General features: G+C 52.7%; 3 protein-coding genes and 1 long non-coding RNA gene across 14 annotated transcripts; 1 reads left to right on the forward strand and 3 right to left on the reverse strand.

The window, feature by feature from the left end:
- Positions 1–3,126: 3,126 nt before the first annotated feature.
- On the reverse strand, positions 3,127–34,489 carry ARHGAP27 (Rho GTPase activating protein 27). Of its 4 annotated transcripts, XM_045888724.2 has the most exons (18): positions 34,232–34,482; positions 33,118–33,250; positions 31,108–31,785; positions 11,463–11,894; positions 11,010–11,192; positions 10,684–10,764; positions 10,528–10,611; positions 10,097–10,164; positions 9,680–9,770; positions 9,094–9,198; positions 7,310–7,408; positions 6,325–6,430; positions 6,072–6,179; positions 5,879–5,977; positions 5,640–5,717; positions 5,422–5,556; positions 5,162–5,267; positions 3,133–5,054 (listed from the first exon to the last, which is right to left on the reverse strand). In XM_045888724.2, exons 3-18 carry the CDS (start codon positions 31,765–31,767, stop codon positions 4,877–4,879), a joined length of 2,613 nt encoding a protein of 870 aa, XP_045744680.2. In that variant the 5' UTR covers positions 31,768–31,785; positions 33,118–33,250; positions 34,232–34,482; the 3' UTR covers positions 3,133–4,876. The 4 variants fall into 4 exon arrangements, with proteins under 4 accessions (XP_045744681.2, XP_064439615.1, XP_045744680.2 ...); XM_045888725.2 differs by lacking the exon at positions 10,684–10,764 and having other exon boundaries at positions 3,127–5,054; positions 34,232–34,489; XM_064583545.1 differs by lacking the exon at positions 33,118–33,250 and having other exon boundaries at positions 3,131–5,054; positions 34,232–34,485.
- Positions 34,490–35,769: 1,280 nt separating this feature from the next.
- On the reverse strand, positions 35,770–84,291 carry PLEKHM1 (pleckstrin homology and RUN domain containing M1). 8 transcript variants are annotated; one of them, XM_064583036.1, is made up of 13 exons: positions 81,872–82,000; positions 78,811–78,950; positions 75,374–75,462; positions 73,812–74,059; positions 71,487–72,113; positions 64,168–64,576; positions 53,807–54,077; positions 49,999–50,919; positions 47,550–47,695; positions 44,202–44,395; positions 39,433–39,496; positions 38,720–38,877; positions 35,770–37,988 (listed from the first exon to the last, which is right to left on the reverse strand). In XM_064583036.1, exons 3-13 carry the CDS (start codon positions 75,419–75,421, stop codon positions 37,877–37,879), a joined length of 3,198 nt encoding a protein of 1,065 aa, XP_064439106.1. In that variant the 5' UTR covers positions 75,422–75,462; positions 78,811–78,950; positions 81,872–82,000; the 3' UTR covers positions 35,770–37,876. The 8 variants fall into 8 exon arrangements, with proteins under 8 accessions (XP_064439106.1, XP_064439102.1, XP_064439101.1 ...); XM_064583032.1 differs by lacking the exons at positions 35,770–37,988; positions 81,872–82,000 and adding exons at positions 72,993–73,151; positions 84,181–84,291 and having other exon boundaries at positions 38,008–38,877; XM_064583031.1 differs by lacking the exon at positions 35,770–37,988 and adding an exon at positions 72,993–73,151 and having other exon boundaries at positions 38,008–38,877; positions 78,811–78,946; positions 81,872–82,004.
- A 3,327-nt stretch (positions 84,292–87,618) lies between these two features.
- On the forward strand, positions 87,619–92,361 carry LOC135362997 (uncharacterized). The gene is made up of 2 exons (XR_010408633.1): positions 87,619–88,481; positions 90,646–92,361. It is a non-coding gene; the product is annotated as an uncharacterized LOC135362997 (long non-coding RNA).
- Positions 92,362–95,033: 2,672 nt separating this feature from the next.
- Positions 95,034–99,441, reverse strand: LOC123842780 (leucine-rich repeat-containing protein 37A2-like). The gene is given in 4 exon segments (XM_064583038.1): positions 95,034–95,772; positions 95,774–95,992; positions 95,994–97,141; positions 99,327–99,441. Coding segments are annotated over 4 exon segments (1,929 nt in total). The 5' UTR covers positions 99,430–99,441; the 3' UTR covers positions 95,034–95,313.
- Positions 99,442–103,135: the final 3,694 nt, after the last annotated feature.

Consider the following 103,135-nt stretch of genomic DNA (forward strand, 5'->3'; position numbering starts at 1 on the left):
TCCGCCTGAGACAGCAGTTCAATGAGGAGCAGAGCAAGGTGGCCATGGTGGTGGATAATTTCTGGAAAAGGGAAGAGGTTAACTGTGTCCTGGAGAGATGTCTGCTCCGAGGTACCAGGGGCAGGGAGGCAAGGGAAGATGTGGTGAGGGGGCTGTGAGCTCTGCTGGTGGGATGTGAAGCGTTTCCATTATTTCTGTGAGGTAGAGGTGAGGTCCTCTGGAGAGAGAGCGGAGAGGGAGCGGGAGAGGGAGAGGAGGAGGTGTGGAGGGCCGGAGGTTTGAGGAGAATGAATCCCCAAAGCAGCTGCTGCAGAAAGTGGGAGAGAACAGAAACCCTCTCACGTTGCCTGTGAGAATGTAAAATGGTGCAGCCACCATGGAAAACTCTAGTTTGGCAGTTCCTCACAACGTTCGACACAGAGTGACCATCTGACTGAGCGGTTCCACTCCCAGGTGTGTGCCCAGGGGGATTAAAACATATATGGATGGACTGAATGTTTGTGTCCCCCCAGATTCATATGTGAAGCCCTAACTCCCGATATGGTGGTGCTGGGAGGTAGGGCCCTTGAGGATGGGGCCCCCATGATGAGATTCGTGTCCTTGTAAGAAGAGGTGCACCTGGGTGGCTCCGGTCATGATCGCAGGGTCGTGGGATCTAGGCCCTTGAAGGGCTCCCTGCTCAGTGGGGAGCCTGCTTCTCCCTCTCCCTGTGCCCCCTCCCCTGCATTTGCGTGCACTCTCTCTCCAAAATAAATAAATCTTTTTTTTTTTTTTTTTTAAAGAAGAGACAGAGGTGAGCTCTTTCTCTGCCATGTGAGCACACAGCAAGAAGGCAGACGTCTGCAAGCCAGGAACCCAGCCTTCACCAGAACCCCTCCATGCCAGCGGCCTGATCTGACGCTTCCAGCCCCAGGACTGTGAGAAATCATTTCTGTTGTTTAGGCCACCCAGCCTATGGCATTTTGTGATGGCGGCCCGAGCTCAGACTGTGTGTCTACATAAAACCTCGTACATGAAATAGTCAGCATTATTCCTAATAGCAGAAAAGTAGAAACAACCCAAATGTTCATCAATGAATGAATGAAGAAAGAAATTCGGTGTCTCCACACGATGGCATTTACTTGGCCGTAAAGAGAGCGGTGAAGACATGCTGGCCCAGAGCCTAGTGGGGAAGGGCCCGAAATGGAAACACACTTACAGAGCGGGGAGGCCAGGGTGCTGAGAGCTGGGGGAGGTGGGTGGTGGTAGTGGTGAGCTGCGGCGAGGAGGGGGAGGAGGGGGAGGAGTCAGGCAGGTGAAAGGGAGGAAGGCAGGGTGACTGGCAGCCCTTGGCATTGAGGCTGGGACAGCCTGGCTGGGAGCTATAGACAGGGGCACAGCTCGTGTGCAAAGAGGTGGGAGACGGGCTGGGAATGGCCTTGGAGGCCACTTGCCGAAGTGACAAGGTCAGACGGCTGCTGGGTGGAGGATGAAACCTGGAAGAGAGGAGCCCATTCAGAGAGCACCGGGCCACCGAGGCGAGAGACTGAGGGGGACGGGAGGCAGACCCCAGGAAGAGTTACAGGCGGAAGGTAAGGACGGGGTGGCTGACTGGCTCTGGGGGAGTGGGGAGGAGACTCTGGTCAACGGAGGGGCCATGCCTCACAACAGGGAGAAGGGCTGGGCCCGGAGTTTCGTTGCGGGCAGGTTGCACTCAGGGTGTCCGACAGCCATCCATGCAGAGCTGTCCTGTAAGCAGGTGGCCATTTGCACTTGGAACTCAGGAGAGAGTGGTCCTGGCTGGTGAGGGATTTGGGTGACCCGTGTGCAGGCCTGGTGCCTGAGTCCCCCGGATGGAATGGATGAGGGCCCTTAGGGAGGGTGGAGGGGAGAGGGCCATGGGCTGAGGCTGCAACCCAGCGGGCATCACTATTTACCAGGGTGGGCAAAGACCCCTGATGCTGCAGGCAAAGGGACAGCGAGCTTCATGGGGGGACAGCAGGCAGTTCACGTGTCCACTCGCATGAGGATCGGGTGCTCCCGTCAGACTTGGCAACCAGGTGGGCACCGCTGGCCTTTTCTGGGCCAGCTTCGGGGGCAGATGCGAGGCTGTAGGAGGGTCCGGAGCATCTGCTGAGAGGGGGCAGGCTTGGGGAGAGGGGCTTCTGGGACAGCCCTCATCCACTGCGCACTTATTTTTTGCTCTGTCCCCCAACCGGCTGGTGCTTCAAGGGGGCAGATACTATTTTTATGTATCTTTGTGTCTCACACAAAATCCAACTCATTCCAAACATATTCAGTGAGCACTGTGCGCGGTGTTGAGGATTCACGGCTGAGGCCGCACGTCTGGTGGCCCTCAGGCTGCAAACGAAGCTCCGGGCAGGCTCTGCCGCCGTCTGCCCCGTGACCGCCGGTGAGTTATGATACTGTCTCTCTAGGAGTTTCCTCATTGGCAGTGGGTGATTTCTGCAGCTCTTCCTGGTGGCAAAATATGATGAATCTGGGACCTCTTCGCCTGCTGCTACATGGTTTGCTCAGCAAGGCCTTGGCAGTGTCAGAAGCCTGGGGATCAGACAGTGCAGGGGGAGCTGACACTTCCCAAGGCCTCCCGCCTGCTGTCCTGCCACAGACCCCCATTTGTTGTGGCCCACAAGGCCCTGCACACCCTCTCCCCCCTCAGCCTCTCCAGCCCCACCTCGCCCCCATGCTCTCGGGTTGTGTGGGCTCTTTGCAGATTTTGTTCTCTCTACGAGCCTTCCCGCCGCAGAGCCTTTGCACATGCTGTTCCCTCTGACTAGACACACTTCCCTTAATTCCTCACCTTGTCAACTCCTCTCCATTTTTTAGTGCTGGGCCCAGATGGGGCTTCTGCAGAAGCATCTCAGGTTCCTGAGGGACAGTGACACCCGAGCGACCCACCTTCAGAGCACCCTGCACTTTCTCTTACTTTTGTACACAGGAATGTAACCAAGTAATCCGTTGTTTAACATCTGTCCCATTCTGTCCTTAGACCTGGGGGTGAGGAACCCTTGCCCTGCTGCGCGTCCCCCGCTTTAGAAGGCTCTACTCTTGACCTTCTCAGTCTGTGCCCTCTCCCCACAGGATGAGGAGCCTGTGGGGCCTCTTGGAGCCCAGGCCCTTCCCTCTGGACCATGCCCCTGATATGCAAGACCGCAGAAGTCCCTGCCCCAAAAGCCCATTCCCTGAAGGGTGGGCCATGTGGGGTGGCCGAGGGGCAGCAGGGGGCAGGGGACACGTGGCAGTTTGTGCTAGTGGACTGGACTGTCCCCATGTGTGCACGCGGCCTTCCCCTGGGGCAGGATGGCTCTGAGGGCAGATACAAGGGGCAGGCTGCTCTTCTCATGCCAACGTGCCCGGGCACAGAATTCAGAAGGGTCAAGGAAGTGTGGGCTGGAACCTCGTCTTCTAGGTCACCACGAAAGTATATTTGTCAAAGTAGGAGAATAGAACATATTTTATTGAACAGTTATAACTTGATTTGTGACTACAGTATTTCCACGTATGGCGTGAGGCCTCCTTTTGTACTCGTGTCCCGGCCCTGTTGGCATGTGGGGTGGGCATGGGTCCGCACGCGCAGTACCCCTGCCCCAGAGCACTGTGCCTGGCACAGAAGAGCAGATAATAAATATTGGCTGTGAGAGACAAACGAGATGATCCAAGTGAAACGCTTGGCAGGGTGCAAATGTCAATAAATAGTAGCTATTATTGTTTGCCGAACAGACAAACGGTAGGTGGGGCGGGGGGCCCGGACCCAGAAACTGAGGTGGTTTGTGTGTGAGGAGGGAAAGGGCATGGCTGGCCCCAGGGTTCACGCTTCCTTTTCCGGAGGCCGTACCCGCCTTCCCCCGGCCCTGCAGGCCTCTCGTAGCTCCTCAGGACGAGGTGGGCACCCGGCAGGCCGCCGGACAGCCAGGCACTGAGAGGGGCTGGGGGGCTCCTGCCAGTGCTGTCTCCCCTCCCTGCCAGAACACAGCTGCCGCGGGTTCCCTGGCCGCCTTCAGGATCTCCCCAGGCCCAGACAGAACCCTCCTGCTGCAGTTTCTTTCGCTTTGCCCGGGGGCCCAGGGTGGGCTGTGCAGGGGGCCTGGAGGGGAGGCGCAGCTGAAAGGACTGCCCGCGCCCTCCCAGGAGGCCTGGTGTGAGAGCAGCCTGGACGGACCCTGAACGGGTCACTTTGCCGCCACCGCTGCCTGCCTGTCTGCGATCGTGCGTGGGGACGGTGCGGGGGAGGCGGCCAGGGCGGGGCACACACTGAGGATGAAGAACCCGCGCACACAGCGCCCAGGGGTCGGGGAGGGCGGCGGCCGGGCCCGGAAAGCCGATGGGAATGGCCCCCCGGCAGCGGCGGAGAGTGTCAGGTGGGGGTGAGGCCCGAGGCAAGGCTGGGCAGCAGGGGCGCTGTAGGCGACTGCTCCGGGACTGACACGGGGCTCGGTCCCCACGGGCTGTCCTTGAAGGCCCCGCCAGGTGCAGGCCTGGAGAAGCCGAGAAGCCCCTCACCCACACTCCTCCTCCCAGCGCCAGCCGCCCCGGAAAAGCAACTCTCACCCCAGCGCATTCTCTCTCTCACACACAGCAGGTGTCGCTGTAATGAAGACCAGAACCCAAGTAAGCCCCAAACGGGACAGGCCAGGGCGGGGGGGGGGGGGGGGGGGAGGAAATCACATTTTGCAAACTGCCCACCAGGGGTCACCATACTGCACCAAGGGGTGCAGATTTCACTTCGGCCTGGGGATCGCTGGGAGGCGGAGGGTCTCACAGAGGAGTCCAGCCAAGCGGCCTCCAACCGTCCGGCTTCCAAGGCAGGACCACTGTCGCCGCCCTCAGTCCCGGGTCCGCAGCGCCAGCCGCGGGGGGTGGGGGCAGCGGCCCGCGGTCAGTGCGGCGGGAAGATGTCCGAGCAGCGCTGCAGGATGAGCTCCACCACCTGGTTCTGGAACACCATGGTCATGGGCATGCTGGTCTCCTCGGTCTCGGGCCGCAGCAGCGTGGGCCCGAACACTATGGCCACGCTCTGCACGGACATGCGGTTCTGATCCCCGTGCTCGATCACCCTGCAGCGGGGAGCGGGGTGGGGAGGGCGGCGTCAGGGCCCGGAGCTGGAGGGCGCGTGGGGGTCCGCCCGCACCCGCCTCCCCATTCCCGCGGCTCGCCGGCTCACCGCCTCAGGTGCTGGAAGAGCAGCCGGAGCGTGTCGTGGTTGGGGGCGGGCAGCGAGCGCACCAGGTCCCGCACACAGCGGCGGCGCTGGGCCTGGTCCTGCAGCTCTGCGGAAGGGAAGGGAGGGTCGGCTCGGCTCGGGGAACAGAGGGGCTGAGTCCCGGTGGCGGGGGAGGGGGGAGGAGTCCGGCCGAGGGGGTGCGGGGGCGGCAGGCCGGCCCCATCCCTACCCCACCCGCCCCGCCTCCCCCAGGCGCTCACTGATGGCCGCGATGAACTGGCGGAAGTGCGAGAAGGGGAAGAGGGGCTCCGGCAGCTCTCGAAAGAAGAGCTTCAGGGCCCCGGTGATTACGTGGACGTCCTCCCAGCGCCCGTCGTCCAGGTCCAGGCGCTCATCTGCGGCAAGGGGGGCGGAAGAGGCGGTGAGCACCCCTTGGTGCCGTCAGGCCCTGGGGTGAGGGACGGGAGCCGGGCCTCACCGTGGTCCACCTTATAGCGCAGCTTCTGGATGGTGGCCAGGTTTCCACTGATGCGGTACAGGCCGTCGATGTCCAGCCCTGGGGCAGAGGGAGGCGCTGACCTCGGCTGAGCGGGAGGGGCCTAAAGCTCCTGCTCGGAGTCCCACTCAGGGGCTCCCGTTCCCCCCTCCCCGCGCCCCCCAACCCCAGGGGTCTCCGTCTTGGGGTCCGGGAGGGAGGCCTCCGGGCGCCGCGCCTACCCCGGGCCTCTACGGTGCGGATGCACTGCTGCACGAAGCGCGGCACGGAGCTCCTCTCGCGCTCACACAGCGCGGCGAGCGCGCAGCCGAACACCTGGTCTGGGGCAGAGGCTCGTCAGCGCCGCCCGGCCCCGAGCCCCCCCCTTCCCCCCCCCCCCCCCCCCCCGCCGCGCGCTCGCACTCCCTCGGGTACCTTTGATGTAGCCCTTCTCCCGCAGCGACTGCAGCGTGGGCCGCTTCAGCAGCAACCAGCGGAGCCGGTGCCGGACCCTGCTCAGGTCGCTCTCCGAGGTGGCTGCACCTGGGCCGGGGAGTGCGGGGCCGGGTCACTCGGTGGCGCCGGGACTGGCCGGGCTGGCCCCAGCCGGGTCGTCACCCCCCGCCTCCCCCGCGACGCCGGTTCCCGGGAGATGCCCTCCACCCCCCCCCCCACCCCCCGCGCGCACCTGCACCCGGCCGCGCCTCGTCCTCCCGCCAGCTTCCCAAGCGCTCGCTGGACCCGAAGTCCGCGCTGCTGCTCTCGCTTTCCTCCTCCCGGGGCAGGTCTGCGGACTGGAATCACGCGGCCTCAGAGAAGCAGGGCCTGGGGCCGGGCTTCTGGGACAGCGTGAGGGGCCCCGAGTGCCCTCCCAGCCGGCCCGATGACTCCCAAGCACAGTTCACGCTTCCCTTCTCCACCCCTGACCTCCTACCGCGGAACCTCAGAACGTTCACCTCCCTTAGCTGCATGGAGCCCTTCAGGTGTTGGAGACAGTCATCCTGCTCTCTCCCGGTCTTTCTTATCCTGGCCCCCCTTGCCCATATTTTCCTAGACCCTCTGCACACAATCCACTAGGTCAGCATTCCTCAATTATGTGGCTCTGAGTTCTGAACTTAAAATTTCAGCTGAGGCCCCAGCACTGCCAACAATCACATCACCGCCCTCGACCTGGATTCCTACCTCTAGTAATACAGCCAAACTCTGTACTCAGTGTTGGCTCCCAGGGAATTGAGGCTCAAAAAGCCCCAGGTTGCTTCCAGGTGAAGAGCTGTCAGAGGGGGCCTGTTCCATCTCTAGTTATGCAATGAATATTTTGAACCTAAACAACAGCAGACTCTTCAATCCAAGCCTTTAAAATGTTCCCTTCTGGCTTTAGCCTGTCATTCCAGCCTGAGGCTCTTTCTCAGATTTCCTTTTCTGCCTGCCTCCCTTGAAGTGGAACATTCCTCTAGGATGTGCCCCCCACCCCGACCTGGAGAGATCTCCTGCAGGGCCAACCCCACAGGCTGGATTTGCCTACTTAAGAAAGACCATTTCTTCAGCAGCCCATCTGCCACACAGCCCTGAGTGGGGCCTGCATCTGCAGGGAGGGGCACTCACCCACACTCTGTTCTGCATAATGGCTGGCCATCCCATCCCCACCAGCCCCGGAGGCCCCAGGCTCTGCTTACCAGCTCCTGGATGCCCTCGCCAATGGCCTTGTGCCAGGTGCTGATGATGGCCTCGGAGTCATGCTGGATCAGGTACTCTGAGCCATCTCGGCTCCGCAGCTGGAGAGACAGGAGTCACTCAGTCATCTCTGGCTCCCCGGGTCGGCTCTGGGGCCAGGCCTCAGTGGTAGGGGGTGCGGGGAGGGGAGATACAGAAATGGTGGAGATGATCTGTCCTTGTCCCCAGGAACTGAGAGCACAGTCGAGCAAGGGCTTCACCCCAGGCCAAGGCATTCCGCCTCATTCAAAGCAGTAAGAGACAGTCTCTGTTACAGATGGGCAAACCCAGGCCCTCTCAAAACATAATCTGTTCCTATCTGAAGGTTTCATACAGAAGGAAAAGCTAGTTACTCAGCAATCTATCTCCCAGAACATTCATCCTGCTAGATGCACAGGCAAGCTGAGCTGTCCAAACCAGCTGTTTTGGGAGGACTATTACTGAAGTTTTCTGTGACTCTGGAGTGACGAGGAGGACCTGTTGTGAAAATCTGCCAGGCCCAAGTAACCTGGCCACGATCTAGAATGTGGGGCTGCCTCTTGAGAAAAATCCTAGAGGTGCCTGCAGGCCACCCCCTGAGTGGAGGCAGGATGGCCACCTGCCAGCCAGGAAGTGGAAGCGGGGGCTCCTCCATTTCCATTCAAGACTGTCAGCCTTTCCAACAGCTTGAGTAGCTTCCAAGAGTCCCATCTGCCTTCCGGTTCTTGTCAGAAAAGACAACTGGGAAAAGGCTCCAGACCTCCTGATGAGAGCAGCTCAGGAGATCAATCTGGTTTTCCAGCCCTGCTCTGTGGATACGCTGCTTCTAGAACTGAATGAAGCTTGGTGGATCTTCAGAAAACTCTCAAGGGCCTGGCAGAACTGCTTTTTCTGAGCTGAACTGTGAGGTTATGCTTTTGGCTTTTGTCATGTTACCTGGAGCAGCTCCAAGGGTCCCTTACTAACCTAGGCTGGAGCTGTGCACTAAAAATGGCTTCAACAGATTGGGGAAAGCCCCCCCCCCCCCAAGAAGAACCACGTAACTGATCCTCCTTCTCTTTTCACTTTGGCTACCAGGAAACCTGAGCTAATTTTTTTCAGCAACAGTATAGCCCCTGTACGTCATCTGTCCCCGATGCCTCTCCACATGGACCCCTTGCTCTAACTTGTGCCTGGTCTGGCTTTTCAGTGGATTTCACCAGCTCCCCATGTGTTGTTGTTGTTGTTGTGAGCTTCCTCAGAACTTCTGGGGACTGAGGTGAGGCTAAAGGTAGTTTAAAAGCAAGACAACACGTGGACAGTGGAGGGTGTGGCACCGTGAGGGACCTTGCCTGGGCCCCACCTGGTCCCAGTCTTCCTGCTCGGGGAGCCTGGGAAACTGGGGACCCAGTTTATTCATGGAGGACCCAGTTCAGTTGGAACCTGGGCTCTGACCGGCCAGAGCAGGTTTCCAACCTGTCAAAGTGAGTAGCAGGGGACAGGGAGTCTCCTGTCTGGGATGAGGGCTGTCCTTCCAGGCGTGGGTTTCATCCCCCAGAGACCCCCTACTTCTCACCACACTCCGGGGCCAAGGACTAGTAAAAGGGAACTGCAGAATCCGTGACGCCAGAAATACCGTGGACGGATCCCCAAGGTGGACACAACTTTGGTTTTGAGCCCTGAGAATTCCAGTCCCACTCTCCCCAGGTCCCCCTTCTTGGGGCTTGCCTGCTGAGGGTCTCAAGCCATCAGTAAGCCCCCTCTCCTTCTCCCAACCCCCACCACTCACCTCCAGCACATTCTTCCTGCTAGATTTGTCCTTGGGGGCCCAGGAGAGAGAGGCCCCCCTCAGCTCCACTGTGTACTCAGGGGTGGAGAGCTTGGGAGGCTGCCTCTGTGGGAGAGGGGAGAAGGGTTGAGGGGAGCACAGTTAGAGGGAGCCCTCAGCTCAGACAGGCCTGCCGGGGCTCCTGGCTCCAATCCACCAGGCTCCCCTGGCTTCAAGGACAGGATGGGGAAGGGTTCCTGGAACCCAGAGGTCCTGGGCTGGCTGGTCCTCTGCTGCCTGCCCACCCAGGAGAGGAAAGGAGAAAGGAGAACAGCCCTCATGCCCGGGAGCAGGCGTGCCCGGTCCCTAGTCTGCCTGCCCACCAGGCTGAAGTGGCCACCCTCAAGGACAGCTCCCCATGTCCAGGGTGGCTGGAAGTGCTTGTCGTGGGCTGAATCTGCTGTCGTCACCCCCTGCCAAGGCCCAGCTCCCCCGGCACTCATGTTCCACTGTCGCAGATCTAGCCTTTGACAAGCCAGATCAGGTAAAGAGCCATAGGAGTCAGGAGCAGATGGGGGGGTCCCTGTCCTGGGAGTCTGGCCCTCACCAGGCCGCCTGCAGCTGAGGCCTTTGAGTCCTTGAAGAATGTCAGCACGCCACCCTCCAGCACCGTCCAGGAGGCGCTCCAGTGCTTCTTCCTAGGTGGGGGTGGGGAAGTGGGGGGTGACCAGGCTTGCATCTGGCCCTGGGCTGAGGGCCCCTTCCAGCGCCAGGAGCAGGGCACAGAGCTGAAGAACACAGCTTGGCTTGGGGCATCCAACGGTGAGCACTGGACTCCCATTTCTAATACTTGGTAGCCAAGGGACCCTGGGCAAGCCCCTATCTCTCGGTGCCTCAGGGTCCTCATGGGACCTCTTAGAAAGTTGCCATGAGGATTAACAAGAGCCTGGCATACAGAACGCGCTCAGTAAATGTCAGCGTTAAGGCCCAGCGCGCCCCGGTCTGGGTGCCGCTGGGCTCTCACCGGAGCCGCCTTCCCTTGTCCGCCGTCTTGGTGCGATGGAGCACGCCGGCCTTGTCCAGAGTCTTGGTCTGAGAAAGCCGAGGGGACAGAGGAGGCAAGTTAACAGGCTGGGCCACAGGGGGCAGAGGCTAGCCTCCTCCACAGCCAGCAACTCCTTACAGGCTGGGCCTGAGTCACCACCGAACCCTCTTTGCTGCTGGCGCTGGTGGGGTCCCTGCCCTCACGCCAGCCAGCAGGACAGATCTCCTCCCAGCTCCCAGCCTCCCCCAGCCCTGGGCCAGGATGACCCAGACCCAGGTTCATTCAGCCCAGGCTCGTGCTGGGGCCTGTGGGGGAGACATGCCCGGCCCCGGCCTAGCCCCCTCAACCTTCAGGAAGCCCCTATTTCTTCTGTGGGGGCCCTGCCGGGGCCTACATGCTCCTTCCCTTACCTTCTCCTCAGGTGGGCTGGCCTGGGCTGGGGTCTCACTGTCCTGGCTGGATTTGTGGATGCTTCGAGGGGCAGGGACAGGAACCTGAGGAGAAAGACACTGTCATACATAATCCCGTCCCCTCTCCCCAAGACTCTCCCTTTCCCAGTGGGTTACCTGGGGCAGCTCCCACTGAACTGAGGCGTCATCTGGGTTGTAGAAGTAGGGCTTCCCGTGTTGGTCCTCCAACCTCACCCACTGTCGGGAGAGGGATGGTCAGGGCTCCCAGCCCACCTCAGTGGACGGCAGGCAAAGTTCCCCTTTGACCAGAGCCCAATATAACCCCAAGGGGTTTGGAGGGTCAGGCGCGGGCAAGGGGGTGTCTTGGAGCCCACCCAGGAGCTGGTTTATGGTGTGAAGGTGAGCTACTAGTGAAGAAGAGGTGGAGGAATGACGGGGGGGGGAGGGGGGGCTGTCCGGGCACATGTGCCCGCTGCCCGTACCTGCTCTTGGGTGAAGTGGTTGGTGTAGAGCGTCTGCCCGTCGGGGCTCACTTGGCAAGACCAGCCGGGGGGCGCGGCCAAAGGCGAGGTGGACCGAGGCTCACTGAAAGAGCCCACCGGGGAATAGTCCTCCTCCGGGTAACCGGTCAGCGACTCGGGGTAATCCGTCTCCGGCGTAGGGGGCTGCAGGGAGCAGAAGCCTGAGTCAGAGCGTCTCAGAGCCAGTACGCACCCTTGGCCCCGCCCTTTTAGACCAGGCCTCGCCCCCACGAGCAGTCTGGGGGCTGTGGGGAGCAGGAGGCGGGGTCTGAGGCCTCAGAGCCGCCCCGCCCCGCCCCCCGGCCAGGCCCCGCCCCTCTCCCTCCTTCCCGGGGGCTGCGGGGGGCGGGAGGCGGGGTCTGAGACCCTCGGGGCGCCACCCCGCCCACCCCGGGCCAGGTCCCGCCCCCTCACCCTCTGCTCCCGGGGGCTGAGCGGGCTCAGGCCCGGCTGCATCTCCAGCTCGTGCTCGGGCTCGTCCTCGGGCTCGTCCTCGGGCTCGTCCTCGGGCTCGTCCTCCCAGACGGCCTCGCCCGTCAGCGGGTTGTAGAAGAACACCCTGCGGCTCTCCTCATCCCAATACTGACCCCAGTCGGTCTCGAGGCTCTCGCGGCTGCCCACCGAGGCCGGGGAGGTGGCCGGGCTGGCGGCGCCCTCAGCAGCCTCGAAGGGCGACTCCCACGTGGTCACGCCCGTGTCTGGGTTGTAGTAGTAGGGACGCCCGCTGCCCGCGTCCGTGTGCGTCTCCCACGCCGGGGGCCGGGGGGGCGCGCTGGCGCCCGGCGAAGGGACCGAAGGCTGCCGCTCTACGTTCTCGTACACGGGCTCCTCCGGGGGGTCGTCCACCTGTGGGAGGAGGAAGGAGACGTGACCTTCAGGGCAGCTCCGGGGTCACACAGTCCCGACTCGGCCACTTGACTTGCCTCCTGGGTGACCTTTGGCAAGTTAGGGTACCCCCGGCTTCAGTTCCGCCGGCTGCACAATGGCTGTCCTGCCCGCTCCAGAAATTGTAGTGAAGAGAGAATGAGCAAATATTCTTGAAAGTGCATTGCCAAGTATGAAATGACCCAGATGCACAGGGCAGTTACATTAATTATTTATGAACAATAATAAAATATCTATAACCGAGTTCTCCCAGCTGTGCACTGACTCTGCACTCCAGGGGGCGAATCAGAGGCTGGGCGGGAATAGAGAAATGGCCTGGGCCCCATTCCTTTTCCTCCCCCTGCAGGTCACACCGGGGCAGGGCCCTGCAGCACTCTGCAGCCCCACCCCTCCTTCCTTCCTGGCCCTTGAAAGCTCTGGGACTGGAATCAGTACTACCTCTGGATCTGGGACTGAAACTTCCTGAACGTGGGTTTTGCAGGCCTGAGAATCAACTGCAGAGAAAGGAAAGAGAGAGGAGAGCCAGATGGGAGGGAGGAAGGAGGAGCAAGGAAAGATGAGCCCCTCTTGCTGTCCAAAGGAAAGCAGGGGGGCGCTGGAGGGTTCAGTCACACAGAACATGAGTCTGGTCATACTCAACACTCCACTGCTCCCTGCCACCTGCCGGGCAAAGTCTACAGGGCACCAGGGCACCAGAGGCGTCTGTCACCTGCCTGTCTTCCACCTTATTTCCTGTCATTCCTGACCCCTTGCCTTGAACTTTAAGCTCTAGTAGCAGGGAGTTGGCTGGAGGCCCCACCCTCTGGGCTGTGTCTTGGGCCTCAGCCCATCCCCACCCCTTTTTCACCTGGCCAACTCCACTTCCTTCTTTAGGACTCAGCTCAGGTGTCAGGTTCAAGGCCTTTCCCCGAGATTCCTCTAGTGTGCCTACTACGGCCTAGCACCCTCAGCCTGCCACAGGGATAGATAACTACACTATCAAACCCCAGCCAGCAGAACAGCACCAGAAGATAAATATTGTTTTTTCTTTTCTTTTCTTTTTTTTTTAAATATTTTATTTATTTATTTGAGAGAGAGAGAGCAAGTAAGAGAGAGCACAGGGTGAGGGGCAGAGGGAGAAGCAGACTCCCCACTGAGCAGGGAGCCTGATGCAATGTGGGGGGAGGGCCTCCATCCCTGGACCCCAAGATCACGACCTGAGCCGAAGGCAGGTGCTTAACAGACTGAGCCACCCAGGTGCCCCAGATTAATTCTGTTTCTTTTTTTTTTTTTTAAGATTTATTTATTTGACACAGTGGGGGGGAGAGAGAGAGAGAGAGAGAAAAAGACAGAGAGTAAGCAGGGGGAGGGGCAGGCAGAGGGAGAGGGAGAAGCAGGCTCCCCGTTGAGCAGAGAGCCTGACCCAACCTTGGGATCATGACCTGAGCCAAAGGCAGATGCTTAACCAGGCAGACGCTTAACTGACTGAGCCACCCTGGCGCCCCAATACTGTTTCTAAGAATATATAATGCGACATGGGAAATGCAGATTTCAACACAGTGAACAGCATATAGTTCCAATTATGTCTTTTTAGAAACCCCCCAAAATGCTAACAGAGGTTATCTCTGGGCAGTGTGATTATAGGGATTGGGTTTGTTTTTATTTATTTTTTTCTTTAAACCTTTCTCAAAATTTTGTATAATAACCACCCCCGCCCCCCCTTTTTTAATCACAGAAGTCCCTCTGTTGCTCTGATGCCTTCGCTAAGTGGTAAGCTCCCCAAGAGGGGAAGCGAGTCCTGTCAAGGTGGCCTCTCCCCGGTCTTAGGTAGGTGCCCAAAACCACATTCATGTGTCCCACAAAGATTCACCTGTCCAGTGCAGGCTCTGTTCTAGGCACTGGGAATGCAGTTAGTGAACAAAGGGACCCAAATCCCCACTGGGCAGCGTGTGTAAACGGTTGGGGAGCGGGGGGGGGGGATGAGTGAAATGCACGCACGTCCATGATAATTACTGCTAGCAAGGAGACAAACTCTCAGACAAGCAGCGTATTCTAGACCAACCGGGGGGCAGGTCCCAGACCTGGGGGGGGGACCAGGAAGAGCTGGGTACACCAGTTCCTCACTCCCCTCCCTCCCCCCACAAGCTCTTGTGTGGCTGAGGCAGGACCCTCCACCCCACTTCTTTCTCTCTGCCAGCTGCAGCCCCCTGAGCATCCTGGATCCCACCCACGCCAGCTCGCGGACCCTCCCCCAAACACAAAAGCCGTCTTCCCATCTCTGGACCTTTGCTCCAGGGGTCCCTCAGCCTGGAAACCCCCCGCTCTCATTACCTGCCTACCCAGACCCCACTCCTCTGCAGCTCCACTCCAAGCCTCCTGGGAGAGACCTTCTCCCTCAGGAGAGACACCTAGCCTGCTGTCACTCTCTTCATCCCCCGCGAGGGTCCAGCAGCGTTCTGCCCTGCTGGCCTGTTGGTTGTCCGTCCCTCTGCCTACCTCCTCTGACCCCAAAGGCAGGGGTTTTTTGAGGGCTGGACCCAGGATGACATAATTGACCCCAGTCGCCCTCCAGCAGGTGGCCCAATGCCCTGAAGCAGGCAGCAGGTCCACCAAAGGGACTTACTGCCTGAGTACGCAAGCCAACTCCAGGCCACACTTCAGCAACAACCAACACGCGCACACCCACTACAGGAGAGATTGAAGTTAGCTTTGAACGAGGGCTTCCTGGGAATGAGGTTCAGCACAGGAGACTCCTTGGGAGGATGGGATGGAGGCAGTGGGCAGAGGAAGGTAGATGACCAAAAACACCTCCTGCCCGCCCCAGCTAGACCCACTGAGGCAGTGGCCTTCCCATCCCTGCGACAGGGGCTGGAAGGTCATATGTGGGGTGGGGGGGTGGATGAGCTAAGGAAGGAGCCAGGCTGTTCAGAGTGGAGATTTCCACCTGCAGGCTGCTGGTCTTGGCTAGGAGTCCACGGGGAGTCCCAGGCTGGTCAGGCTGAGGGGGATCTTGCACAAGGAACACCCCTCGAGGATATACAGCAGATCTAGGAGGTAGATGCTTAGGCTCCCCAGCATGGGAGGGTCGCACTGTGGGGCTCCAGACTGCAGATTAGAGGCCAGATGGGGGCAGGGCAGGGCCCCCTGGAAGGAAGCCCATTCTAAGGATTGGGGCTGCCCTAGAGACACAGGCTGCTTCGGGAGGTAGTCAGGGGCTTTCCCCGGGGTCGAGCAGGCAGGGTCCACCCCCGTTAGCGACACTGCAGCCCTGTGCGGGGAGCTGGACGGCAGCAGCCCTGAGGCCCCTTCAAACTCTAGAACCCTCTGTAGGGCCCCCACAGTGCTAAGATAGAGGCACTTTCCTCTCCTAGCAGAGCCAGGATCAGACTGGAAGCCAGGTGGGGCCAGCACCTCCCCGCCCCCCCCCCGTCCCTTTTGGCCTCCAAGGGGAAGCTCGCCCAAGTTAGAGCAGGGCCTGCTACCCCGGCCCACAACTCCTGGGCGCCCAGACAACACCCGTCACAGCCCATCAACAAGGCCCTGATGAGGGCACCAGTAGCTCTTGAGGCCCAGACCCCAATCACGACAGCGACACGGGGAACACCAGTAGGAAAGGGGAAGTGGTCCCCCCCCCCTCCAGGCCAGAGGACAGAGCCTAGAGGGGCTCTGGCTCTCACCACACCAGCTGCCCGGCCCCCCAGCACTCCCCTCATCTCCAGTTCCCTCCCCTTGTCCACAAGCAGGTGGCCGGCCTGCCTCTCTTCCCCCAAGCTGATCACCATCTCTCAGCGTCCCTCTGCAGCCCCCCCACAGACATGCCTATCTGGCCTTGGAAAAGGAACGAGGAAAGAAGGGAGGGGTCCCCCAAGTTTGGGAGATGTCCTGCTCCAAAACCCAGCTCACCCGGCTCCTGAGAGGGCCAGAGGATGGAGGCCCGCTGGGGGCCCCTTGACGCAAGGCCCTCAGCCATCCCCATCAGAGGCTGAGCTTGCCCCCAAACGCGAGGGTCCCCCACCTGTGCCTGCAGGGCCCGGCTCCGCCTCTTGGTCAGCTTGGCAATCATGTCCACCATCCTGTCCCCTCGGAGCTGCTGGGACGGAGCCCTGGGAAGGTTTCAGGGCTGGAGCCAAGGGGCACAACCCCAGGGCTGGCCCAGGGCAACCGGGGAACAAGAAGTTGCTTTGAGATGGCGGGAGGCTGAGCCTCCAGCCCATTTCCTGTCGGGGCTGCGGAAGTGCTGCCTGAGACAGAGGTTGCCCGATATAGGGTGGGGTGGGGTGAAGTGGGGGTGTCTCAGGTCAGGGGTATTTTTATGTGTCGCGGGAAGCACTGGCCTGATCCCCGGCAAGTTCTGAGTCCCAGGCCTAGCCACAGCCGGGGAGCAGGACAGGACGGCACTAGGACCGTGGGTGCGGGAGGGGGAGGCCATGGGAGGGGGCGGAGGGGGCAGCTGGGTGCGGGGGCCTGGGCTCGCCTAGACAGGACACGGAGTGGCCCTCAATTCCCCCAGAGCCCCAGGGAGGATGTGATGGGGAAGAGGAAGCCGGGGTGTGTGTTGCAGGGGGGAATGTCTTAGAGAGGAAGGGGCCTGGGCAGCTGTGGCATCAGAGGAAGCCAGGGTCCGGAGTCCTCCAGCCACCCAGACGACAGGAGGGATTTTGACCAAGCCACAGTCTACTCGCCTGACTGCCTGAGCCCACCTCCTCCGGCCTGGGTCACCGAGATGCGTGCACGCACTCCGGCTGCTTGTCCACTTACACGCCCCCACTCTCAGGGGACAGCGACTAGTTCCTCCACAGCCCTACGACCGAGAGCTTCCCCTCTCTTCACCCTCTCATCAGGTGGGGGGTTCAAACCCCAGCCAGAAACAACGGGCACAGCGCATCCTGGGTGAGACGCTGCTGCCCCCCCTCCAAGCCCTTGGGGGCCACCCTGTCCTGCTAACACCCTCACAGGTGCTTCCTCCCCAGCTCCAGAGGCCGGGCAGCACCCTGCCACCCGCCCACCCACCGCCCATGGCTCTCCCACAAAGGCTGCCCAGCTCCTCCTTCAGGCTCTGAGCCCCGCTTTCCACCCCGGGCCCCAGACCCCTCGTCTCCTGCTCTTCTGTTTCAGTAACCCTCCTGTTCCCAGCCCTGGCCTGACTTTCTCCCCTGCCCATGTCCCCCAGGCCGCTCCTTCCCTGCACCCACTGTGGCCTCAGGACAGGGACCCCTGGCGTAGGCGGGTGTAGACTGGGAGCGTGGGACATTCGGGCAGGCCACATCAGCGCAAGCCAGGGACTTAGGCCCTACTCTGCCCTCAAAGCTCTAGTAGCCTGCCATCCCTTGTGGGACGCAGAAGCCCGGAACACCAGGGGCAGAGAGGCCTACGGTCCTCCCACTTGTCACACACATGACGCATCCCACTGCCCCCGCCCTGAGGGACATGGGCCACACACACAATAGGTCACCAGGAGAGATGGAGCCAGGCGCAGGAGATGGGCAGAGCCTCTGTGAATGCTGGCAGCAGGGAGGAGCCGGGGCGGGGAAGTGGAGAGAGGAGGCAAGTGTGGGAACCTGAGCCCTTAGCACTGCCCTGCTGTAGAATTAGGAAGCAGGGTCTCCCCGTGGCAGGAACCAAGAGTGACAGTACGGGAGACTGGGACCCCAGAAAAGGCAACCCACAGGCTGCTTTTCCCCAGGAAGAAGCCTGGCCCCCATGCCCGGGGGCTCCCAGAGGGTTCTGGCCCCACACTCCGGGGACGGAGCAAAACCCACACAGCTCTGGCCTGCTTTTCTTCGTCAAGGAGGTTGGCTCTTCAGGCCTCCAGTCTAGGCCTCCCCTCCCCGGGGAGAGGAGGTGCGAGCATAGCAGCTCCCCAGTAGGGTCCTCCTCCACCAGCCACACCCTCCCGCCTCGCCTGGCCTCTGGAGGCACATGGTGGAGGAGGGGACAGAACAAGCCAGCTGCACATGGGCCGCCTCTCCAGCCCTCTGTCTTCACCCCTTCTCCCCAAAACCCTCACAAGCAGGTGCAACCAGAAAACCCTATCAGCTCTCAGGGGCCAGAGGCAAAAGAAATGCCTGCAAACCAGTGACTGGAGCCCAGAGACTGGCTCAGGGGGCTGTGGAGGGGGCGAGACCTCCTTTGCTGACTCCGTGCCAGCCAGGCTGGGTGGAGGGAGAGTGGAGAATAAATTGTGATCTTTGCCTCACGGAGCTTAGCGCAGTGCACAGGGCTGGCATCCTTCCCTCCCTCCAGAACAGAGTCTGGGCCTCACTGTATTCACCCCTAGCCCTGAGCGACGAGTCCACCCGTGTGCAGTGGGGAAGCTGGGGGTCACCCTGCAGGGTCCACAAGCCTCAGAATGGTGGGGAACCATACCTGGAGCTGCCCCCCACCGAGAGTCTGGTGTAACTGGTTTGGGCTGGGGCTCAGACATGTTGTACTAAGGTGAGGCTCCGTGTAATCTTACTGCTTGCCCTGCGGCCTCCGAGTCCCAACACAATAGCCCGAGGGGAGGTTCTTCTCCAGGGTTTGGAGCAGAAGCAGCATCATTGGATTAAAAGGAAAAAAAGAATGAAGCAGGATTCAGAGACATGGCGTCTCGTGTAGATTATGCCTTAGCTTCTCTCTGGGCAGCCCCTTGAATCTCTGGGCCTCTCCTTCTTTGTTCCTAGAATGGGCTGTCATTCTGTCCCCGCTCACAGGGCTGGCTCCTATGAAAGCGTCAAGCAGGCCCCTGAGTTCTCTGCCCTGCACCAGGGGACATGGGGAAGAAGGGAGGGCCGCACTTCTGCTTTTCTGCTTCTGGGTTTCGATTGAGTGCCCTTGGCTCTGGACTCTGCCCCTAGCCTCTTGGTGACCTAATGGGACTGTGTGCTTGGCCTGTTCCTCCAGGGCAGGCGGGGTCTGGGGCGGAGCCCCTTTGCACGCCCTGTGCTCTGGATACGGCTGGCAGCCCCCCAGGAGGTTGCGGGCTGCTGGGCCAGGAGGAATCAGAAACGGTCTGCCAAGGAAGCTGGTGGCCAGGCTGTATCGTGAGCCAACCCAGGGAGGAAAATGTGACAGGGGCCCATCCTGTCAAATGTAACTGCACGTGCACCCACCATTCCTCCTTCCTTCCCCAGTGGAGGGGCCAGATTCCCCTGTCCGAGGTGACCTCCCCAGTCTGGGCCCCTGGGGATCCCATGCCTCTTGCTTGCTCAGAAGCTGCCTCTTTTCAAATCTCTAACCCCTCCCACCTGACTGCCTTTGGCCCTTTGGCATTTCAACAAACTCGAGGTCTCTCCATCTTATTTTACTTTTTTTTTTTTAAAGATTTTATTTAAAGATAAAGACAGAGCGAGAGAGCGAGCATTTCAACAAACTCGAGGTCTCTCCATCTTATTTTACTTTTTTTTTTTTTTTAAGATTTTATTTATTTATTTGACAGAGACACAGCGAGAGAGGGAACACAAGCAGGGGGAGTGGGAGAGGGAGAAGCAGGCCTCCTGCAGAGCAGGGAGCCCAATGCGGGATCCCCGGGATCATGACCTGAGCTGAAGGCAGACGCTTAACGACTGAGCCACCCAGGCGCCCCCATCTTATTTTACTTTTTTAAAAAAAGATTTTGTTTATTTATTTGACAGAGAGATAGCGAGAGAGCAAGCACAAGCAGGGGGAGCGGCAGGCAGAGGGAGAGGGGGATGCAGGCTCCCCGCTGAGCAGGGAGCCCGACGCGGGGCTCAATCCCAGGACCCTGGGACCGTGACCTGAGCCGAAGGCTGACTCTTAGCCGACTGAGCCACCCGGGCACCCCGAGGTCTCTCCATCTTAAAAAGCAAAAGTGGGCCCGTGGACCCACTCTGCCTGCCTCCTTCTCAGAGCCCACTTCTGGAAGGCGGGCGCGTACCCACCATCCTGCTGTCCACTCACCCCGACGTCCAGCCCACAGCTTGCGTGTCCTATGACTTCCTTGATGACAAATGCGGTCTTTGTCGGGTCTGACTCCCCTCTGGCACTTAGTCCTTCCAACCCTCTCCCTCCTCATCCTCTGGTGCCTGCTCGGCTTTGGGCCCATGCTCCTCTTCCTTGGCCTGTGTCCTTGACGCCTGGCCTCACCTTTGCTTCTCACTCAACTGTCCTGGGGAAGCGCAACCGGCTCTGTTAGGTTAACAACCCGCCAGTCCATCTCTAGGAGCATGCACCCAGCTGTCGCCCTGGGTGTCCTTGGTACGCCTCCAAAGCTGCATATCCCAAATCACGGGCACCTTCCTCCTCCTCCCCGTCTTGGCATCGTCTTGGCTGTTCAAGCAGAGACCTAGAGTCACTGAGCTCGGTGACCTGACCTGCCTAAGCCTTTCAGACCTGTCAGTCCGCAGGTGACACAGGTATTAGGGGGACATGGGAACACTACCACAAGGAAGCAAACAGTCAAATCCAGAATAGACATCCTATGGGGCAACTGGTCTGGTCTCTGTCAGGGCAGGATGAGAAGGAGGGGACCATCAAGAGAGATTGAGGAGACAGTCAAATGAAATGCATGGTTCTTGAGTTGATTTTGGTTCAAACAAACTGGTTGGGAGAGATCTGTTTTAGGACAATGAGGGACATTTGACGATGGCCTGGGTCTGAGATGCTATTAAGGAACTAAGGTGAATTTTTTTAGATATAATAATGGTTATAGTATTCTGATTATGGAGAAAAACATTTTTAAGACATATATGCTGAATTTTTTAGAGATGAGAAATGATAAAGTCTGGAATTTACTATTTCTTGGCAAAAAAAAAAAAAGAACAAACTTGGCAAGCAGTAATTGTTAAATCTAAGTAATAGGTATAATTATATTCATTTTAATATTCTTTTTGCTTCTTTGTATGTTTGAAAACCTTCATAATAAAAAGGGAAAAAAACCTCCCTTAAACTTTCTTACTATTCTGCATTCTCTGTGTTACTACTCTATGAGGTGTTCATTGTTTCTTATCCAGAAAGACTGGCCCTTCCTGCTCTCTCCCCTACCCCTGGTAGTAATTTCTCTCCCTTTATGATGCGGCTCTGGCGCTAGGAATTCTGGAAATACAGCAGCTTAAACATGTCCTGCTTCTTCTCTTCTCCCCACTGCTACCCTCTATGAAGGGGCTGTGCCAGCCGGTGGGCAGGGCTGGCTGGCCCGGGTGGACTGCCTGAGACAGAAGCTGGAACCCAGGGGGATCCCAGGGCAGACCAGGCCCACCATAGGACCCTAGGGGGAAGGCAGAGTGACCCCGAGGAGCTGACGGGGAGCCAAACAGGTGGGCTTAGCACTCTCTGCCCCTAAGGCAGGGAGCAGGGAGAATTCCTGATGGTGTCTTCGCAGGGGTCTGCCCAGCAAGCCCCACAGACCCACTGGCAGAGACCACCATTCCTCTGCTCCAGGGCCCCATCAAGTGGGGGTACTCCAACAGCTCAGTCCCGACCCCAGCGAGCAAAGACACATACACCCGCTCCTCTGACAAGCCAGTGGATGGAGAGAGTTGGAGCAAACAGAACCACCAGGCGGGCGGCAGTCAGACCTTAACACAGCAGGGTCTGGACACGCTACAGACCACTCACAAGTCAGGGGGAGAACAGGAGCTTGTCAGTGAAAGGTGACAGGACAGCTGGATGGCCATCCAGAAAAAATAATTAAAGGTGTGTCTCCATCTTACTCTGTCCACTCAGATATACCCCCTAAAGGATCAAAGATTTAGATGTAAAAAGTGAAACCCAGAAAAATACTCAAAGAGGAAAACATGAGGAGCAAAATTTTAGATTTAAAAAAGACCTTGGTAACAGAGGCTCTAAATCTAAAAGCCATAAAATAAGTGATTTCTACATTTGACCACATAAATGTATCCAAAGTGATTTTTGTGGCCAAAACATGACATTCGCGAAGTCAGAAGACAAACTTGGGGAGATTACAACTCACGCAGGAGATAGAAGGCTATTTTCCCTTGAATGGCAAAACCTTCTAATAACCGGTAAGTAAAAGACCAATAACTCAATAGAAAAATGAACACAGGCTATAAATAGACCGTTGACACAAAAAAGGAAAACAAACAGTCCTTGAATCTATGCAAAGATGCTCACTTTCACTGAAAAGAGAAATGCAAATTCAAGCTCTCTTAAGAGCATGTATTTTACTATTGGATTGGCAGAAAACATCTTGCCGACACTTGGTTGGCAAGGCTGTGGGGAGTCACACACTCACATCTGTGTTGGTGGGAATGTAAATCGGTGTGAGCCCCACGGACAGGGACAGCAATTTGGCAAAATCTAACAAATACCTATCGTTTACCCTTCCACCCAGCGATCTTACTTCTGGGATCTATCCTTGATTTACCTGCATATGCGTGAAAGATTATTTATTATAGCCTTGTCTGCAACAGCAGAGGTCGGGAAACAGTCCAAGGGCACATCAACAGCAGGCTGCTTGAAGAATTTATGATACGTCCCTACAATGAAAACCCATGTAGGGCGCCTGGGTGGCTCAGTTGGTTAAGCGACTCACTTCGGCTCAGGTCATGATCCTGGAGTCCCGGGATCGAGTCCCGCGTCGGGCTCCCTGCTCGGCAGGGAGTCTGCTTCTCCCTCTGACCCTCCTCCCTCTCATGCTCTCTGTCTCTCATTCTCTCTCTTGCAAATAAATAAATAAAAAAAAAGAAAACCCATGTAGTGATAAGGAAGGAGACTGATACTCTCTATGCAAAATCTCCAAGATACATGATTAAATCAAAAAGGCAAAAAATAAGTAAGATATAGGATTGTGTGTACTGCATCCTACCTTTATGTAAGAGAGACAGAAAATCAAGTAATCAAGTGTGTTTTCATATAAGGCTGTTCTCCCTCTCCCACTCCCCCTGCTTGTGTTCCCTCTCTCGTTGTCTCTCTCTCTCTGTCAAATAAATAAATAAAATCTTAAAAAAGAAACACAAAGAAACTCTGGGAGAATAGAGAAAGAATGAATGAAAGTGGTGACTTTTTGATGTTCTCCTGATGGAGAACAGGGCACAGAAGCAGGGGTATGTGTGGGAATTTTACTATATACTTCTTAATGTTGCTTTGATTTTTAAAAACCATGAAAATACATTATCTAATTTTTTTTACAGGTTTCCTTTATTTATTTGTCAGAGAGCGAGAGAGCGCGCACGTGCACACACAAGCAGGGGGGAACAGCAGGCTTCCCGCTGAGCAGGGAGCCCGATGCGGGGCTCGATCCCAGGACCCTGAGATCATGACCTGAGCTGAAGGCAAACACCCAACCGACTGAGCCACCCAGGCGCCCCACATTATCTCATTAAAAAAAAATCTTGATATTAGCCAGATAGAGGGGCTGGAAAACACAGTGACAACTCGAAGAACAACAAAAAAGAACTCTTAAGGAGATTCAAGTAAAGCACAAAAGAAAAAAAAGACTACTTTAGAACTTAAAATATATCATTGCACTACTCATTGAAGGTGAGGATGGATAGTCACTCTCCAGACTCAGATTTGTGGCCTGGAAGATAAAGCAAGAGAAATCTCTCAGAACAAATGCACACAGAGATAAGAAATAAAGGGGGCAAAGCTACAAAACTGGAGAAGTCTGTCAAGAGAGCCAACGTGTAAATGAAAGAAAAAGTCAAAGACACAATAATCATGCAACACACAGATTTCTCTAAGCTGAAAAAAGAAACGACCCAAGGCTATCTAGAGACTGATGGGGTTCTGTGAGTTCCGGGGGGGTGCCTAAGAAAAAGAATCCCCATCTCTGCACATCCCAGGGCAAGTTTGACTAGGAACCCCAGGGACAAGCAGAAGCCATGAATGAAATGCAAAGTGTCGCAGAGTGACAGGCAAAGAAAAGAATCAGTAGCACCCTGATAGGAGGGGAAGGCAAACCACAGGAAAACCAATAAATGTAAAGTAAACCATTAGGAACAAAATCAAGTACGCTGTACCCGTCATTAAACAAAATCGGAAAAGAGTGCATTATCCCATCAGAAGACGAGTCACCTTAGGTTTCAAAATTTAGCGGTATGATATAGATAGATAGATATAAGAAAGACACTTAAAAATATGATAATGGGGTGCCTGGGTGGCTCAGTTGGTTGAGCGACTGCCTTCGGCTCAGGTCATGATCCTGGAGTCCCGGGATCGAGTCCCGCATCGGGCTCCCTGCTCGGCAGGGAGTCTGCCTCTCTCTCTGCCCCTCCCCCCTCTCATGCTCTCTATCTCATTCTCTCTCTCAAATAAATAAAGTCTTTAAAAAAAAATTAAAAAAAAAAATAAAAACATGATAATGTTGAAACTTAAAGGATGCTGAGAGATATCGGTGAGTGTAAAAAATAAAATCGAATAAAATAGAAAGAGTGGCCAGGTTCATAACGGCAAGGTGGAGTTTCGGGTTGAAAGCACCCCGCGGGATAAAGAGGGACACCAGGTAATGATACGAAGGCACAGTCCGCCAAAATCAGTGCGCTCCCAGCAGCGTTCTAGCTAAACACAAAAAGCGAAACCTACTAAAAGTACAAGAAGAACTTTATTGAGAAAATTTGAGTGGGAGATTAATAAACCTCATCGGACCTGGAGCAAAAAACAAAACCAAAAAGAGGTCCACAAAGGAAACCCAGGTTTCAATAATAGAATCGATCAGCTTGGCTTGATCTGTACAGGACCTGCTGTCCTTTAAATAGAAAATATACAGTTTTTCCATGGCTATGAAAAACTTAGAAAAATGGTTTCCTCGGTCACAAAGAAATCCATACATAAATTTAGAAGTGGAGATTTTGCAAATCTAGGAAAAATGAATGCTTTCCTAGTAAAAAACCCAAACGGCCAAAACGAACAAGAATGAATGGAAAACTTGAAAAGACCAAATTACCGTTAATGAGAAAAAAAATTCTGCCCCTGACAAAGCACCAGGTCCAGAGGGGTTCACGGAGGAGGCTGAATGGATGTGAGGCTGAATGGATTCACCTGCTATCCCCGTTCTTTGGCGGGGAGGCAATCCTAGGTTTCTCTCTGGCCAGAAGGATTCTGGGGAGGACCCCCCCCAGCGAGCGGCCCCCCCCCGCCACAGCAGGTCAGAACTGTGGGTTTGCCTGCCCAGCTCTCCTCCTGGAGAGTCAACTGTCTGAGGGCAGGGACCACGCCTTGTGTTTCATTGCCTCCCGGCAATGCCCTGTACTGAATCAATGTCAAGGCAGTCCGGCACCTGCCCTGTACTGAATCAATGACTCTGTAAGTGAAAAATCACAGTGCCACTGTCAGCGTCCCGGGACAACACCCCCCATCTGTAAAACTCTCCCACACAGAGCGAAGCAAGATGGATGGAGAGAAACCAAAATGCTAATAGTCATTAGATTGAGATTTCCCTCCATTAGCCAAATATTTGCAATGGCGTGAAACTATTTTTATAGGGGGAAGAGTAATTTACAAATTCAGATGATTCCAGGAACACTCCAGTTGCGTAGATGGGGCGGGAAGGTGGCTGGGGGGATCTGGAGGCGGGCCCCCTTCTGGCACCTTTCTTGGTTCCTCTGGCTTCCTCTCCCTGGCCAACTTGACCCAGCCCCTGGCACAGACATGGAAGCCTTGACAGGGGCCTGGCCCTGCTCACCTGATGCCTCACGCTGGACCTCCGCCCAAGGGAAGGAGAGGATGCAGGGCGGCACCCATAGGAGCCCAGAGCCTGGGCTGCAGAAGGGTCCTGCAGGCCTTGCTGTACCTCAGCAGCTGCTCTGGAAGTCCCCTCAACACCACAGTCCTTCCTCGGTTTGGCAAGAGAGCCTCCTGAACTTCAGCAAGGACCCCTATGTCCCTTGGACCCTGGCAGCCCCCTTTCCTTCAGTGCCAACCAACATCAACTGTCCCCTGATGCTCTGGTCTGGAACCCTGACCACGTTTTGATCAGCTGACCCCAGTCATGATGATGGGCTTTCCCATGCCGAGGGCCGGGCACTGACTAGTCATTGGGGTTGGCATTCATTGCCAAGTGCCTGGTCCTCCCCACTACTGGACACAGTTCCAGGAAAGGCAGAGAAAACAGATCAAGAGAGAAGCAGGCTGCTGGGGCTCAGGAAGGAAGTGGGGAGGCAAGTGGACCGGTCTCAGGAGGCCCCGGGGGTTCTGAGGAACCAGAGACTGAGAGGTGAATAATAAGGCCCAGGCTCAGGGGAGATCACCCAGGGGACCCCACCGAGCCATGGGGGCTGCCATGCCCCGGGGGGGGGGATTTGCTCCTTTCTGCCTGGGGAGTGGTGGGTGGGGAGGCCCACTGGTGGCCGGGAGTGTGGGCTGAGGTTGGGGGGGGGCTACCCAAGAATCTGCTGTTTCATGGGTCAGGCCACAGGCTGGGCAGTGGGGCTCCAGGGTCAGCCTGGGCTGCAGGTGAGTCACAGGGAAGGAAAGGTCAGGCCAGGTGTGAAGACACCTGCTGGGCCACTGCAGGACAGCTGACCTCCCTGGGTAGGGGCTGAGGGGGAGAAAGACTTGCTGGGAGGAGAGCATACAGACAAGGGGACTCACTGGACCCTCCCCTTGGCCTCAGTTCCCCTGCTCTTACTAACCCGCCCTTTCCAGAGGGCCCCCTGGCTGGTCCCGAAGGGGGATCCAGGTGGGTCTGTCCAAGGCCAGTTCTTTTGTCCCAATCACAGCTGCCTGGGGTGGCTCTTGGATTCTGTCCCAAGGAGTGGGTGCCAGGTGTGGGGTCCAGAGAGGAGGTGGGTTTCAGCCTGGGTACAGGAAAAGAGCAGGCGGAGGGAAGGAGGGGAGAGAGCACCCCTGTGCCCCATTCGAGGTTGAGGGGTCACTCACAGTTCTCAGGAGAGGACAGGGAACCAGGGCCCTGGGGCTCCTTCTAGTCCAGGCCGGCTACTCAGGTGAGGCGCCTCCTGGGCCGGCTGCATAGGAAGCTGCAGGGGCCCGAGGCTGTACCTCTTTCCTCCCTGTGGCCAATGCCTGGGCAGCAGGGGCGGGCTCCAGGCCAGACAGCCGGCCTGGGCCTTTCCACCTCCGAGGCCCTGGGGCGGGGATGGTGACCGCACCCTGAAATCCCCGAGTCAGCAGGCCCCCCTCCCCCACCCCGCCTCAGCCCCAGGGGAGGAGTCTCGGAGGCCCCTCCTCACCGGGCTTCCAGGCTCCCGGGGAGCCCCTCCTTAGAGGGGGTGGGGGCAGAGTGCTCCAGCTCACAAACCCCACCTCCCTCTCTCCCTCCTCCGAAGGTGAGCCGCTGCCCTCTCCTGGGACAGCTTATCCTCCTCCCAGGCCCTCAGTAGCAGGAGGGAAGATGAGGGTTTGGAATTCCTGCGTCCTTCCCTGTGGCCCGTGCCCAGGGCTGGGCACATACGGGACACTTAGAAAGGGAATACTTGGGGCGCCTGGGGGCTCAGTCGTTAAGCAGCTGCCTTCGGCTCAGGTCATGATCCCAGGGTCCTGGAATTGAGCCCCGCAGGAAGCCTGCTTCTCCCTCTCCCTCTCCCCCTGCTTGTGTTCCCTCTCTAGCTGTGTCTCTCTCTGTCAAATAAATAAAATCTTAAGAAAGAAAGGAAAGAAAGAAAGAAAGAAAGAAAGAAGAAAGAAAGAAAGAAAGAAAGAAAGAAAGAAAGAAAGAAAGAAAAGAAAGAAAGAAAGAAAGAAAGAAAGAAAGAAAGAAAGAAAGAAAGAAAGAAAGAAAGAAAGAATACTTGTTTGCCTCCGGCTTGTACTGCCCCTGCTGAGCGGAACGGCCAAGCCTGCAGGCCACCCAGCTGAGACTGAACCTGCTGACCGGCGTGGGGTTGGGGGTCAGGAGGCATGGAAGTGACTTGCACTCAGCCACCTCCTGCCTGGGTGACCTTCAGCCAGCCGCTAAACCCCTCTGCACCTCTGCACTCTGGCTTTGGGTGAGAGCCCACAGGACCATTAGCCCCTTTGGGACAGGATCAAGTCATGTGTAACACGCTTTGTGTCCCCAGGGTCCAGCACTCTGACCAGGACACACCCGGTGCTCATTACATGCTATTTGAGTGGAGGGTGAATGACAAGGCTGTAAAATGCCACACAGTGTGGAGGCTCCTCTCTTCTGGAGGGGGCCCTGCCTCTGCCGACGGTCCCACCCCCATACCACCCTCTCCCCTTGGCCATTGGTCCACCCTCCTCGACGACCCTGACCCTCCAACCACACATCCTTGCCCCTTGCCTCAGAGGAAGCGGGTCCCTCCCGCTCAGCCCTGGCGCCCCCTCAGCCTCTCTCCCTGAATCCTGTCTCACCAATCACCTCCTCACCATCCTCAGCCTCCCGCTCTCCTGGCCCCTGACCATTCACTTAGCTTTGGGGAGCCTCCCCTCTCGACCTCCACCTACCTCTGGCCACACAGTGTCTCTCCCTTCCCTGCCAAGCTGCTGGGTTGTCTACATGCGGCCTGTGTCCTCACCTTCATCCCTCTGACCTCTGCCTTCTGCCTTCAGTAACCCCTTGACCAGCTCCTGATAAGGTGGCTGCTGACCTTGGGGTCACCATTTCCGATAAATGTCTAATGGCCTTTATCTAACTTCTCCTTTCTTCTGGCCACTTCTCAGTGTCTGGACCAGTACTCTCCTGCTTTTCCTCCTTGTTCCCTGACTATTTCTTCCTGTCCACATGCTCTCCGCACCCCCATCTCCACCACCACGTGCTGAGGGCCATCTCCTGGGCAGTAGGCCCGGCCTCCAGCTGCTGCCTGGACCTGTCACCGCCGAATAAACAGACCACCATCTGCCAGGTGTGCAACTGGGAGACTGGGACTCATCCCGACTTCTCTCCCACACTCCATCGGCCCCCAGATCCCTCGGCATCAGCTTCCCAAATCTCCTGTCCTCACTGCATGCCTGGGAGACCACGCAGGTCCTCTGCCCTTCTCAAAATCCCACCCACGGGGGTCTTTTCTGAACCCCACTCCCTGCTGTGCTGAGAGTCTTCCAGCAGCTGCAGAATGAAGTCCACATCCCTGGCGAGAGCCCATGAGGCCCTGCCTGGCCAGGCACCACCCTGTCCGCACAGCGCCCCCGTAGTGCAGGGTGGGGGCAGGGCCACAAGGCCCCGAGGGTGCCACATCCCACACCCACACCCATGCCTAGGCGCCACGGCACGCTGGGTGTTGTTCTACCCCAGATGGCCTGTGCCTGGCCTGAGGCATCTGTCCCCTCTTGCCAGGCTCCTGACCCAGATGGCAGCTCTCCAGGGCTGGGGGGGCTGTGCTTCACCAGGTGCTTGGCAGGTGGGAGGCCAGTGCCTGCTTAGTTGATGAGTGAGTGAGTAGCCTCTCCTGCCTCCAAGAAGAAAACAGGTAGGCTCACCTTTCAGGAGATTCCTTCTCCAAATGCGGCCTTGAACAACTAAGAGCAGAACGGGGTTTCCCTCCCAGGAGAGAACCAACTCCCTACCCCTGGAGTGTGTAGGAGATTGGGTGTCGGGGAGACCCACAGCTGACACTGGAATAAAGCGGGGTCACAGGGAGTGCGAGATTATACCCATGACACAGGGAGGAGACAGGACCAGAGATCCTAAGCCTCTTGTTGAGGTCCCACTGTGAATTAGGGCCAGAAGCAAGACGAGGCTGAGCCTCTCTACCAATACCCAGGTCTCCGGGGCAGACGCCCCAGTCCCTCCGGGCGCAAGCACCACCCCCGCCATCCCCTGTGTCCCCCACCAGTATCACAAAGCTGTAACTGCTCCGAAAGAAGGAGGGATAAGCGGGACCGAGAATCTGGAGAGGCCCCGGAATGTGCCTCCGAGAGCCTGCCTGGGAAACGGACGGACGCCGGGGTGAGGAGCGCTGGCATCCAGTCATCTGTCCCAGAGAAACTGGCCAACTGGCCTTCAGGGACGCCGGGCCCAAGATCCCCCCACTGCCCCGCCCCCGTTCCCTCTGGGCGGAGTCCGGGTCCCAGTCCTCACCCGCGGGATGCTGTTCCCCGCTGTGGCCACCAGGGGGCGGGCTGCTCCTTGCAGAAACCAAAACGAAGGCGGCGCCGACGAGGATACCAAATGGGACCCCAGCCAGCCTTGGTGGAGCGCCTACTACGTGCCAAGCGCTTCCATGCCTCACCTCGTTGAAGGCTCACAACGCTACTCCTTTATACAGGAGGACACTGGGGCTGGGGGAATTAAGTGACGCCTCAGCAGCTGGCAGGTGACCCAGCAGGGCCAAATTCGAGTCTCTCCAGCTTCAAATCCTGAGCTCTTTGCACTGTAACCAGACCGGGTGATGGGAAGACCCAGGAGGTCACAGACTGGGACGGTGTCTCCTTCCGCTGGGCATCCCAGACTCAGTCCTGGCATGTGCCAGGCATCAATGTTTACATCAAGTACAAAGAAAGAAATCAGAGACTCACAAGGTTTGGGGGCTCATCTCTCCACCCTTTCCACCCCTCTTTGGGCCAAAGGACAAATTGAGACCCCGAGAGAGGAAGTGAATTGCCCCTAATTACCCATCTGGTGGCAGATGTCAAAAAGGGGTCTGTGCATCCTCCCTCCACGGCTCCCCCCGCCCCAAGTTCCTAAAATTCAAGATGTCAGGGCCATGCGAAGGATTCTGAGGACGTACAAGTGTTTTTTTAAAACGTGCTCTATTTTCAGTTTCCCAAATTAACACAACTAGATTCTGAAACGAAAAAAACATCCTCACTGTAACTGGACCTCTTCCTGAAACAAACAAATAATTTTTTTTTTTTTTATAAAGGGGGAACTGAAATGTTGGGAGAAGCCAAAAAGGGAAGCAGACCCTTGACTTTCACATCCATTATCTCATTTGACCCCCAAGCTTCTACGAGAAGGGCTCCCAGGGCTGCCTGCAGGTCCACCACTCCATATCCCCAAGCCTTTCGGAATGGTGTAGCTGGTAGGTAATGGGGCGCACACACCTGTCCCCAAGGCTTGGGGCAGCGCACCGTAATCAAGTTCATCTGCATTTCTAAATGTCATAAATAAAGACCACCAACGGCTTCACACGGGCTCAAGTCAAATTTTGCCACCAACTGAGTTAGGGAAAACATTCGGGCTCCAGGGAGCTTCGGCATTCCGGAATTGCAGAAAAGCGATTGGAGCCTGCGCCCCTCTGGTTTCGCGGGTGAGGAAAGTGAGGCGCGGCGCGAGGGGGCTCGTCCACAGCCGGCGGACACTGCTGCTCGGCGTCGAGCCAGACGCTAAGCCGAGGGGCGGCGGTCTCCTCGCGGCCCCGCCCCGCCCGCCTCCCCGCTCCCCGGCTCCCCGTACCTGCTGCGGGCGCTCCTCCCGCGGCGGGCCGCGCACGTCCTGGATGGCCTCGTAGACGTTCTCGGAGTCGCTGCGCGCCAGGGGTCGCGGGCACACCCAGGAGCCCGCCACGCTGCAGGCCTTGAGGCTGCCCGCGCTCCCGAGGAGGCCGGCAGGGGGCGCGACGGCGGCGCGCGCCAGGTCGTCCAGGGACTGCGCGGGCCGCACGGGCGCCGCGGGCCGCGTGTACAGGCAGGCGGGCAGGCCGGGTGCCAGGCTGCTGGGCTGGGTCGCCGCGCCGCGCCGCGCGGGGCCGCACAGGGAGCTCACGCGGCCGCGGGGCTTGGCAGGCGTGCCGTCGGGGCCCGCGGGCGGCAGCGCGCTCACGAAGCGGTAGTCGTAGGCCAGCGGCTCGGGGGCTGCGGGGCCCGGGCGGAGCGCGGGCGGCGGCGAGGCGGCGGCGGGGTCCCCGAGCGCCGGCAGCTCGCGCACGTACTGCGCGGGCAGGTAGAAGGGGCGGCCGCCGGGCTCGCGCCGGACGTGCCACCAGTGCTCCGTGCTGCGGCGCAGCAGCCGGTAGCGCTCGTTGGGCTGGATGGCGACGCGGCGCCCGTCCTTGCCCGTGTACTCGAAGGGATGCTCCACCAGCACGTACACGTCCCCCTCGACGTCCGCCGCCATCGCGGCCGTGGCGTTTCCCTGTGGGCGACAAGGAGGAGGGGCGCGGAGGTCAGGGCCACTGAGCCGGGAGGGGCGCCGCACGAGGGGGACAAAAGACTTGATTGAGTTCGAGTCCCGGGGCTGCATTCCTCGTGTGCGTTAGGGCCTCAGTTTTCCTATCTCAAAAACGGGGGATTTGGATAAAATAATCTCCAAGGTTCCCAATCTTACCCTCGCTAATGGAATTATGACAACACTTTAATTCTGCGGCATTGGTTATGATTTGAGCCTCGATTCAATCCCTTGGTGGGGAGTACTAGTGGGTAATACTAGTCCAACTTTACAGCCAAGGAAGCCTTGCCTCAAAGAGATGCGAGAGATAAGTCGACACCACATTTGCCTAAAAAGTTGACTGGGGCCTCAGTTTCCCGGTCTGTGACGTGGGAAAAACAGCCCATTCCCTCCGCCCCCTGCCCCGCCCCGCCCCGACGCCACCAGCCCTCAGGAAATCCGGGCTCCCAGGGCCTCTTCCCTTCTCCAGGCTTCTGCGCCCCGGGCCCGCCGGGGCAGAGTTGAGGCGCGGGGCTCTAGGTGCCTCCCCGGCGCCGCTCTACCCCGGGAATGTCCCTGCTTCCCTAGTCCAAGGGCCTTGGCATAAGGGACGGGGACTGCCAAGGCCGGGGAACCGGTTCTCTCGGTTTCTCTTTCCTTCCCCGGCGGCTTTGCCTCGGACGTGAACCCGGAGCCTGGCCCGCCCAGACCGGCCCGCGCCGCCCCCGGTTCTCCCGCTCCCACCTCCACCTCCCGAGTGAGGCTCTGCCCTCGCGGCCTGCCCACCTGCCCTGTGATCTCCGCGTCAGCCCGCCCCCCCCCCCCCCCCGGGAGCGGCCCCTAGAGAATGCACTTTGTGAGTGACTACCCATGCGGTATCCTCCCCCACGCTCTCCGGGAGTAATCGTCCCGACCCACCCCTCGGCATGCCAGCTTAGCCTGGCTCTTGGTGTGGCGGGGTTGGGGGTCGGAGGCTAACTCTAAGTCCGTCTGTGTCTCCCCACCAAAGAGATGAATCGGAGGCTCCTTCCCTAAGGGGCTGGTCCCTCCAAGCCTTTGCACCGACCCCATCTCCTGCCCAGTAAAGGTGTCCCGGGAGCAGCAGCTGGGGGTTCGGTTGCTTGCTGAGGCTGAGGAACCCAAGGAAGAGGGTCTGGCCGGGGGCTCACAGCGCTCCTTCACTACTTTCTTAAGCTTTCCTCGACGGGGAAAGGGGTGCACACTGGGCCCTGGAGGTGTAGTCAGTGAGCTGCCCGGAGCTAAGCCGACGAAACCCCTTCTCGTCCGTCACCTTCGCCCGCACCCCCGCCGCTCACTCACGTTGGCAGGGCAGGTCTCTGCGGGCCCATGGGCTGGACGGGCGGAGCCAGCGGATGGATGCAGGTTAGGCCCCGGCCATCTCCTTGGGCGGGGCTTGCAAGGGCTAGGCCCGGGAGACCTCGGGGCGCAGGAGCTGGCAAGGGGAGCAAAGAGGGAGAGGGATGCTCAGGAGGGCTGCCCCCACTCCCCATCGCGGCTGTATCGGGAGGGGCGAGGAGGAGCTTGAACGAGTGTGTCTGGGCCGGTGGGGACGTTGGGTGGCAGTGGGGCCCAGGGCAAGAGGGGGCGGGAGCTGGAAGGGCTGCGACCGAAGGGGTGCTGCCGGGCGGCGAGCAGAGCCCAAGGTGGGTAGGGTCCCACCCCTGCGGTCCCTCACATCCGCCCCCCTCTCCCCCGCCGCGGGATTTGTTGTCCTCGAGCCTCTGCGTCCCGCGGGCGCGCTGCCCTGGGACTGCTCGACCCCGGTTCGTCGTGTCGTCCGGGCGTTCCCACACCAAGCGAAGCCATTTGCACCCCGAATCACCGACTACCGGCCCTTTCCAGCCCGAGTGCAGGCACTACTCGCTTCGGACCCACCTCCGCCGGCCCCAGGCCCTTTCCGGGCGCAGCTTGGCGGGGCCTGGAAAAACTCGGAGCGGAGTTCCCACAGCAGGGATGCCCACTCGAGCACAGGGTCTCGGGCTGGGTGGGGAGGGGACCCGGGACTCGGCTCCTTCCCCATCTCGGGGGGAGCGACGAGGAGCGGAGGGATAAGGTTTAAGGGGGGCGGGGAGGATCCCAGGAACTCGGGGGCTGACTCGTCGCCAGGAGGTGCTTTGGGTCCACTGCCCCGGGCGACGCGAGCCACAGCGGCGTGAACGCCTGGGTCGGAGCCGGGGGCCTGGACATGGGCCCCTCCTGTCCCCGGAGGGAGGGCAGCCCTTCGCATCTCCGCTGCTCGCGGGGTATCCGACCCGCGCGGCCCTGCTCCCGGGTCCGCGCAGCTCCCGCCCCAGCACCGGGTGAAGGGGAGCAGGCGCGCGGCGCTCCCGGGTGAGAGGACCCGCCACCTGCGGCACGGTACCCCACCTCCCGCCCTCGGCTCAGCACCCCCCGCCCGGCCCAGCCTCGGCACCTCGGGGTGTCCGCTCACTGGCTTCGCCTCCGCTTGTCCCGGCAGGCGCGCGTGGTTTCGGCGTCCGGCGCTCCCTCCTCCACCGCCCAGCTCCCGCGCAGCCGGGTTTCCTGTTCAACAATACAGCGAGGGAGGCACCAGCGGAGAGCGCCCGGCAGAACTTCCTCCCGGGCTGAGGCAGGGCTGCGGCTGCTAGAGACAATCCCCGGTGTCCTGGCTTCCTGTCCCCTCTGGGCCGGGCCAGCGCCCTGGGAGCACAGACGCCGCCCTCCCCCTGCACCTCCTGGGATCCTGGGCCACACCTGGCTGTCTTCTGGGAGGTGGAAGCAGCAGGGCCTGGATGATGGCATGGCGGGGGGGGGGGGGCGGGGGGGGGCAGTCTCCTCCACTACTTCTGGCCAGATTTCCCTCCCACTGTTTGATTCCATCCCTCTGTCCCCCAGATCCTCCTCTGGAAGAGGGCCACCCTCTAGGCTGTCCATAGGGTAAGCCCAGAGCAGCCTGCTGGAACTGGACCCTTAGCACTTTAGTTTTCTCTGCTGTAAACTGGGGACAGTGACGCCTACTTCACAGGATAGTTGGCAAGAATGAATGAGAATGAGCTGCACTAAGCACGGTTAGTATTATCACATTAAGAACACACATTCGTTATTAAATTTTATTGTAAGATGAGCTGGCCTCCTCTTTGGTCTTGGGTTGAGGTCTCCAAGCCCCCCATTCTCTTTTAGGCAGGAGGGGGAAAGGGAGAAAGGAATGTAGTCAGAGGCATCTTGCTGAGGATGGAGGCACTGAGAAGAAAGGCAGGGAGGCACCCAGGTCTCGTGGCCCTGAACTCCCTGTCCCCAGCCCTCAAACCCAGTTCCTTTGGTCTTCTCAGAGCCCACCCCCTACTGACCCTGGAGGGACTTGAGGCCCTTGAGGGACGCTGGGGCTCAGGCGACGCTCCCCCATGGGCTGAATGGCGTCTTCAAGGATAAGGAACTGCAAAGCTGAATGTTTCAATCCCATTTTCCTGCGGCCCACTTTCCCTGGAACTAGTCTGTTTCCTTCTGTCCTTACCACGGGCATTGGTGGGCTCCTCCTGGAACTTCAGGGGAAGGTAGCAGCCAAGTAAATGCCACGTGGAGCCCTGAAACCATGAGCCCTGATTACGGCCCCGAGCCCCCTCTCTTGCTTTGGAAAACCCAGCGGAAAAACAGTTCCGACATCTCTCATGTTCCGGTGTTAGCCGGTGTTAGGGGTCTGTGCTTCGACAGGCACAGGGAAGAAGCCACCTGTGGTGGGATGTCAGGCATCAGCTTCACTTGTTACATATGAGTGTATGTGAGGAAACCTCCACCAAGGCCCTGAAATGCTATCCCTCCAAACCCCCTTCGTCTGGCTCCTAGTGGGGTGAGGACGGACCGAACACTGTCACGTCTCCTCCCCTGCATGCCCAGGCCTGGTGCAAACCGCCCCCCCCCCCCCCCACCGGACAGGATGGCTGGTGGCCTCCCCCAACCAGCGGCAGCATCAGGATTCAGAAGCGAGACCAGAGGTGAGAAAAATCAGGTCTTTACTGCAAAATCATTCAAAAATCACACAGCAGCAGTTCCTTCCACACATCGCAAAGCGCTACTCAGGGTCAGCGCCCCTCACTAGAAACAGTTTATTGCATAAAATGGCATTTTAAAAATAGTGTGGGCACCACTGAGTTTCACATCAGCTTTCCATTGAAGGTGAGAGGGTAAAAGTCAACTCATCCGGAAGCATTAGCAGCTTTCTGGTACTGGGCAGAGGGTCGGTTCTAATGCTACGACTAATGCCTGGGAGGTGGCCGTGGGCTGGACAGGCCCTACCCAGCCTATGCCAGGCCTCCGGGGCCGGCCGCGGGGGCAGCACTGCCCATCCCAGGCCAGCCCCTGCCCGCGTGGGGATTGGGGCCCCCGCGGCTGTGCTCGGGCTGGGTTTGTGCGGGAGCATTAACGCTGGCTGTGGGGGTGCGGGACAGGGATAAGGATCCACTTTCCCGTTTAGGAGGCTTTGGTGTGCTGGGCATAGGTATGCACCATCTTCCGTGAGGGGGACAGAGAAGCTGTGTGGCAGCCCTCCCCTCCCCCACCCCTGCCCACCACCTCCTCTGTTCTATTGCACAATTTATCCAGCTCCACAGGGCTGGGCAGGTGACTCAGCAGCCGAATCACCCCAAGGGAGAGGTGGGAGTAGATTCATCTCTTGACAGTGACAGGCAATCTCCACCTGAGGCCCCCAATCCAAGCTGAGAGCAGACAGGATGGCCAGAGGACCCAGGGTGGGGGGTGGGGGGCTGTGGGTCCAGGAGAGATGGGGGAAGGCAGCAGAGAAATCACCCCCGAACCACAGGGTCTAAATGTCACTTTGAAAACAATTCCAGGCTCCCACTCTACCCCAAGACACCTTGAAAAGGCAATCACGCTCCAGTGATATTTTCTAGTCTCCAGCAGTGCCCCTCCTGGGCCAGTCCAGCAAAGCTTTGGGAATTCATGGCTTTGTAAACTGAGGCTAAGCATCCTTTCACAAGGTGGCTGCTCCCGCGTGTCCCCGTACATCTCCGCAGCAGGCCTGGCCCTCTTTGTGGAAGGCCGGGGGTCGCCACTCCACAGTGTGGGGCCTGGCAGTCACGATGCCCAAGGCTGGCCCCTGGCCCCGGCTCACTGCCTTCTCTGGGCTCAGGCAGGCAGTGGGGCAGGGGGGGTGTCCCCCTGAGAGCGTGTCTCTAGCAGCCCCCGGTCCATCCGGCTGCATGGCTGCCGTAGGTGTGGAGGGCAAGGGGCTGAGGGGTAGGGAAGAGGACAGCCCTGGCCTGGACCAAGGAAGGCGCAAAGTGCTGACAGTGCTGGTTCCGAGTTACTCCCTTCTCCCGCGGGGACCGAGATCCCAGGCTGTAGGGGAGCCAGGGGGCTCTGACCCGGAGAGAGGTGAGGAGGACAGGGCAGGGAGGAGAGAGGAGAGGGAGAGGAAGAGGGAGGTCATCAGGACCGGTCCCACCAGCCCCTGGGGCAGTTTGACACATCGTACTTGAGCTGTGGGCAGCAAGGGCCCGGCGCGGGTGATGGAAAGGCACCCGGTCCAGCCGACAGGCTCTGGCCCAGCGGTGGCCTGCCCACCCGCCACCCGCTGGCCTGCAGGCCAAATGTTCCCACACGTTCGCTCCGCGTGAGAGTGCCTGGATTTCTTGGGTGAATTGTGTAGGGTCAAGAATAAAAAAATATTTTCTGTTGAAATACGAAGGGAAAAAAAACCTGCCTTAAAAAACTAGACCTTTTAATCAGGAATGTGGAATTGAGAATGCGCTCCAGTTTTGTGTCCACAGTGTTCTAACAGCCCTGATGGAGCGGCCGCGTCTGTGAGGCGAGCTGGGCCTGATTAGTGCAAAGCTGCCCTGCCTGCTTCCCCTGGGCCGAGGCGGCATCGGATGGTGTCCCCACCTCTTGGAGCAGACGGGGTGGTGGGGGAGAGGGACTGGGGGACATCATTGAGGGCCTCATCTGGTGGGCTCACACGCTGGTCCCATCTGAGTCTTCCTGACACCTCGAGAGGATCCAGGCTGAAGCCGAACCCAGCTGGGACGGCCGAGCTGAGCGGGCTGCCGCCGCCCGACAGCTTGGGTGGGGACGGCGCGCTGGCTTAGCTGAGCGTGCTCTGCTCCTGGTGCCTGCGCCGGCAGGCGCAGCGGGGGCAGCCCTTCTTCACCACGGCCTGGCAGCTCTGGTGGAAGACTGTCTTGCACTCGCCACACCTGGAGGAGGGCAGCCAGCGTCTGACCAGAGCCCTGGGGGGGGGGGGGGCTGAGGTCTGCCCCCGCCCGCCCCCACCCCAGCGCGCCCTGCCTCCCCACCGCCAGATGCCACAGGCGCTGATGCTCGCTTCTAATCCACTTTTCCCACATGCTGCTGGAGACTCATGGGATGATTCCTTGCCTATGTTGAAAACACTCTGCCGTTTAAAAAACGGAGCCCAGGGGCTGAATCTAGGCCATGAGACACCTCCTGAAAACAAATGAATGCTCCTGCCTGGGCTGGAATGGAGGTTTGGGGGATGAATTTTTCCACTGAGAGGCTTCTGATAAGGCGTGCTAACCAGCTAAGAAGCATCATCACTGCTGGGGCGAGCCAGGCAGGTGCCAGCCCCTGGGGGCCCACTTCGTGCCTGGCCTGTGCCAACACTCCAGGGCGGCCGCTCCTTCGGTCCCTCCTCAACCCGTCTGCAGATGACAGAACCGAGGCCCCCGCTCAAAGACGCGGCAAGCTACCTCTTCTCTAGGGAGACAGACAGCTTCCTTGGTCTGGGGAAGGGTCCTCGGAGGGCTCTCTTGTCCCCTGAGCAGGCCCAGAGCCGCCGTGACTGCCCAGGGCATCGGCTGCTGTAGACGACCTCGCCAGCTCGCGGCACCAGCACACACATGGCGTCCTCTGTGCGCCTGCCCCCCCGGAACGCCGGGGCCAGCCGTGGGGAGGGCATCCCGCATACCTGACCGTGGTGTCAAACTCGAAGGGGAAGATGATGTCGTGGTGGTGGCAGATCTGGCAGATGAAGCCGCGCTGGGTGCACAGGTCGCAGTGGTAGACGTGCTGGGAGGCGAATCCGATGAGGGCATTGAGGAACCCAGCGTACACCCCGTCTGCGATCTGTGGAGGGCAGGGGCGGGGGCCGCCAGGCCTTTCAGGCAGTTGCGCTGAGGCCGAGGCCATCGGGACAGTGCGGCCTGCTGCTGTTCCTGGCACTCTGCCTGAACAAGGTCCTACCCCCGAAGAAGGCTCTCCCCGCTTGGGCAAGAAAAGCTCCCCGGACCAGGCCGAAGGATCCAGGTGACCAGCTCTCGCATGCAGAGGTCACTGGGGATAACTGGCTTGCCAGAGGAGACCCAAATCCACAGTGCCCTCCTGCCAGGAAAGGAATGTCCCCAGCTCTCACCCCCGGGGCCTCCCCCCACCCCCGCCCTCTTGTTGGGGACGAGTCCAGCCGCAGGGAAGGGGCTGAGGAGCTCCTGTGCCCCGGACTTGGCTCGCCTGCCTGCTCACCGCAGGGGCTGGTGCTCGGTCACTGCCCGGGGAAGCACGGGACAGCGAGACACGCTGAGGGCCTGAAAAGCTGCAGCCCCCCCTCCCGCATCCCCCTCTCTGATTTCTCCAGGAATGAGGCCCCTCTGAGAGAGGTCTGGAGGTCGGGGAGGGGACTCTCACCTGCTGGAGGTCGGCAACACTGTACTTGTGGGGAGACTCCAAGAGGTAATTCCTGTGGTTGAGCCTTCAAACAAAACATAAGAGGCTCCTTATAAGGCTTTCCATGATCCGGGCAAACCTGTGTTTGTTTTCATTCCTTCAGCTGCTAACTGGGTATGAACATACCGCCTGGCCGGGGCGGTCCCTAAAGAGCACGGTCAGCCGCCTGGGTTGGGGACCTGCTCTTCCAGGTGACCTGGGGCAAATTACTCACCCTCTTTGCACCTCAAGCTTCCTCACCTGAGAAATGGAGCTGTTTTGAGGATTAAATAATTTATTCAAAGCATTTGGCACAGTGCTCCGCACACAGTAAACAATGAGTGATTATCGGCTACAGTTGACAACACTGTGTTGTATACCTGAAATTTGCTGAGGGAGTAGATCTTAAATGCTTTCACCAAAAAGCTGTATGTAAGTAGTGAGGGGTGGATGTGTGAATGAGCCAGATGGGAGGGACCCTTTCACAGTGTATATACATGCATCAATCATCATGATGTCCACTTTAAACACCTCACAATTTTGTCAGTTACACGTCAATAAAGCTGAAAAAATTGCAAACAAATTTAAAGGTATAAAAAATAAAATGTCTATAAAAAAAATAACAGTGAGGAGGGGGATGACCGAAGCTAACATTTGTACGGAGAACTGGGCTCAGAGCTTTATCCATTAACTCATTCCACGGTCCCGTGAGCTCAGTACTCTTACGAGCCCCACTTTGAGAAGAAGAGGGAATAGAGGCCCAGAGAGGTTAAATAACTTGCCTGCGGTCACACAGCTAGTGAGTGGCAGAGCTGGAGTTTGAACGCGGGGGTGTGGCTCCGGAGCCCTTACACTTACCCACCCAGTAACACCTGGAGGTGTTAGCTGTTGTCATTCCTGCCACCATTTCATACCAGGGACAGCGCTTGGGGACAGAAATGCATGGGAAGTGGCCTCTGCCCTACTGTCACCCCTGGGCTAGCTGAGGGACAGTCAAGCATCCAGTGTCGGTGCTACGTGAGAGGCTTGGAGATGTGGCCCAAGTACGCCAGATCCCGTTTCAGAGGGTGGGGGGCACGGGGGAGACGGGGCCCGAGGGCGGCTCTACTTTCCAGCTCGGCAAGGGCAGCGATCCGAGGGGTTCCATCCTGAGGGAAGGAGAGTAAACACCCTGTGACAACACCTGCCTGGCCTTGCTGTGTATGCCTATGTGGGTACTGGGGTTGGGGAAAATGCCTAAGGAGGCCCCGGGGCATCTGGAATGGGCCTCCATCATGGTCTGGGGGAACCCAACCCGGTGTGGAGAGGACCAGCCGCACCAAGCAGCCCGGCAGGCCATGCTGTGCGACGAGGGCTGAGGACACTGCCGACCGGCTGCTCAGTTCACCATACTGGTTTCCCCAGTAAACTTCCAGCTTTCTGGGAACGGGAAGCTGCCATTTATCACCAGGAAAACACGGGGGGCGGGGGGCGCACAGGCAGGAAGGGTGGGGCTGATCTGGATGGAGAGTCATCTCTGTCATCTGCCCTCTGCCCACGGTCATGGAAGCCCTGGGGAGCGGCCAGGCCCAGGACCCTCCCTGTGAGCCACTGTTCCTTGGGCCTGTCAGACGCTCAGTAAGGCCTTGCAGGTGCTTTCTCCACAGGACTCAGTCCAAGCTGGAGGGGACAGAGATGGGCCCCGGGGTGAGATGCCACTTCTCATCCTGCTGTCAGGGGAGAAATCCACACCCCAGGGCTCCAGGACTCCGTTCTCCACCCTGCAATCAGGAGACCCCTCTCTGTCGTCTTTGGCGTGAGGCTCACTGCCGGGGGGAAGGGGCCCGAGAGATCTGTAGGGCACTCTGGAAGAGAGTGGAAGACAGGGGAGGTTGCCCCTTCACTCCTGCAGCCAGTGATGGGGTGGGAAAGGGTGCTGGCAGGGCTGGTAGATCTGCATTCCAAGCCCAGGCTGTGTGACTCCTTTGAACTCAGGTGCCTCCTCTGGCCACCCCTCCAGGGCGTTCCTAGAATGGCTCCTTCCCAAGGGCCGAGAGGGTGCTCTGGGGCTTCTCTGGCCCCTGGAGACATGTCCTGCCCTGTCCGAGGATCCCCTTTCTCTCAGAGGGCCCAGCCAGAGGGCTGCCACTAGGAAAGGGGAACTCCTCCCTGACTTTACCACTCACACTCAAGGCCTGCCCTTCCTTCCCAACCATTTTGGTCCTCAGCCTCCACTCTGGCCAACTCAGCCCAGGCCTCCTCACTTCCCTGGGCTAATTACTACACCAGCCCCCGTGCCCCACTGCTGCCAAACTGGGCTTTTCATTTTCTTACTTGCTTACTTTTTAAAAAAAATATTTTATGTTTAAGTAATCTCTACACCCAATGTGGGACTTGAACTCACAACCCCGAGATCAAGAGTTGCATGCTCTACCGACTGAGCCAGGAGGGCACCCCCTAAATTCGCCTTTTTTAAACCCTGGAGGATGTTGACAGTCCCGTGCTCAAAACCCTTCAAAGGGTTCCCCACTGTTGGCAGGATAAATCCAAACACCTTTAGTGTGGTACCTAGGACCTTCGAGGTCTGGCGCCTGCACCCACGATCCAACTGCACTGGACCCCTCAAGGGTCCTGGTAAGCCAAACTCCTGTCCCCTTCCACATCACTGGTCCCCTTGAGCCAGGAAAGCTGGGCCCTCCCTTCCCCCTTCTTCTCCTGGTTCTTCTGCAAAATCCCAGTTCACTATGTACATGGGTAAGGACAGAGTTCTGGAAGCATGCTTTAACAGTACTGATGGTGGTGTGATTGCAGGAGGGGTGATCGGAACTTCCTGCCTGATTCTTTTACGCTGTTTGAATATTGACTATCTTTGTAAAGAAGAAACACACTTCTTTTTTAAAGAGAAGAGAAGAAGAAAAGAAAACCCTGCAAACCCTTAGCTCAGACGCCGTCTCCTCTGGGAGCTTTCTTGGCCCTCCAGCCCTGATGAGGCTGGGTCAGATGCTTTCCCTCATGGCATGCGTCATGCTGACCCAGGGCCATCTGTCTACCTGTCTGTGTCCTTCCCCAGACTCTGAGCCCCTCATGGGGCCCTCAGCACAACTCTGGAAGGCCGCATGAGCACAGGGATTACTGGCCCATTTTATAGACAAGAAAGCTGAGGCTCAGATAAGTGAACCAACCTCTCTGAGTCACACAGCAAATCTGAGGTCGGGCAGAGGCCGCTCCTGATCTCTCTCACTTGCCCCATGCTAATTCCAAAATGGGACCTCCACTGGCCTAGCCTTGCTCTCTCGAAGGCTGGTAGGCTGCACAGTAGGTATGCAGTGCTGCTACCCAAGGATGGGAACCGCAGGGTCAGGGAGAATGAGGCAGGGCTGCCCCACAGGTCAGCCCAGACAGGTCAGTAAGGCCGAAGACCAAACAATTTGAGCAGGGTGGGGCCAGGGAAGCGAGGCCAGCACCCAGGACCCACCCTGCAGGTACCTGGTCTGCTCAGGTGTGCAGAAGATCCCCTTGACTGGAGGGTGATGACAGTGAGATCTCACCACCCTGGTCGGGGGGGCCAGAGGGTAGACTCTCTGGAGCCCTGTGTCCTAGAATCTCAGAAAGGAGGGCAATGAGGGAAGACCCAGGCACCCAGCTGATGATCACGACAGGCAGGGCCTCCCCGGGAAGCAGCCTGAGAGGGTCCCTCATGGTGGCCACCAGAGGGCTTTCTGTCCTTTCAGGCCCTGTGCAGACCAGGGCCCAGCTGGCCACTCTGGGAGCCTGAGGAGCCAGCTTCTCCCCTATGCCTCAGAGAGAGCTTCCTGCAGCAGCCCCCTCCCTGAGAGTCCTAGGGGGCCTGTACTAGGCACTGCCTGGGCCCCACACAGCCATGCAGGAACGACCCCCGGAGAACACGAGCCAGAAGCCTAGAGCTACAGCCCATCAGAGGGCTGGTCTCTGTGCCAGGCCTGTGTGGAGAAGTGGCTGGGGGCAGGGGCGAAAGTGGAGGGGCTGCTGAGCTGCCCCAAGTCCCCAGACACCCAGCCACAAAGCCCCACTGGACAGTAGGCACCAGCTCCCCCACCTGGGGTCTGCCCTCCTGAGGGCCTGAGGAGAGCCCAACCCCGAGACCGTGGCCTGGGCGAGGAGGCATTTACGACGGGCCCAGAAGGACCCTAAGTCCATGCTGCCGAGAAGCTTCTCCAAGGGCATCCTGAAGGTCCCACCCTAATCTTGCCCTCTTCTGAGGATTTTGGGAGGGATGCTGTGCTGGACAGCAGCAAAGCAGCCATGCAGGGAGGACTGGGTAGGGAGGGGCCAGGGCAACACGGCCTTCCCCCACTCCCCCCCACCCGCCCCCGAGTTCTCTCTGTTCTTTCCATGTATGGGGACTTCGTTCATGGCCTGTGCACACTCTTCCTTCTGTCTGGATCACTCTCTCCTGAATCTCTTCTCCTTTCTAAACTCCTACTCATTCTTTGGGTCTCACCTTATATGTCCGTTCCTTCAGGAAGTCTTCCCTGCTCTGCCCTCCTCCAGTCCTCTTAACTGGCCCACTTCTGTGGCCCACAAACCTGGGCACTTAGAATGTTCTCAGTAAATATTTGTTGAATGAATGAATACACGAACAAATAAAAGCCACTCTCAAAGCATGTGGTCATTTCCCAAACCCAGTGGGAAGGTGATTTGTGCCCAGCCCTGGCATTTCTCCCAAGAGGGCATCTTGTGCGGGTGCTGGCTGTATGTGTTGATGTGTGTTGGTGTGCGTCCAGGATGCTCACCTCTTGCTCAGCTCCTTCAGGGCCCCACTTCGGCACAGGCCCAGGTAATCCCCCAGAAGCTTCAGCTGTTCCCGGCATCTCCGGATGAGGTGCATCTGCTCCACGTGCTCGTACAGCGAGGCGTTCACCAGCTGCAGGTTGATGAGGGGCTGCGCCTGGATCTGTGTCAGGAACTTCAGGGCCTGCCGGCAGATCTGGAGCACCACCAGATAGTGGGGTCGGGACAGAGATGACCATTTGGTGAGCGCCTCGGGACAGGCACGGTCTTACCTACTCACTCCCCGGCCACCCCCATCCAAGGGTACCATCTTCATCTTATAGATGAGGGAACTGAGGCTCATGGGTGAGGTGATCTGGCCTAGGTCCATAGCTCATAAAAGTCAAGATCTGAACCCAGGTAACCTAATGTCCAAACCCACTCCCCCTCCATGGCATCAGCTGCGGCCCCTCTCCCCTGGGCCCACAGACCCTTCCCACTCTTTCCTGTCCTCCCAGCCTCCATTTTCCTGCCTAACGGAAACAGGCATTGGCCCGGGGCCAACTCAGGAACCAGGTGACTGTCTGAGTCAGGCTCCAGCCACAGGAAGCCACAGATCAGACACGGTTTAACGAGGTTTCCCGAGCCCCCCAGCTCTTGCCAGCAGCACCAACCAGGGCGCCCCCAAGTCCCTGTGTGGAGGTGAGCGATCAACCCCAGTCTCTCCCACCTCAGAGGGGGCTGCAGTTTCCTCCCTCAGCCCTGACCCTCATGCCAAAGCCTGACCCTCATGCCAAAGCTTACTGAGCACCTACTATGTGCCAGACAGTGGGCTGAGGATCTCAGCCATATCCTTTCCTAATGCTTATGACAAGCCAATGGGGAAGGGCCAACATCCCCGTTTTATAGATGAAGAAACTGAGGCTCACAGTTGCTAAAGTGGCTTATTTCATCTACCTGCAGAAAGTGGAGCCCAGGTCTAAATTGAGGTGTGGTCTCTGAACACTTGGCTGTCTCACTAACTAATGAGAAGCCTCCCCCGGCTTCAGTCTCCTCCTCGCTGTGAGAAGGATGGAGGAGCTGAGATGTTCTTCACCATCAGCTATGGTGCAGTGGTTAGGAGTCGGGCTTCCAAGTCAGAATTGAATTTGAATCTTGGCTCTACCACTTCCTAGCAGTGTGACCTTGTGACACTTATTTTACCTCTTTGTGACTCAGTTTCCTTGTCTGTAAAATGGGGAAAATAAAAGCAATTCCCTTATGGGATTATTTTGAGTATAGATTAAAAAAAAACAACAAAAAACGTAGCATATCCTCAGGAATGGGAGCTGCCTTCAGACTCTGAGTGCCCGTGCAACCCCGCTGTCCCCTGAAGCATGGGAGATGGAACAGGGCCCTCGGGAGACGGTCACACTGGGGTCTTGGGAGCCTCTGGCCTCCTGTCTTACAGCTCCACCGCCATCTCTTGCTTCCCCCAACAATGGACAATTCCTTTTCCCATTTCCCAGAGCCCCGAAGTACCAGCCCTCCAGCTGGTGGGCAGCCAAGCAGCAAAGGCCTGGGGACTCTGTTCAGATGGCTCGTCTCTAGCCCCAGCCCAGCCCTTCCCACGACTCGGTTTCAGGCCTTGGGCTAGGCTCAGATGAAATCACACACAGGAATGCGCGCTGAAAACTGCCAAGTGCGTGGACAGGCAGGAGCCTCCTGTTCCCCCGGGACTGTTCCTGGCCTGTGGGCTTGCAGGAGACAGGCAAGGAAGAAACCCCAGTCCCAGGCTGACATCCTGCCCAGTGGCAGCCAGTGGTAACAGTGAACAGTAAGGCCCCTAACCCACGAGCCAGCCACTTTCAAGTGTTCCTGCCTTTCCCAGGCCAGGGATCTCTGAGAGACCGAGAACTGGATATTTCCTGATCTCAGATATGCCAAGAAAAGTATTGTCATTTTCTAGTTGGGGAAAAGGAAGTGGCACAAGGATTACAGCAATGAATAAGAAGATGGCTTAACAAGTGTCTGGATGTTGTAAATAGTGAGTGTGTTTTATGGCCAAAGAATTATTTGCATTTGTGGTGGTTCTGAGGTTTAATATTCTACATGTAGTTAGTTAAATACTTACCCCTGGGGGCAGGAGTGGGGACAAGGTAACCGACCAAAAAGCCAAAGTGAAGCTAACGTCCTTGGGGTTCCGGTCCCCAGCAAGGTGGAGGCTGGAGTGGCACAGAATCTGAGAGTCATGTTCCCTGGGCTCTGACGACATATCCGTGGCCAGCAGGCCTAGGTCTTGAGAGAAGTAAATAACTTCTTTGTGCTTCTGTGTCTGTCTTAAACAGAAATCTGTGCCTCTGGGGTAAAGCCAAGTTTGTGCTCCTTGAGGCAGGCCCTGACCAAGTGAATTAGGGGCCAAAGGTGTGACAGGCCTCAGGAGAAAGAAAGGGCACTAATGTAGGGCTCTAAGACACGGCGGGTCCTGTCCCTGTTAGTCCTTACACAGTCCTGAGGCACATACTTATTAATCCCTATTTACAGACAAGGAAACTGAAGTCAAATAATTGGCTAATGGTAACATAGCTAGATGAGTGGGTAAGCTCAGGTGGAGAAGAGGAAATGTGAAAGATCTTGGAATACATCTAATTCAAAGGCATTTGGTGAACTTAAAAAAGTACCCAAGACTAAGTGATACTCAGTGGACAAAGCAGGTTATAAAGCAGTATGAGTCCAGTATGATCCCAACTTTACAAATGTATATAAACAGATCCATAGAGAAGGCTGAAGCTCCAGGGAGAAGTACAGCTGGTTGGCCAGCCCACCCATCCACTCACCCATCTACCCACTCACCCACCCATCTACCCACCCACCTACCCATCCATCAACCATCCACCCACCCACCTACCCACCCATCTATCCACTCACCCACCCATCTATCCACCCATCTATCCATCCACCTATCTACATCCATCTATGTATCTAATCTAGCCTAATTATCCTTCCTTATCTACCTATCCCTATCTATCTATCTATCTATCTATCTATCTATCTATCTATCTATCAATCATCTATCTACCTACCTACCTATCTGCCTATCTACCTATCTGGTTGCTCGTGCCTTACACAGTTTAGTCTGTAGCCACGGAGAGCTGCAGAGAACCATCCTCAGACCTCCAGCTGAGGACCAAGGCAGGCACTGACAGAGCTCTGCCCAGGGACTATAGACCAGCATGATGTTTTTTTCTTGGTCAGCTCCCCCCCCATCATGGGGCCTGAACCAGTGACCCGGGCTTCCCTAGAGCCAAACTCCTCCATGCGAAGAAGGGCAACCATTCCTCTGTCACTCAGCAGCCCTGTGTGGCCACCGACAGGCTGGGCTCAAGGCTTACCGGGCGCTTGGTGAGGTCCCAGTTGTGGATGATCCTGGCCGGAATCACCGAGGCATCGTCTTGGTGGCAGATGTCACAGTAATAGAGGCCAGAGAAGGCACAAAGCTTGGGTCTTACAAACGAGAAGCCAATCTGTCGGGAGCAGCCTGGGGAGAAGGATAGCGGGAGAGTGAGCAGTGGTGAGGCCAGAGTCGGCAATCAATGCAGAAGTTACTAAGCAGAAGGACCTGCTCTTTAAGGAAGGGATAGATTAAAAAGGATGGAAAGATAAAACAACCCTCACTCATATGCACACCGCTCAGAAACAACCCCATTCATGAGTGTTTACAACAGAACCCTGTTAACAATTGTTGTTGTCATTTTACAGCTGAAGAAATCGGTGCAGAGAGAGCTGAGGAGACCTGCCCAGTCACAGGATGATGGCGTGGCACAGCAGGGCATTGGACTGGGGTTGGGTTGCTGCTAGAGCCCACATCCTCTTCTACCTAGCCGCCCGTTCAATGTTCCCACTGCTCACTCACCCATGCCAACCTCCTGTAGGTCTACCCCCTCCACTGGGGCCCAGAAATGGAAGCGACCAAGTCTGGGCCTCAATAAGCAGGGTAGGAGCTGGGGACCTGGGGCCGGCCACAGGGAGTGGGTGGGGAAGCCAGCCGGAGGCAGGGGCATCTGGACATCGCCTGGTGCCAGCTCAGAATCAGAGATGCCCGATACCTTGGGACAGCGGGACAGGGTCCCCCTCTGCGGGAGGTCCGTCCGCAGCGGCGGGCAGTGAGAAGTGGAGTGGGGTATGCCTAGGGCAAAGCAAAGGCCTGACTCAAATCCTGAGCACATGCCTGCCTCCCACGGGGTCAGGGGGAAAGGGTCCCTCTGGCCTTGGGACCAGAAGGACTGGCTCTTCTGCTTCCTAGCTGCCTCATCCTAACCTTCACTGAATTTCTGCAAGGTTCCGTCGCGGTGTCTGTAAAATTCAGCTGTTACTTGGCAGTGTCTGTAAAATTCAGCTGTTACTTGCTCTTCTGCGGGGTGATTACAAAGTTTAAACGAGAGGAGATTTTGAAAGTGCCCTGCACACTATGAATACAGCCAAATGTCAGCGGTGGGTATGAGCCTGGCCACAGAGCTGTGCTTGCGGCACGAAGGAAGCCCAAGCTCCCCAGATTCAGTCTCGGCCCACGGGCTGGCAGGTGACAGGTGCGGGGAGAGCTCCCCCGGCCAGCACTCACACCCACTGGGGGACCCTCACAGGCCTTGGGGGCTGGCCTCCTCCCTGAGCCCAACACCCACAGGCTGGAGGTGTAAAGCGTGAGTGTTGGCGATTGGCGGAGGGAGGGGGTGAGCAGGAACCTGAACATGCTTTCTGCAGGAAGAAAACCGCAGACCACTTCCTTCCGGATGCCCGAAGCGGACTTTCCCCTTTAGTCCCACAGGCTCCAGCCGACAGGACGGCCCTCAAGCCACTTGCAGCCAGGACTCCTGCTGTGACACTCTGCAGCAGGGCAAAGTTCTCTCAGTTCGCCTGGAGCACCGACAGGGATGGAAATGGGTGTCTGGATCGGGGAGAAGAGCTGACAATGGAATGTGAGCCGTGGAATATCTCACGGCCTTGAAAAGCAAGGGAGTGGAGAGGGCCTTTGGGGACCTGGCTGGAACAAGGTTCTAGGACCGTCAAGGTCCTCATCTGGCTCCACCTTGGGATAGGTACTGTGAGGAATAAATGAAATAATCCACAAAAAGCAGCTGGCCCAGTGCCCCCCCGCAGAAGAATCAGATTTGATGACAGTAATGATAGAGCAGGGGTACTGACTTGGAATAATATCCATAATACATTCTTAAGTAGAAAAAACCCAAGTTGTAGAACAATATAGATAGCTGTGCTGTCTCAAATAGCGGCCACGAGCCACAGGTCAAGTTAAATTGAAAATTCAGTTCCCTCAGTCACACTAGCTCCATCTGGAGTACTTGGGAGCCACATGTGGCTTGGAGTTACCATACTGGACAGCAGAGATCTAGAACATTTTCATCATCAGAGAAAGTTCTATTGCACAGCCCTGAGCCGTACGAGCCCATTTTTGTAACTGAAAAAGACTGTGTGCACTTGCAAGAGCATGCAGAAATCTTTGGAAGGGTGCCATGCCCCTGCTCCAAAAGGATCCAACAATATGGTAATGTGATAATGGAGGGGGTGGAGAACAGAGCTCCCTGGATGGAACTCCCTGAGCAGAGCGCAGCACCTAGCAGAGCTGCCGCCCACAGGTGCCGACCCTCGGCAGGGGTGCTGGCCTCCGTGGGTGCTGGGGAGAAGCAGGGGCTACGTGCTGCCACATCGCAGGGGTGGTGCGGGGGCATGTGCGGAGAGCCAGGCAAGGGCAGAGAGCCTACATCCGGAACCCCACCGGAGGCAGAGGGAGGCGGGCATGCTGGGGGTGGTGGGACAGCGGGTGGGCACCTGCACAGAAGCAGCCCTGGGAGTCCAGGCCTTTCTCCGTGGGGATGGCCACCAGGTACTGCAGTAGGAAGCCGTTCTCCCGCGTGGCGAACTTCAGCACCTCCTGACAGTTTTCGTCCAGACTCCCGCCCAGGGTCACAGCCTCCTCGGCCATCTCCAAGTAGGACGCCAGGACCTTGCGCACCAGATCTCTCCACAGGGCAGCTTCCTCGGCACTCCCAGCCTGCAGCTTCAGGACGGCCTTGGCCGTGATGATTTTGAAGAAGGAGGGGCCCCCGAGGCTTGTGTCTGGCAGGATGTCTCGGATGGTCTCAATTCCATGGCTATCACTTAACATCTTCTCGTTGTTTCTCACTCGGAAGCATTTCAGAGATTCCAAGGAGAGGGAAAAAATATAGGGCATCCAGGTCCCATCCGTGTACAGGTACAGAAGGGATTCTTTAATAGCATCTGGCTCGGGAACTTGGGCAGAGGACCAGCAGAACTGTGTGCCCTGGAGGGTGTCAGGCTCGGGGAGCAGGTCTGGGTGGGAGGGGAGGCCACCCTGAGGGGCATCCGGAGGGTCGTCAGGCTGCTCGGGGTACTGGATGTTCACCCATTCATCCTCCTGCTGTGGCCGGCACTTCTGCAGGGCCTCCCGCACACGGTCCAGCCAGTCCTCAGCTTCATCCTGGGAGGAGGCCCTCAGGGCCAGCTTCCTGCCGGAGAAGACCAGCTCGAAGCGGCCATCACTATGCGCCGGCCCCACAGATTCACAGCGCAGTAGCGAGCAGGTCTCCACGCAGGTGCGCTCCTCGGTGTTCAGGTAGAGGCGGAACTCCAGAGGGGAGAGCTCGCAGAAGAGTTCCTTCCAAATGCCCATGGCCCCCCGCCGCTCCACGGTGCCCAGCTTCATGAGGCCCCGGAACGGGTTGGACAGTCCTGGGGGCAGAAAAAGGCACTTTAGATGGTGGGTCACCGCTCCACCTCCCGAGGCCCTGCGGCAGGTGTGGACACTGACTGCCACCAGAACAGTTTTTTTGTTTTTTTTTTAATTTTTATTTATTTATTTGACAGAGAGAGACACAGTGAGAGAGGGAACACAAGCAGGGGGAGAGGAAGAGGGAGAAGCAGACTCCCAGCTGAGCAGGGAGCCCGATGCGGGGCTCGATCCTAGGACTTTGGGATCATGACCTGAGCCGAAGGCCAACGCTTAACGACTGAGCCACCCAGGTGCCCCACCAGAACAGTTTTTGAGTGCCTTCATCCTATCCTCACCCTCTACTGTTGACCTTGTTCCTGAATTTTACTGAGCCAAAAAAAGCACTCAAAAGATAACCTCCACAGACTCCTCACTTTGGCATCAGTACCCACAATCTCACCTCCCCCTTGTCACCAGGGACAAGGCCAACTCCTCTGTTTGCACAGGGGACCCCCCGCGCCCCCCCCCACCCTCCCCCGCCTACTCAAGGACAAGGACATCTCTCCAACAACCCTCCCTCTCCCGTGTCACTGCTTTCTCCCTTCCCTCCCGGATCATTCCTGCCAGCATACAAACAAGCTGTTATTTCTGCCATCTTTAAAAATAGCTTTCTTGATGGCACTCACATCTCTAATTACCACCCTGTTCCTCCGTCCCCCTTTACAGAGAACCCCCCGAGGAGGTGTCAAAACTGTCTCTAGCGCCCCGGCTTCCATTCCATCTTGAATCTGCTCCAGTCAGGCTTCTGTCCCCTCCTTCCACTGGAAGGGAAGCCCCATGCCCTCCTTGTCACCAAATCCAAAGCCTAATCCTTGGTCCCCATCTGGCCTGACTCATCAGCATCACTGGATGCAGCTGAGCCCCCCTTCCCTCCCTCGGCTGCTGAGGTGCCACTCTGGGTCCTACTCCGCCTAACGGGCCACTCTTCTGTCCCCTGGGCTCACTCCTCCTTCTCTCCCTGACATCTCAACACGGGGGCACCCCAGAACTCAGTCCTGGGTCCTCTCCTCCAACGACACCCACCTCCTACCTGGTCTTGCCCACTTGCAGGGCTTTATGCCAACAAGGCCCTGGTTTTTATCTCTGGCCTAAACCCCGCCCTTGAATCTCAGATTCAGATCTCCACCTTGCTCCACGTATGTCTAATATCTAATAAGTACCTCAAAGTGGACATGCCTGAAAATGAATTGCTGACCCTCCCACTGCAAACTGGCTTCTCCCCCAACATTCCTCATCTCTGTAAATGCTACACTGTATCCTCCCAGTTGCTTGGGGTAAAAACCTTGGAGTTATCCTTGATTTCCGTTCTTCCACACGCCACATGCAGTGTTTCTGCAAATCCCGCTGGCGTATCCAGAACACCCCACTTCTCACCACCTCCACTGCTACCATGTGGGCTCAGTCAGCCGTCACCCCCAGCCTGGCTGATCTCTCTCCCTGAGGTTCTTCAACATATGAGCCAGGATGACTCCCCATTTAAAGGAAGTCAGATCACGTCCCTCTGCCCCAAACCCTGCAATGGCTGCCATCTCCCTCAGAATGAAAGCTAATGCCGCTTCTGTGGCCCTCGAGGCCCTCGCTCACTCTGCCCTCATCTCTAACCACGCCCTCCCCATCTCCTCAGTTTCCCGGACACGTGCCCAGGGCAGGGGCTTTGCATCTGTTCCCCTGCTTGAGACACGAAGGTCGCCCCGCGCCTGCCTGCCTGCCTCCCTCCCTCCACATCTCCTCAGAGGTCACCTTATTTGTGAGGGCTTCCTTGGCCATGTGAAATAGTACACTCCCCACCTTGGTACTCCCAAATTTACTGTTCTCCATAGCAATGATTACCACCGGCCCAGACTATATATTTACTTGTGAATCGTCTTATTTCCTGCCTAGGATATAAGTCTGTGAAGACAGAGACTTTGTTTTGCTTCCTGCTGTGTCCCCAGCACCTAGAACAGACTGGCACATCGCAGATAACTATCTGCTAAATGAGCGCCTGCCTAACTACCACACACTGCTCAGGGCTCCCTGTTTCGTAGGGGTCTGCCACCAACCTGGGGTCCAAAGGACATGCAGTTCTCTCTCTACCAGCCTGGACTAGCCTTGGAGATTTCAAACAATTGTACAGGGTCTTCCTACCCTTCAGGGAACCTGATGGCCTAGGCATGAAGCACACCTCTGGCATGGTTACAATCACCCCGTGGACCTAAAGAAAAACCTAAATGAAGCCAGCTTGGAGAGCAAAGCTCTACCCATACTCCCCAAGCCAGGAACCTGGCCAGAATTGTCTGCTGGCTCATTGCGGACACCAAACGAAGTGGGAAAGAGACACACACCTGGGCATACTTTTTTGTTTATGAGGATTGTAGATAAATTAGGTTATGGTTATTGACCACTTTCTAGAATTTCACAGGGCATGGAAATCGAGCTGGCCTCACTGTAAACAGCACAGAGAGGACACTAATCAGATAGCAGAGCTGATACATCCCACGAGTGCTGTTAAACAAACCATCTAAGGTAAAGGCCTTGGGAGGGGACACTGAAATGCCTTCGAGGGGCAGGGTTTGCTCTGGGCTCCAGGCAGAACCCAGGGTTTTGTATAATCATACGACTTCAGGGAAAAAGTTTCAATATTTCAATATATGAAACAGGCTTTTGAACATTATATTGTTGAGATTTTATGAGATAATATAGTACCTTTCCTGAAATGCTTTCCTGAATTACTCAGCAAGGGTGCTCCTTATTACACTGGGGGAAGAGGTGTTGTTTGGGAGAAGCCATGACCCGGAGGCCATCAGCACTGCGCTCTGGAAGGCACTGCCCTGCACAGCAAGGCCGCTGGAAGCCACAGCCACCTACCCATCTGCCGGCGGTGCACCACCCTGAAGTTCTTATGCTCCGGCACCGTGGCTGCCTGGCTTTTCCTGCCTCCTGGGGAAGGCACACAGGCTTTGTCTAAGGCCCCCGTGGAGAAGCTTTTTCTTGGTCCTTGAGAAAAATGCCGGAGGAGCCCGGGCCTCGATTCTGGTGTCCCTCTGGAAGGAGCCACGGAGCGTTCTGAGGGGCTCTCTGGGGGCGGCTCCTGGGTAGGCCGGTAGAAGTCATCCTCTGAGATCCAGCTCTTGCTTTTCTAGCGGGAAAGGAGTGAAGGCAGGTTTGTTTCTTTCTTTTTTAAAGATTTTTTATTTCTTGTTATTTTTTAAAAGATTTTATTTATTTATTTGAGAGAGATCATGAGCAGGGGAGGAGGGACAGAGGGAGAGCGGGAAGCTGACTCTCCACTGAGCAGGGAGCCCGACACGGGGCTCGATCCCAGGACCCCGGGATCATGACCTGAGCTGAAGGCAGACGCCTAACCAACTGAGCCACCCAGGCACCTCCAGAGGTTGTTTTTGAAGCTTTTTATGGACATCTTTATTGAGACACAATTCACCTACCATTAAATTAACCCATTTCAAGTGTACAGTTTAATAGTTTGTGTGTTCACAGAGTTGTGCAACCCTCACCACAATCTAAGTTTAGAACGTTTTCATTACTCCAAAAAGAAAGCCCATGCCCATGATGAGCAGTCATTCCCCATTTCCCCTCAACTGCTCCGGTTCTAGGCAAGCAATAATCTACTTTCTGTTTCCATAGATTTGTCCACTCTGGACATTTCATATAAATGGAATCTTCTAACACATGGTCTTTGTGTCTGCCTTCTTCCCCTTAGCACCATGTTTTCAGGGTCTGTCCACGTTATAGCAGCTGTGAGTACTTCATTACTCTTCATTACTAAATGGTATCCCATAATGGTATCCATACCACACTGTCTGCTCACTAGCTGATGGGCATTAGGGCTGTTTCCCCCTTTTGGCAATTATGAATAATGCTGCTGTGAACATTCATGTCCAAAATTTTGTGTGGATGCTTGTTTTCCATTTCCTTGAGCACATACCTATGAGTGGAACGGATGGGTCATATGGTAACTATGTCTAACTTTCCGAGGAATTTCCAAACTGTTTTCCACACTGGCTGCACATTTTACATTCCCACCAGCCATGTATGAGGATTCCAATTTCTCCACATCCTCTCCACCATTTTTTGTTATCTGTTTGCTTATAGCCATCCCGATGGGTGTGAAGTACCATCTTGTGGTTTGGGTTTGCAATCTCCCCAATGTCTAATGACACAGCAACCTTTCTTGTGCTTCGTGGATATTGGTATATCTTCTTTGGAGAAATGTCTATTCAAATCCTTTGCCCATTCTTAAATTGGTTTGTCTTTTTGTTCCTGTGTTATAGGTTGAATTGTGTCCCCCACAGAGATATGTTAAAACCTTAACCCCCAGTATCTCAGAACCTGACCTTTGGAAGTAGGGTTGTTGCAGATGTAATTAGTTAAGATGAGGTCATGCTAGGGGAAGGTGACCCCTTCAATGTGATTGGTGTTCTTATAAGAGAAAAGACACACACGCACAGAGGAGAATCCCAAGTGAAGACAGACACAGAACGAGAAAGTCATGCGATGACAGAGACAGAGCTGGGAGTGACGGATCTTTGAGCCAAGGAACATCAAGGATTTCTGGCAACCCCAACCTGAGAGAAGGGTGCAGAACAGATTCTTTCTCAGGATCTCCAGAACGTTCCTGCCAACATCTGGATTTTGGACTTCTAGCTTCTAGAACTATCAGAGAACGCATTTCTATTGTTTTGAGTTATCGAGTTTATGGTACTTCATTACAAAGGCCTTAGGAAACATTCAAGTTGTAAGGGTTCTTTATATATTCTAGGATATATGGGATACTAGGCCCATACCATATACATGGTTTGCAAATAATTTCTTCAGTGCTGGGGGTTGTCTTTTCACTTTCTTGATGGTGCCTTTTGAGGCACAAAATTTTAAAATTTTGCTGAAGTCCAATGTATCTATTTTTTCTTTTGTCTCTGCTTTGGTGTTATATGTAAGACGCCACTGTCCTAGGTTATAAAGATTTGCTCCTATGTTTTCTGCTAAAAGCTTTATAGTTTTAGCTCTTACACTTAGGTCTACAATCTATTTTGAATTAATTTATGTGTATGGTGTGAGGAAGGGGTCCACTTTATTCTTTTGCATGTGCATATCCCGTTATCCCAGCACCGGTTGTTGAAGGACTGTAGAATTTTTCAGCCCTGCTTATAGGGTTTGAGATGAGGGAGGCATGGGTGAGCAGGACCCAGAGTCCTCACTGGCCACCTCTGCTGGGACTCCTCACTTCTGAGCAGGCCCCTGAGGCCCCAGGCAGCCAGACCCTGCCCCTTCTCTTCTGTTACTGTCTGAGCCTGAAGTTGCTCGCTGGCTGGTGGAAGTGGGTTGGGTCTGGGGTCAGGGGATTGTGGGAATGGATTTTAGCTTCTTCTTTTCTTCTTTTTTTTCCCCCCCACTATTTCAAGCGCTCCCTGCCTTTCTGTGCCTAAGCATGAATGAGCAGAGGCAAGAAGCTGGTTGGACTGCCCTAAGTGACTGTCTATACAGAGGAAATGACTCACACAAGGGGTTAGCCCAGCCCAGCTATTTTGTTAAGTGTCACCAACCTCACCCTGAAGTTGCTATTTCCAACCCCTAACTCAGACTGCCCTCCCTGCTCCCAGAGACAAGGAAGGGGAGCAGGGCTGGGACTGCCCTCGAAGGATTGGTTTGGATGGTTTAATCTATTCAGATGCTAGATGGCTCCTTAAGCCAAGAGTAGAGAGCTCTGAGTCAGGAGTGTGGGGGCCTCACAATGCTGGGCCTCCAGGGCTTCCTCCAAAAACCCTAAGAATTAGCAGGTGCTTCCTCCTGCCAATGACAGGACACTGTGTCAATGAGAGTGGTTGCTTGAGGACTACCTATAACACAGGATTCTGAACAAAGCCTGCCTAGGCCATAGAGACCCAGGGGAGCTCCCTGAGGAAAATGGACAGGAGGAGCCTCACAGAGCCTGGTGGACATACCTGGGAAGTCCTGTGGCCTCCCAGCCCCAGCTAATGGCTCCAATGGGAGAGACCACTATTCCTTAAGTCTCAGCTCAGGGGTCATCCATCACCTCCTCCTGGAAGCTTTCCTTACTATTCCCCAGTCTGCACTCCTCCCACCTCCTGGCAGGGTCAGGGACTCCTCGGGGCCCCCATGGCATTCTTTGCTTACCCCCAGCCTAGTACCTATAAGGTTGTTTGCAATTTTTCATTTTGCTTTATGCCTGGCACAGAGTTATAACAGATGAGGGAATAAATCTTGATTATCCAAACATCTTTAGTATGAAATAAGAAGGGTGGAGTGAGGGGACTGGAAGGAAGGGGACAAATGTGAATTGTGAGGTGATGTATGTTCACTGGTGAGGGCTTCTCTCTCCGAAAGGCAAGGGAGACTACTAGGAAATGTTCAGACACGGGCCAGCGGCCAAGGTCAGCCACCAGGAAATGATACTCCAGGGAAAATCTTTTGTTCTCTTAGGTAATAAAGAAAAAACAGTGGGAACATTGGGTCCTTGGAGCCTTTGCACACAGGCCTGGAGGTAGCTCTCTGCAGCTGTGCCCCAGCCAGCACCCGCTACCATGAAGTGTGTGTGGGGGGGTAGCGCACCACTGTTGTCCTTCTCCCTCCCCTTTCCTACCACCTTCCTACCTTCTGCTCACCCAGGCCCCACATCTGGCCAGTTCCCTGCCCCTTTAACAGTGGGGGAAACCACCACCGACCAAGGGTCTAAGCCAGAGCAGCGCCTGCCACTAGGGACCCAAAACAGAGGAATACCACTGGAGTTAGTAAAGGTACAGGATGCTGTAAACAACAGCTAAGTCTCAGAGGGGAGTCCGGTTGAGGAGAGAGATACTAGGTGTCTGGACTGTTTTCAGAAAAAGTGCTTTTTGTCCAGTCTATCCTCATTACACCAGGCAAAGAGATTTTGCCTGTACTCCTGTCTGGGGGAGGGGACCACATGCTATAGGCGGTGATGAGGGAACCACATGAGGGAAGTGATTGGGATGAAGTTTTAGAATTCAGACTGTCCTCTGGAGTCACACTGAGAAATCAATTCACAACCCCCCAGACTCCACAAATAAAAGTCCCCTTAGCTCCCCCACTCCCTGCTCCTTTCCTTCCCAGCACCTGTCACCAGCATAATTATGATGTGGGTAATGACTTGTCTAATCCGGTGTCTGTCCCCAGGGAGCAAGGCCCGTGTCCGTCCTGTTCCATCACTGTACCAAGCATGGTGCTTGGCCCAGAGCAGGGCCTTTGTGTTGAGTGAATTTAAAATAATGTGTTTTGTTTTTTTTTAAAGAAAGACTGAATGGCTCTCATGGTTATACAACTTGACAGTGACCCCCCTCTACTCCCCGCACTGTCCACCCCACGCCGCCCAAGTGTCAAATAAAGAGCAGTGACTAAGTGCCAGAAGCACAGAAAGATGAGAACTACAGAGGTGACACACAGGGCAGGGTGCTACCCTGTCCAAAGGCTGGGGGTCCCCTGGGCCAGTGTGAGCCGGCGGGCTGCACAGTGGGGCCCAGAGGTTGTCTACCGAGTTCAGGGATGAGTGGGTCCTGTGACTCTCAGCAGCCTGACTCCCCTGAGGCCTGCAGGGAGGCGGAGCCTGCCCTGGTCAGACCAACCTGCCCACCCCATGCACTTGATGGTATACTTCTCAATGTAAACTTACGAGTCAGCATCTCGAGAGTCTCTGAGAGTTCGAGAACTATTAATTATGCCTATACTCTCCCAGGTACAGTGCTCAGAGCTGACATTACAGAAGGGAGCAGACACGTTCTTTCATATCATGGAGCTGATATGCGAGTCCAGAGGCAGAAAATAAACAAGTAGACAGATCGAGAGACAATATGATTTCACACAGTGATGAGTGTTATAAACAAAGTAAAGCAGGCAAATGGGAAACAGAGTCTCTGGGGATGGTGCTTTTGAGACAAGGTGCTCAGGAAAGGCAGAGACAAAGGCGAGGAAAGGGAGCAAGCTGGGAAAGGGTCCCGGCAGATGGAACAGCAAATGGACAAGCCTGGGGCTGGAAGGAGCTTGTTTTGTCAGGAGCTGCAAGGAGGCCCGAGGGTCAACACTCGGTAAGCAGAGGAGGAGCTTGGGTGACAAGTTGCCCTGTCCCATCAGCTCTGGGACCCTGGCAAGACAGGATGTCTGAGCCAACACAAGAGAAGTCACATCCTGGACAGGAGTGAACTCAATTTGGTCAGTGCCACTCTGTGGAGCCCTGCTGGGGCACACAGCCACAAACCCTCGGGACAGCCCTCTGCTGCCAGCTCAAGCCAGGGGCTGTGGAGCCTTTCTTCTTCACCCTTCAGAGCGTGGTGACAGTTTTCTGCTCATAACCTTCAGGGTCCTGTGACATTCTGGGCCCTGAAGTAATCTTCAGGATAGTAAAAATGGAGAGTGTGACCCTCACTTATACAGTGACATGATTTAAATAGTCATAGTCAGTAAGTGGTGCTAGTCCATCAGATATCCCTATGGAAAAACATGACTTTTGACTCCTACCTCACACCATACACAAAAATTAATCCCAGAGGGATCATAAACCTGACTGCAAAAGGTAGAACAGTAAAGCTTCTAGATGAAAATACAGGGGTTTTCACAGCCTCACAGTTTTGGGTAGACAAAGAGTTCAAAAATAGACACAAAACATATTAACCACAGAGAGATCGATAAATTGAGTATCATTAAAACCAAGAACATCGAGGGCACCTGGGTGGCTCAGTTGGTTAAGCAACTGCCTTCAGCTCAGGTCATGATCCTGGAGTCCCAGGATCGAGCCCCACATCAGGCTCCCTGCTCAGCAGGGGGTCTGCTTCTCCCTCTGACGCTCTCCCCTCTCATGCTCTCTCTCACTCTCTCTCTCAAATAAATAAATAAAATCTTTAAAAAAAAAAACAAAAAAACCCCAAGAACATCTGTTCCATAAAAGATACCATTAAGAGATTTAAAAAGCAAGCCATAGACTCAAAGAAGACATCTGCTATACATACATATGCTATATATTTTTTCTGCCATAAAAGACCTATCCATAATATATAAAGAGCCCCTACAAATAAATAAGGAAAATACACACAACTCAATTTAAGAACGAAACAATGACTTAAACACTTCCAAAAAAGGACTGGCCAGTAAGGAAATGAAAAGGTATCAAAATCTTTGGTCATCAGGGAAATAAATGCAAATTAAAACCACTGTGAGGGGCACCTGGGTGGTGCAGTGGTTAAGCACCCAACTCGGTTTTGGCTCAGGTCGTGATCTCAGGGTCCCGGGATCGAGCCCCGCATCTGGCTCTGTGCTCAGCAAGGCGTCTGCTTCAGACTCTCTCCCTCCCCCTCTGCTCCCCCAAACCTGCTCGCACGTGTGCATGTGCTCTCTCTCAAACAAAAGCTTAAGAACAAAACAAAACAAAAAAAACCCCAACCAAGGTGAGACACCACTACACACCTTTTAAAGTGGCTAGTACAAAGACTGATGACACCCCTGGCTAGGATAAAGAGCAATGAAAATGCTCACGTATTGCTAGTGTGAGTACAAGTCAGTACAAGCACTGTTAGACAATGCTTGGCAGTATCTACTAAAGGTAAACACACCCCTACCCAGTGACCTGGCATTCCATTCCTAGATATATACCCACAGAAATGAGTACAGAGGTTCACTGAAAGGCAAGTGCGAGAATGTTCACAGCAGCTCTCGTCCTAATAGCCAAAACCTGGAAACAACCCAAATGTCTGTTAGCAGGAGAATGGATAGATGCATTGGGATATATTCTTGCAATGGAATACTACAGAACAATGGAAAAGAACAAACTATAACCTCATGCTAAACGCACAGGTGAATCTCACAGACAAACGCCAGGTGAAAGAAGCAGGAGTACATATTGTACGATTCCATTTATATGAATGAAGTTCAACAACAGGAAAAATGAACCCATGGTGCTAGAAGTCAGAATGGAGCCTTCCTTTGGAGGGGAACAATGGGAGAAGGCATGAGAGCCTTCTGGTGGGCGGGAAAGGGTCTATATTTTATTTATTATTTTTTTAAATGTGTGGTTTTTTATTTATTTATTTTTTTAAGATTTTCTTTATTTGAGAGAGAGAGAGAGAGCATGAGCATAAGCAGGGGGAGTGGCAGGCAGAGGGAGAGGGAGAAGCAGGCTCCCCAGTGGGAGTGGGGCTCGATCCCAGGGCCCAAGGGCCTTCTAAAGGGGGAAATTATGGTGTTTTTAACAAATGGTGCTGGTACAACCGGCTAGCCATACACAAAAGAATCAAGTTGGACCCCATCCTTATACCATGTACAAAAACCAACTCAAAATGGATCCTAGATCTAAATAGAAGAGCTGAAACTATAAAATTTTCAGAAGAACACATAAGAGTAAATCTCTGTGATCTTGAATTAGGAAATGGGTATAGATATGACACCAAAAGCCCAAATGAAGAAAGAAAAAAACCAGATAAATTGGATGATATCAAAACTAAAAACATTCATGCTGTAAGTGATACCACCAAGAAAGTGAAAAGACAACTCACAGGATGGGAGAAAATAGTTGCTAATTATGTATCTAATGAGGGTATAGAATCCAGAATATATAAAGAACTATTATGACTCAAGAATAAAAAGACAGGGGCACCTGGGTGGCTCAGATGGTTAAGCGTCTGCCTTCGGCTCAGGTCATGATCCCAGGGTCCTGGGATCAAGTCCCACATCGGGCTCCCTGATCCTTGGGAGCCTGCTTCTCCCTCTGCCTCTCTCTCTCTCTCTGTCTCTCATGAATAAATAAATAAAATCTTTAAAAAAAAAAAAAAAAGAATAAAAAGACAAAAAATCCAATTTAAAAATGGGCCAAGGTTTTGAATAGACATTTCTCCAAAGCAGATATACAAATGGCCAAAAGGCACATAGAAAGATGATACTTGATATCATCAGTCATTAAAGAAAAATAAATCAAGGGGCGCCTGGGTGGCTCAGTCGTTAAGCGTCTGCCTTCGGCTCAGGTCATGATCCCAGGGTCCTGGGATCGAGCCCCGCATCGGGCTCCCTGCTCGGCTGGAAGCCTGCTTCTCCCTCCCCAACTCCCCCTGCTTGTGTTGCTGCTCTCGCTGTGTCTCTCTCTGTCAAATAAATAAATAAAATCTTAAAAAAAAACAAAAACAAAAACAAATCAAAACCATAATGAGATACTACTCCTCACCCCGTAGGATAGCTATAATAACAATTTTTACAGAGACAATAGGATCTGTTGGTGAGGATGTAGAAGAATACACTGCTGGTGGGAATATAAAATGGGGCAGCTGCTTTGGAAAACAGTTTGGCAGTTCCTCAAAAGGCTAAATATAGAATTACCACGTGACCCAGAAATTCTACTGCTAGGTATGCACCCAAGACAATTAAAAATATATATCCACACAAAAACTTGCACATGAATGTTCACTGCAGTATTATTTGTAATAGCCAAAATATGGGGCAAAAACCAAACGTCTATCACCTGATGGAGGACAAAATAAAATGTAATGTGTTCATACAGTGGAATCTACAATGAATTATTACTCATTGAAGTATAGGTCAGGCTACAACAGGGATGAATCCTGAAAACAATATGTTAACTGGAAGAAGTCAGTCACAAAAGATTATGTATTACATGATTCCATTTACATGAAATGTCCAGAATAGCAAATCTATAGACAAAGGAGATTAGCTGTTGCCAGGGGATGAGAGAAGTGAGGCCGGTGGGGAGGAGAGGCGGATGGGGAGTCACTGCTAATGGCAAGGAGTTTCTTTGATGGGGGATGAAAATGTTTTCAAATCAGATTGTAGTGATAGTTGCACAGCCTTGCGAATGTATGAAAAAAGCTGAATTATACATTTTGATTAGGTGAATTATATGGTGTATGAGTTATAGCTCAGAAAAGCTGTTAAAAACAAGGGTGTGTGTGGGCGCCTGGGTGGCTCAGTTGGTTGAGCGACTGCCTTCGGCTCAGGTCATGATCCTGGAGTCCCGGGATCGAGTCCCACATCGGGCTCCCTGCTTGGCAGGGAGCCTGCTTCTACCTCTGACCCTCCCCCCTCTCATGTGCTCTCTCTCTCTCATTCTCTCTGTCTCAAATAAATAAATAAATAAAATCTTAAAAAAAAAACAAACAAAAAAAACAAGGGTGTGTGCGTGCATTTGTCTCCTAGTCTATTTCATGGCCTAGGCCCCATCCTGAGTTATAAGATCTGGAAGCTACAGGCCAGTTAAGAGATGTGCATGGATGGAGCTGAAAAAGCAAGACCATCTCCCAGCATGAACCCCAGATAGCAGCTGGGATAAACTCGGGGCTTTGTGTGTTCACGTGCACATTGGCATACAACTTCCGATCCTGGCTGTTCACGACACAAGAACAAATGTGAAATGGCAAAAGAGCTTGGGTTCACAGCTTTGATGATAGTTCTCAAGCCTCTGACCCATGGCTCTGTCCAGAAGATTCCCAGGGCTGGCTTCCCACGGGTTGTCAACAAAGTAGACTGGCTTATCCTAGAGCAGCACTGCCTAACAGAAATAGAATTCCAGTCACGTGTGTCATTTTAAATATTCTACTAGCCACATTTTTAAAATGTAAAAAGAAACAGGTGAAATTAATTTTGATAATACATTTAACTCAACTTATCAAAAATATTTTCATTTTAACATGTAATCAATACAAATTTATTGAGACATTTCACATTCTTTTTTTCATACTAAGACTTCAAAATCCAGGGTTTATTTTGTACAGCTTATCTTGGTTTGGACTGGCTACACTTTAAGTGCTCGTTCAGCAGCCACGTGTGTGGCTTGTGGCTGCCATACTGGACAGCACAATTCTAAGTCTGGTTCATGTTGCAAGATGAGTATTCTCAAAGCCTGGTATTTTAGAAAATATGAATTTAAAAATAACAAGCGTGAAGGAAGAAACCAAGTCTCAGTGAGGTGAAGTGCCTGGCCTGAGGCCTTACGCTGGTTAAGAGGCAGTGGTTAAGGACAGAATCCATGGTCAGATGAAAATTATCTTCTCCATGGGGTCAATGTGAGATGACAAGAGACACCCATGGGAAGGGACTGGCACAGTGTCTGGCTCATATCCGCCAAGAGACATGAGGGGTTAGCGGGGAGAAGGCAGAGACCACTCCGGGTCATGAGCTGGAGATACCCTGCACCAGCTCTGAGACATTTCCCCAAGCCCGCCCCCTGAAAAGCTTGTACCACTCACCGGACTGGTGGGTGAGGACACCCGAAGGCTCCACGCAGCTCCGTCATCCTCCGGGGGCTTCTGCTGGCCACTCCCCTGGGCCATCGCTCTGGCCACCTCTCTCACGGGACTGGCAGGCTGCTGGCCTGAAGCGCTTCCCGAAGGAACAGCTTGGGCAATGCCCGACTGCTGCAAGCCCAGGGCGCCAGGTGCCTGGGCAGGCGGCTCCTGCTTGCGGTGCCCGTCTTGAGTGGCAGGGGATGCCTGGGCCAGGAGGGGCTCTGCGGGCACATCACACGGGATGCTGGCCTCTGGGCCGGGGAAGGAGAGTGAGGCCCGCCCTGTGGGAATCTCCGCTTCTCCGCTGAGTCCGCTCAGTCCGCTGGTTGGCACAGAGTTTACCTGGGCTTTGCTGAATTCCGACAACACCCTAGAAGTTTTTAAACAAAGAAACCTGTGTGACAGGTTGTCAGTGAGAATGCCCAAGGCTACTGGGGCAGTGATAAGAAAACAAGCAAGGCCCTCATCATCCGTTGCTCCTTGCTTCCACACAGCCCTCCTGTGACACACCTCACGAAACTTCTCCCCTGCTGGGACTTCGGCAGAGTGGGTGGCCAAGTGAGCCGGGGTGCCAGGATCTCCAGGGAAAAAGCTCACAGAGCTGAGGAAAGGACTGATGTGAATGGAAACTGGCTGCCCTTTGCTTTTGCTTTCTGAACAGGCTACTGAGGGCCTGGAGAGTTTGCTCAGCCACGCCAACAGCTGTGTGAGCAACCATCTCCCCAAGCTGTTGTGGCAGAGCCCCAGGGAACAGCGTCTCAGAGCAGGGCTCCCCAACAGCACAAGCAGCTGAGGCACCAAGAACCCACTCCCCGGGATGTGGACTTTGGGGATGCAAGGACCCACTCTGTTCCTGGAACAGTAAGTGGACAGCAGGGTCGGGGTGAGGTGCGAGGCCTGGTCCGCCTCAGAGCCGGACTGCGGGCGGACTCAGAGAAGCCCGCCGTTCCCAAGAACTGCCGCGGGATCAGCGTACACAAGGTGCGTGAGCGTGTGCGCAAGTATGCATGGGGTGTGCACCTGCTCACGCCTCCAGTGGGACTGGCTCTTCCTGCCCCTCAGGGGTGCACAGGGAATGCAGGGAGCCAGTGTTACTGCCTTTGTGTGCGTGTACACGCACGCATGCGGGCGTGGACACACCCCCCCGGGCCATCTAAAACATGCAATGGCTATAGCAGCTGCTCCCCCTTCTCCTGCGGCTTCTGAGAATCCAAGTTCTGTTTCTGAAGTAGACCTATTTGCTGTCTCCTCCTCTCCTTACGAACCCAGTAGAGTAAGTCATGGGCAAATGCAGGTTCCTATGGCAACAAAGCTAGCTGGGCCCAAGAGACTGCACGTATCTGCCCTAATAGCTTAGACTGGGTCAGAAGATATGTCAAATTCCCCTTAATGTTGGCTTATGGAAATGAGGATTTTAGAACACGGGTTTTTACCTTAACGTCTTCTGGCTGAGCCCTGCTCTTATTTACAATGTCAAAACCCCAAACAACATTTCAAGACATGCTAGCTAGTCAAGCACTGGTGACCAACCCATGCATTTATGGGCAACTGATTTTCAACCCAAGACATTTCAGTGGGTGAAGAATAGTCTTTTCAACAAATGGTGCTGGGATAAGTGAATAGGCCCATGGAAAAGAATGAAGTTGGGCTCCTATCTCACACGATATAAAAAATGAACTCAAAATGGATCAAAGACCTAAAGGTTAAGAGCTAAAACTATAAAACTCTTAGAAGGAAGTAGGTATAAATCTTTGGATCAGGCAATGTTTTCTTATATGACATTCAATGGATAAGCATCCAATAAAAAACAGGTAAGTTGGACTTCATCAAAACTAAAAGCTTTTGTGCTTCAAAAGGATACTATCAGGAAAGTAAAAAGACCACCCACAGAACAGGAAAAAAAATCTGCATATCTTATATGCAAGTATTATCATATATCTGATAAAGGTCTAGTATCCAGAATATACAGAGCTCTTAACAATTCAATAGTACTAGAACAAATAATCCAATTGAGAAATGGGCAAAGGAGGGGCGCCTGGGTGGCTCAGTCAGTTAAGCGTCTGCCTTCAGCTCACGTCATGATCACGGGGTCCTGGGATTGAGTTCCCTCACTGGGCTCCCTGCTCAGCAGGGAGTCTGCTTCTGCCCCTCCCTCTGCCTCCTCCCACCTCCCTGCTCTCTCGTGCTCTTGCTCTCTCTTCAAATAAATAAATAAAAAATATATTTTTTTATTTGAAAAAGAAAAATGGGCAAAGGATTTGCAGAGACATTTTTCTAAAGGTATACAAATGGAGAGCAAGTATATGAAAAGATGCTCAATATCATTAGATAGTATTGAAATAAAAATCGAAGCCATAAGACACTACTTTATGCTCACCAGGATGCCTATAATAAAAAAAGACAGAGAACAACAAGTGTTGGCAAAGAGGTAGAGGAAATGGAATTCTTACACACTGCTGGTGGGAATGTGAAATGGTGTAGCTTCTGTGGAGAACAGTTTGGTAGTTCCTCAAAAAGTTAAATATAGAGTTACCATATGACTCAGCAATTCAACTCATGGATATATACCCAAGAGAATTAAAAGACAATGTCCACAGAAAAGTCATACATGAATGTTCACAGCAATATTATTCATAATAGCCAAAAAGTAGGAATAAAACAAATGTCCACTAACTGATGAACAGATAAATAAATTGTATATCCACACAATGGAATATTATTCAGTCATGACCCATGCTGTAACATGGACGAACCTTGAAAACATACTAAGTGAAGGAAGGTGGTCACAAAAAGCCACATATGGTATGATTCCATTTATATTCAAGTCCAGAATAGGTAAATCCATAGCTAACAGGTAAGGGGTTTCCTTCCAGGGTGATGAAAGTATTCTTCAATTATATCACAATGATGTTGCACAACCTTGTGAATATAGTAAAACCCACTGAATTGGACACTTTAAAATGGTGACTTTTATGGTAGGTGAATCATATCTAAGGCATATGGTAACAAGGAGGTGACCTATCAGAAGAAGGTGTAAATGTGTTGGTGGAATAGTTATGGGGGGAGGCAGGGGGCTGCTGGTTTTTGCTCTAGGCCTCACTCTGAAAACAGACCAATGAGAATCCAAAAGTACAGCTTGCAGCGAGCAGACACTGAGGCTCATGGGTTCTGGACACAAAGGGGTAGTTTCCACAGGCAGAGAAGGAAGGGACATTTGCTAACCAATTGCTTGTATCCAAACCATTGTGACAGAATGTGGCCACTTTCTGAGATGAGCTAGGGAGGCAGATTTTTGACAGATGGCCCCTGTGAGGTCCCAGCTCCACGTGGAGTCCTGAGAGGTGGGGTGGTAACCCAATTAAGAGTAGGGCTCCAGCGTCCTGCCTTTGGTTGGCACACTGCCAGGCCCCACAATAGGTTCCTAAAGTTCACAGACTTCATTCCCTTCCCTGTAAAACATGCATGGTAACAGCACCCACCTGTTAGGACTGTGTTAAAGGCTATGTGAGATAACATAGGTAAAATGCTTGCTAGTGTGTCTAGCACAAAACAAGTACTCAATAAACTTTAACCTCAATTTGTTACCATGCCTGTTCTTACCATCACTGGTAAGACTGCTTAGCCTCCATGGACCCGAATATAAAAATGTAAGGAAAGGAGAATTATATTCACTAGCATTACCAAAACAGTTATCAATTATCAATGAATCCTAATCTGTAAGACAAATTTTAATGACAGAGTAGACTGGGTGTTGGAATAAAGAAATGCCACCCAACAGCAAGAAGCCTGTGTGATAAAACAGAGCTTCTGCCAAATCAACGCCAAGGTCAAGGTGAAATACAGTTCACAGAGCCTCACCAGAATCAGTGCTGGCCGTCAGGACCCAAAGAGGGTAAGAGAGACATATACATCAAGTGCAGAAAAGTGCTAGAGATTTTTTTTTTTTTTTTTAAGAGATGAGATTTTCAAGGAAAGGCAAAAGAAAACTTTCAAAACCTTTGAAGAAAATGCAACATTGGACTGAAACCATTCCAGTCCGTCCACTTTTGTTCTGTCCAGCTCAGGGCACTGTTTTTCAAAAACTGTCTATTCAAAAATTCTAGAACTTTGTGCTTTCATTTAGAAGACACTGGAAAAAAAAAAAAGGTGTATTATATACATACATATATATGTGTACGTAGAGGTACAGGTCATAAACAAATAGCATGGGCCGGAGGATCTGGACGACCACCTCATAAAGTACCCCTGCCAAGAGATTCTGAGCCTGCGCTTCTCCTGAGCATGTGGACTGGCATGTGGTGGTCCATGGCACCGTCTGGCAGTCAGGGGACACTATTAAAAGCACGGAGGAGGGCTGCATATGCGAAAAATCCCTTCCTCCAAGAGAAGGCCTTATGACAACGACATTTGACAAATATCACTAACCACGGATTTGCAGCTGTGTGTATCGAGACAAGTCGTGGGAGAACTGACATCACAGGGACACCAGTAGTAAAATGACAATGACACCACCTACCGAGCACTCACCCTGTGTCTAGCACTGCTCTAAGCACTTCACATGCCTCAACTCATTAATTCTTCCTAGCATTCTTAACCCCATTTTGCAGATGAGGACATCAAGGTCAGAAAGGTTGAATAACTTGCCCAAGGTCGCGAAGCTGGTTAATGGAAGACTCCAGCGGTCTGGCTCCTGACTCCACATTCCTAACCACTAGACTGTAGTCGTGCTTCTCAGTGATCACTGTAATTCAGACCCAACCAACACAAAAGAAGCTATTCAGGGCATCAATCCTCTGTTCACAAAGCAAACTGCAATTTGGTTTCCGGAAAAGATTAAATTAATACATTTCACTTGGAATGTTATGTCTTTTGTACTTTGTTTAATCTGTCAATGTTTTGATTTTACAGTTGTAGGAGTTATAAACCCATGTTATTTATGCCTAATTTTAAGTTACAAATATTTAAGTAATACAATAAAAATAAGGGAACTCTTAAACATTGATGAGAATCTTTACTCTTAAGACATACCCCCTAAGAAGAGCTGGTGCTGGGGTGTCTTTGTGCATCTGTGTGCTCCCAGTGGGTGCTGGTCCTCACACCACTGCCCAGTGCTGGTCTGTACGTCCTGACCCTCTTCCCTTGAGTTTTCCCATAATGCCCAGGACAACACTTCCCACACAGGGTGGACGGTCACTGATTCAATGACCTGAAGCTGGACATTTTCCAATCACAAGACTCATGAAATATAAAAGCAAGACACATGACAAAGACACATGGCTGGCCTGTGGGAGGAGGGAGCGAACGAAGGGCTCAGATAGGTGAACGAACCCAAGTCACGCCACCCGCCCAGTGGATAGGTGGGGATTGCTCCTTTCCAGCATGTTCTATCTAAATTCTTCCGTTTGACATTTGAAAGTTCTAGCTAATGTGCTCAGTGCTCAGAAGCCACTTCAGGGGTCTACCAGACGCTGTTATGTGTGCAGCTCACTCCCAGGCATCTGATCTGATTCGCAGACAGCCATATGAGGGAGTCTCCATTTTAAGATTTATTTGTCAGAGAGAGAGAGTGAGCGAGCGAGCAAGAGCACAAGCAGGGGGAGCTGCAGGCAGAGGGAGAAGCAGGCTCCCCGCTGAGCAAGGAGCCCAGTGAGGGACTTGATCCCAGGACCCTGGGATCATTACCTGAGCCGAAGGCAGAAGCTTAACGACTGAGCCACCCAGGCATCCCGTGGGAGTCCCCATTTTAAAGATGAAGAAACAACTTCAAAGAGTCAGCAGTTTGGCAGCCGTTACTGAACTTGTAAGTGGTAGAACAGGACTTGAAACTAGATCCACTGCAAGCCAGTCCACACCAGCACCCATTCTGGTGTTATTCCTACACCAGCTGGGAACCCAGCTGGTAAAGGCCTGAACCAAGAGGGTGGGGAGCACCCAGGAGTAGATAAGAAGGTCCTAAACCCAGGCTGCGGGAGCATGGCTGAAGGAAGTACTTAATAAAATTTACCATTTTCTACCTATTAGATGAGCAAATATCCAAAAGTTTGATAATACATACTGCTGACAAGGCTGAGAGGACAAAGGCCCATCCCTGACAGAGGGTAACCAGGCAGTATCTGTGAAAACCACACATTAATGTATCCTTTGGCTCAGCAATTCTGTTTCTGGGAATTGACTGACCAGAGTTACTTGCATAGACTTAAAAGACCACATACACAAAGTTATTTCTAAAAATGTGAACTCCAATGCCCATTAGATACAGGGCTGGTTAAATAAACTAACCAGCGATGGAAAAACAGGCAATTAAAAAAAAATAATAAAGAAGCTCTGATAGGACACTCCAAAACAAAAACTCTGATATGATCTCTTCCAAAACAAGATGTCAAACAGTGTATTTATAATATCTTTTGTGGGAAAGGGGGCAGGGACAAGAAATAAAAAACATTTAAAAAATCTGTATATTCATATTTGTTAGATGCATTTAGAAACATCAGAAGAAAATCTAAGGAATTAATAACTGTGGTGACAGAGGTGTGAAAGGCTTTTCACCGTATGCATTTTAGCCTTTTTCTAACCATAAAAAGAGATCATCTATTCAAAAATTACTGTTAAAAAGCCTGGATAAAGAAGGCTCTGCTTGTGGTGAGCATGGCATAACACAGACATGGTGAATCACTATGTTGTACACCTGAGCCTAGTATAACATTGTGTCTCAACTATATTCAAATTTAAAAAATTTTTTTAAAGAGAAGGCTCTGTCCAGGCTCCCTCCTCCAGTCAAGTTCTTTGTTCCATGGACTCTTCCTCCACACACCTGTTGGCCCCTTTTGTCTGCCATATCCTCCAGTCACTGTTCAGGGTCTGTGTCCTTCCGAGGCCTTCTGGGAGGTCACAGAAGAGCACCCTTATCCATTATGCTTCATTGCATTGTTTGGAATTGTAAATATCACCCTGAACTGTTAGTTTCCTTCCCTCTAGAGGCAATAATATTTTACAATGTGCCTCAGAGAAATGAGGTAACTTGCGGAAGTTCACCCAGGGGCAGCACTGGATGGAGCCTGGCCCAGCTCTGAGCCCTACCTAAATCCATCCTCCTCACAGCCCCATGTGGCCTCCAGTCCCTGAGGAAGACAGCCGACGTCCCCTTTGTCTCTCTTTATGCCCTTAGAGAGGTCAGTGCTCAATGACAGGCAATCACATGCTATAGGAAGGGAGACTCGGAAGAGGAAGAGAAGGAGGCAGGCAGGAAGAGAGTGGGGGAAGAGCGGGGGAGGAGCACTCACTCTTGCAGAGACGGGTCTGAATCCTCAGCATTTGCTGTCCCCAGGTCTGAGTCGTAGGACACGGGCTCCTCAGAATGGTCTGGACTCTTGCCGCCATTCTCTTGGAGTAGGCAGCTATCAGAGCTTAGGCTGCAAGACAGCTGGGACGAACTGGCCGTGTCCAGGCTGAGGGAGGAGGCCGTGAGCTTCCTGTTCCGTCGGATCTTGGGGCCTGAGTGCTGGACTTCGATGTCCTCCGAGCCTGAGGAATGGGAACTTGAATCCAGAGACTCTTTCCGCGGTAGTTCTGTCCCGGAGGTAGTGAGGGGGTCAAGCTCAGAGAGCGGGCAAAGCCCAGAGAGAGCCAGTGGGGTAAGCGTCCACTCGTTTAAGATGGCGGACTTGTAGGAGAGCTCGAAGGATAAGGATGTTAGTCCCTGCAGGAAGCTGAGGAGGAACTCCCCCTCCTCAGCATCTCGAAGCAGGGCTGTGGGCTGATAATACTCGCACAGGTGGGCCGGCTCCTGGAGGAGCAGCTTCAGGTAGCACTCCATCAGGCCGTCGTTGAGGGCCAGCCTCAGCCAGGCCCGGCAGCGGCCCACGTCCGTGCTCACAAAGATCAGGTGCTCCAATTCCGAGATGATGTGCCTGGGGTGGGGAGGACAGGCTTGTGTCAAGAAATGGCTTCCAATCACCGAAGGTCTCGTTTTATCCACTGGGTAGCAAAAGCCCATAATAACGACTGCCCATATATACAGGCTTGAAAAAATCTTGGATAATAGTGCTCTATGGGAAATTTAGAAATATTAAGCTATAACCCCCAACTTTTTGAGGTTGCTGTCATAAAGGATAACCACCATTTTCATTACAACTACCTGGGGGACCCCTGACATCATGTGCTCATCCAGCACACATCTGATGAGCCCCTACGTGCAAGTCTTTGGAGCTGTGAAGATACAGGGTAAAGACATGGTCCTGCCCTCAATCCAGGTAACCACCTTTCACAGGCACACTGAGGTGAACCCTGTTGTCAGCAGAGCTGGGGTGGGAGTGGGCAATCATTTCCGGGTCACAGTAAGAATAATGCCATAGAAAAGGCAGTATCTGGGTTGGGCCGCAAGGGATCTCAAGAGGCAAAAATGGAAGGAGAACCTTCTAGGCACAAAGGACTGACAGAAAAAAGGCACCAAGGGTAGGAAAGCAACAGCTCTGTAACAGGAGTGGCGAGCACATTCCGATTAGAAGCTGGGGAGGAGGAGTGGGTGACTGGGTTGCAAAGTCAGGTAATGCAGGGTCTTGAGGATGCAACTGGTAAGGCAAAGCGGGGCAGTGGTCCCCACGCCTGGCTATGCATCAGAATCACCTGGGAACTTGGTCAGGATGCAGATTCTGGGGCCCCCGCCTAGTGAATCAGACTCCAGGCTAGCATTTGAGAGCCTGCGGGTTTTTACACAGCAAACTGACTTGACCACACTTATGCAGGCGTCTTGGTGGGCCGCTCTGGATAAGATCATATCCCACACGTACCAAACTGAGTTCCTGAATCCTTGATCTGATGCAAATGCCCCTCTTCTGACTACCATGGTGCCCTGCGCACGTCTCGCCCGTGGGAGTGCAGACCAAGCTCCGCGGGGCTCCGTTAGCGAGCTCTGGTTAGCTTCAGCTCCGTCAGGGCTGCCCCGCTGGCTGGGCTCAAGAGAGAGAATGAGCTAAGGAGGACCATGAGAAAGCCACTGTCACCCAGGAGTGGGGTAAGAGCCTGAGACGGGGCAGCGGCCGGCAGCAGGAAGACAGAGACCGGCCAGGCACCTCAGGCCGAAGGTGGCATCACGTGGCCCTTCGAGGCCCAGGGCCAGCTGCTTGCTCCACAGCCCAGGCGGTCAGCGGTAGGGCCCCGGAGACAACCATCCCAGGCTGAATAGTCAGATGATCTGGACTCCACTTTTTTTGAAGAATGCCATCCCTGGTTACGAGTATAATATTTAGCAACACAGATGTTCAACCATTCTAAGGCAGGGTCGGCCAACTTCTTTTGTAAAAGGCCACATAGCAAAGCTCTTCGGCTTTGCAGGCCGCACACTCTCGGGTGCGACCACCTCAGTTTGCCACGGTGTGGTAACGGTGGCCCGGCTACCGGCGACCAGCCGGGCGCGTGCAGCAGCCCCCAGCCATTGCCTGAGGGCTGAGGGGCTCTTGAGGCTTGGTCTAACAAGAACCCCTACCTCACCCATCTCTGTTCTAGAACAGAGTGTCTCTGGTGCTTTCCCGTAGAGCTGGCGAGGCAGAGCCCCGTGTCCCCCACTGTGAAGCTCCTCCCCACAACAAAACCTCCCCAGCTGATCTCACTTGTGGGTGACGGCTTTCAGGAGGGGCCAGAAGACAGGCTGAGGAAGAGGCTTCTGGTGGGCGCTTTTCTTCCTTTTCCCTCCGGCCTCGGCGCGGATGTGCTTGGCGTGCAGGCCGTGGATAAAGACAGCCTCCAGGGCACTGCACATGGCGTTGGCATCTCCGTCTTCACTAGTGACCACCATGTCCGAGGACACGTACTGCTTCTGCAATGCCTTCACGGATCCCACTAGCTTCTTCTTGATGACCTAGTCAGCGCCAGACATAACACAGCCTTTAGGAGATCCTGCAACGTACCTGCTCATTGCCACGTACAGAAGCAACCACACACGTGCACCCATGTGTGTGTCTATCTAGCAAAACTCACACAAGCGAATTACAGAAAACAAAGACAAAGCCTAGAGAAGAAAAGGAAAATCACATACTTACACCACCCAGGGGTACTGATATATTTTTTTTGCCAAGACATTTTTTGATGTATTGATAACCCAAACAGGACATGTTAATGTTCTCTTAAGTCTAATTTTTTTTTTTTACAACAGCTTTAATGAGACCTAATTTACATAGCATAAAATTCACTCATTTAAAGTATACAGTCCAATGGTTTTGGGTATATTCACAGAATTGTGAAACTATAACCACTACCTCATTTCAGAACATGTTCATTGCCTCAGAAAGAAACATCGTGCCCATAAGCAGTCACTCCCTATTCGCCTCTCCCCCAATCCCTGGCAACCGCTCATCTACTTTCCGCCTTGATGGATTTACCATTTCTCGACATTGTGTAGACATGGAGGCATACAGGGTGCAGCCTTCTGTGTCTGGCTTCTTGCACTGGGCCTATTCCCAAGGTCTGTCTATGCTGTCGCCGTGTATCGGGACTTCCTTTTTACTGCCCCACAATATTCCACTGTGTGGACACCCCACATTTTATTTACCCATTCACCCATTACTAGACATTTGGGTTGTTCCCACTTTTTGGCTATAATGCTACTATGAACATTCATGCACATGTGTTTTCAGTTCTCCTGGGTATATACCTAGGGGTGGAACTGCTGGGTCATGTGTAACTCTGGGTTTAACTTTTTGAGGAACTGCCAAACTGTTTTCCACGACAGCTGCACCATTTGACATTCCCACCAGCAATGCACGAGGGTTCGAATTTCTCTACAAGGCCACCACTTACTCTGATGTCATTCTGATTCTAGCCATCCCAGAGGTGTGAAGAAGCCTCTCGTGGTTTTGAATGCATTTGCCTAATGTCTGATGATGTTAGGCATCTCTTCATGTACTTATGGGTCATATGCATGCCTTCTTTGGAGAAATCCTTGGTCCTCAGGTAGCCTATATTAAATCACCATCATTTTCTATAAATTCCCATTAATCACCGATAAGATGTTCTGGAAAGGGCAGGATCTCCTTAGAGCCTGCTCTGCTATAACTTTTTCTCAACCCGAGGCCTCACTTTCCGGACAGTCCTCGTTCATTTCAAAGCAAGAAAAATCAATGAAATGGCTGTCCTGTGCACCCTTCCCCACCCTTGAGCCTCCCTTGCTGCCTACCGGGATGGCAGCCCGGGGGTCCAGTCCATTCTCCACCACTGAGAGCATTTCCACTCACAAAGCAGCACCCTCGGAGAATCACATGACACCTGCAGAGACAGACGGTGGCCAGATGAGCAAGTTCCAGCTCAGCGCCCCCAGCCAATTCTCTCCCCCCCCCCGCCCCGCCCCGCCCCCCCCCCCCCCCCCCCGCAGGCAGCAGGTCAGCCCATCTTCCTCAAACCGCAATGGAAGGGCGTTTGAATACAAAAGTAAAAGCTAAGAGTGGATTTTAAGGAAGGAAGCGAGGAAGGAAAGCAAATCTGAGGGCTTGGATCTCAGGAGGTGAGGAGTCCTGTGCGCCATGGGTGGGTCCAGCCCAAGCAGTGCTTGGAAAGGGCTCCGGATTCCACACCCAGTGCGGGCACAAAAAGCAGGGTGCGCAAGGCTGATTTAGACATGGAGCTAAGCGTGCAAGGGGGATGCTACAGCTGAAGGTGCCAAGGGCCCATATGGACCAGGAAGCAGGGGTTCACAATTCACATTCGGGGCCTGGGCCCTGCAACTATCCCCTCTGACTCCTGTCCCAGTCTGGTGTCTGCCAGCTCAGCAGTGACAGGGATAACTGCAACAGCTTCCAAAGGGAGGGCTCTCTGGCCACACATCTGCTCCTCCTTCAGGCGCGAGGGTCTAAGCTGGAGCAGCACAGGGACACGTCTAAAGGGAAACGGGTCTGACTCTCGATTTGCCACTAACCAGCTACGCATGCTGGGGCACCTTATCATACCTCTCAGATGGAGATATGAATGTGGAAAATGCCTAGCACAGGGCCTGAAGGTCCTAAGGAGAAATGGCACCTACAACCCTAGTGTTTGTGGCCATCCAAACCTATAGGCAAAGATTGCCAGGGCATGAATGTGCACGCACAAGTAGCTGAAGTGACTCCCTCAGGGCACTGGCTTCCTCCTGGGGGGTGGCTGAGGTGGGAGGGCTTCAACCTGAGCCTGAGGAGTGGGGGGGCTGCTGGCTGGCCTGGCCCCACCCCAGCCACCTGGATGGACAGCATGGGGCAGGCACCTTCCCATCTAAACAGATTTCTAGTGACCACATAGCCTGAGCAGGAGGAGACACCAAAAAACAGGTCATTGTCCAAAGACGTTAATAAAGCCAAGGCATGCTAAATGGATTTTGTACTCTTTACATATATTGCTTCTTGCATTCCTCCTAGTCACCCTAGGAGGGCTGTTTTATTATCCTGATCTAACAGATAAGAAATAGAAGCTGACCCAGGTCAAGGACCTTCCCACGATTGCAGGGCTGATAGTGGGAGACTCCACCACCTCCCTCTAGGACGATGTCAACCCTTCTGGAAGAGGCGAATGTGAGCTAGGGCTAAGGGATGGGTAGGGAGGGAGTGGAGGGGTCTGGGAGGAGGGCTCTCCAGCTGGGGGCCCAGGTGAGGGGGTGCAAGGAACATCAAGGTCAGTCTGCTGGGAAAGATTTACAGAGAACAGCAGAGCATGGAGAACAGCAGGGTGGCCCTAAGTGATGTTAGATGCTCTGACTCAAGCCCTGGCCCCTGGAGCTGGCCAAGAATAAACAGGACCCAGAGCCAACCTTCCTAAGGAAGGGCATGCAGAGGGAGGTAGGTGTGTGTGGGGAACGGCCCCTGCAGCACCAGCTCTGGTCAGCCCATGACAGACTGGCAGGAAGAGCGCGCCGGCCCCTGGCCACAGCCCCTGTCTGTCTGACTGCGTCTCCCTCACCATGTTCCTGGCTCCTACCCGCCGGGAGTTCTCAGGACCCTCCTCTGCAGACCAGCTCCATGCTCTGGCCACCAGGATGACTGGAAAAGGCTGCAGTCAGAGTCCCTCCTAAAATTGTGCCTGATCCTGGAGGCGAGGTTCCCCTTTACAGCCCTGCAGGTCAAGTCCAGGTTCTCTGGCTCCAAGACCCTGGCATCCAATCCCTTTCAGCAATTCCAGAGGCCTGAGGCCTCCCTTCAGTCCTGTCCTTCCCAACAGAGCCTCAAGCTCCAAAACTGCCCTTCCCTCAGGCAGCCTTATAACTTGGACCTCAACAATTTGAATAGTAGGTCCATTAAGGCCTCATTAATTAATTAACCAAAAATAATAGAGTATTTACGGAGGGAGGGAGGGAGGCTTATCAGTGAGTGGGTGCTCTGGCCAAGTCAGGGTCTGCTAAAAAAACAAAGTCAACGGACACTGAGAGATCAGAGCAGGGGCAGATAGGAGACAACTGTGGTCTAAAACAAAGTGAAGAGTCAGAAAAGCCACAAAATGACAACAGCGCAGGCAAATCCAGAAGAGCCACTTGACGATTCACAAAATAGGATGAGACTCTGGGATCAGGCCAAAGTTAAGGGCACATCTTTCTTTGCAAGAAGCCAGAGCACCCTACCGAGGCTTGTCTGTTCCCTAACACGTCAGGGAGGCAAGAAACCAGCTCAGAGGCAGGAACGTGACAGTCTATGAGATCTCTGGGGTCTGGGTCTCCTGACTGCTAGGTCAGCAGGGCTCCTGGGGGGCCCAGACCCCCAATCTACCGTCCTATGGGACTGGCTTCACTTCCTATCCTCAGAACAGTCTTCACTGACACCAAGAACCAAACCAAAGACGGGTGTCTCTTCGGGACACCCAGGCTGACGAGAGCAAATAGAGAGTTTCAAACATCACAAGTGCAGTTGAGCAGAAAAGGTGAGTGGCGTCTGCCTTTAGGAAACTCCAACCCATCCTAAGTCTACTTCTGTCCCTCAGTATTGATTCACCCTGGCACAGGATCTCATTCTCTAATCTCATTTAATTCTTAAAACAATCCTGTGAAAGGAGGATGATTATCTCCCATTTCATAGAGGAGAAAACTGAGGCTCAGTCGAAACAGGTCTCAGGTAAAGGACAGAATTCTTTGGTTTCCTCATTCCAAGTCCTGTGCCTTTCACCAGATCAAACTGTCTCAGCTCCTTGGTTCAAAGAGCTGCAGGCAAACTTATTACTCAGAGACCGTTTAGGGGCACTCCGAAGCTCCATTTTATTAAAGAAGGCCTAAAACCAACAAGAAACAATCTTGCCCATCAGATCTGTAGCATAACAAAGGGGCAGGCCCACACACTCAGGTGCCCCATCTCCAACAGCTGGTTTTATAAATGGAAACAGGCACTGGGACCCCGATCTTCCCAGAAAGGCCAGTGGAGCCCCTGGCCCAGATCAGTGGAGCTTGCTTCCAAGAACTGTCCTGTTCCCAGGCCAGCCCTGTAGATACTCCCAAAGTACCCCCGGAGCACAGATTCTTTCCTATCCTTTCTTAAATGTTCCTACACACAGGAAGGAAACATTCTGGTTGATTTTCTTTATTATATGCCCTTCTATATACTTCCAATTTCACTTCCTCCAGAGACTAAGGAAGAATGAAAAGAGGAGAAAGGCCCAGATGAGACTTACATTAAAAGAACGGATGACCTGGCTTCACCGCTTTCGAAACACTCCATTCATCAGTCAACAGCAACCTCCTCTTCTTGGAGACTTCCCCGCCATCCCTGACAGCCTCAGTCTCCACAGCCTGAATCCGATCCTGCACCTGGCTATGCAGAACAACAGGCCGGTGTTTAAGCCCTCCAGCTGCTGTACCAGGTGATGAGTCAGGGTTTTCAGTTGGAAACAAATGACAAAGTTATCTTCTGATTCAGAAAGGCAGCTGATCCTTCAGACATGTGAGTGCTGAGTGAGTAAACAGCACCTCCTTCCACCTGAAGAAAGTTGGAGTTCTGGACAAGGGTCCCGTGAGGGGTGGGATGGGTGTGTGTGTGTGTATGGGGGTGAAAGCAACTAGGCCTTTGAAGCAACTGAATCCCAGCTGGAGGGCAAGAAACTTCTAGCTTGTGATTCTCAGTCTAAAGGCTAGTGGGTGAGGCCAGAAATGTGAAGTCTATGAACATTGGGTATCCCTCCCTCCTCCTACCCAACAACACCCATCTCCCCCACATTCTTTTTTTTTTTTTTTTTTAAGATTTATTTATTTTTGAGAGAGAGAGAACGCACATGAGTGGGAGGAGGGGCAGGGGGAGAGAGAGAGAATCTTAAGCAGGCTCCATGGCCAGCATGGAGCCCAATGTGGGGCTCGATCTCACAATCCATGAGATCATGTCCTGAGCTGAAACCAAGAGTCAGACACTCAACTGACTGAGCTACCCAGGCGCCCTGCATATCCCCCATATTCTTTTTTTTTTTTTTTTAAATATTTTTATTTATTTATTTGACAGAGAGAAAGACAGGGAGAGAGGGAGCACAAGCAGGGGGAGCGGGAGAGGGAGAAGCAAGCTTCCCATTGAGCAGGGAGCCTGATGTGGGGCTCGAACCCAGGACCCTGGGATCATGACCTGAGCTGAAGGCAGACGCTTAAGGACTGAGCCACCCAGGCACCCTCTCCCCCATATTCTTGTCCCACATCCCTTAGGATTCCAGCAAGGACCAAACTCTGAAGGAATGAAAGCAGAAACTTTGCCCAACTCATTCACCATTGCATTTCTAGTGCCTAGAACACTGCATGGCACACAGTAGTGCTCAAAATATACTTGCTGAATGAACAGGTGAGTAAAATAAAAAGGCTCAGGGAGAAGTTGAGGTTTACAACTTTTCAGTGGTAGGGCCACTGTGGAATTCCTTCCATTACACCAAGCTGCCAACTGGCTGAAAACCCTTTAGATAGATCACACCTTAGTTGGGGGGGTGGGTAGGGGGATATTGAAGGTAGAAGAGCATTCAATTTTCAAAGAAGTGAGACTATAAATGGCAAGCAAAGACAAGGGGTCCTCTTTGGGGCCCTTTACAATTGCTGTGAAATGGCCAATCCTTTGGAGCCTGGTCACCAAAGAGGTCACCCACTAAGAGGGGATGTGCACCCAAAAAGCCCAGGAGATTATAAATATTAACAATGGGGCCTGGATGCCTCAAGAAGGTCTAGCTACTCTGAGGTAACTTGGCTCTCTGAGTTCATGGGTCATCAAAATGGTCAAAACTCAATGATCCAGTACCTGCAAAAAGAGGAAGCAATTCAACAGCCTCTGAATCCACCTAGGCCTCAGCCTCCCCAGGACCACTCACCTATACTCTTCACAACATGTAACATCACCTCTGGTACTGTGTTTCCCTGTGTTCGGTATTGGGACTAATCTGCAATCAGCTCTGGCTGGGGGAAGCACTGGGTGAGGGTCCTTTCTAAGTGCCAGGACAACACTTTTGGACATGGCTCTGTGACCACAGCCAACCCCACAGGGTAGGACCCTCTGAGTTTCTACAGATTACCATCCAAAAGGAAGTGATAAGTTTCCACTGTCCCAGGCTCAATGAGTAGCCATCCCTCACCTTCCAGGTATTTATTTGGATGATACCTACCATTCCAGCAGACAGCACAAGTAATGTAATATGAATGCTAGAAACGGGGGACAACAGGTACAGGGGGACCAGACATCCAGGAAAAACCCTTGAACCACAGGAGGTGGAGCTCTACTCCTCCACACCTATTTACCATCTGAGGCCCTGTACCCATCGAGCTGCTCAGCAAGTGCCTGGCTCTGAGGAAGCACCTTGACTTGGCTGTTGAGGGGAAGCAGGTGGGGTTGGCAGGGGGCTGCACTAAGTTCTCAGATCAAATGGGGACCACTTCAAGGGAAGAATGGGTGCAGAGTTGGGGTGAAGAAATGGGGACATGGAGACCTCATTTTAATAAGACTGGGGAGGGGTGGTAGGAAGTGGGGCAGCAAGAGTTGGGGGCAGTTTCGCAAAGACTTAGGGATGAAGTGTCCTCGGGACGGCTGGAGGTGATAAGAAATTATGTGGTGGGCTCGGAAGTTAGGGGTTGAGTCTGTGAGGACAAGAAGATACATGTAATAAGACTTAGGATAGGGCTGAGATCAGAGTTAGTAAGAAGAGGGCGTGAGCTCAACAGAGCGTCTGCTTTGGTGGTAGGTATTAAATGAGGCTGGGTGGAGGTGGGGTGTTACGGCTGAGCAGACCTTGGGGGCTGGGGGGCTGGGATAAGAAAGGTGAGCCAGAATAGGGGAAAGCCAGAATGGTGGGGATCAGAGGAGGCTGGCGTGGGACACTGGAGTTGCCAAAGGGGTTGAGGGGTGAGGAGGAGATGCGTTAGAGGGACGCCGCGGGATGTGGCTGCGCTGGGGGATGGAACTGGGCTACCGTGGGGTCGAAAGTGTGGCTGCATTTACGCAGCACCAGTGGTGAGGGGGTGGGGGGTAGGGGCTTGGCTCGGGTCCCGGGCGGGAGAAGATGGAGGGGACGGGTCAGCAGTGGCTGCGCGGGCTGAAGGCTCGGGTCCGAGTGGGGTGGGGTGCGGGGCTTAGGCGGGGAAGGGAAAGGGCTCTAAAGCAGGACAGTGTCAAGGCAACCAGGGGTTTGGGAGCATGGACAGGGCTGGTGGCCCAGCGCCCGTTCGCGTCTCGGCCCCGCCGCCCCTTCTCGCCCTCCTCGCCCCCGACCCCTAACTCACCAGAGGGAGCGGGGACGGGGTGAGGGGCGCTCGTGGCCGCTGCAGCCTCTCAACCTCCGACCCGAAGCGGCGGCCTCTCCCCCACTGACAACAGGAAACGGCGCTCGCGGCGCCTGACGCCATCACGTCGTTCAGCGGCCGGCCCCGCCCCCGGCCCCCGAAGCCAATCGCAGGGCTGGAGGAGCCGTGGGGCGGGGCCAGCGCTTCCGCACGCCCAAATTGCCAAACCCCGAGCAGGTGAGTGATCTGGGAGGCTCCCGACTCCACCCCCCCCCACCCCCCCAGGGGCGCGCGAACAGGTGAGGTCACTAGGCGAGGCCACCAGCGTCGCGCGGAACGTGTCCTCCTGTCCGCCTCTAGCAGTGTCTGTGTCAGACTAGATGCTGGCTTTTGGGTTCATGACCTCGCCGGGCCACAGCACCGCCTGTGTAACATTGGGACTGTCTCTTGGCCTCCTGCGGGGAAGGCTCCCACTTGTAAAATCGGACCAATAGCCTACCCTGTTTTTGCCTCCCTGAGGGCATCAGCGCAGGTGGTGCTTCCCGCCTTGCGGCTCTGGGGAAGAAGCATACGTGTTTTGACCACACCTTATACCAGGGGAGCGCCTTTAGGTCCCTTGGGCTTTCTCGCGTAACCTGCCCATCAGCCCGGAGGCGCGAAAATCAAGGGCCCGGTTATTCTCATCCAGCCAGGTAGTTGTTTGTTTGCTTTCCTTGGTAGAGTTGCTATTTCTCTTTCAGATGAACTCAGAACAAAAGGTCAAAAGTGTGTGTTTTTGGGGGGGATGTCTTTGCTTCCGATACTTCACACCTGAAGGCTTTGGTCAAATGGGAGCTTAGGGCCTGAGTGTGGGGTGAGTGCTGGGGTGGAGAGGTATTGCTACCTGCAGGTCCAGGGGAACTTAGGGAGTATCTACAGGGCTGGCCTAGAAACAGGACAGTTCTTGGAAGCAAGCTCCACTGATCTGGGTCAGGGGCTTCACTGGCCTTTCTGGGAAGGTCCAGGTCCCAGTGCCTGTTTCCATTTATAAAACCAGCTGTTGGAGATGTGGCACTTGAGCGCATGGGGGCTGCCCCTTCAGTAATTCTCTCTCCAGGAGAGAGAACCACCTCTTCCTGGTTTTAGACTAGATGAGCCTGAATGCATTCAGTATCGTTAATCATTGAGGAGGAAGTTAGAAATAAAGACATAGAGGCAAAGTATTCTCTTGGTGTTAAACAAGGTGGAAAGTAAGGGATTTACTAGGGAAATCCCGTTTCCTAGGCAAAAGGATAGTGTTTCTCGTTATCGTTAGCACAGCAAGAGCATCAGTGTCTTGATACAAGCATGCCCTCCCCTAAATGGAGCAAGCAACAGTCCTGTTCTTCCAATGAATTTTTGCACAGCCGCTGTCTGCAAAAACCGTGGGAACCCCCACATAGTAATCTCTTGTCTGCCTTTTCAGGAGCCCCCATCTCATGATCTTCTCTTACTTCCCATGCCTCTTGGCCCCTCTGCAAAGTCTATGGGCTTGTCTTCCTCTCTTCATCTTGCTCTGGTGTACACTTCCACCATTCATGGGCCGTGAGTCCACCAGGTAGTCTCCAGGCAGAAAAAAATCGCACACTACCATGTCATTTGAACAGTAATAAAGGCACATGCAAAGTGCCATGGTGCCAGAGAAGAGGGCTTGAAGGTTATCCTGGAGGAGGCAACTTGTATCTGAGCCTTCCAGGTGGATAGAGGAAAGAACATTGCAGGTGAAGAGACTGAAGAGAAATGGCTGGTGAGTAGGAATGCAGGCTGAGCTCAGGGGAGGGTGCAGCGAGAGGTGGAGAGGAAGCTAGGAGGTAAGAACAGAGGAAGGGGAGGGGGTTCGGATAGGAGGGGTGATAAAGACAGATTGGGTGAGGGGGAAAGGGAGGATGCATGGACACAGTTAGAGGCCAGTGCAGGAAGGGGTGAAACATTCCCAAAGGCCCCTTACAGGCCACTGGTCTGTCAGCTTAGATTTCAAGCACTATGCAGAGTTATGCAAAAAGTCAGGTAGGAGAACTGAGGGTGTCTGAATTCCCTGGGGACAGGTCCAACGTGTAGATTCCTGAACCCTACCCTGGAGAGTCACTCTGGGATGGGGTCCAAGAATTTCGGCTTGACCACCTCTCCTGTGCCCAGCCCTCACCGCCAATGGATTGTGATTTGTCCTTATCAACCACTGGGAAGGTAGGTTGCCATTGTTATCTCCAAAGCACAAATAAGAAAGGAGGCTTAAAAGAGAAGTTGAGTAACTTGGCCACACAACTAAGAAATGGTAGAGGGAGGACTCTCACCCAGCTCTAATTCTAGTTGGAGGGCTGGCATAGTTCGGTGGTGGAGCAAGTGGGGTTTGGAGCCAGGAATCCTTAGGCGCCCCTGGATGAATACAATCTTAAAAAGAAAAGATGACTGGCTATATTATTATAGTATATAATATAGAGAATAATATAATATAGAGAATATAATATAGAGAATAATAATATAGAGAATTATTATATAATTCTCCCTTCCCAATCCAGTCAGATCTCTGTTTTTAACTTCTCTCTGAGCACTGGAGTGAGGGCCTTTCTTTTTTCTTTTCTTTTCTTTTTTTGAGAGCCTTTCTTGTTTCAACCCCAGATGTATCCCTACTTGGCAGCTGACTAAAATCATCAAACTAGTACTAATGCAGCCCTTTCTCTCAAAACTGGAATAGCTAATATTCTCCTGGGTTCTGTTATAGGAACGCTGCTTCTCCCCACTCCTTTTTTACTTTTTTATTATTTATTTATTTATTTATTTATTTGAGACAGAGAGAGAGACAGAGAGCATGAGAGGGAGGAGGGTCAGAGGGAGAAGCAGACTCCCTACCGAGCAGGGAGCCCGATGCGGGACTCGATCCAGGGACTCCAGGATCATGACCTGAGCCCAAGACAGTCGCTTAACCAACTGAGCCACCCAGGCGCCCTCCCCACTCTCTTTTTAAAAATGGATTTAAAGGGTTTTTAATTATTGATTTCTCAATTATACCTCAATAAAGCTGGACAAAAAGAAAGATTTGACAAAATAATGCATTTTTAAAAACCCCCAAATGTTGTTATACACATAGTTTACAGTTTAAATAGTATGAAATGAAATGGTGAGGAAACCTAATGACCCACAGCATTTTCTTGCTGCCCCCCCACCCCCATCCCCACCCTCCTGAGCCAGCTCACCGGGGCTGGTTACTTCTAGCTGAATCTTCTGGTGCTTATCTGCACCTATCTTGCGCTTCTAGCTCTTGATTTATCCATTTTAGACACTGTCTACCGACTTCCTAATACCACAGACAAGGAGTTAGTTCTTTAACAACCCAGTCCATTCTTGGGTTTAGTTATGTCACTCTTTCAAGATAACTGATAGTGTTTACAGAATTGTGACTGTGTAAATATTGTTCACTGCCGAGCTTCCTCATGTACTCTGATTATGATCGTTTCCATCCCTGACCCCCAGAACGTTTCCGTTCTTCTCCTCCTTCTGTGCTACTTGCCATTAGCACTCCTCTGGTCCCCTCCAGTGCTCTGGCTGGTACTTAGCCTTCCCGTGCCCTCCAGCTACCTCCTCCACCTGTCCCACAGCTGCCACCCTGGAACCTTCCCTCACTGCTTCCTGGGTTGGCCTTTTCCTGGCTCCCTTCTCTTCCTGCTTTCTTGACTCTCTCTCTCTGCTGGAGCTCATCGCAGTTAAGAATCCCTATCGAATATTAAAGAACAGAATGGTCTGGGGACCTGCTCATGATAGTAATTATACGTTTAGTAGCTACGAATTGGGAAAAAAAATACACAAGGCCCCCAAATTATCATGAAGGCACTCCTGCTCCTAAGTGAGTTTGTGTTTTACTTAACCACAACAGCATCTATGAATGTGTGAAAGCCTGTTCCAAGTTTAGGCTTAAGGGTTTGTTCAATCTAGCTTCAGTCTCTCATCCTCCATTTGCTACCTCGCCTCCTTATTTTGCGGTAAGACAACCTCCCTCTTAACTTTCAACCCAGTCCCTGTGCTTTAACCGAACTTAAGTACTGGTTTAAGGCCTGACCTCGCGTGTGCACGTGACCACGGCTGGCCAATCAGAAATCTCCTATTCCCAGAGGTAGCATGCAAGCAGACCAACCAGAGGCATTTTGAGGATGGGTTTTCCTCTACATCGGTGTAGAGCTGGAATTACTAATGACCATCTTTGCAGCCTTGGGGCTTGCATCCTTCAGAGCCTGAAGCCAGAGGAAAGCGCAGTTGAGGAACAGATGGGGAAAGGATGACGCTGTTTGAGCCCTAGATGCAGCCAGCTTTAAGCACTTAGGCTTCCCGGGTATATGAGCTGCTCCACTGTATGCCATTTTTGGTTCAAGCATACTTTAGTTGGATTTCTTTCACTTGGAGCATAAAGAACAGAGACTGATATATTTGTCTTTGTGAACTTGGTCAAGTTATACAAGCAGCGTATATATTCATGTATCCTGACCTACAGCTTACAGCGACACTAGGTTCCCTATCCCTCTGCTTTTGTCAGCCTGAGCCTGAGATAGCTTGACATTGAATAGTCCCATTTAGGGACTGGAGGAAGCAACTTAGCATGAGTCACTGGCCTAAAATATACTTTCCACCCACATGCCCGGTGCCTGGAATTCAGTGGTGATGGTGGCATTCTCTAGGGTTAATCCTGGCCCTCTTCAAGTGGTACTCCTTTGGAGTGCAAAGTATGTGGGGAAAGGCAGCAATTAAGGTAGAACATCTGGGGCCGGTTCTGCTTTTGCCCTGAAAGCTGGCAAAAGAGACGATGACAGGGGCCGGAGGCCTTATGGAGCCTTGGGGGCTCTGATGGTGAATCTCACTGTTCTTCAAATTGTCCGAAGTCCATGCAGATCCCTGACTAGGGCTGTGCCTTTAGACAGCCTTGCTCTTAGGACATTTCAGGCAATGAGAATCTTTCTAGTTTCAAAAGGCCTCAAGAGAAAGAAATTTCACTACCTTTTTTTTTTTTAAGATTTATTTATTTGGGCAGGGGAGGGGCAGAGGGAGTGAGAGAATCCTCAAGCAGACTCTCCGCTGAGTGTGGAGCCCCACACAGGCTGATCCCAGGACCTTGAGATCATGACCTCAGCCAAAACCAAGAGTGGGTCGCGGAACCAGCTGAGCCACCCAGGTGCCCCTCACTACCCTGGTTTGATGTTTAACTTGTAGAAGCCCTTTCTTGTGGAGGTTCCTATGGGAAGCAGTGGATACAGGATTCAGTGTAGACAGATCTAGGTACAAATCCCAGCTCCTAATGGCATAGTCCCTTTGCAGCTTCTGGGGCAAACTCAGCACTATGTGCTGACCTTTAGGAGGTCAGTCTGTATTTCAAAAGGAAATCATATGTGGAGAATGAAGAAATGGTTTAAAATCCACCCAGTAAGATTCCTGAGTCATCGCTGCGGGCAGGGCCTGGTACTAGGTATTGGGGAGAGGAAGGAGATGTGATTCTTGCCTTGTCAGGGTTCCTGCTCTAACAGAGAACTGCGGTGGGGCTTTCACATTGATGGACTATCTTTCCCTCTGCTCCATTTACAGGGGACACCTAAAAGAGAGGGGCCTTGTACATAACCTCTAAACCAGGGCTCGGTCCCATCCCAGGATAGAGAGGATTATTGGCTCTCCCTACAGCCACACTCTTGCTTTGTCTCCCTGTGGGCAGAGTGTACTTCCTGTCCCCTGGCCCGGGGCTTGACCATGTGACTTGCTTTGGCCCATGGAATGGGCAGAAATGAAAGTGTGATCGTTCTGTGTCTGGGCTTGAAGAGGTCCAATGAAGTTTCTGCTTCGCCTCTTATTATGCTTCCTTCCGGTAGCCTCTTCAGCTGGGGCCCCAGAACCAACACAGGTGGAAAAGAGCTAGCCCCGCCGATCTGCAGACCAGCAGTGAGAAGCAGCACTGACCCAGCCGGCAGAGCATTCGAGTACAGCTGTACCGGCCATCCTGCGAGAATCGGTGTTCCAGTCCGCTGAGTTTGGGGATGGTTTATCAGTTAGCATTGTTGTAGCGAAGGATAACCAGTGCTCACTCCTTCATTAGGCTATAGGTTCAGTCGCAGTAGAGACCCAACACAACAGTGTGGTAGATAAATAAGCAGCTCCTTGATCTCTGATATAATCATCTGGTTAAGGACTGTAGTCCAGGGCTGGTTTGGTGGTTCGCATGTCAGGGAGCCAGGCGCCTTCTATTTGACGGCTCCACCATTCTGGGGTGTCGCCCTCATCCACGTGAGGTCTTTGTGCTGTTCACAGGTTGAGGTCTTCATTTCCCTTGGCCCTGCAAGCTGGAACCCTACACAGCGGGCGCCAAACCTTCTCCAACACTAGCCTTGAACACACAAAGCTCCGCCTTGAAGCCCCATTCCCACTTCGGCTTCAGGCCTCCAGGACTTTAACTCTTGAAGGAGTGTGCTCCCCTCCCCATCCCCCAGGTCTCAACAACATCTCCTCCCCACTAGGACCTCAGGAGCCAGAGCTGGTCGTGCCTGGCGCTCCCCAGGACTGAGAGGCCCTGACTTCCATGGGGGCGGCTGGCTGCCAGCCGGCGTGAGCCTTCGGGACTCCAAGGGTAAGAATCCAGTGGTGCCTTCTGGTCCTCTTCAGTCGGCTCTGCCCTGCCTCTCCCACCCTCCAATCCCTGTTGACCTCCAGTCCTGAAGAAGCCAGAGAACCTCTGCTCCACCGCCTCCCGGTTCTCTTTGCCCTACTTCAGTAGTTTGGTGAGCATCAGAAGGCTTGTTAGAGGGGCGCCTGGGTGGCTCAGTTGGTTAAGCGACTGCCTTCGGCTCAGGTCATGATCCTGGAGTCCCAGGATGGAGTCCTGCATCGGGCTCCCTGCTTGGCAGGGAGTCTGCTTCTCCCTCTGACCCTCTCCCCTCTCATGCTTTCTCTCATTGTCTCTCTCAAATCAATCAATCAATCAATCAATCAATCTTAAAAAATAGCCTTGTTAGAATGGTCCCTCTGTTTTGGAGACCAGCTCAGGAGGGGTGGGCATGTCGGTTTCGAGGGCGACAGATTCTTTCTCTAAATGCTAGCCAGGCTCCTCTGAGCCCTCTTCTTCATTCAACCTTGCTTGGCCCTTGAAGACTTGAACAAACACTAACATAGTTTCAAGCAGCTCATGGCCGCCTCCCAAGTAGAACCCAAGCCTCCATTCAAGTGCCTGCCTCAAAAGCTCAAGGCTGTCTAAAGAATTTGCTGCTTATTCCAGCCGACACCTGAGGATAGGGCCCTTGTATCCCAGCTTCCGGGAGAGGGTAAGAGCCTAACTTTGATAAGTGCCAGTTAGCAAGCCCAGGTGGTTTCATACGGGCCAACCCACCGTCCTGCTTTTTGTAGTTTTTCACTTCTGATTATAGAGTCCCCAGTCATTCCCTTCCCTATTCCCTCAGTCTCCCTGTGAAATACCCAGTCACCTCTGTACTGGCCCCAGTTAAGTTCCGGTCACGTTGAGCCCTTTTCCCTGTACTACAGCAGTCCCATATTCCCTGTAGTACTGCAGTCCCGTATTCCCTGTACTACAGCAGTTCCGTATTCCCCGTACTACAGCAGTCCCGTATTCCCCGTACTACTGCAGTCCCGTATTCCCTGTACTACAGCAGTCCCATATTCCCAGTACTACTGCAGTCCCGTATTCCCTGTACTACAGCAGTCCCGTATTCCATGTACTACAGCAGTCCTTTATTACTGACTGAGATCTGTCTGGACCACTTTCAGTGGTGTCTGGTTTGGTTTATTTTCAACAGGGGAGATGCACAGGATCAGCCTTTTAAATTTATTAATCTGTTTATTTTTCAGGATCAGTCTTTTAAATAAGCATCTCAGGGATGTTTGAGCTTCGAGGTTCAAAGACCATATTTTGAGAAATTGCGTTTCCCTATGGATACCTTTTCTCTGGCAGCCCTTTTGAAAGAGGGCTGTGTTTCCTCAGATACCTCATTGCCCGTAGTCCATCCAGCTCTCATTCCAGTGAGAACACTCCAGAGACCAAACTAAGAATCAACTCCAGGTGCTTCTCCAGAAACAGAATTGCTGAGCCAAAGGATCCATTAATGCGTGTTTGTCACAGATACTGCCTGGTTACCCTCTGTCAGGGATGGGCCTTTGTCCTCTCAGCCTTGTCAGCAGAATGTATTATCAAACTTTTGGATATTTGCTCCTCTAATAGGTAGAAAATGGTAAATTTCATTAAGTACTTCCTTCAGCCGTGTTCCCGCAGCCTGTGTTTAGGACCTTCTTATCTACTCCTGGGTGCTCCCCACCCTCTTGGTTCAGGCCTTTACCAGCTGGGTTCCCAGCTGGTGTAGGAATAACACCAGAATGGGTGCTGGTGTGGACTGGCTTGCAGTGGATCTAGTTTCAAGTCCTGTTCTACCACTTACAAGTTCAGTAACGGCTGCCAAACTGCTGACTCTTTGAAGTTGTTTCTTCATCTTTAAAATGGGGACTCCCGCGGGACGCCTGGGTGGCTCAGTCGTTAAGCTTCTGCCTTCGGCTCAGGTCATGATCCCAGGGTCCTGGGTTCGAGCCCCTCATCAGGCTCCCTACTCAGCAGGTTGCTTGCTTCTCCCTCACCCTCTTCTGTTCCCCCTGCTTGTGCACTCTCTCTCTCAGATAAATATTTTTTAAAAATCAAAAGAATGTCTAATTACTAGGTGCTATCCCAGTTATATACAGCAAGTTTTAGAACAAGAAAAATTTTGATATGCTACTTGTTAACTTCATTTCAGAAAGTGGTAAAATAGCTGTGGAATATAGACCCTGTGAAGAGATTACAGATGCCAGAACCGAAGAGGAGCTACAGGATTTAATTCAAGTATGTGGAGATTAGAGCTCGAGGATTCCACAGCCAGTGTAGCCATAATTTAAAGCAGCCGGCAGGATTTGTAAGACTTGGGCACGTACAGTTAGCTCTATCATCCTTTGGGAAATGTACAACTCTGAAACTGCTTTTGAGTGCAGAGAATCTCTGGGGCTTTTCCTGAAGTCCTGGCCCTTGGCTCTGACCCCTGATTTCAAATTTGGAGAGCAAATTGCATCAGAATACTCCTACTGTTGTGGACATAGGAGAGGACACAGCCTTTTAGAGCTCCCCTCCAACAGAATCTCAAGGATTTGGGAACAGAGTAACTCTGGCCTTAAGTGAGATTATGCTACAGTGTTTGAAAACCATTATGCCTTTCAAATAAGGTGTATTACCCAGATGTCAGCATCTCATACATACCTTGTATGAAATATTTTGCTGAAGAACTTTTCTGTAAATCACTTATATCAATGCCCTGAATTAGGGATTAAGTTGCCAAAGTAATTTCTAAAAGAAGATATTAATATACTGCATATAGAATGTTTTAAAAAAAAGGAGAAAAGGATGTGTTTCATGTCATTGAAAACTTAATTTGGGGCTAGATTTCTGATTATTTAACTCACTCCAAAGCTGCAAAGTTTGTTTGTTTTGAAGGGAAGAGTGGAGAAAGGAAAGATGGTTACTTTCTGAAAAAGTATTTGAAGTTTTTTTTGTGTGCAAAAGAATTATTTTAATTCAATTTAAATCAAGCCAGTCAAGGAAACTTCAGACTTATCCAAGTTTACACTTTAAGAAGTCTAGCTTCCTGTGAAACGTGAAAGAGATTCCGTATTGATGCTAAAGGTTTCAGAAACCTGATTGGAACAACAGATCCATTCCTAAATAAGGCCAGTCTTGGAATCCGTTCCATTTAAAAACCATTACTATGTGCTAGACGCTGGGAATAAGATAAAACCCTTCTCTCTTAGGGTTTGCGTGTTAGAGCTTGTGCCAGACCATAAACAAGGACTCAAATAAAAGATTGTAAAAAGGGCTGTGAAGGATGTAAACTGTTGCAAACCACGTGGCTAGTTACAGTATTTCAAGAAAATTGTTTAACATGCTAACTTGAACATCCTAAGTGCCTCCTCCATGTGCACACACAGGGTCAGACCTCTAAAAAGTGGTGGTGTTACTTTTTCTAGACTGATGGCTGTGTTGAATCAAGGTGGGAGGGGGAGGTTTTCCCATGCCAGCGTAAATAGAGGGCTATTCTCTTGGTTTCAGACCCTCATTCCCAGAATGAAATGCTCACCTGCCCCCTCAACCTCCACCCGAAACCCCTCCTACAGAAATCTTGGAGACATCACTGAGTCAGTGGTAGGAAGCCTCCTAACAGAGTGGCGACTCAATGCTCAGACATGCGTATTGAGAATGTAGAGGAAATGGCAACATTTTAGAATAAGTCACTGTAAAATGTGTTCCCTTCCCCACTGCCCTGCCTGGTGCTTATTCTGCAGGTCAGCTACTTTTCTTGGAAGCAGGATGGCCCAGGGGAGGAAGAATGTCTCTCGGATTTAAGCTTTGAAGAGGCCGAGTTCAAACCGCCAGAATTGGACTAGCGTTTTTTAATTTCCCGGGATGCCGGGTCCTGTGGCGTCCTTGGGAAACTGCCCCCTGCCCCCTTCCACCCCAGAGCTGCTGGAGTCCGGGGCCATCCTGCCTCGCTGTGAGCCCCAGGAGGTGGTTGTGCCCTTCGTAGGGGGAAGGGAGGCTTGGGCCCTGGTGATTCTGGAAAAGGGGTGGGCTCAGCCTCCTCGGGGAGCTCTACAGGCTGAGCTGGGGCCTCCTGCTAGATTGGAGAAGCCTGAGCCTCCTCGGTGCGCTCTGGAGGCTGAGTTAGAGTTACAGTAAGTACCAGATCCACAGGTTTAACAGTGACGTTGGAGAAGTTTGGCCACTGAGCTTCATTCTTACTTAGAGATGTCATGTGCTATTGGTTGAGGTACCATCTCCTTAGATGGCTCTGGAGGTTGAGCTGGGGCCTCCTGAGGGGTCGAAGTTTCTACCTCCTCAGAGGCCTCTGTCGGTTGAGCTGAGGCTTTCTGTTGGACTGGAGAAAGTTTGACCCAGGGTCAAACTCCTGGAGCCCTCTGCTGAACTGGAGATGTTTCTACCTCCTCAAGGGCCTCTGTCGGTTGAGCTGAGACTTTCTGTTGGAGTAAAGAAAGTTTCTTCAGAGGTACTTGAAGGCTCAGCCAGGGCCTCCTGTGGGTTTACACCTTCCTTAAGTATTTCAGTAGGTGGAGATGGAGCCCCCTGCTGAACTGGAGATGTTTCTATCTCCTCAGGGGGCTCTGAATGTTAGGCCTGGGCCTCCACCTGAGGCAAAAAGATTCAGCTTCCTCAGGCAACTCTAAATGATTTGGGGTCTCCTGTAGGAGTGGAGGAATTTCAACCTCCTCAGGGAGCTTTGGAGGTTGATCTGATCCCCCTGGGAAATCTAGTGGTAAATTCACCTCAGGATATAGGATATCCATACTGGAATCTGAATAACCATCCTGCAACTGTTGTTTTAGGTGGTCTTTATTTGCAAATTGGTTTGGAGTTCCAACAACTTTGGCAAGCCTTTGATGCTGAGCTAGATCTTTCTCCAGGTTTGGGGGTGAAACAATAAACTTCCTTGGCTTTGAACTGTGACTATCCAGAGGTGGAACAAGTATTTCAAATGACTGGTGATCTTCAGCCTGATCTAGACCTACAGTTTTAATCGTACTTTGGAATCGAGGAGGCGGAGCTATGGTCTGATTCTGATCCCAACCTAGCCTTGGAACCACCTCTGGGAGCCTTTCCAGCTGGGTTAGCCTGTCAATCAGATCCTGCTCTGCCTCTGGGGGCAGCTTACCAACTGAATCTGTGTCCGGGAACGGAACCAAAGTCTCAGTCAACTCCTTAGGCAGGGCCAACAATTGGGCTGGAGCAGAGGACCCCTCTCCTGGGGGTGTAAGTGCCTGGAGCGATTCGGGCGGGAATTGAGAGGACTGTGAAGACCAGGGCTCGGTGGGCCCCAGGAGGTCGGCGGTCAGCTGGGTCAGCCAGCAGAGCGCCCCGAGGAGGCTGGGCCTAGTCCAGTCCAACAGGAGGCCCCAACTCTAGTTCCAGAGTTTCCTATGGAGTATCTATTTCAAACTTCAGTAAGTGATGAGGTGCTAAGTCAACCTAGAAGCCACTATCCAACTTATTTAAGGTTTTCCAATGTTACACATAAATCTGCGGATGTGGAACTTACTGTAACTCCAGAGTCTGGCTAAGGAGGTTGAATCTTCTACAGCCCAGCAGGAGGCTCCACCCCAGCCTCTTGAGCATACTGAGGAAGCAGAACCTTCTCCAATGCAGCAAGAGACCTCAGCTAAGCCTCCAGAGGCAGTTGAGCCTTCAAGTGAGCAGCAACCAGCTCATCCTTCTGAGTCTCCTGAGGGGTTTGAACCTTTTCTAACTCAGCAGGAGACCCCAGCTCAGCCTTCAGAGCCTCCTGAGGAAGCTAAGCCTCCAAGCGTACAGGAACCACCAGCTCTGCTTTCTGAGCCTAGTGAGGAATTTGGCGCCGAGCTAATAGACTTAGCGTTAATAACGGGGGGGGGGGGGGGGGGGGGGACGTAGGCGGGGTAGGGGCGTGCAGTTCTTAACGGTGCGCGCGTTACGGGGCTGCCCTAACGGGTTCGGCTCCCGCTCAGAAGCGCGTCGACCCACTAGCGTGGGTGGCTGCGCCCCAGAGCCTCCGCGTGTCATGTCCCGGCTGCGCCTCTGGGCCCCACTGCCGCTCCGCACGTGGCAATCATTGTGGCTGCTGGTCCAGGCAGCTCAGCCTCCGGAGTGGGCCCTGGACCATGCCCAGCTGACCGCCGACCTCCTGGGGCCCACCAAGCCCTGGTCTTCACAGTCCTCTCAATTCCCGCCCGAATCGCTCCAGGCACTTACACCCTTAAAATTCCCTGGAATATACTTTGCAAAAAGAGAACAAAGCATATCTCAGTCCTCCAGACTGAAGAGGAGCATCAAGTAGTAGTAGGTGGGAAAGTGGCTTTGATTTTCAGTTTGTGGGTTCTGAATCTATTATAAAGATAGAAGATACTCTGGAAATCTAAATTAACAGTTGTCCTTACCTCAATGAGACAGGAAACTATAATCAAAATCATCACTACTACAGTCACAGATATTGCCAAGATGAGTTTGTTGTTATAGCATAACCTGGAACCCCTTTTATGAGCTAAAAATATAAAGAACGATTTTTTTTTAGAAAACAAAGAGACAAGATGAAAGCTAACTATTCTTCAGCTACTCTAAAATAGACCCCATTCTTTCAGATGAGTGGCTTACAGGTTCTTAAGGAACACACCAAATCTAATGTGTTATGTAATCTTACCATTAGCATTTTCTTCAAAATTTTATCTATCTTGTATGTTAGGTCCCCTTCTCATCTACCCTGGGGATAGTGGCACTGTTCTCTAAATGAGCAAAGTGGCAGATCACTGTCTTAGCCAACGTTACCTGGCCAAGACAAGACCCAGACTAGGAGCCCCCTGGCCTATGTGCTTGGGTGCTTTCATGGCACGTCCTAAACTGACTCAAAGTCCAGATCCCATGTTTTAGGAGTTGTCCTCACCTCGCTGGACTCCTGCCCTTTCTGTTCACTCTGGACTCCTGTGCTCTCATTGATGTAGTTCTCAGTCTTCCATTGGTCCGTATCCCACTCTGCCTTGGACACCTTTACTTCTTGCTGCTCACTGAGAAGCTTCATCAGGAGGCCTGTTCTGGAGATGAGCTTGGCACAGGCCAGTTGCACGTGGCTCTCAGAGCAGTCCATTTTCAAAGTCCGGATAACGTGAGAAATGAGCCTTCTCACGTCGTTGTTCGGGATGAGGGACCATAGCTGCTGGTTTAGCTGAATTTCAAAGAGGTCACCTGGGGCTGAGAGCTTCGACCCAGTGAAGCCTGTGGGCTTCGGGGGCAATCCAGTGCCCACGCTGTGGTATATCCGTCGTGATTCATTGGTTTGTTTAACAGTTGACATAAAAGTTGCCTGTGGTGGCCACAGAATATGCACTGGAAAGTTTCTTATGGTTCCTGAATGCAGGGAGGGTTTGTTCTGGCACAGTCATGTTTCTTGTAGAAACAGGTTTCTCAGAAACATTCTGTGCAGTAGTGTTTTCTACAGTAGTGTTTTCTCTAAAACGTTCTGAAAGAGGAAATAATTCTGGAAAAGGATTTTCCTGAGAACTCAGTTCTCCTGAAGATGGAAAAGCCTCCCGTGAAGGGGGAATTTATGAGGCTCCTGATGGCAGAGAACGGAGGCCTCTTTGCAAGCATCAGCCTATTACTGATAGGACTTCCCTTTCTGAATTTTCGACTCAGCTTGGCCTTGGGTGCTCTGTGGACCCCACGCGAGCGAGTTTTATGAAAGAGGTACTTTTTTCTGGAATGTGAGACTGGTTTAGAAGCCTTCATATTCCTAACTCTAGCATTTGCATCCTCTAAAACAAAAATGGTGTCGGTTAAGCCTTTGGCATTTTTTCACCCAGGTAGGGATTTTGGAGGAGTGGAGGCAGAAGGCCTGCCCAAGGAGTACTGTTTCAGGAAAGAAGAATCCTCCGTATTGAAGGAGTCTCCCACTAATTTCCTGGGCCTCTGCGTCATGTGAAGCTGCTCCAGCTCCCTTGGGGACGGTCTACTGAGCCTTCTTTCTTTAGCCATATTCTCCACAAATGGCTGGGCATTCTGTTTCCCCTGGTTTCTCTGATTGCGCCTTTGTTTGAGGTACCTTTTCCGTAGGCCCTTTGGGCCCTTGATAACCTGCTTTACTCTCAGAAACTTTTTCCCTACACTCTCAGCCTTGGTGAGGCTCTTTTCCTGTGCTTGGGCAGTTTCCAATTTCTTTGGAAAGATTTGGCGTTTGAATTTGGGACTGAAAAGGCCGGAACGTATAAGCATGGCAGTTTTTTCTTTCTTTTTCACCTCATCAATTTTTTCTTGAATTTCTGCATCTAACAAATTTTCTAGAAAATGGAGTTTCCTCAGTTTATTTTTGTAAGTTGAATTGTTGGGTCCAGGTTTAAGAAAAGGGTTCCCTGTATTGTTTGTCAAGGGACCCATGGGCTTGTCTCCATCTTGCACATTTGAAAACAGAAGTTTAATGAATGGTAATAAGGTTGATTCTACATCTTCTAGATTTCCCTCTGAGAAATAAGGCAATATGTAATTCAGCGCACTAATAACATCACTTTCATCATTAAAGTCTAGCTGCTCATTCATAAAGGCTAAACTGAAGCGATTTTTATCTGAGGATGGCTTCTCTGGCTCAGTTGTCAGCTCAGTACTGGTGCTCTTCTTCCGGGATTTCAATACCTTCATGAATGATCCTTCACTCCTTATAGATACTTCTTCATCTGTCAACAAAAAAGAGACTAGTTTTGACAATGAAAGACTGATAGTACAGCTTTTTGTCAGTCCACAGTCATACATCCCAAATAAATTAAGAACCAACAAATATTTGAGTACCATTTAGAGAGGAGACAAACTCAAACTTGAATCTATGATTGGCAACAACAAAAGGAGAAAAGGGTATTTTTTGAAAAAGCAGCTATGTACTCAGAACCTTCCATAGTGTGAATAACTGTATTTGGGATTATTCCATGGGTCCCCAAGGCTCGATTGTGCAGTACTCAAAAAAAGTCAAGGCTGGAAGACACTCAGCTAAACTGTGTGCAGATCTAATGTGACTCCTGGCATTCATATACCCCATCCTGTCCTGCTTCAGATGCTTCCTCCTTCCACTCTTCAGCATGCTTGTGTTCTTGCTGCCATCGCAGATGCCCATGACAACACCCACTGTTAGCAGGTCCTCATCTGGACATGCCCTCTCTACCCACCCACCAATTCCTTTGCTTGGTCCCTGCTCCCGTATATTGCAGCTCACATAACATAAGCTCTAAACAGAAAAAAACCCACTATGTCCACCCTGGCTCTTTGCTTACATTTGGGCAGGGATCTGGGGTCTAGGTGAAGAGATTTCCCAGGTGTGAGAGATAGGTCAATGTGGAATGTTCAATAAATCAATGGAATGATACTTGAGGTTTTAAAATGCGGAAGGGATAAAGAATCTTTTGCCAGATGCCTACTTCACTTTCATTTCTAATATTTCCAGCTTTATTTACGGAACTGTCCAGAGCTTCCAACTACCTGAAGGTCAAGTGTACAGCTTGTGTAGACTGCACAGCATTGTGCTGCTGGGTTTCTTTTCCAGAAGAATTGGAAGTATTTTTAGTGGTGGTGGTGAGGGTCAGAGGAGGTCACGAGAAAGGAGGAGCAACAGGCTTGCAGAGAGTGCAAAATGAGACACTTGAGTGCTAGGCTACAGCCCTTAACACCTCTGATCACAGTTTTCCTCACCTGTAAAAGGAGATTAAACATGCCTATTCTGTCCACCTCTAAGGGAGAAGGGAGCAATATAATTGGTAAAAAATTGTTTTGAAAAATAAGCAACACTGTACTTACAGAAGTAGCAAAGTACTATTTCTGATGTACCCTAGATCATTGATAAGGACCCGTATTCCATCTATCCAAGTGCAAAAGCACATTTTGGAAGTCATCAAGTTAGTGCCAATAAAACACAGTATACAGAAAAATTCTTAAAAGCCCCTGAGTGTTTTTGGACAGAAAAGCTTAAGATTCAGAACAAGTTCAGAGTTGGACAATCCAAGAATAGAAGAGCCCTCTCTATCCATTAGAAGGTAGCAGCTTCTGGTTAGGGAACAGAAAGTCTCAGCCTCTGAATAAAACTTTTTTTATAAATCAGCATTACTTTTACTCTTATATTACTTGTAAAAATAAAATAAACAAAAATGTATCTTTACCTGTCCTATAGGACAAAGGGCACCTGAGATCTAATGCATATAAAATCGTTTACAGGGCCGTCTGGGTGGCTCAGTTGGTTAAGCGACTGCCTCCGGCTCAGGTCATGATCCTGGGGTCCTGGGATCGAGCCCCGCATCAGGCTCCCTGCTCAGCCGGAAGCCTGCTTCTCCCTCTCCCACTCCCCCTACTTGTGTTTCCCCTCACGCTGTCTCTCTCTCTCTCTGTCAATTAAATAAATAAATAAAATATTTTTAAAAAATCAGTTTACAAACTGTGATGCACTATATGAACTAGTTTTCATTTGGGGGTAATTAATTTAATAACATAACTGAGAATCTGACTTTTAACAAAGGAATAGTTCTTAGAAGTTTAGAGATCTGAGGAGTGTTTGGGTGGCTCAAGCATACAACTCTTGGTTTTGGCTCAGGTCATGATCTCAAGGTCATGGGATCGAGCCCCGCATTGGGCTCCACACTCAGCGGGGAGTCTGTTTGAGATTCTCTCCCTCTGCCCCTCCCTCGACTCACGTGCTCTCTCTCTCTCAAATAAATAAATAAATCTTTTTTAAAAAAGGAGAGATTTAGGGATTTGACTCTGAATGAATAAACATAATGCAATGACATCATTAGTTAAAAATTTTATCATTGTTGATTAAAAATAAAAAAACATAAATAAAATAAAAATTAAAAAATTTATCATGAGGCAATTCAGACTCACCACAATGTGTGGCATTTGTCAGACATTCACTGTCACAATGCAGCTTGACTGTCTTGCAGACAACCTCAATATTATTTTTGAATTGGCAGAGACAGCAGGCCATATGGCTAGGTAAAATCCTATAAATGGAAACACAGAGAATTAAATTAGTGCTAAAGGACTTACTTGAGTAGGCATGCCAAGGGCATCACAGGGCTGTGCAAAAAGGAATTCTTGAGGCATGTGGCCTGGATGTTTGGGTAGGGACCAGTTGGCCAATTGCTGTTCTTGAGTATTGTGAATAAACAGAAGGACCGAGGTGTCCAACAGAAAGGTAAGGATGGTAGGGGGGATGGTGTGCCTAGAATCAGATAAAGATGAGAACTGGGTGACGCTGATCTGTAGTTTAGTTCAGAAGTATCTCCTTCCACCCCAAAAGTCTCACTTTGGATTTAGAGCACACAGGAAGAGGGTAGACTTCTAAGAAGAGTCTGAGTAAGTCTGAAATATGACCCATACTGAAGATAGAAAGCAATCAATCAAAACTGACCCATAATCTACACAGATATTACAATTAGCAGACAAGGACATTTAAAAAGTTGTTGTAACTGGGGTGCCTGGGTGGCGCAGTCATTTAAACATCTGACTCTTGGCTTCAGCTCAGGTCATGATCTCAGGGTCGTGAGATCAAGCCCCACACTGGGCTCCTAGCTCAGCGTGGAGTCTGCTTGAGATTCTCTCTCCCTCTCCCTCTCCCTCTGCCCCACCCGCTCATGCTCTCTCTCTATCAAATAAATAAATCTTTTTTAAAAAGTTATAACTGTATTTCATATGTTAAAAAAACCTAGACTAAAAAATCCATGACTCTACTTAACTCAGTGAGTTGTACAACAACTTCAAGTGGCCTAATATATGTGTACTTAGAGTGAATGAAGGAGAGGAAATAGAAGAAATTTTGAAAAAATAATCGCCCAAAATTTCCCAAACAGGCAAACCCAATAAACCCACAAATCCGAGAAGGTCAATAAACTCTAAGCACAAGAAAAAAAAAGTAACGTGCCAAATGACTTTCAGTTTTCTTACAATAAAATCTCCAAGTCAGACACTATCATGGGGAAATACAAACTATAAATAGTATTTAAGAAATTCATAAAATAAAAACATTTTGCTTGGTTCTAGCATTTCTCCAATAAGATAACAAACTAAGGGTGGGGGATCTACTTTAGTGGGATCATAACCCCTATTTTTAGATTACTATGACTACTATGTCTTTTATTACTAATTCAGAAGTCATTTATGACTTATCTACTCAAGTTAAACTAATGATACGATACACAAGCTGTCATGAAAAATGCCAGTTAATTGCTTTGAGTGTAATATTTTTTCCAAAATCATTTGTATCTACATTGACTTTTTCTACAAATCAATTAAAAAAAAGATAACAAAAAGTTGGCAAAGGACAGAAACTTCAGATAAGAAATACAAATGTTCAGTAAACAAAGAGAGACATTTAAATTTACAAGTCATTTACAAGAAAACTTCAAATTCAGATGAGACCCCTTTTATTCACCCATCAGATCAGCCAAGAAATGGAGAATATCCAGTGGTGGAGGGGTGTGAGGAGGTGAATGCTGTCATGGTCTATGGGTTGGGGTGTATACAAGTCGGCACAACTTTTCCGAGGGCAATTAAAATTGTACATCTACATAGTCTTCATCCCAACAATTCCATTTCTAGATCTCTATTCTACAGAAATCCCTGCCCGTGTACACAAAGATGCATGGATGAGGTGGTTCACTGCAGCAATGCATGTGACAAGAAAACCGGACACAGTCTAAACATCCATCCATAGGGGAATTATTAAATTATAATACATTCATACTACGGAATATTACGCAGGAGTTTACGTGAATGGGGTAACCCCCTATGTACTAGAAGAAAAGAAATCTAAGACCTACCATGAAGCAAAAGAATGGAGTTGTAGGATGTTACCATTTATGTAAAAGAAAAAAAAGAAAGAAAGAAAATCACACAGCAAACCTATTTTGTCGTCTATAAATATGTATGTAGACAAATGCATGGATAAAGGTCTGGAAGGATATATATGAAATCCAGAGTAGTGGCTATCTCAGCGGTGGGGGATCAGAACACAAGGAGGATGTTCACTATATCACGATATTCTTTTATTTTTATATAGAGAATATAATCATGTATTCCATGTATAATAGAACATAAGTTTAGATTGACTCTAATTTTAAAGAGAGCCTGCCAAATTTAATTTTTAAAATAAACACTGAATTGCAATCAATAGAGGTTGAATTGGGATATGGAGGGGGAAATACCTTTCCTCAGAGCTACTGACTTCAAAATTCTGGACCAAGAAGGATCTTAGAATGCAGTTCAGTTTTTTGTATTTGTATTTGGAGAGAATATACTCACAGTTTCTCAGTCCAACGGTATGCCTTCCATATATTTTTATCGATCTCAGAAATAGAATTTCCTTTGAAGTTTCTGTGAAGAAACACCGTTCAGATCCTTGAATAGGTAGGAAAAGAATGAACAGAATAAGTAAAAGAAGCATTGGCAACCTTGTGGGGAATATTCAAATGCAGAAAATACCAGCGGTCTAATTTCCACAGCTATCAGCATCCCAGTTTGCGCAATTAATGAAGAGATGAGGTGGGACTGCTGTGCGCAAACAAGGCATCTCCCTAGAACCTGAACTTCCTATCTTGGACAGATATTGCCAGTGAATTACTTTGACTATGAGCGTTTTTTCCAAAATCACTTATGTGTCCAAAATGGCTCCTTCGTAAATCAGTGAGAAAATAAGAATTCAACAGAAACATGGCAAAAATGTATCACTTATCAGCAAACAAAGGTAAAGAAATCCTAAGCCAGGCAACACCAAAGCTTTGGCTCAGTGCCCTCTGTTGAAACCTCTTCAGCTGTTCGGATAAAGGAAGTTAGAAATTAGAGGAACTAATATGGAGAGATTTCTTAGACGCACTGCATAAGGAAAAGCAACAAATCACTGAGCAAGGAATAGAAAGTATTACCTCATTAGGGGAAAAATTGCAAAGGAAAGCGATGGGAAGGAAGGACACACAGCAAAATGGTAACAGGAGTTATCTTACAGGTGGTAGGGAGGGTGGGGTGGGATTTTTACATTTTATCCTATATGCTTGTGCCATTTAAAAACAAAGAAACAAAACAAACAAACAAAAAACCCCAGTGAGAATGTATCCATGAATTGCATGTGTTTAAAAGAAGCCACGAAATGCCTGAGACTCCGTTTCATCCACTAACTCTATGTATTTTTACCTTTAGCTTTCCTCAGCAACAACTTACCTATTCAGTTTATATACACATTTTTTCTAGGGGAGTCAGAAACAAGGCAACACAGGTACCCATCTGCCCATCTGCCTAGTGGCCATTTCCAGGAACCAGAAGCCTTCTGGTTGCTTTATGTTCCCTGAGAAAAGATGCCCCAAACTGAACTTATCTCCCTCAAACTGGCTCTCCTTCCCAACTGCTGTGTTTCCACCTGTTCTTCCGCCATTGTACTGCTCATACAGGACAGAAACTTCGAGTCATGTTTCATTTTTCTCTTTCCTGGACACACCCTACCCGCTACTCTCATCAGTTACTCAGTCTTGCCGCTTCTTCCTTTGTGGTGCTCTCAGGATTTTCTTTCTACTCCTATCACAGCCACTCTGATCCGGCCCCTTGTCATTTTACTCCCAGCTTTTGCTAGAGCCTTCTATCTGGTCTCCCTAGATCAAGCTTCGCTCTCTAGATCGCTCTACATAGGGAATCAAAAACAATCC

The sequence above is a fragment of the Mirounga angustirostris genome, unplaced genomic scaffold (assembly GCF_029215605.1).
Source record: "Mirounga angustirostris isolate CCGP_5_RB_7025 unplaced genomic scaffold, mMirAng1.0.hap1 SCAF_17, whole genome shotgun sequence".
Lineage (NCBI taxonomy): Eukaryota > Metazoa > Chordata > Mammalia > Carnivora > Phocidae > Mirounga > Mirounga angustirostris.

What these genes read in the sequence shown, in the direction of transcription:
- ARHGAP27 (XM_064583545.1), bottom strand. Translation starts at nt 31,767, where the DNA reads ATGGCGGCGGACGTCGAGGGGGACGTGTACGTGCTGGTGGAGCATCCC. An exon ending in GCAGGAAGAATGTGCTGGAG is followed by an intron (nt 7,409 to 9,093) that starts GTGAGTGGTGGG and finishes CTGTCTCTCCAG; the next exon opens with CTGCGGAGCCGAGATGGCTC. An exon ending in GCGCTATAAGGTGGACCACG is followed by an intron (nt 5,557 to 5,639) that starts GTGAGGCCCGGC and finishes CCCTTGCCGCAG; the next exon opens with ATGAGCGCCTGGACCTGGAC.
- PLEKHM1 (XM_064583032.1), bottom strand. Translation starts at nt 75,421, where the DNA reads ATGCTCTCAGTGGTGGAGAATGGACTGGACCCCCGGGCTGCCATCCCG. An exon ending in CTGAAAGCCGTCACCCACAA is followed by an intron (nt 73,152 to 73,811) that starts GTGAGATCAGCT and finishes TCTTGAGCCCAG; the next exon opens with CCAGCGGGGCAGCCCTGACG. An exon ending in CCAGGGCTGCTTCTGTGCAG is followed by an intron (nt 47,696 to 49,998) that starts GTGCCCACCCGC and finishes CCTTCTCCCCAG; the next exon opens with GCTGCTCCCGACAGATTGGC.